The 143594-nt window shown below is 47.2% G+C and overlaps 1 protein-coding gene across 5 annotated transcripts; it reads left to right on the top strand.

The window, feature by feature from the left end:
• The first annotated feature begins 23541 nt into the window (after positions 1–23541).
• PTP4A3 (protein tyrosine phosphatase 4A3) lies at positions 23542–123785 on the top strand. 5 transcript variants are annotated; one of them, XM_079984555.1, is made up of 7 exons: positions 23542–23695; positions 42942–43064; positions 96635–97480; positions 104977–105069; positions 112327–112457; positions 114929–115003; positions 118133–123785. In XM_079984555.1, the coding sequence occupies exons 3-7, from the start codon at positions 97376–97378 to the stop codon at positions 118248–118250; spliced, it is 522 nt and encodes a 173-aa protein (XP_079840681.1). In that variant the 5' UTR covers positions 23542–23695; positions 42942–43064; positions 96635–97375; the 3' UTR covers positions 118251–123785. The 5 variants fall into 5 exon arrangements, with proteins under 5 accessions (XP_079840681.1, XP_079840684.1, XP_079840683.1 ...); XM_079984558.1 differs by lacking the exons at positions 23542–23695; positions 42942–43064 and adding an exon at positions 47689–47815; XM_079984557.1 differs by lacking the exons at positions 23542–23695; positions 42942–43064 and adding an exon at positions 84598–84747.
• Positions 123786–143594: the final 19809 nt, after the last annotated feature.

The raw sequence follows: 143594 nt of genomic DNA, 5'->3' as shown, positions 1-143594 counted from the left end.
AAGACTCGCAAGACCATAGGGAAATTCGTCTTGCGAAACGCCTCGAAAAACGGAAAACCCTTTCGTCTAGCAGGTTTTTCGTCTTGCGAGGCATTCGTCTTGCGGGGCACCACTGTAGTTCGTCCACCTTTGGTCCCCACCCTGAACTCACCTCTCAGCTGTGGCTCCAAGAAGCTGTCAGCATGTGACAGTGGCCGCACCCTGGGAAAGGCTTCAACTGGCTGGCTAAACTAGGTGAGGGTAGCCGATGGGTCTCAAAACCTCAGTGAGTAAGGGAACTTTCCTGCAGGCAAAGACAGCCTCCGATGGATTGGGTGGATGAGACCAAGAGTGGATCCAACAGTCAAGAAGGTGTTGACTTCACGTGCTGTGGAGGAAAGTGAGGGGTGGGAAGGTAGACCATCTTCTAGGGCATGGGTAGGCAAACTAAGGGCCGGGGGCCGGATCCAGCCCAACCACCTTCTAAATCCGGCCCGTGGACAGTCCAGGAATCAGCGTGTTTTTACATGAGAAGAATGTGACCTTTTATTTAAAATGCATCTCTGGGTTATTTGTGGGGCATAGGAATTCGTTCATTTCCCGCCCCCCCCCCAAAAAAAATATAGTCTGCCCCCCCCCAATGTCAGAGGGATGGTGGAACGGCCCATGGCTGAAAAAGGTTGCTGACCTAATAGGTATCTCAAGCCATTTGCACATCTTGCCATGCAACCAACCAGTCCATGCAGAATGTAGGCACCCTATATATAGAAAGGAGCAAACCAGTGGTATTTTAGGGAGCAGGCTAGCAGGCAGGGCCCATTGCTTACATCATAGGAGCCTACACAACACAAAACACTTGCTGTATGTAGGTTTTGTTTTATTTGTTTTTTATCTTATATTTTGGAAATGCACATCCAGTTTTTTTTTCCTTTAAATTTTTTGGGTGTCCCCAAGAGAGTACGGCCCTAAGCTATAGCTTGTTTAGCTTATACAGTCATGCCTCAGGTTAAAGTTGCTTCAGGGTGAGTGTTTTCAGGTTGGGCTCTGCAGCGACCTGGAAGTAAGGGAATGCATTACTTCCGGGTTTCGCTGCTTGCGCATGTGCAGACGCTGAAAAGGACGTGGCAAATCGCGGAACCGCGCACACGCTTCAGTATGCGAACGGGGCTCCGGAATGGATCCTGTTCGCATCCAGAGGTACCACTGTATGTAAATCTGGCACTGCACCCCGACTCCTGATTGCACAACAGCATTGTACGGTGGGCTTTGGCTCTGCCGCCCATCAACCAATGGGCAGTTGAGCCAAACCCTGCCAGATCAGCTGTGCAAGCAAGTTTCCTCGCAGGCAAGTCACTCATGCACCCAGTGCCTGCAGAAAGCTGGCTGCGGCTCTTCCGCCCATCTGCTGATCTGGGCGCCGAAGCCAAAGCCTGCTTTCCCCCTCACCAGGAGTTTCCCACGGGCAATTTGCCTGCCCATCCGACGCTGGCAGAAAGCTGCTGGCACCAGCTGCAATGTCATTCTGCCATCAGGTGAAAGCATATTTATTTGCCCAGGGGGTGCAGCAAGTAATGTGAGCTGGTTTTAATGAGCAGGACTCTTTTTCTGTTTTTTCTTTTCTTTTTCCAAGTTTGCAGTTGGACGCTGAAACGTGCAGTTGGGAAAATGGACCTTAGATGATTTTTAAAAGCCACTTAGAAGGCAGGCAATGTCAGAGAAAGACTTATGTACCCAAATTATATGAGGGTAGAACAGGCTCGGCCTGCATACTTAAATGACCCAAAGCAAATAATAATAATAATAATAATAATAATAATAATAATAGTAATATTTATACCCCATCCATCTGGCTGGTCTTCCCCAGCCACTCTGGGCAGCTTTCAACAAAATATTAAAATACAGTAATGCATCAAACATTAAAAGCTTCCCTAAACAGGGCTGCCTTCAGATGTCTTCTAAAAGTCTGGTAGTTGTTGTTCTCGTTGACATCTGGTGGGAGGGAGTTCCACAGGGCGGGTGCCACTACCGAGAAGGCCCTCTGCCTGGTTCCCTGTAACTTGGCTTCTCGCAGTAAGGGAACCACCAGAAGGCCCACGGCGCTGGACCTCAGTGTCCGGGCAGAACGATGGGGGTGGAGATGCTCCTTCATATATACTGGACCAAACTCATTTAGGGCTTTAAAGGTCAGCACCAACACTTTGAATTGTGCTCAGAATTGGGCCAGAACCTCCCCTACTTCTTCCTGCTTCTATCTTCTCCTCTATTTCTACTGTTATAAGAAAAGAAAACTGCTCATTTTCCCTTCGGATTGTGAAGCTGAGGCTCCAATACTTTGGCTACCTCATGAGAAGAGAAGATTCCCTGCAAAAGACCCTGATGTTGGGAAAGATGGAGGGCACAAGGAGAAGGGGACAACCGAGGATGAGATGGTAGGACAGTGTTCTTGAAGCTACCAGCATGAGTTTGACCAAACTGCGGGAGGCAGTGGAAGACAGGAGTGCCTGGTATGCTCTGGTCCAGGGGGTCACGACTAAACAACTAAACAACAACAGTTTGACTAAGCACAGAATCCAGAGTTATACCACAGAAACAAAGACGTAAAGTAATACAGCTTCTGCTATTATCTATGGGATAAAGTAAACAATTGGAGTTTTTCAAAAACTGAAATTAAGATATCGAAAGGAGAAAGAAGCTGGGAACTTTGATGCTCGTGAAACCTGTCCCTCTCCAAGTTGTTGCTGCCACTGCACTGACTCTTGAAACACACAAGTCAAACCTAACGGCGTTCTTTTCACCACCAAAAAGGAAAACGGTGATTCCCGTGGCATTTCCCCCCCGTGATGCTGCGCACCTGCGAATTATCACAGGCAACAGGCATTATACTCTGACGCAGAGCCACCTGCTTTTCAAGGACATGTTGAGCAGCTCTGGTGCATTTCCACAAGTGCAGGAATTCAGTTTCTGATTCAAATTGAGAACTCAGCAGTGAAGGACCCACGAGAAGGGTGCAGGAGGTCATGAGAAGGGGACGTATTTCAGTAGCCAAGTACATTCTTCGCATGCATCACGTCCCAGGTTCAGTTCCTGAAAGCTCCCCTTAAAAGAATCTCCGGGCTGGGAAAGAAATTTTGCCTGTGGCGGAACGAAATTCCCAGCAGCTTTTCAACATATGTATATGAAAAACTGTTGTCTTTGCCCATGGAGTTTTCTTGGTAGGGATACTGGAGTGGCTTGCCGGTTCCTCCTCCAGGTGGATCACGTTTGGTCTAAACTCTCCACTATGACCTGTTCATCTTGGGTGCCCTGCTTGGCATAGTTCATAGCTTCTCTGAGTTATTCAACTCATATACTATAGTAAAAGCTATGGTTTTCCGAGTAGAGATGTATGGAAGTGAAAGCTGGACCATAAAGAAGGCCGATTGATGCTTTCGAATTATGGTGCTGGAGGAGACTCTTGAGAGTCCCATGGACTGCAAGAAGATCAAACCTCTCCATTCTGAAGGAAATCAGCCCTGAGTGCTCACTGGAAGGACAGATCCTGAAGCTGAGGCTCCAATACTTTGGCCACTTCATGAGAAGAGAAGACTCCCTGGAAAAGTCCCTGATGTTGGGAAAGATGGAGGGCACAGGAGAAGGAGACGGCAGAGGACGACAACTAAACAACAACAACATATGAAAAACTGCATTGGGAGGTAACCGTTTGGCACTGAGAAGCAGCTTGAGAGAGGAAAGGAGGGACTTAACCCGCTACAGGTTCTTTGCTCAACTCTCAGCCCCATCCCAAATCTAAGCACCCTTCCCTGGTGGCTTTTTTGAGTGGAGACCAGCAAGTGGGTAAAGCACTGGGCAGGAGCTGTTCAGTGCTGTTTTCCTGATCCTTATCCCGCCCAGGCTGCTATTAGAACCACAGTGGAAAATAGGCAAGAGCCGTATATACTCCTGCTTGTCAGGAGAGCCATTCTCAGATACAGCAGTGCCCAGACTCCTTGCACCTTCAGACTCTGAAGAGCCGCTCAGAGTAGAAGACATTACTGGGGTCGATGGGCCAATAGCATGAGCCAGCGTGGTGTCTAGGGTTCAAATCCCCACTCAGCAACCAGAAGCATTTTTACTTCGTATTATAAGCCAAGACATTAATAGACAAGATGTCAAACTGTTCTTATATGCAACAACAGTGGCAAGAATATTGTTAGCCCAGAAATGGAAGCAAGAAGAAATTCCAACGAAAGAAGAATGGCAGACAAAATTACCATATTTTTTGCTCTATAAAACTTACCTTTTCCCTCCTAAAAAGTAAGGGGAAATGTGTGTGCGTCTTATGGAGTGAATGCAGGCTGCGCAGCTATCCCAGAAGCCAGAACAGCAAGAGGGATTGCTGCTTTCACTGCGCAGCAATCCCTCTTGCTGTTCTGGCTTCTGAGATTCAGAATATTTTTTTTCTTGTTTTCCTCCTCCAAAAACTAAGTGCGTCTTATGGTCTGGTGCGTCTTATAGAGCGAAAAATACAGTAATGGACTATGCAGAATTGGATAAAATGACAGGAAGGATTTGAAACCTGCGGGACCAGAGATTTACAGAAGATTGGAAGAAGTATATGAATTATTTGAAGAGCAACTGTAATCAACAAATTACGCTAGTAGGACTACAAGAACACCTTCCAGCTTGTCAACATCCTTCTTAAATCGTGGTGCCCAGAAGTGGACACAGTATTCCAGGTGTGGTCTGACTAATAGAGAATAGAGTAGTACTATTACTTCTCTTGAGCTGGACACTATACTTTTGCTGATGCAGCCTAGAATAGCATTTGCCTTTTTTGCTGCAGCATCACACTGTTGACTCATGTCAAGCATATGGTCCACCGAGACCCCTAGATCCTATTCACATGTGCTGCTACTAAGCCATGCTACTAAGCTGCTACTATGTTCCCCATCCTATATTTGTGCATCTGGTTCTTCCTGCCTAATTGCAGAACCTTACATTTGTCCCTGTTGAAATTCGTTTTGCTAGCTTCAAGGGCCCCGTTCTCTCTATGGCACTGATAGCCACAGAGGTGTGCCTGAGCATCAGGCAGGTATGCTTGGATAGGTGAAACAAAAGGCCTTCTGAAACAATTACAGTGGACACTCAGGTTGCGAATGTTTCCGAGCACAATTCAGAGTGTTGGTGCTGACCTTTAAAGCCCTAAACGGCCTCGGTCCTGTATCCCTGAAGGAGAGTCTCCACCCCCATCGTTCAGCCCGGACACTGAGATCCAGCACCGAGGGCCTTCTGGCAGTTCCCTCATTGTGAGAAGTGAGGTTACAGGGAACTAGACAGAGGGCCTTCTCGGTAGTGGCACCCACCCTGTGGGACACCCTCCCTTCAGATGTGAAGGAAATAAGCAGTTATCTTCTCTTTAAAAGACATCTGAAGGCAGCCCTGTTTAGGGAAGTTTTTAATATTTAATGCTGTATTGTATTGAACACTTGATTGGAAGCCGCCCAGAGTGGCTGGGGAAACTCAGCCAGATGGGCAGGGTATAAATAATAAATTATTATTATTATTATTATTATTATTATTATTATTATTATTATTATCATCATTATCATTATCATCATCTCTGTGGGAGGCATGTTCACAACCCACAGCGTTCGCATCCCGCAGTGCCGCTGCGCATGCGCAAAGTGCAATTTAGCGCTTCTGCGCATGCGCGACTGCCGAAGTACCCATTCTGGTACTTCCAGGTTTCAGCGCAACTGTAAGCCCAAAAAAACGCAATCTGGAGTTTCTGTAACCCAAGGTATGACTGTACATCCACTTTTTTCGCAGGGCCCTTCAAAAGATATTTCAGACCCATCGGGAGGCTGGCTCGCCCTTCCCAAGCCTCCGATTTCAAAGGCTTTGCTGCATCCTGGAGGGAGCACGGCAGTAAATAGACGCTCCCTGGGGAGACTGGGGCCATCAGAGCCAGTGGTAGACCCTGGTCACGTCGGGGAGTGACGTCAGTCCCGTGTCCCAGAGGCTCAGAAGAGGAAGACCCAGCTGCTTGTTAATCTGTGTTCTCATCCGATCATTTCTCGGGATAACCCACCCTGAGAATTCGCGGGGAGGGGGGGAGGGACTTAAAATAAACCCCCAGTAACATACACTGTGAGAATTCTTTCTTTTAACTTTCTCCGTGCCAACGCATGGAAACCTAATGCCGTTCCAGGGCCCGAGAGACTCTCCCTTTGACTGAAAATGTCAGTCCGGATCGTGACCTCGCTGCTGAGCGCAAGATGACAGCTCCGGTCCTCAACGTTCACATCCATAAGAACAGGCCTGCCAAACTCAGCGGGAGTTTCCCCAAGTAAGCATGGATAGCATCAAAGTGCAAGAAACATTTCAGCCAGGGTAAAGCGATTCTGGTAGGGGGCCCCATTGCTTTCAGTGGGCTGGATCTTGCCCCATGGCTATCAAAGCAAAGCTGTGATTGTTTCAAGGAAAGCGTGTGATTTGCTGTCCTGTTGAAATTAAAAATATGGGACACTACTTAGTCTTACCTTGAAGTAAGTGCCACTGAATTTAACATAATGCATACCCTCCAATATTTCCCCAACAAAAATAGGGAAAACCTATCCTATATTATAGGGACGCGGGTGGTGCTATGGGTTAAACCACAGAGCCTAGGGCTTGCCGATCAGAAGGTCAGCTGTTCGAATCCCCGCAATGGAGTGAGCTCCCGTTGCTCAGTCCCAGCTCTTGCCAACCTAGCAGTTCGAAAGCACATCAAAGTGCAAGTAGATAAATAGGTACCACTCCGGCAGGAAGGTAAACGGCGTTTCCGTGCACTGCTCTGGTTCGCCAGAAGCGGCTTAGTCATGCTGGCCACATGACCCGGAAGCTGTACGCCAGCTCCCTCGGCCAAGAAAGCGAGATGAGCGCCACAACCCCAGAGTTGTCCGCGACTGGACCTAATGGTCAGGGGTCCCTGTACCTTTACCTTTATCCTATTATTATTATTATTATTATTATTATTATTATTATCATTATTTTCTATTTTTAGCCCACCTATCTTACTGGGTTGCCCTGGCCACTCTGGGAGCCTTCCAACATATATAAAAACATAATAATACATTAAACATTTTAAAAAAGCTTCCCTATACAGCGCTGCCTTCAGATGGCTTGGGGGTCCAATAACTCCATACCCTCCCACATTTCTCCAATGAAAATACGGAGATCTTAAGGAAAAGCGGGAGATTGTGGGATCAAATCAGAAAGTGGGACGGCTTCTGTAAATCCGGGACTATCCCTGGAAAACAGGGACACTTGGAGGATCTGAGAAGATACTGCTAATTAGACATACATAGGATTATGCTGCTGAAACACATGTTCTCGGGCTCCCAGTATTATCTGGGAAGATTCAAGGTCAAGCAAAGAAACATTTCAAGATTTCAGTGTAGTACAGTCGAAAACCATTTCGCATGGGGGTTCCGTTCCTGGCCCCCAAGTACGTCAGTGGGGTGGATATAACCGTACCAGACCCTGTCCCCACCCCCCACCCATTTTCACGACATGTTGAATGATGTTTTCTGTCCCTTCCAGGTTCGTGCATGTTTAATAATAACAGTAATATATTATTACTAATAAGAATATGTTTGTGGGAATGGGTAGAGGGAGCACAGATTTTTTTTTTTTTTTAGTTCGTTCTTGTTTTTATTCTGTATTTTGTGTTTTTATCTTGCATTTTTATGCTTTGAACTGCCTTGAAATCTATAAAAGTTGATATACACATTTAATAAATGATAATAGTAATTTGAAAGTTGGTGGCCCTGAGAACGAGAGACCACATCTGCTTTCCAGGGAGATGTCCTGGCTCCAAGGATCTGCAGTTTTTTCCCTTCTTGGCTGCTTGATAGTCTAAGTCACTTTTTTTATTAAGCCATAACTTTTTTAACGGCATGTTCTAACTGTTCCCAGAAAATCCTGCACTGATGGTGCGATTTCCTAAGGCTCTCGTAAAAATCTTCTCTTCGCCCTCCGACTTTTATCGCACAGTAAACTGGAAAGCCAAATTGCGTTATTCCTTAAGAGAGATACTTTGGGGGAGTCGCTTCTGCAAATCGTGCCGCAGAAGCAATGGAACGCATGCATTGCTGCTCAGTTTCACTCACGGTATGGATGTCATACATTAGACAGGTGAAACCCTTCCATCACTTTACTGCTTTGTAAAGAGACCCCCTTTGCCTAAGCAAATTTCCCTCTTCTGCTGCCACTTCCATTTAGCCCATCGTTCAGCCTGGACACTCAGGTCAAGCCCCAAGGTTTTCTGGCGGTTCCCTCACTGCAAGAAGCAAAGTTACAGGGAACCAGGCAGAGGGCCTTCTCGGTGGTGGCGCCCTCCTTGTGGAACGCACTCCATCAGATGTTGAGGAAATAAACAACTACCTGACTTTTAGAAGACATCTGAAGGCAGCCCTGTTTAGGGAAGTTTTAAATGTTTGATTGTGCTTTCAATATTCTGTTGGGAGGCGTCCAGAGTGGCTGGGGAAACCCAGCCAGATGGGCGGGGTAGAAATAATAAATTGTTGTTGTTGTTATAGCCAGGAGCATCTTTCTGAGGGCCGCATTCACCCAAGGGTAACATAGACTGAGGGCCGCATTCACCCAAGGGTAACATTCAGTGGTCCTTCTGTGATCAAAGGGGGTTGGGGTGGGATCGTAGAAACATAGAATTGTAGAGTTAGAAGGGACCCCAAGAGTCATCTAGTCCACCCCCCTGCAATGCTAAAGCATCCCTGAGAGATGGCCATCCAACGTCTGCTTAAGAACCTCCAAGGAAGGAGAGTCCACCATCTCTTGTGGGAGTCTGTTCCACTACTGAACAGCTCTTACTGTCAGAAAGTTCTTCCTGGTGTTTCATCAGAACCTCCTACTTGCAACATTGGTTCGAGTCCTACCCTGCAGAGCAGGAGAAAACAAGCTTGTTCCCTTCTCCATGTGAGAGCCCTTCAGATATTTGAAGAGAGCTATCCTATGAATTTCCCAGTAGTGATGTATGGAAGTGAGAGCTGGACCATAAAGAAGGCTGATCACCGAAGAATGGATGCTTTTGAATTATGGTGCTGGAGGAGACTCTTGAGAGTCCCATGGACTGCAAGAAGATCAAACCTCTCCATTCTGAAGGAAATCAGCCCTGAGTGCTCACTGGAAGGACAGATCCTGAAGCTGAAGCTCCAAGACTTTGGCCACCTCATGAGAAGAGAAGAAACCCTGGAAAAGACCCTGATGTTGGGAAAGATGGAGGGCACAAGGAGAAGGGGATGGCAGAGGATGAGATGGTGGGACAGTGTTCTCGAATCTACCAGCATGAGTTTGACCAAACTGCGGGAGGCAGTGGAAGACAGGAGTGCCTGGCGTGCTCTGGTCCATGGGGTCACGAAGAGTCGGACACGATTAAATGACTAAACAACAACATCATATCTTATCTCAGTCTCCTCTTTTCCAAGCTAAACACACCCAGCTCCTTCAACTGCTTCTCCTAAGGCTTGTTTTCCAGACCCTTGATCATACTGGTTGCCCTCCTCTGCACACCTTCCAGCTTGTCAACATCCTTCTTAAATTGTGGTGCCCAGAACTGGACACAGTATTCCAAGGCAGAATAGAATGAATCCAGGGACCTAAACAAGGACATGACATTAGCTGATTCAGAGAAGTTCAGCCACCAGAACCCTTGTCTTGGGAGAGAGAGAGGAAAATCCTATGTCGTAGGGGGTGCTATTAATTATTCCAGTGTGGATCAGTCTATTTTCCTGTTTCTCATTAACTGTGAAAGGAGGAGCAGGTCTTGTCCCTGAAGAGCCACACATTTCATAAGGAGCTAAGAAGATTAGGGTAAGTCTCTGAGGCTGTCACAGGTCAAAGCTTAAGATAATTCGATCTCTGTGGGAAGCTGTATGGCACACCCAGTGCCTGGGAGCTTCGACGGGACTCTAGCCTTGTCGTTATCTTGAGGGAAACAGAAATACCCACCAAAGAAAGAAACGTCTCCTGCAATCATGCAACTGTACTATGCGAAATACTAGATAGGCGCACTTTCAAGAGGAGACAAAGAAAAGATAATTCAATCCCAGGCTAGAAGACGGAATGACATTACAGTGCAGAGTGAAGTCAAATCTTTTCCCCCAGTCACATTTGGTGTGGTTTCTCCTTTCCCAATCATTGCAATCTGTGCCCATTGGCTAAAGCTAGCGAGAAAACCTTGCTGTGTCTTCCTGAACCCATCCCGCAAAGGATTCCTGTTTATCCGGTGCAGTGCTTGAGTAAACCTCACATTTAGATTTTAAGAAAGCTACTTGCCCTCACAAAGGCGAATATCTGGAAGCATACAAACCGCGTCAGCAAAAGTTCCTCCCATTTGCAGTTGCTTGTGTCCTGCACAACTGAATCTCTTATTTGTCCAGGGCCGGCTCTGCCGTTAGGCAGAATGAGGCAGCTGCCTCAGGCGGCAAATTCAGGGGTGGGGATCAGGTGAGAGAGGCTGGAGGGCAGAGCTGTGTGTACCACTTGGCCTACCCTGTGCCATCTGACCCTGGCCTGCTGCCTTCAGGGGTCTGTGAAGAATATGATGTTCCATTGCCGGCGTCAGGGCTTCCAATCTTGGGCACATTTCCATCATAACCTCACCTCCCAGTAAGCGCTTACCAATGTTATCTCTTCCACTGCCAATCCCTCCCCCCCCCCTTGGCCTGCCTTTGGATGAAGGGATCTCTCTCTTGGAGATTCTTTAGGATGCAGCAAGAGACGAGAGAGCAGAAAGGTCTATGTAAATTAGTGAAGAGTGTGTGTGTGTGTGTGTGTGTGTGATCTGCAACAAAGCGTTGCAGCACAGAGAGTTTCTGCAGCTAAGGATTTTCCCTAAAGCAATTTTTTGGTGCTTTGACAAACCTTAAAAAGGTAAAGGATCCCTGACAGTTAAGTCCAGTCGTGAACAACTCTGGGGTTGCGACACTCATCTCGCTTTACTGGCCGAGGGAGCCGGCATTTGTCCACAGTTTTTCCAGGTCATGTGGCCAGCACGACTAAGCCGATTCTGGCGAAACCAGAGCAGCGCACGGAAACACCGTTTACTTTCCCGCCAGAGCGGTACCTATTTATCTACTTGCACTTTGACGTGCTTTCGAACTGCTAGGTTGGCAGGAGCAGGGAGTGAGCAACGGGAGCTCACCCCATCGCAGGGATTCGAACCGCCGACCATTTGATTGGCAAGCCCAAAGCTCAGTGGTTTAGACCACAGTGCAAACCTTAGGATTGCCTTGAACCTGCAGATTATGTTCCGTGCACCCTGTTTGTGTATGAATGGTGCTGTTTTGGTTACACAAGCAATTAGACTCGCATCCTGAGCATCGGGGACAGAAGGAATGGTTTCCGACAAATTGGCAGCTCTTTCCTCAACTCAAAGATGGCGGCGCTGTTCTCTTGTGCCCTCTCCTTGCCTGCAAAGTCCATTCCTGAAGGTTTGTTGTCGAACAGCTGCTCGCTCCTGTCCTGATGGGCTGTGTATCTATAATCTGTTGCTCAGCTCATCTTTATTTCATCAGGCTGACATTTGCTATGAGCGCACTTCCTTCTCTCCCAATTCTTCTTCTCCTCCCTCCCTCCTTGCTTTCTTGGAATGAATATTTAAAAATAACATCTTGGAGATGAGTTCCTAATAGGTAGAGAGGACACAGATTCTTTTAAACTGGCTGTTTGTACCACATAATCTTTCCAATGTGGAATTTCACTATAAATATGCAGGCATCCATTTATGCACGTCTGCATTATTGGGTTTCTTAAACAAACTACCGGTAGTTGCCAAGGCAACTGCAACTCTTTCTTTGTTGCCCCATTCTTTTAAGCTTTATTTATTTTATTTTTTTAAAAAAAGAAAGTAGCCATTTGATAATAATTGAAAACCAGCGGCACCATCACTCTGCCTTCTTCATTAGGGGCAAGGATTGTTTGGCAGCAAAACGAGCACAAATCAAGGTCTGGGAGCACAACGCGGCAGGATTTTATTGATTTATTTGGTGGAATTATATGTGACTTTTTACTTCTGTGGCACCTGCTGATTCCATGGATGATTGCATATAAAATATAATGTAATATAATCAGTAACACCCAATTATTGAAACCAAATCAAAACTGCAGAAAGAAAGGGGAGGGGAAACTAAGTCAATATCAGCAAAACAGGTTACATTGGAGACTAGGCTATGGTATCTATTTTTGATGGTGCTGATGGATCTTAATTCCCAACAATCAATTTTATATCTAGTGATTGCTGCTCATCTAGTGATCTCTCAAAGGGTGGAAGGACTGGTGTGTTCTGGCGAGTTCCCCCTGGAAACAAAGCCCTGGGAAGGTCACATTTTGTTATTAAATAGATCTATGGTTTTAAGGGACACGGGTGGCACTGTGGTCTAAACCACAGAGCCTAGGACTTGCCGATCAGAAGGTCGGCGGTTCGAATCCTTGTGACGGGGTGAGCTCCCGTTGCTCAGTCCCAGCTCCTGCCAACCTAGCAGTTCAAAAACATGTCAAAGTACAAGTAGATAAATAGGTACCGCTCCAGCAGGAAGGTAAATGGCGTTTCCATGCACTGCTCTGATTTGCCAGAAGCGGCTTAGTCATGCTGGCCACATGACCCGGAAAAACTGTCTGCGGACAAACATCGGCTCCCTCAGCCAATAAAGTGAGATGAGCACCGCAACCCCAGAGTTGTTTGCGACTGGACTTAACTGTTAGGGGTCCTTTACCTTTACCTTTATGGTTTTAAAAAGTCACCACCATTGCCATTTCCGGGGGGGAAACCGTGACTCATAAAATACGTATCGCCAGGGGTGATATGGACCCCTCCAACTTTGCTTCTGCTTGGGGAAACGTTGTTATTTACATCACCAAACAATCTCAATGGGGTCACGAAGAGTCGGACACGACTAAACGACTAAACAACAATGAGTTTATTTGGCAACCTGCATGATTATTTGATGTTTGGTGCAGATATGCACCTTGCATTGCACTATGGAATATATTTTATGCCACTCTTTCTTTTTTAAGCTTTTAATGATGATTATTTTATCTTGCAATTTTATTCCTCCTGCCCGGCCAGGAATATAGCCAAGTAAACAAGCACATTTTTCACTTCCTGCAGGAATCATCCCACATGAGCAGCCACCTAATCTCTGCCAGAAGATCATTCCACACGGCAGGTGCCAGCACCGAGTAGGTCCTGCTCTGCACTGCAAACAGGTGAAAATCTAGGAGGTGTAACTGCAAATCAACCCATTTCTAGTTCAGATTTTTCTCCCCTAGTTATACTTCGTATCGCTGCATCGCCCCAGTGAAGCTCTGTTGCAAGACTGCCTATATAGGATCTTGCAGATTTGTCCTTCTGCATGCCAGTGTAGACAAGGCTGAGGCAGCGGGGACTAATGTACTAACATTTTCTACATACAGCAAAAACATCTCATTCCAGTCCCTGTTGTGATGGCCTGGGTTTTGGACTCGGATGCTGAACCTGAGGGATCCCAGCCTGCACAGGATTCCCCGCCTCCAGAACCAGCTGAGCCGGGGCTGGGGCATGAGCCTGAAGGGTCCTCACCTGTGCTGGATCCTCAGGTGCAGGCATCAGCTGAGTCTGCTCTGGCTCCTGAGGGGATGGAGGACCCATTGCCTGCAGGTGCTCCACTCTCAGCCCTGTCAGGGGAAGCTGAGGTTGCCTCTGGGTCCGGTAACCCTCCAGCCTCTCCTGAGCTGCAGAGGTTCAGGGCAGAGAGGCGGAGGGAACTAAGCTCCCGCAGAAGGAGTGCTCGCCTCCAGGCCAGGAGAGGTGAGTCACCTGTGGATCGGGGCTGCCCTATGCCTCAGGGCAGATAAAAGCCAGCCAGCCCCAGTCCCAAGAGCAACATTGTTGGTTGCTAGTTCCTGCCTGAACCCTGTCCTGCTTTTCTGCCTGAGCTCGTGACCCGCCCTGGCTCCCTGCATGCATGCCTGTTCCTGACTTCACCTGACTTCCTGCCCTGCACCCAGCTTCAGCTACTACGGACTGCCTCTTCGTTGCACCTTTGACCACAAACTGGACTTGGACCTCGCCTCTAGCGTAACCCACGGGACCAGCATACCTGTCCAGACTCAAGCAGTGGAACCGTTTAGCTGCCTGTTGTCTGCCTCAGGTGCAAAAATGAGTGAACTTCAACAATGCAAGGCCAGCCAGGATGAAATTAGATCATCCAACGGCAGCTGGCTGGGTAATCAGGACTCCATACTCCCATCTTCCCTTGGTTGCATGTACGTAACTGCTGCTACATTCAAGACAAGACCGTATCCTTTAAGTACTGGGGAATAAAGTTGCACTAAACTGAGGAGCTTTGCTGTTTCGGCGGGGTTATTGTTTTGTTTGTTATAATCAGCGCTTTTTTCCTTCTTCTTAAAAAATGTTTAGGGGTACTCTCATTTTGACTCACTTTATAGTTCAAATCGGGGGAAATAAATACACTAAATGGACAAAAGCACAAAGATTCACAAAATATTTAGAGGTATGCGTACCCTAGCGTCCCTCCAGAAAAAAACGCACTGGTTATAATGCATTTTTGTGTTTCCAGACTGTAAACAGCTCTGTGATCCTGGGTGGTCTATAAATTTAATACATAAAATAAATACAGTGGTACCTTGGTTTCTCAACGGCTTGGCTCCCGAACGCCGCAAACCCAGAAGTGTGTGTTTCGGTTTGCGAATGTTTTTCGGAAGCCGAACGTCCGATGCGGCTTCCGATCGGCTGCAGGAAGCTCCTGCAGCTAATTGGAAGCTGCGCCTTGGTTTTCAAACCATTTTGGGAGTCAAACGGGCTGAGTTTGAGAACCAAAGTACCACTGTAAATAAATAAAGCATGAATAGGATTGGGCGGCAAGTCTTCAGCATACTTGAAACCAACCCTGTCCATGTTTCCTTGGAAGCAAGTCCACCAAAATTAATGGGATCCAGTACCGAAACATCGCTGTCTGAACTTGTATTATATCAATATTACTACTGCTTCATTCATCATCTTATGCCACAAAAGCCCCAAGGCTTCTTGCAAAAGTAAGGTAAAGGTAAAGGGACCCCTGACCATTAGGTCCAGTCATGGACGACTCTGGGGTTGCGGCGCACATCTCGCTTTATTGGCCAAGGGAGCTGGCCAATAATGACTAAGCCAGCATGACTAAGCCACTTCTGGCGAATCAGAGCAACGCACGGCTAGGTTGGCAGGAGCAGGGACTGGGCAACGGAAGCTCACCCCGTTGTGGGGATTCGAACCGCCAACCTTGTGATTGGCAAGTCCCAGGCTCTGTGGTTTAACCCACAGCGCTACCCGCGTCCCCTTGCAAAAGTAATCACACACTAATTCCAACCATTAAGTCCACCTTCCCCAATTCCACCAGCACGATGTGAGAATAGAAAATAGAGTGTGTCGAATTCAGTAATTTGTACAGGGGGATGTGGGTGTGTGAATGCCACGTCGGCTAGGTAGAATAGGGAAGTAATAGGTAGAATAGGGAAGTAATGAGTAATTCCATAGAAGGGCAGAGTTAGAATAGAGAGTGTAGATTGGCTATTGTATTAGTGCGGTGTCTAATGATGCTAGGTAGATTGTAAGCCAAGCCTCTAACGAGGGGCGGCAGCTATAGGGTATAAATGTTTGTGCTGGAGTATGCTCGGGGCTCTTCGCACCAATTCGGAGCGGAGGGCCCGCCTTTGCAAACGCGTACCAATAAAGAGGAAATCTAGATTCCTGACTTGGTGTCTCCTTGTCCAGTTGTTGAATCCACGTAAGTAATATATAACAATTTTGGCGCCCAACGTGGGGCCCTCGACGATCTGCGTATCGGGGTATTGGAAGGGGATCAGCCGGCACTCCGGTATTTTCGGAGAGATCCGCTATTCAGACCCCGGTAGCGACGGATCCCGAGGGCTTAAAGAACGGAACACCAACTCAGAAAGCCGAACAGGATAGTGTTGGGAAGTGTTGCAGTCAGGGACTGCATCGCCCCGCAGGGACGCCTGCCAGTTTACCAGCCGACCGAGAAGGAGGCGCTAGACTGAGAGGGGTGAGTATATAAAGGAATCCCGGGAAGGGACGGGTGTATGAGTGGTCTCAGTGCGAAAGAGAGGTTCCAAACGGACGCGTGAGTGTGGACTGGGGACCAGGACCCAGCGAGAGGATTAGCTTGCGGTTCCGTATTCCCGCGAGGGGAGCGGCCAGGCGATTCCGCGTGATTGTGTGAATGAGAGTTACAAGCCGAGACATATTTAATTAAAGAATGGGCAAGGAACAGAGTAAATGCAGAAGGGGGCCAAGGATTGAGGACAGGGATCCAATAGATCCAAATAGTCCCCTGGGACAAGTCCTACTAGAATGGGACGAAAAGGAGATCAAGCCCTATAGCCAAGGATTACTGAAGACAGTAATGATTAAACTATGCAGGGTAACCTGGCCAGGATACCCCATAGGTCCGGAAGGAGAGGCTCGGTGGAGGCCGGATGGGGAAACAGATCCATATTGGATAAAACAGATGAAATTGTATCTGTTAAAGACCAAGAGAGAAAAAGAAAAACCTTACATAGACGTTTGGTCCCGTGTAACATTCTTTGGACCAGATCCCCCGCCTTTTAAACAATTTCCCTTAAAAGAAAAGAAGGTGGAATCAGATGAGGAGGATATTTCCCCACCTCCTGTTATAGCCAGACCCCAGGAACCGCCCAACCAAGTCCCGGTCGGGCGGCCCGGAGAGGAACAAGGCCAGCCTCCGGAATATAATTCTATTTCTCCTCCTTCCACTCCGGTCCAGAGGTCAGAGCCGACGGCCCCTCCCTATGGGGAAGAGACCCCATCAAATATAGAGGAGGAGATAAGGAAAATTCTGACTCCGGTAACTGAGGAATTGGAGAAAATAAAACAGGTCTATAAATATCCAAATCTTCAACGGGAATTAGAACAGTGTAAAAAGGATGTAGAGAATTTTCCAATGCCGGATGGTAGCCCTCGACTCAGGCGTCGATTTAATCCGGTGGAGGACTCGCAAGTATGTAATTTCCCCCTCCGACAAGCTCCGGGTGGGGTGAATCAGGCAGGCCAACCGGTAATGGTATATATAGAAAGTCCCATCAAACCATCAGAATTGAGAGAATTAAAACAGACTTTGCCAAAATTACATGAGAATAGCCAGGAGGTGGCGAGTTTGTTACAAATGTGGATGGGTCCTCATTTATACACGTATACTGAACTGATGTATATTTTGGGACACCTCTTTACACCAGAAGAAAGAACCATGATTAGAAGAGCTGCCATGAACCATTGGGAGGTGAGGCATCAGGGCGATCAGAATGTTGTTGCGGGAGACCAAAAATATCCGCTACAAAATCCAAATTGGGACCCTAACGTAGCAGGGGACAGGGAACAAATGAAAGATTTAAAGGAAATGATAATAGAGGGAATCAAGTCGGCAGTGCCCCAGAGTACAAATTTGACCAAGGCCTTTGAAGTAAATCAAACGAAGGATGAATCCCCAGGAGACTTTGTACAAAGAATCAGGGAGCATTTGACGAAATATTCAGGAGTGGGGCCAGATACGCCGGCCTTTGATAATCTATTAAAAATGCAATTTGTAACAAAGGCATGGCCGGATATTCAGAAAAAGCTTCAAAAGATGAATTGGCAAGAAGCGACCACTAGTGAATTAGTTAGGATAGCTCAACAAGTATTTGTTAATCGGGATGCAGTAAAACAAAAACAGAAATGCCAGATGATGGTTACGGCCATTCAAAGGCAAAAGAAGAGGATAAAAAGTCAAAACCACAAGAAGAGACCAGATATAAAAGGGACACGGGAGGATATAGGGGGAGAGGATCCTATGCTAATGGGCGAGGGCGGGGCTCTAGGTCAGGGACAATAATATGTTATAGGTGTCAGAAAGCAGGTCATTTTGCCCGGGAGTGCAGGACTCCCCGGGAACAGATACCAGAGGTATCTTCCAGACCCAACCAAGATGAGAGACGGAATTATGGGGAATCAGGGACGGAGCTGTACAGCTTGTACGAGGACTAGGGGTTCTCCGGCTCATGCCCCGGGACCCGGAATGAGCCTTTGGTGAATTTATTTGTGGGTCCTTTCCAGAAATCAGTAGTGTTTCTGGTAGATTCTGGGGCAGCCCGATCTTCGATAAGCATTATGTTGCCAGGAATAAAAAAGAAAGGGAAAACAATTAAAGTGGTAGGGGTAAGTGGGAGACCCACGGAGGTACAGGAATTGGAACCGACAGAAATTTAAACCCAGCAGAGTTTCTGAGAGGCGAGCGACAGGAATGGGAACCTGAGGAACATGATTGTCTCAAAGACATAGAATTGATGGCCAAGGTCCGGGAAGATTTGAGGGAAGAGCCTCTGAATGAGGGTGAAAGATGGTTTGTAGATGGATCAAGCTATGTTAAGGAGGGGAGGAGAAGATCGGGATATGCGATAGTGCGAGAAGATGGAGAAACTATAGAAAGTGGTGCACTCCCTAGCACTTGGTCGGCCCAGAAATGTGAGGTAATGGCATTAGCCCGGGCATTGGAATTAGCCAGGGGGTTGGATGTGACGATTTGGACGGATTCAAGATATGCATGGGGAGTGGTACATACTTTTGGAAGGACATGGAAAGAGAGGGGATTTATAAAGGCAGATGGAAAGCAAATAGAACATGTAGCTTTGCTTGAACGATTATTGGAAGCTTTGATGGGGCCGCATAAGATCAGTATTGTACATATTCTGGCCCATACCAAAGGACATAGCCCAGAGCAACGAGGAAATGCATGGGCGGATCACCGAGCGCGGGAAGCAGCAGAGGGTGAAATAAAGACAGAGATAATTAGACAGTGCGTCTTGCAAATACCCATTATAGATAAACGGGATCTGGAACACCTGGTATTCAGTCCAAAAGAAAAAGAATATATAGAAAAAGAAGGATGGGAGAAAAAGGGAGATGGATGGGAAACCCCTGAAGGACAAATAGTGCTCCCAAAGCTGGTCATGTTAAATTTATTGGAGAAAGTACATGAAAGAAGCCATTTCGGTACAGAGGGGATGATAAATTTGATAAAACCATTATATTGGAGTAAGGATATGTGGCCAATGGCGCACGCCATCGCATGGAAATGCCTATTGTGTCAAAAAGTCAATAAGGCTCGGGCCAAGAAAGTAGAGAGAGGAGGAAGACCCTTAGCGGTATGGCCGTTTCAACGGGTACAGGTAGATTTTACTGAATTGCCAGAAAGAGGGGGGCAAAAATATCTGTTGGTTTTTAAAGATCATCTGACCGGGTGGGTTGAGGCTTTCCCTAGCAGGAGAGCAACAGCCCAAGTGGTCAGCAAAGCCATTTTAGAACATCTTCTCCCTCGCTACGGGATAATAGAAGCAATAGATTCTGATAGAGGGACACATTTTACACAAAAGGCCATGCAAGAGGTGATGAAAGCAATAGGAATCAAATGGGACCTTCATACACCGTGGCACCCTGAGAGCAGTGGGAAAGTGGAACGGGCAAATGGAGAGATAAAGAAACATTTAACTAAATTGTATTTGGAAAATGGGCTACCTTGGACGAAAAACCTCCCGCTGGCGTTGTTAAGAATGAGGGTGGCCCCACGAAAAGACACGGGTCTATCGCCTTTTGAAATGATGATGGGTCATCCCTACTTGGCGGTTGTAGGAACTCCTCAGGTGGAATTTAGGGATCAATTCATCAGAAAATATCTGCATACACTGTCCCAGTCTTTATTGTCTTTTCATAGGCAAGGCGTATTAGCACAGCGGCCCCCGCTATTGGAGCAACAGCATACCTTTCAGCCTGGAGATTTGGTCCTGATAAAAGCGTGGCGGACGGAGAAGCTCAACCCGACTTGGGAAGGCCCATACCAGGTCCTGCTCACTACTGAATCAGCAGTACGGACCAGAGAGCATGGATGGACCCATTATCATCGGGTGAAAAGAGCTCCAACGGAGGATTGGGCGGTGACAACCAGTCCGGATAATCCGCTAAAAATAAGACTTACCAAATCAGGAACCAAGGATAAACAAGCATCACAAGAGTGATGTGTTTTTATTGTGATTGTAAATGTTTATTTGAATGCTGTTGCTGTAGTCATTGCGAGGGGTGTGTGCTATGTGTACATTGCACAGAAAAGTGTAATCTTATATGCATTGAGGAGATTATACTAGAGTTCTGTGAGGTAGAAGAGGGAGGACGGATAACGTGCCTATTAAAAGAAACCCCAACGGTGAAGCAAGCATTAGCCCGTCTAGATCCCGAATATGAAAATTAATTGGCAGATTCTGGGTATAATGATAGGATGCATAGTCATAGGGGGAGAATATAAGGACTCAGGTTCATGTACCGAGTGTATTAAAATCACGAGAACTGGGAGGAAAATTACACAAACATTGATGTATTATAATGTAGCCCCGGAATGCATCCAATATATAGAGCCTTGCATCCACAACCAGACACAAAATAATAGATGTAAAGTAAAGGGAAACAAAACGGAGTGTTATGAACCCCTGGCAGTAGGACCTATCACCTCTAGCATATATGTATATGGATATAAGGGAGGAACTGCCAGCAAAGGAACAGATAGAGAAAAAAATGTTTTCCATGGCTCAGACTCGACAGGGGTACATAGCACATAATACAACAAGAGGATGAAGGAGAAAATGTGGCCCATGAACTTTTATGTGAATTCGAGACAAGATACAAAAAGAGGGGGGATTGTGAGAATAGAAAATAGAGTGTGTCGAATTCAGTAATTTGTACAGGGGGATGTGGGTGTGTGAATGCCACGTCGGCTAGGTAGAATAGGGAAGTAATAGGTAGAATAGGGAAGTAATGAGTAATTCCATAGAAGGGCAGAGTTAGAATAGAGAGTGTAGATTGGCTATTGTATTAGTGCGGTGTCTAATGATGCTAGGTAGATTGTAAGCCAAGCCTCTAACGAGGGGCGGCAGCTATAGGGTATAAATGTTTGTGCTGGAGTATGCTCGGGGCTCTTCGCACCAATTCGGAGCGGAGGGCCCGCCTTTGCAAACGCGTACCAATAAAGAGGAAATCTAGATTCCTGACTTGGTGTCTCCTTGTCCAGTTGTTGAATCCACGTAAGTAATATATAACAACGATCACCATTAAAACAACGAATTAACAGAACCCATCTAGCAAAAGGAGAAGAAAGGAAGGACAACATGCCTGGGACTGGAAGTAGAGGAAAGTCTTGAACTGGCTCCAGAAAAAATAGTAATGTTAGCACCTTAGGTGAGTGTTCCACAGTCCAGGAGCCACCACCGAAAAGGCCCTCTCTTTTTTAGCCCTGCCAGAGGGGGGTCTTGTAGGAGATCCGCCAACGCCGAACTAAGCATCCAGGCGAGGTCACAGGGGAAGAGGTGCTGGGCATCTTTGAACCGAGCCCGGAAACATTTCGGAAAGCCAGCACAGCCGGGTCAGAATCCGTGCCGCAAAATCCAAAGATGAAAGTCTGTGTGGCAAACCAAATCTCTCGTGAACAGTCTGTCTTGTAAATCGGAACGGAGTTAAGCGGCGAGGTGGCCTGTTCTCGTTTCTTATGACTTTATTAGGGCTCTTTGTTCCAGGCTTTAGATACTCGGCGTGATTTATAGGCAAACCGACAGGCTAAGACAAGGACCCTCTGCCCTGAAGCGGCAAGCTTTGGCGGCTTTTAAATCGCCCCTCCCTCCTGCAACGGAGATGATTCACTTAGCATTGGAAATGCACGCTCAAGCATAATTTAGGAAATTATAACGCTTTCCCCCTTTTTATTTCCTTTTTTAGCTGTTCTTGGACCTGCCAAGGCTTGGTTCCGGTGATGACCCAACATAACGGCACCAGAATCCTAGAAGCCTCACGCTACCCCAGAACCACCATCAACCCCTGGATACTTGCAAACATATCACTCTCCTCCTCACCCTCCATCTCCCCAGTCCTTGGGACAACATGATTTGGGGCAGAAGGCAGGTGAGTCCTAACCTCGGAGTCTTCTGTCTTAAGCCACGTGCAAAAAGTTGCGTGAGAGAGAGGAGAAAAAAATAGAATTAAGGAAAAATTGCCTGTGAATATTTGCTCACCCCATTTAAATCTGTTAACGGGCGATAGATAACATGGTGACCCCCCTGTATTGCAGCTACTTACTTGTGACAAAACAAAACAGGCGTTCTCCTGCTTCTTTTTAAACAGCAATACGCCAGGCAGAAGTCCAACAGGCTCACAGAGACACCTCCATCAACTGTGTCTTCAGTACCTGAGCAAAGTGTATTTGTTTCTACCTACATTTTTTAAAAAGATCAAGGGCTTTCACACTTTTTAACAGCAATATGCCAGGCAGAAGCCCAACAGGTTAAAAGAGATGCCTCCAGCAACTGTGTCTTCTTCTTTTTGTATATATATTTTTATTTAATTTTTCTGTTTTGCAACTTAAAACACTCATTTTACATCCTTAAGATATCAATGACTTCCTTTCTTCTCTTTCCACGGTTCATTTTACATATCACAAATCCCTGCATATTTTTTAAAAAACGATACCATTCAGTATTCCATTATTGCATCCATCAAAACTTGTTTACACTGTTCAATTTCTCTTAAGTCTGCCAGAGTTTTCAGTTGTACACAATTATTTTCCATATATTCAATTAACGTTTTCCAACCTTCTTTAAACTTATGTTCTTCTGTGTTTGAGGAGTGTGCGTTTGTTGCTACCTACATATAAATAATAGAGGGACGCAGGTGGCGCTGTGGGTTAAAGCCTCAGCGCCTAGGACTTGCCGATTGAAAGGTCGGCGGTTCGAATCCCTGCGGCGGGGTGCGCTCCTGCTGCTCGGTCCCAGCGCCTGCCAACCTAGCAGTTCGAAAGCACCTCCGGGTGCAAGTAGATAAATAGGGACCGCTTACCGGCGGGAAGGTAAACGGCGTTTCCGTGTGCGGCTCTGGCTCGCCAGAGCAGCGTTGTCACGCTGGCCACGTGACCCGGAAGTGTCTCCGGACAGCGCTGGCCCCTGGCCTCTTAAGTGAGATGGGCGCACAACCCCAGAGTCTGTCAAGACTGGCCCGTACGGGCAGGGGTACCTTTACCTTTACCTTTTTACATATAAATAATAACAACCAGGGGCTTTCCCACTTCCTTTTTAACAACAATATGCCAGGCAGAAGTCCAACAGGTCAAACCCCCCCTCCATCCACTGCGACTTCAATGCTTTAGGAGGGAGGGAGTGAATGAGTGTCCATTTTTGTGTGTGGTTTTACGTGTGTGGTGGGGATTGGCCTGACCTGTTGGATTTCTGCCTGCAGGGGCGAGAGGCTCCCCCTCCCTCCTTTTCCCACAGTTGCCCCTCCCCTCGTCTTACTTCTGATTGGCTCCTCCGCCTCCCTCCCCTTTCCAGTCCCTTCGCGGAAAAGGAGGGCGGGCGGGCGCTCGCGAGCGCTGATTGGCTCCGGCTGGCTCTCTGTTTCTCCCTCCCACGCCGCACCCCCGCCCTTGCGCGGGCGGGCGGGCGCGCGCTGCCGTGGAACGCTGAGGCCGGCGCGCGCACGCGCAACACGCCGCCCTTTCTCTCTCTCTTTTTCCCCGGGTCTGGCATGCGGGAGCCGCGAGGCTGCGTTGCTGTTGCTGGGGCGGCCGGCTGGCTTGCAAAGCAGCGGGCAAATCAGGTCAGTGGAAGCTGGGCTGTGTGCATGGGTGGGGGTGGGGCAGTGGGGGGTCTCCCCTCCTTTACCCTCCCCCCTTCCTTGCAAATCAGCGTTGCACCGCGTTTTACGGCATTGCAGCGCATATGCATTTTGCAATCTATTGCAATCTATTTTGCAATAAGTCCGTGCAGCTGCATTGTGCATCGTTTGCTGCACCGCGCGCGCATCGCTGCTTTTTTTTTTGCGCCTTGTCCGCCCGGCCAACGGCATTGTGTGCTGCAAAGGGCGCCTCGCGCGCACGTGCAAGAGGAGAGGAGGCTCCGTCTGCCGTTGCAATGCACGCCCCGTTGTCCGCGCTGCATTTCCCCAGGTCGGGTTGCAAGAATCCGAAAAGGAAAGGCATGCATGGTGGTTGCAAAAAAAGGAAGGCGCCGCCGCGGAAGAGGGTGCGCCGCGGAAGCGTTGGGCGGGGCTGCAAAACTGCAAGCGAGAGACAGGGGAGATTTTGCAAAATTTAAAATAAAAATGGCTCGTGTGCGTTTCTGACGTGCAGGAGAGGAGCGGCGGGGTGAGGGAGGAAGGGCGCGCGCCTGTGCCATGCGGTGCACTCAAGAAAAGGGGCGGGGGTGGAAGCAGGCGATCCTGCAGATAATCCCCCCCCTCCCCAGGCTTCCGCCTTCACTTTAGCCCCACTGGCTTTCCAGAGTGCGCAATCGGGTAAGGTGAAAGTTGAAAGAGAATCGCTGCTGTGGGGAGAGGGTGGGAGGGTGACTGGGGCCCATGCAACCCACAGTCAGTTTGCATGCTAGGTCTTTGTCACCAAGTGCTCCTTTCCCTTCATCCCGGATTGCACCAGCCTTGCGCCACCTGTGTGATTCTCCATCATGGCAAAGGACCTGGTTTTGGGGACAGCGGCCTTTCTGGAGGGCAGAAAGCTCATCTTTTAAGTACTTGCCTGCTTTACGAACCTGTAGCGCCTGGAATGTGGGTTGTTGGCGGGCATCCATGTGGCAACCGGTTGGCGTGAGATGCACTCAACTGGTATCTGGAGTTCCTCTTTGCTTTTCCAACCCCCCCCCCCCCCCGCTGCCTGCAAGATGCGTGATGTTGCTGCGCATGCATAGGGAAGGCCCACTTCAGTTCATATTGTTTAGTCATGTCCGACCCTTCGTAACCCCATGGACCAGAGCACGCCAGGCACTCCTGTCTTCCACTGCCTCCCGCAGTTTGGTCAGACTCATGCTGGTAGCTGCGAGAACACTGTCCCACCATCTCGTCCTCTGCCGTCCCCTTCTCCTTGCGCCCTCCATCTTTCCCAGCATCAGGTTCTTTTCCAGGGAGTCTTCTCTTCTCATGAGGTGGCCAAAGTATTGGAGCCTCAGCTTCAGGATCTGTCCTTCCAGTGAGCACTCAGGGCTGATTTCCTTCAGAATGGAGAGGTTTGATCTTCTCTTCTCTCAAGAGTCTCCTCCAGCACCATAATTCAAAAGCATCCATTCTTTGGCCATCAGCCTTCTTTATGGTCCAGCTCTCACTTCCATACATCACTACTGGGAAAACCATAGCTTTAACTATACAGACCTTTGTTGGCAGTTCAGTTCATACTGAGCACCAAACAGATGGACGTTTTCCATGTCCTCCATGCACCGATTGAGCTGTCTGGCTCATGTTTGCAGCAATTGGGGAGCATAAGTTTAAGAGCATAAGAAGAGCTCTGCTGGACCAGGCCAGTATCCTGTTCTCACAGTGGCAAGCAAGCAGGATTTGAACCCAAGAGCCCTCCTGTGATTTCCAGCAACTGGCATTTGGGAGCATTGCTGTCCCTCACTGTGGCATAGCCATTGTGGCTTATAGCCCACTCACTGCCCTCTCTCCATGAATGGGTAAAAAGGTAAAGGGACCCCTGACCATTAGGTCCAGTCGTGGCCGACTGGGGTTGCAGCGCTCATCTCGCTTTATTGGCCGAGGGAGCCGGCGTACAGCTTCCGGGTCATGTGGCCAGCAGGACTAAGCCGTTTCTGGTGAACCAGAGCAGCGCACGGAAACACCGTTTACCTTCCCGCCGGAGTGGTACCTATTTATCTACTTGCACTTTGACGTGCTTTCGAACTGCTAGATTGGCAGGAGCAGGGACCGAGCAATGGGAGCTCACCCCATTGCGGGGATTCGAACCGCCAACCTTCTGATCGGCAAGTCCTAGGCTCTGTGGTTTAACCCACAGCGCCACCCGCATCCCACCATAAATGGGTATTATTATAAGATTATTATTAATTTCATTTCTATACCGCTTTACATTTCAAATAAAAAAAATCTCGGTAGTCTTATAACGGCAGCGCCAAATAAAACAACCCAGAATAAAACAAATTCCAGCGCCAAGGAAAATATTTCAGATCCTTCTCTTAAGTGAGGGTCCTGGTTAGCCCTGCCTCATGTGGGAGCGAGTTCAATAGTTTTAACCGTGGGTAGGCAAACTAAGATCTGGGGATCCGGCCCAGTCGCCTTCTAAATCCGGCCCGTGGATGGTCCAGGAATCTGTGTTTTTACATGAGTAGAATGTGCCCTTTTATTTAAAATGCACCTCTGGGTTATTTGTGGGGCCTACCTGGTTTTACATGAGCAGAATGTGTGCTTTTATTTAAAACGCATCTCTGGATGAAAGGAGGAAAGGTAAAGTTACATTATATTAAGATAAATTATAGGATAAAAATTGGGAAGGATGGAAAGGATTTGCTGAAATAGCTAACCGAACTAGAATACAAAAAAGGGAGGTGCGAGGAGGTCAAGGAAACAAGTAAAAGAAAGTTAATAACATTGAAAATATTGGATGTGTTTTTGTTTTTGTTTTTTAATTTTTTTGTTTTTTATGTATATGTAGTATTTTTGTCTTTGTATTGTATTGTATGGTTTTGTTATGTTTAACTCTTTTTCTTTTTTTTCTTCTGTAACTTTCAAAACTTTAATAAATATTTTTTTAAAAAAATATATATATTTAAAATGCATCTCTGGGTTATTTGTTGGGCATAGCAATTAGTTCATTTAAAAAAATAAATTCAAAATATAGTCCAGCCCTCCCCCCCACAAGGTCTGAGGGGCAGTGGACCGGCCCCCTGCTGAAAGAGTTTGCTGACCCCTGGCTGTGTGCCATTTGAATAATTAGTACAGTCATACCTTGGGTTGAAGTAGCCTCCGCATAAGTGTTTTTGGGTTGCGCGCTGCGGTGACCCGGAAGTAACGGGGCGCATTACTTCCAGGTTTCGTCGCATGCTCAGACGCTCAAAATTACGTCATGTGCAGAAGTGGTGATTCGCGTTCGCGGGTTGCGTTCGCTTCTGGGTGCGAATGGGGCTCCGGAACGGATCCCGTTCGCATCCAGAAGTACCACTGCATTAGTAATAGAGTAATTTCATTTTAAAGAAAAAAAACTGCAAAGAATTCTTTGTGTGTTTTGCGACTGGCACGGGTCCAGTTGCGACCACATCAAGATCTTTAGGTTCCAGACCGCAACCTTTCTTAAGCAGGTCAGCAGAAGAGCTTGTTCATTGCATTTAAATCTCACCTTTATTTCCAAGAACTACATGGTTCACGTCCCCCCCCCCCCCAGAGTTAATGCCAGGCAGGTTAAAAGGCTTCAAATGACTCCAAAGTCAACCTGTGAGGTTTGTGATGGAGTGGGGATTTGAATCCCAATCTCCCAGTTCGTAGTCCGGCACTCTAACTGCTACAACCCACCGGCTTCCTAGAAGACATCTGCTATGGGGCACTGTATAAATCAAGTAGGCAAATAAATATGGGGAAAGCCAAATGCCACTTAAGAGAAGGGCTTGAAATATTCTCCTTGAAGCCTGAATTTGTTTTATTCTGGATCGTTTTATTTGCTGGTTTAATGTGTTGTGAACCACTTTGAGATTTTCTTTATATAGTGGAATAGAAATGTAATGAATAATATTAATAAATCCCATTGGAGTGGGGGGGGGGGGACAGGCCGCCTAGACTTTCTGTGGTGGCGACTATAATGTAGGTTTAAGCTGCCATTTGGCAATTATCTTATATGCCTGGGTTTAGGATCAGGAAATTTTCCAGGGCTTTCATTTTTCTGTGCAAGGTTTTCCATTTCTTAAGTTCGTTAGGAGCAATGAGCGGGTGCCAGCAGCTGCTACTGCAATATCTGGCAAGCTTGGCCACTGCAAAGTTTTGAGCTTTGTTTACTAAATAGAAGTAAAACAAACACGCCGAGTTGGATTACTCTCTAGGGCATCAGGAAATTTTCCCATGCAAGCCTAGTTTGTCTAGAGAGATTCCCCCGCCAAAAGCCCACGTCACCAAAACTGGAGAAGGGGGTTGACTGGATGCTGGGTGTGCAGAGGGAGATTTATGCACAAGCATCGCAAGATAACAGTGAAAGCATTTTGGGTTTCACAGTTGACATGCTTTTAGTAAATGTGGCAAAAGGCTAGGAACTGTTAGTCTCTCCTCCTTGTCTGATTTAGTCTCCTGCTCTGACTTCTGAGTCCTTAGCACACATTTTATATATATATATATATATTTAATAGTTTTTTAACATACCATTTTTAACAGTAATTAAACATGCTTTTACATCTTTACAGTTTTTTAGACTTCCATCAATCCTGTCTGAAAATTTTCCAATCTAATCTCTTAGTATACTTTTCTTATTTTCCTTGTTACATTTAAATTTCATAACTTACATCTCTATTCATTATCTATTTTGTAACATTTCACATATTTCTCCTTACAAAACTTCTTGTAGTCCTGCTAGCGTAATTTGTTGATTACAATTGCTCTTCAGATAGTTCATATACTTCTTCCAATCTTCTGTAAATCTCTGGTCCCTCAGGTTTCAAATCCTTCCTGTCATTTTGTCCAATTCTGCATAGTCCATTAATTTTATCTGCCATTCTTCTTTCGTCCTTAGCACACATTTCTTGCATGCTTTCAAACGTTCTTCACAGCTGGTCTAGAATAGGAATAATAATAATAATAATAGTAGTAGTAGTAGTAGTAATAATAATAATAATAATAATAATAATTTATTTATACCCCACCCATCTGGCTGGTTTTTCCCAGCCACTCTGGGCAGCTTCCAACAGAACATTAAAAAACTGATAAAACATCAAACTTTAAACACGTCACTAAACAGGGCTGCCTTCAGATGTCTTCTAAAAGTCAGGTAGTAGTTTATTTCCGTGACATCTGATGGGAGCAGGGAGCATGTGGTCCTGCAGATCTTGTTGAACGCCATCTCCCATCAGGCCTAGCTTGCTACATTGTCCATGGCCTTGAGAGATTTGAAGATGGCTATGCTATCTCCTATGCATTTGAATTCTGGTGCTGGAGGAGACTCTTGAGAGTCCCATGGACTGCAAGAAGATCAGACCTCTCCATTCTGAAGGAAATCAGCCCTGAGTGCTCACTGGAAGGACAGATCCTGAAGCTGAGGCTCCAATACTTTGGCCACCTCATGAGAAGAGAAGACTCCCTGGAAAAGACCCTGATGTTGGGAAAGATGGAGGGCACAAGGAGAAGGGGACGACAGAGGACGAGATGGTGGGACAGTGTTCTTGAAGCTACCAGCATGAGTTTGACCAAACTGCTGGAGGCAGTGGAAGACAGAAGTGCCTGGCGTGCTCTGGTCCATGGGGTCACAAAGAGTCAGACATGACTAAACGACTAAACAACAAAAATCCTATCTCCTCTCAGTCTCCTTTCCCAAGCTAAACATACACAGCTCCCTCAACCATTCCTCATCAGGCTTAGTTTCCTAAGGAGCTGGGGGGGGGCTGCCTTATTATATCATTAGTTCAATGATTCTCGAGGATTTCTGTTAGGAGCTGCTGGGGATCGAACCTTTGACCGTCTGCTTGCAGGGCAGATAAGCCTGCCACTGAGCTATGGCCCTTCTTAGCACCTGAAGGTTCCTAATTCTTGGTCTTGAACAGTGTTTCCCAAAGTTGGGTCTCCAGCTGTTTTTGGACTACAACTCCCATCGTCCCTAGCTAGCAGGACAAGTGGCCTGGGATGATGGGAACTATAGTTCAAAAAACGGCTGAAGACTCGGTTTGAGAAACACTGGTTTGGAAGGTTTGCATTTCTTTTTAAAGTGAAAGGGGAGAATTCTTCCAATTTTGCAAATACTGCATTCCATTCCCTGGTGTCGCCTACATTTTGGTGAAATCATGTTATCCGCTAAAGCCCTAGGTGCAGAATCGGGCATGTACACCTCCTACAAGCCCTTTGGGTGCTTTTTCCTTTCTTAAAAAGCATTGACGTTGATGGTCTTTGTGTGTAATTATTGAGGGGAAGTGCGTGGAACAGGTCTCGATGTTTTGATTTCTGGGGATAGAGTTGAGAGATGATCTAACCTGGGGAGAAAACAGCAAAGACCTGATGAAGAGAGCACAGCAGAGGTTATATTTTCTGAGAATCCTCCAGAAAAACAATCTCTCAAAAGACCTGTTGATGGCATTTTACCATTATACTGTGGAGAGCGTATTAACTTATGGTCTGTGTGTGTGGTTTGGGAGCTGCACGGCCAGGGGAAAAACAATGCTTTCCAGGGTTGTAAAGACCGTGGAGAGAATAATTGGGTGCACTCTTCCCACTTTGGATCAAATCTATGCTTCCAGGTGCCATAAGAAAGCGGCAGAGATAGCGCAGGACAGTGCGCACCCCGGAAATTATCTCTTTCAGCTTCTGCCTTCTGGAAGAAGGTACAGGGTTATAAAGACCAGGACTAGCCACCTGAGAAACAGTTTCTATCCAAACGCAATTTTGGTTTTAAATGCAGTGTAAGGAGTCTCTATGGGAGTAAAAAGGTAAAGGGGACCCCTGACCATTAGGTCCAGTCATGACCAACTCTGGGGTTGCAGCGCTCTTCTCGCTTTACTGGCCGAGGGAGCCGGTGTACAGCTTCTGGGTCATGTGGCCAACATGACTAAGCTGCTTCTGGCGAACCAGAGCAGCGCACGGAAACGCCGTTTACCTTCCCGCCGGAGCAGTACCTATTTATCTACTTGCACTTTGACGTGCTTTCGAACTGCTAGGTTGGCAGGAGCAGGGACCGAGCAACGGGAGCTCACCCCGTCATGGGGATTCGAACCGCCGACCTTCTGATCGGCAAGTCCTAGGCTCTGTGGTTTAACCCACAGCGCCACCCGCGTCCCCTCTGTGGGAGTATATTGTATTTAAAATGGGGTATCAGAGTTTTTAGCAGGCTAACCAGGCTGGGATAGCAGGCTTATTGGTTTTTGAATTTTCTTATGCAGATTTTTCAGTTTCGTTGTTCTGTATGGGACAGCGACAATAAAGATCGTATCGTAGTATATCCTGCGCTGTCTGCTGATGGCATTAAGTGCCAAATGGGCACCGTGGGAGACCTAGAATTGGGTGTCAATCACAAGACTTGTCTGCGCATCGAAAGGAGCGGCTGTGGGTTAGGGGGCTCGCTTTGAGCTCCTTGGCTCTGTGTTCAATGCCTTGCTCTTAAATCCCAGGGTTAAGGAGATAGAAATGGCATTCCTGGAAGCTGGCTTCGCAGCTGTGGTGTCTGTATCGCAAATGTCTCCTGGAAAACCAAGCTTGGGAATAAGCAAGGATGATAGGGGCTCAAGTCACACAGAAGAGGGAAGAGATGCGGCAGGAGAGCCATCTGATGGAAATAATAGAATCACAGTTGTAGAGTCGGAAGGGACCCCCGCGGTCATCTAGTCCAACCCGCTGCAATCAGGAATCCTGCCCAAAGCCTTTCCCTGGGTGGGCTCGAACCACCAGCCTCCTGGTTAATAGCCAGAGATTCTCTTGACACATTAATAATAAAAATAAATTCTTATTTCCCGTATTTTTCACTCTATAAGACGCACCTAGTTTTAGAGGAGGAGAACAAGAAAAAAAAATTCTTTCCCTCTCTGCGCAGGGCCTCTCCAGCAAAACAAAGTCAGAACAGCAAGAGGGATTGCTGCACAGCGAAAGCACCAATCCCTCTCGCTCTCCTGGCTTAAGGGATAGCTGTGCAGACTGCATGCGCTCCATAAGACACACACACACATTTCCCCATACTTTTTAGGAGGGGGAAAATGTGTCTTATAGAGCGAAAAATACGGTATACCCTGCCCTTCCTGGTTTAAAAACCAGGCTCAAGGCGGCCAAACAGCAAATATAAAACATTGATTAAAATGCGACTTAAAAACAGCATAAAATATCACACAAAGTGCAGCATCAATATCAATAAAATTCAAAAATTCAGGGATCATTTTGGGGGAAAACAACAACAAACACCCAGTCAGTAGACATCAAATGATCACCAGGGCTAACTGGCCAAGCTGGTCCTACTAGGGCCAGCAAGGAGACCAGGGGAGAATTTAAATGCGGGGTCCCAGAAAGGGTTTCTTCATAGCAGAGGAAAGGGAATAGAGGACCAGGCTAATTCACATTGAGCCACTGGAGGGATGCTCCAGCTCTGGGTTTTCTGCATCAGCCAAGGGCTTGCATTACAAACTCGCTCACTCTCATCTCTGTGGTTTTGTTGAGCATGGGGAGCTGTGGGTTTGTTTGATGCTGAGGTGCTCAAATGCCACCCGTATCTGCAAATGATACTGCATTTCCACGAGAGCGCACGTTGATTGGAATCTCGGTTCCCATGCAAGAAGTGCTGAGCGTTCCGTGATGCTTACCCTGCCTCTCTCTAGCTTACCTGCATGCTGTTCCGCATTTCATCTTCCAAGACCTGCAAAATCAAATAAATTAGCCAGGTGACGGGCGCCACCACATCCAGAGCCATCAGATCATTAAACCGTGATGCAGTGCCCTCATGGTTCGCATGTTCACTCCAGCGCTGAAGATGAGTATGCAGGTTATACACCTGATGTTTAGAAAACAGCTCTCTTATTTTGTCAGATGTTTGTATCTCACCGTAAAGTGCCATTTGGGCCCCGTAGGTTCATAGAAACAAGTATACCGTTCCCACGGTGGGAAAGGGTTTAAAGACATTGCCAAAGGAGTTTGGATCCTGCAGTGTTCCCTATTTAAAGTTGCTGAGGTCATATATCTTAGTGTGCACCTGTCCTGACCAGTGCTTGTCCCCTAATGGGGTGTAACTGTTGCTGACACCATTTAACCCAGGCATGTCCCAAGTCCGTCCGGCCCGGGGGCCTAACCCTGCCCACTGGCCGGTTTAACCTGGCCTCTGTGGCGAACCTTGGGGGGAAATACTAAAAGATGGTCAACAACTTCCCACCTAAAAAAAGGTCAACGACTTTGGTCGGCCCTCACACATGTTCACTTCATCAAATCTGGCCCTCTTTGAAAAAAGTTGGGACACCCCTGATTTAACCCGTTTGAATATCTTATGTTGATTTTTGCTGAGCTGCTTAGCTGAACTGGAAAGCTTGATTTTTGACAATGTGGCTTTGCTTCCTTCCTCTTACGGCATAATTCTTAAATCTCAACCCCTTGCAGTGCAGGATTGTACATCTGCCCCACACAGGGATCAAACTTGCAACCGTGGAGGTACAGTCATACCTTGGGTTACAGACTCTTCAAGTTGCGTTTTTTTGGGTTACGGATGTGCCGAAACCCGGAAGTACCGGAATGGGTTACTTCCCGGTTTCGGTGATCACGCATGTGCAGAAGCGTTCAATTGTGCTGTACGTGGAAGCTCCGATTCGCAAGCCGTGCGTGCACACACACGGCGCTGCGGGTTACGAACGTGCTTCCCGCATGTATCACGTTTGCAACCTGAGCATCCACTGTACATCAGCACCACACTCTAACCACCCGAGCTGTCCAGGCTTTCTGTGTTCCTGTCTCAGTCATCCTCTCCCACACCTGATTATCTGCTCCATGGCCATTCTCTACCTCTGTTAGAAGCCTTTGATGCAGTCACAATTTCATTCCTACCTTTGGGAAGCTCATTTCTGAACCCTGCAGGGTCCTCTCCAGCCTGTCGATTGCTAATTTCTGCTGTTGCTGGAGGAACGACGACTTCTCCCAGGGTGCCGGGAGGATGGAGACTTCATTCTCTCCAAAATTGATGTCGTCATTGGATGTAATCAGACAGAACATTCGAAGCCACTTTCCCCCTCCGCTCGTTCCATCCTGCGCCGCCAGCAAACTCTCCCTCGTAATAACCTGAAGCTAATTTTCCTCGCTCTCGCCGTAGAGCTGGAGTGGAATGCATTATTTGCAAAGATGACACTTATTTGAGCAAACCCGTGCATATTTCCTATTTGGATTTTTCATTTCGTTTTCCCATTACGATGTCTTCCCCATGGCCCTTCTTTTTTAGTGCTGTTTTTCCAAATTTGTTTGAAGTTGATGTTGGATTTTCCCGTAGCAAAATGGAAGCCAGTCGTAGGAGGTAGAGGATAGCGAATGCTGGACAGAGGAATAAGTTATCTGAATCTGTTCTCAGACTTTCCCCATTATTCTTTTTTTAAGACTCCAAATTGCTTTTTTCTCCCCATGTAAGCACAACAGTTTTGCAATCTCCCAATTCGTTTGTAGTTCTGCCCACTTTGCTTGCTGAAAAGGCTACTGTCCTGCGTTTCTCTCGCTTCTTCAATATATGATTCTAAAATTGCTTTTGGGGGGAGGGGTAATTAGATTTCTTTACGTCCTCTTTTCATGTCCACCACCAGCTTCAATTTACTGTCTTGCTGTCTAAATTCTCCTCTGTTCTTTGTTTCCAGGTGTCTTTGAAATCGGGGTTTGGGTGGGGAGGAGCGGAATTCATTGTACCGTCCTGCCTTTGCCAACTTGGCACCCTCCAGATGTTTGGGGCTATAGCCCTATGGGAATAAAAAGAATTGTAGTTGGAAGGGGCCCAAGGGGTCATCTGGCTCAACCCTTGGCAGTGCTATAGTCTAAAACATCTGGAGCATCTCAGCTTTGTGAAGAAAATTCAAATACAATGGTAGCTTGGTTCTCAAACGCCTTGGCACTCAGAACAACTTGGAACCCAAGCACTGCGAACCTGGAAGTAAACGTTCCGGTTTACAAACTTTTTTGGAAGCTGAATATGCTCCGTTTTGAGTGTTATGCTTCCGATTTGAGTGCCACACTTCTGTTTCGAGTGTTATGCTGAGGTGTGTCTGTTTTTGCAATTTATTCTTTTGCGTATTTGTTTTTGCGGATTTTTGTTTTGTTTTCGTGACTCTGGAATCCAGCTCAGCTACTGATCGATCAATAGTGTGACTGCAGTACACTGGTAGTAAGTACATCCGGTACACTGGATCAATGGTCTTGTTAAATAGTAAAATTCATGTTAAATTGCTATTTTAGGGGTTGGAACGGGTTAATCCATTTTGCATTACTTTCTAGGGGAAAATAAAAAGTGCTACCGATGCGTGACTAGACATTCTTTTTTGGCACCTAAACCCAGGACCCAGAAGCCATTTGGCTCTTAGCTTTTTTCTCCTAGTTTCTAACACTGGCTGTGACTTAAAAAATAAATAAATTCTAAAACAAGGCTGAAACGTGGTGTTATTTAGAAGAAGCTAGAAATTAGAGAGGGACACGGGTGGCGCTGCGGGTTAAACCACAGAGCCTAGGACTTGCCAATCAGAAGTTCGCGGTTCGAATCTTTGTTACGGGGTGAGCTCCCGTTGCTCGGTCCCTGCTCCTGCCAACATAGCAGTTCAAAAGCATGTCAAAGTGCAAGTAGATAAATAGGTACCGCTCCGGCGGGAAGGTAAACGGCGTTTCCGTGCGCTGCTCTGGTTCCCCAGAAGTGGCTTAGTCATACTGGCCACATGACCCGGAAACTGTACGCCGGCTCCCGCATCCCAAGGTTGCAGTTAGGCATTGGTTAATTTCGGTTGGTGGAGGGGATGTGGTTGGCTGTGCCTGCCCCTCCAATGCTGCTGCTGCAAGAATATTCCATTAAAGGAATCCAGGGGCTTATGCTCTTGTCCGAACCCCTGGCAAGGGGCTAGGGCCACGCAAGAGCCCCTGGAAACTTTTGGGGAGAGGGGAGAGCCTGGCACCCAGCTGTAGTCTCTCCCCAAAAATGTTTACCCTTGCTGACTTCCGCAGGCTTACAGTTGTTAGTTCTGTTCCTACCTCTATGTGGGAACAGATAGTCGCTAACCAATGCCTACGCAACCACTCACATAAAAGGTAAAGGTAAAGGTACCCCTGCCCATACGGGCCAGTCTTGACAGACTCTGGGGTTGTGCGCCCATCTCACTCAAGAGGCCAGGGGCCAGCGCTGTCCGGAGACACTTCCGGGTCACGTGGCCAGCGTGACATCGCTGCTCTGGCGAGCCAGAGCCGCACACGGAAACGCTGTTTACCTTCCCGCCGGTAAGCGGTCCCTATTTATCTACTTGCACCCAGAGGTGCTTTCGAACTGCTAGGTTGGCAGGCGCTGGGACCGAGCAGTGGGAGCGCACCCCGCCGCAGGGATTCAAACCGCCGACCTTTCGATCGGCAAGTCCTAGGCGCTGAAGCTTTAACCCACAGCGCCACCTGCGTCCCATAACCACTCACATACTGTAATTCAAAAAGGTTGTGGCCAAAATTATGCCAAAACCCAAAACAAAAGTGTTGTGTGAACTGTGTCTTTATTTGGGCATCGACACGCAAACCTGTTGCCTCTTCCTCTCCTCTAAACTTAAAAACACCCTGTGCTTTGCATCCTTTTCTCATTGCAGCACCGCTGCACTCAATCGAGGCGCAGGGCTGCCTTAACGCTGTTTGCAACGTCACTTTCTAATTGCAAGCTGTGTCCTTGTTGCTGCGCAGCAGGGAGAAAAGCTTGGGAAACCTGGGAGATCTGAGGCTCCGTTAATGAGCTGAACTGATTAGTAGTAGCGGCTTAGCAGGGGAGGAACGCTTTGGTCCGGCACTCGAGAACGCAGCTCCCACTTTTATCGGGCCTTGAAGAGACAGCTGCAGACTTCTGAGCGGGGCAACAGATGCTGGTTTCAAGAGGTGCTTTCTACGTCTTTTTGTCTAGCGATACAAAGGATGCTTTCTTTTTTCTTAAAGATTTTCTTGTTTTACAAAAGCGTGTGCAATCTCTCGCTCTCGTATATTTTTTTTCATGTAACATTTTTACAAATCAGTTTCGTTTGTTGAGATGTTAGGAAGAAAAGGGGGGAAGATGGGTGGGGGTCGGGTCGAGTGGCGATGCTTCTATTTTACTTAATATATGTAGGGTTTGGTGTCCACGTCGCTTGTGCAGGTTCTCTGCTGTTTACTTGTGTTCCTTTGGTGGTGAGAGAGGTTGGGGTTGGCCTGGGTTGTGGTTATTCATTTGCGGTTGGCTGTGGTGGTCTTTGTTTTCGTGGGGTGGGTGGGTGTTTTGGGTCAGGTTAGCCATATTGATTTGTATGCTGTTGGTGCATTTTTGTCGTTGTCTTGTTGGGCTGTGTATGTGATAAAGGGGAGCCATACCGGGGTGAAGGCGTCTTCTTCTGTTTGTCCCCGTGTCAGTTTCAGTTTATTGGTTAATTCTTCTAGTAGGGCTGTTTCCCATACTATTTGGTACCACAGGTCTCTCCAGTGTCTGGTTATGATATTTCTGGCTGCTGAAAGTAGGTGGGTTATGAATTATTTGTGGTGTAAGTGGGCATTATTGTCTTGGAAGATGTTTGTTGTTGTTTGGTCGTGTCCGACTCTCGTGTCATGACCCCATGGACCAGAGCATGCTAGGCACTCCTGTCTTCCACTGCCTCCCTCTTTTATAGAGGTGCATTTTCGCCTTGCAAAGTAAAAGTTTTTAAAAGGGCTCTCTCTGAATCTCTCTCTGCAGTTCAAAAGCTTTGGAGAGGCCAAATGATTGAATACAGTGGTGCCCCGCAAGACGAATGCCTCGCAAGACGAAAAACCCGCTAGACGAAAGGGTTTTCCGTTTTTCGAGGCGCTTCGCAAGACGAATTTCCCTATGGGCTTGCTTCGCAAGACGAAAACATCTTGCGAGTCTTCCCCCCCTTTTTCTAAGCCGCTAATAGCGCTAATCTGCTAAGCCGCTAATAGGAATGCTTCGCAAGACGAAAAAACCGCTAGACGAAGGGACTTGCAGAACGGCTTATTTTCGACTTGCGAGGCACCACTGTACATGGTTTGTTCCCCAGTAACTCTCCTCATCCCCCTGCCCTGGTCTTAGAGGGAGACCTGACCTCTTGAAGGGAAGAAAACATTTCACTAGACAGCAATATTTTGCGGGAAACCTCCTGTGAGGCTGATCTGCAAAGTCTTGAAAACTTTCCCAGGAAGTGGCCTGGCCAGAGATTGCGTAAATTTATTTCGTAGTTGTAATTCTTAAGAAAATGATTTATTTTTTTAAAAAAACCACAACCTTATTTGTCATCTCTTTGCAAGCTGCGTTGATTTAAATCGCCAAAGGATCCCCTCTCCGCAAGGGAGATTACATGTTTCCTTCCCATTATATATTAGGATGGTGGTTCTCAAAAGGGATTGGCAGGAGAGGATGACAAGTTTGACGGGAAGATTCAAGGACGTTCAAAGAAACATTTCAACGTTTCTGTGTAGTATAGTACAGGCAACTCCCCGTTTACGTGCTGGTTACGTCCCGAGGCACTGCACATTTACGGGAAATCACGTACGTTTTGAAATGCCATTGGAAAAGCCTGCAAACACCTTCTAAGCCTCTGGAAACCCTCAAAAAACCCTTAAAAAAACCCAGCAGCACTTTGTTGTTGTTTAGTCATTTAGTCATGTCCGACTCTTCGTGACCCCATGGACCAGAGCATGCCAGGCACTCCTGTCTTCCACTGCCTCCTGCAGTTTGGTCAAACTCATGCTGGTAGCTTCAAGAACACTGTCCAACCATCTCGTCCTCTGTCATCCCCTTCTCCTTGTGCCCTCCATCTTTCCCAACATCAGGGTCTTTTCCAGGGAGTCTTCGCTTCTCATGAGGTGGCCAAAGTCTTGGAGTCTCAGCTTCAGGATCTGTCCTTCCAGTGAACACTCAGGGCTGATTTCCTTCAGAATGGAGAGGTTTCATCTTCTTGCAGTCCATGGGACTCTCTAGAGTCTCCTCCAGCACCATAATTCAAAAGCATCAATTCTTCAGCGATCAGCCTACTTTATGGTCCAGCTCTCACTTCCATACATCACTACTGGGAAAACCATAGCTTTAACTATACGGACCTTTGTTGGCAAGGTGATGTCTCTGCTTTTTAAGATGCTGTCTAGATTTGCCATCACCTTTCTCCCAAGGAGCAGGCGTCTTTTAATTTCGTGACTGCTATCACCATCTGCAGTGATCATGGAGCCCAAGAAAGTCAAATCTCTCACTGCCTCCATTTCTTCCCCTTCTATTTGCCAGGAGGTGATGGGACCAGTGGCCATGATCTTCATTTTTTTGATGTTGAGCTTCAGACCATAGTTTGCACTCTCCTCTTTCAGCCTCATTAAAAGGTTCTTTAATTCCTCCTCACTTTCTGCCATCAAGGTTGTGTCATCTGCATATCTGAGGTTGTTGATATTTCTTCCGGCGATCTTAATTCCAGTTTGGGATTCATCCAGCCCAACCTTTTGCCTGATGAATTCTGCATATAAGTTAAATAAGCAGGGAGACAATATACAGCCTTGTCGTACTCCTTTCCCAGTTTTGAACCAGTCAGTTGTTCCATATCCAGTTCTAACTGTAGCTTCTTGTCCCACATAGAGATTTCTCAGGAGACAGATGAGGTGATCAGGCACTCCCATTTCTTTAAGAACTTGCCATAGTTTGCTGTGGTCAACACAGTCAAAGGCTTTTGCATAGTCAAATGAAGTACCGTATTTTTTTGCTCTATAAGACTCACTTTTTCCCTCCTAAAAAGTAAGGGGAAATGTGTGTGCGTCTTAAGGAGCGAATGCAGGCTGCGCAGCTATCCCAGAAGCCAGAACAGCAAGAGGGATTGCTGCTTTCACTGCGCAGCGATCCCTCTTGCTGTTCTGGCTTCTGAGATTCAGAATAATTTTTTTTTCTTGTTTTCCTCCTCCAAAAACTAGGTGCATCTTGTGGTCTGGTGCGTCTTATAGAGCGAAAAATACGGTAGATGTCTTTCTGGAACTCTCTAGCTTTCTCCATAATCCAGAGCATGTTTGCAATTTGGTCTCTGGTTCCTCTCCCCCTTCGAAATCCAGCTTGCACAACATCGCCACAGTCACTCCTTCCAAACTTCCTTGCACAAACTCCCAGCTCTGCACGGCCCTCAATGGTCAGTACATGGACCCCCGCAATTGCACTTGCAAAGGCTTGTGGGATCACTAGGCACTGTTTTCACACATTTTTTTTTTACCTTTCTGGGCTATTTGGGGGACGTTTTTGCCATTTTTAAAGTCACTTTCGTGTTCAGCATGAGTGCGTGGCTGCGCATAAATTGGTCCTTGCCCATATTTTTTATTTATTTTCAGCATATGGATAGACATCTTTTCAAAATGAGAGCAGAGAGCGTCAGGCGATACTGAGGGCAGTCCTGGTTGTGACCCAGAATCGCCTTTCAAACAGAGCACTAGAGATGACTCGTTTATAATTATATTTTGGAAATGGTTCATGTTCTTGAGTAGCTGCATTGTTTTGTACTTTCTGGGTGTCCCATGATCATATTATAAAGTCGCTGTGTTCTTTGTTATAAATCAGTCATTCCTAAGAGTTGTCTCTTTTCTGTTTTCAAGTGCATTTCTTATCAATAAAAAAAATTGGCGTGGTGCAAGCAGATTTTTATTCTGAAAATGTGGTCCTGAGAATAAAGTTTGAGAACCACTGTATTTGCATATGCATGCTCACTGGGCAGGTTTTAACTCAGCATGTGTCTTTCACAAGGTCGGAGCATAATGCAAAAGGTTTGATCATGCACTAGAGAAGTATCTGTTCAGAGACAAGGTGCAATTATGAAATTAATGGATTTCTGTCTGTGTCGGTACGTCTTCATGGACACCAAGCAGAATCGCCAGACAACAAATAGTTGTCTTTATTACATGCGGGTTGGCAATTGGCAAAAGAGTGGCTTCAGTCCAAGAAAGATTAATAACGACAAAGTCCCAAAGGCTGAATTGATAGAGGTTAGTTGAAAATAAAGTTTGCCTCCACTGCTTTCAAAGAGAATTAGTCATAGCAAAGAAGCATAGCTGTCAACGTTTCCCTTTCTTTAAGGGAAATTCCCTTATTCCGAATAGGATTCCTTGCAAGAAAAGGGAAAAAATGACAGCTTTGCAGAGAAGCAGTCCAAGTTCAGTAAACCAATCTAGGCGTCAGTCCACACCATTGTTAAGTTAGCTCAGCCATAGTTTAGTGTGTTGTCTGAACAGGTAAACTGTGGCTTGCATTCAGGCAGCAAACCTAGAATGAGAAACCAACAGTGTTAGAAACTCGGATATATAAGCTTGGTGCTAAGTGGCTGAAGCCCCCAAAACGAAATGTCTATTTGTTTTTTTTCAGGCCATATTGCTTTAAAGTCTTATTTTTCAAGTGAAAAACGAGGGGACTCTGATTCTGATGAACGTGGCTCTGCTAGGAATTGCAGTCTGTGTTTCTTGCTTGTATCTAGCCTCTTCCTGTTTGGCTATATCGCTGTAGGTTGTTTTGCAAGTATTGCCTCATCTGACTTCCCAGCTTTCACCATAGCATCACGTAAGGTGAGATCATGGTCTCCGCAGAACAGAAACCTGTCGGGGATGATTCTCGCTCGACTACTTAAACTTGGGGAGAAGAGTCCCCATATCAAAATAGAACGTAACATGCAAAACCTTGTGTTCTCTGAACAGTTTTCCTATGCTTAGAAACTTTGCGGTGAAGCAGATCTTTGAGTCTTCTTACTTAACTGCAGGAAATTATGTGTGTCATCTGCAATCCACAGCAATTTTTGAGTACAGTGGTGCCTCGCAAGACGAAATTAATCCGTTCCGTGAGGCTCTTCGTATAGCGTTTTTTTCGTCTTGCGAAGCAAGCCCATTGACAGCTTAGCGGATTAGAGCTATTAGCGGTTTAGCGGCTTTTAGCGATCAGCTGTTAAGCGGCTTATCAGTGGATCAGCTGATAAGCGGCTTAGGAAAAGGGGGAGAAAAGGGGAAAAAACCGCAGGAACTCGCAAGACATTTTCATCTTGCGAAGCAAGCCCATAGGGAAATTCGTTTTGCGAAGCGCCTCCAAAACGGAAAACCCTTTCGTCTAGCGGGTTTTCCGTCCTGCGAGGCGTTCGTCTTGCGGGGCACCACTGTATCTCTATATTGTTGTCTGCCATAGAATCTCAGGCAGCTTTCGTGACCATTTTTAAAAAGTCGAGTGTGTGCCATCCGTGTACATTCTGTTCTCCCTGCAAATCTGTATTTTTACTGAGGATTGTGTTGAATGCATTTGCCTCACAGCTTGTTGAAGAATCCTTGCAGCCAAAAAAGAATTAAAAAGAGCAGCGTGCTTTTAAATACCGTATTTTTCGCCCTATAGGGCGCACCGGCCCATAGGGCACACCTAGGTTTTTTTTTGGGGGGGGGGATAAAGAAAAAAAATTATTTCCCCCCCCCCCAGGAGCAGGGCTGGGGCAATGGAAGCCTGAGCTTCTCCCAACCTCAGGCCCCAGAAGAGGCTACTATCCACAAGCCTTGGGAGCCCGGCAGGAACTCCCGCCGGTCTCCCCAGGCTTGCGGATATCTGCCCAAAGCCCGGGGCGCACTGCTCAATGCGCCCCAGGCTTTGGGATGCAGTCTGCTATCCGCAAGCCTAGGGAGCCCGGCGGGAACTCCCGCGGGCTCCCAAGGCTTGCGGATAGCTTCCTGAAGCCTGGAGAGCGAGAGGGGTTGGTGCGCATCGACCCCTCTCGCTTTCCAGGCTTCAGCAAAAGCCTGCATTCGCCCCATAGGACGGACACACATTTCCCCTTCATTTTGGGAGGGGAAAAACTTCGTCCTATAGGGCGAAAAATTCAGTATACAGTTTAGGATGTCGGGATTTGGGCAGGTGTTAAATTCAAGCAATTCTGCTAACCTTTAAATGGACTGGGCTGCTTTGTGTAGCAGGGGGCAATATCTAGTGCACCATCTACTTTGGTCTGTAACCGGCAGTGATGTGCTTGAGAACAGCGAGATCAGAAAAGTGAGCCAAGTTAGGTGGTTAGGGCACAGGTGGATTTTAAAGATAATCCTAAAGATGCATCGTAGCAAATGATATTATTTTATTTATACCCTGCCCATCTGGCTGGATTTCCCCAGCTAGTCTGGGAAGCTTATAGCATATCTAAAAACATAATGATAATAATAATAATAATAATACAAATAGTTGTTCCTGTTGTCAATATCTTTACAGGCGTGGGGCTTGGATGGTGACCTGGGAAACTGCTGAGCATGGAATTTGTTGGAGGCAGATGAATTTACTGCTCCCAGCTTTTGAATCTGTTGGGAGATTTCTTGGATGTGTGTGCTGATTTAGGTAAGTAACTGTTATTTTTATTATTTTTATTATTAAAACAACATGGTTGTGGTCCAAGCTGCCTCTGGAGCACACCTGATGCTGTTCCTATGCACGCGCCCCGGGTTGACGGAGTTTTGACATTTGCACATCTTTTTTTTGCTTGCCGTTTTGTCGTTTTGGGTCCAGCCCACGGTCAGCATTCTGGGCAATGATTCGAGGGCATTTCCTGTCTTGACTCTGTGGTGTTAGAGTAGGAGGAAGTTTTGAAACGTGGTGCTCTGTGTGTTGGTGTTTGGATGTATTTTTACCAACCTGAAGGTGCGTCATGTTCCTAAGGGCCGAAAGCAGGGGCCCCAGCACCCAAATGTGGCCCTCTGGTCTTCTGTACCTGGCCCTCCTCTGGCTTTACATCCTCCTTGAATGTTTCTACCTGCCTGGCAGGTGTTCTTGAGCTCTGATCATGCCCCCCCCCATATAAAGAATAGAGGTGTTTGGGTGTGTTGAAAGTACTCCAATGAAAAATGATTTTAATAATAATAATAATAATAATTTATTTATACCCTGCCCATCTGGCTGGGTTTCCCCAGCCACTCTGGGCGGCTTCCAACAAAACACTAAAATACAATAACCTATTAAACATTAAAAGCTTCCCTAAACAGGGCTGCCTTCGGATGTCTTCTAAAAGTTTGGTAGTTATTTTTCTCTTTGACATCTGCTGGGAGGGCGTTCCACAGGGAGGGTGCCACCACCGAGAAGGCCCTCTGCCTGGTTCCCTGTAATTTGGCTTCTCGCAGCGAGGGAACTGCCAGAAGGCCCTCGACGCTGGACCAAGGCCGTTTAGGGCTTTGAAGGTCAGCACCAACACTTTGACTTGTGCTCGGAAACGTACTGGGAGCCAGTGTAGGTCTTTCAAGACCGGTGTTATATGGTCTCGGCGGCCACTCCCAGTCACCAGTCTAGCTGCTGCATTCTGGATTAGTTGTAGTTTCCAGGTCACCTTCAAAGGTAGCCCCACGCAGAGTGCATTGCAGTAGTCCAAGTGGGAGATAACTAGAGTATGCACCACTCTGGCGAGACAGTCTGTGGGCAGGTAGGGTCTCATCCTGCGTACCAGATGGAGCTAGTAGACAGCTGCCCTGGACACAGAATTGACCTGTGCCTCCGTGGACAGCTGTGAGTCCAGAATGACTCCCAGGCTGCACACCTGGTCCTTCAGGGGCACAATTACCCCATTCAGGACCTACGTTGCTGTGCTGAATTTTGCCTCTGACATCTGGCCCCTGGGGGGGGGGAATGTGGCCCTTGATCTGAAAGTCATCCCCACAACAGGTTTGCACTCATCCTTTGCGACCCTTTCCTATTCCTCTCTTATCCTTTCCTGGCTCCCTCAGTGTCAGGATTCCAGTTTGTATGCAGCTTGGGGCAGAGATTGCTCTTTTTCTGACGTGGCTCCGTGGTTGCAGTCTGTGGAAACTAGCCTACTTAGGAAAAAGCTTCAATTCATTGTCCCACGCACTATTGCCTCCGGCCTTGCCCATGCCATTCAGCCCTCAGAAGGTTTTCAATCAAGGAATGTGGCCCCAGGGGCGAAGTAGGTTCCCCACACATCCAAAATACCCAAGAGTGCTTCCATGTTGTTACGTCGCTCGCCTATGGCGAGCGGAATATTCTCCGGGTTATCGGTCAGGAACGCGTGACGTGATTTTGTTCCCCTGCACAACAAATGGCTTGGTATTTGGTTCCTAGGGGTTAGTAACCGTGCCTTAACTTTCGTGGACCTGCCTTGTGTGTTAGTTTTCTAAAGAATGTCAGAGTTAGAGCAAGGAAGACTACTTTGGTGTGAACCAGTGGTAATTGCTTTGCGAGGTGGATACAAGCCAAAATCATTTGGTCAAGTGTTTTTTAAAAGCCTTAACTATATTGGAGCAACGCACAAGATTATTGAGTCCTCAGCAGCTTGGGCGTTTGAACTGATTTGATTTTTCTAACCAGCTTAATTGTGAAACACAGAAATCAACAGCTGCCAGGAACTGGAAAATATAACTTAGCAACGTTAGACAAAGTTCCTGTGAACGATCCCCTGGTCAGTTCTTCTCTTTTGATTTTTATTTTGGGGAGCCCATGTCGTCAACCTGCCAGAGCCAGGATGGTGTAATGCATAAATGTGCTGGACTAAGTCCTCAGAAACCAGGATTCGAATCCTCACCCACTGTCTTCCAGTCCAGCCCATTTCTCAGGGTTGCTGTGAGTTTAAAATGAAGTGGGGACAATTATATGCGCCATCTTGAGGTCTCTGGAGGAAAGGTGGGTTGGATACGTAAGAAATAACTAAGTTGTCATTTTCCATTTTAAAAAATGGAATTGGAACAGGGATAGAAGTGGCAATTGCCGAAGGAGTCCGTTTTTGAAGATGGGTCAAGCAAAATACTGAGCAGGGCAATTCAATTTGAAATATGTGGCCTTTCTGCTGACAGTTGTGCCAAGCCTAAGGCAAAGACAACCGTGCTGTCTTGAGAAACTTACTGATACTGTATGCAAAAGGCAAAATTGCTTAGCTCGGAACAGAAATAAACAAGACGGAGGGTGTGCCCGTTTAGCGTATCTGTTCTTGTGTATTCAGTTACGGGTCCAGTATGGAAGGGATTCATTGAAAACTTGAAAGCAGGTGTGTGGCGTTGTTTGTGTGTAATGCATCACACGTGCTTAAGGGAACACGCAAATCCCTGTGCGTCATTTTGGGGCGCACGTTACTGAGAGCGGTGGAAGGATCCTGCAATGCAAGGGACCACCCCCCTCGACTCAGCTGGCGATTTGAATTTCAAAGCAAGCTATTAAACCACATCAGAAATGCAGCCGCAACACCAAAGCAGGGAGAGAAAGGGGGCGCAGCATTAAATTGGAACAGCGTCGAGGAATAGCGGGGTTGGCAAAATGTGTCCCTTATGAGAGCTTAAATACTTAAATACTTCCACACAGCCTCGGTTGCTGGCAGATTAAGGGAGGCCCTTTCTGCTGGGGGCCTTTAAGAGACTGTGGGGCGTTGTATGTTGGGGGTGGGGTTCTTGCTCCCCTCTCCCTCCCCAACTCTTGCTTTTCTTCTCTGGCCATCCCCAGTTACACCCTTGTGCAAATTAAATGAAACAAACAATGTAGTTTATTGTACACATACATGTACAAAACTCACATATACGTACATTAATAGTGGATATGAGCTCCACTATTTTTAAGCACCATTTGAATATGGTTTGGTGTAGAGTCTACTAGTTTCGAACAGTTGATTTTTGGATCCCTGTACTACTCTTGAATCAGTGCCTGGATGAGCTTCTCCATAGTGATACAGTCTACAGCACAACACTTCTCGCAGTGAGAGAACTGCCAGAAGACCCTCAGCGCTGGACCTCAGTGTCCGGGCAGAATGATGGGGGTGGAGACGCTCCTTTAGGTCTACTGGACCAAGGCCGTTCAGGGCTTTCAAGGTCAGCAACAACACTTTGAATTGTGCTCGGAAACGTACTGGGAGGCAATGAAGATCTCTCAGCACCGGTGCTATATGGTCCTGGCGGCCACTCCCAGTCACCAGTCTAGTTGCCGCATTCTGGATTAATTGCAGTTTCTGGGTCATCTTCAAAGGTAGCCCCACGTAGAGCACATTGCAGTAGTCCAAGCGGGAAATAACTAGAGCATGCACCACTCTGGCGAGACAGTCCGCGGCCAGGTAGGGTCTCAGCCTGCGTAGCAGATGGAGCTGGTAGACAGCCGCCCTGGACACAGAATTAACCTGTACCTCCATGGACAGCTGTGAGTCCAAAATGACTCCCAGGCTGCGCACCTGGTCCTTCAGGGGCACAGTTTCCCCATTCAGGGCCAGGGAGTCCCCCACACCTGCCCGCCCCCTGTCCCTCCAAAACAGTACTTCTGTCTTGTCAGGGTTCCTTCAGATATACTGGGCCGAGGCCATTTAGGGCTTTCAAGGTTAGCACCAACACTTTGAATTGTGCTTGGAAACGTACCGGTGAAGGAATGGGTTTCCCAAAATCCAAAAACTTACTGTGCCGGAAGTTTTAAACTGTACCAGTTTCCTGTCCTGGAGCAACGCAGACCCAATGACCTCCAATAAGGCTACACTGGGAGCCAATGTAGGTCTTTCGGGACCGGTGTTCTATGGTATATAATCAGGTTCTCTCTCATCAATTCAAGTTTGCAATGCGCGCCCGGCCTTTCGAAACAGGCAGCATTCCGCGTGCCAGCGAGCTCTGCCAAATATGACCGGGCTTGATTAAATCCATTCATCAGGGATCTGCAGCCACAGGGCTGGCTGCTTGCTTGCCACAGACTCCGAGGTGCAGTTGGCAGGCCTGGGATCAAAGTGCTGATCTCTCTGTGGCTCGGTGGGGGAAGCAACCTCAAACAGGTTCTTGCCCTGCCAGGAAGCTGCCAAACTGGAGCCGCGCACCTGGTGCCAGAGGCGGGGAGGCCGTGTCGCTGTTGGCGGTGCTGGCTGAGTGCGCAGGAGGTGCGTTCTCTTTCCCACAGCTGCTCCTGCGAGAGGCAAACAAATGACCTTCTGATAAGGATCTCGCTAGACCGGTGTCCTCCCCTTTTCCTCTCACAGGCCTGTATGCTCTCCTTCTCTCCCACTGCAGCTGGAAGAGCAGGGCTGTTCGTCTGCCAGGGATACGCAAACAGCCCCGTCCGACTCTTAGGGAAAGTCTTTTTCTCTCTCTCTCGTGCGCGGGATCAAAAGCATGCAGACGGCTGCAAATCTGCCGGTAAGTGATAAGGCTAGGGGAGGAGAAAGCAGGGGAGATCCAGGCAGCCGAATGCTGAAGAGTCAAGGACAGGTAAAAAGAATATCCTCCTTCGCACGTTGTTGTTGTTGTTGTTTAGTCGTTTAGTCGTGTACGACTCTTCATGACCCCATGGACCAGAGCACGCCAGGCCCTCCTGTCTTCCACTGCCTCCCGCAGTTTGGTCAGACTCATGTTTGTAGCTTCGAAGACACTATCCAACCATCTCGTCCTCTGTCGTCCCCTTCTCCTTGTGCCCTCCATCTTTCCCAACATCAGGGTCTTTTCCAGGGAGTCCTCTCTTCTCCTGAGGTGGCCAAAGTATTGGAGCCTCAGCTTCACGATCTGTACTTCCAGTGAGCACTCAGGGCTGATTTCCTTAAGAATGGATACAGGTTTGATCTTCTTGCAGTCCATGGGACTCTCAAGAGTCTCCTCCAGCACCATAATTCAAAAGCATCAATTCTTCGGCGATCAGCCTTCTTTATGGTCCAGCTCTCACTTCCATACATCACTACTGGGAAAACCATGGCTTTAACTATACGGACCTTTGTTGGCAAGGTGATGTCTCTGCTTTTTAAGATGCTATCTAGGTTTGTCATTGCTTTTTAAAGCCATCCCAAATGGGATGGTTTTAAAAGAGGATTGGACAGCTCCGTGGAGAAGTCTTATCGACGGCTACTAGCGGTGATGGCTGTGATGTACCTCCGCAATTGGAGGCAGAAATGCTTCCAGATACCGGTTGCGGGAAGGGAGAAGGCTCTTCTGTTTGAATCCTGCCTGCTGCAGGGCTCTGGTTGGCTGCTGTGAGAAGACGCTGGGTGGAATACAGCGGAGCAGATGGGCCATTCACCTGACCCAGCAAGGTCTTCCGATTTTCTTATTTACAGAGCGTTCATCCTCATTTGTTCACAGCAGGCATAGCCAAACTTGGCCCTCCAGCTGTTTTGGGACTACAACTCCCATCATCACTAGCTAACAGGACCAGTGGTCAGGGATGGTGGGAATTGTAGTCCCAAAACAGCTGGAGGGCCAAGTTTGGCCATGCCTGGTTTACAAGGAAGTTAGACCAGTGGTTCCCAAAGGTGCCTTGGGTTTACATAGCGGGGGCGCTGAGAGGCAAGTGTGTGGCGGGGCTGCTGGGGGGTGTCAATGACTACCAGGCTTCAGAATCCGTGTCACTGAAACTATAATTAAATAGTTTTGTTCGGATTTTGAATAAATGTGCAATTAATTGTCACTGCTTAAAAATTTTTTTGTGTCACTCGCTTCCTTTTGCAAATTGCCGCTTTTGAATGATGACGTTTATTATGGCACCGAGGGGGCATTGCCCCTAAAACATTTGGGAACCACTGGGTTAGTTGAGAGAACACATTTGTCCTGTTCTGTGATGCAGCGACTGTGATGCTGTGCATTTTCCACGTCACTTTTCTTCCTGCAAAAAATAATCTTTTGGGAACGTGGGATTTTTGCTCAGGACCAGGGATCAGCAAGGTGTACCTCACCTGGCTCGGTTCACTCCAGCAGAGATCCTTCCATGGGCCAGATCGCGCCCGCACCGGCGATATCCAGCGTCTGATAAGATGCAATTTCTGGCGTCTGCGCAGACGCAATTTCCAGTGCCACAGAAGCAGAGTCGCCGTGCCGCACTGTGGCAGTTTAGCGCAGTGCGCGGGGACTCACATAGTGGGCTGCTTGGTTTGGGGGCGGATCGTGGGCCGGTTAAACAACCCCCATGGGCTGCTTGTGGCCCATGGGCCTTAGGTTGCCGACCCCTGCTCATGACCTTCCAATCACTTGTAGCTGTGCCACCTGGTTTTGCTGGTACAGTCATACGGTTCAGGTTACGTCTTTTCAGGTTGTGTCCCGCGGCGATCTGGAAGTACCGGAAAGGGTTACTTCCAGGTTTTGCCGCTCGCGCATGCGCAGGTGTGCAAAAATGACGTCACACGCATGCGCAGAAGTGGCGACCTGCGCAGACACAGGTTGTTTTCCTTTCTGGTTACGAACTGGCCTCCACAACAGGTCCTGTTCACAACCAGAGGTACCACTGTATGTGATTGAACCCCAAAATAGTTGCAGTTCGGAATCAATGAGATTAAACTCCTGCCATTGTATGTAGCCATGGCATTAGAAGTTCTCGACGTTTTGGCTCAAGGTCCAGCAAATTCACTAGACACAAAACAGGGTAAACCCCCTGGAGCTGCCTTTTCCTTATTCCGTCTTCGGATTAACCCTTCATTAAAGGACCCCTGACCTTAAATGTGGCCGACTCTGGGGTTGCGGCGCTCATCTCGCTTTATTGGCCGAGGGAGCCGGCGCACAGCCATGATGTGGCCATCATGACTAAGCCGCTTCTGGCAAACCAGAGCAGCGCACGGAAACGCCGTTTACCTTCCCGCCGGAGTGGTACCTATTTATCTACTTGCACTTTGACGTGCTTTCGAACTGCTAGGTTGGCAGGAGCAGGGACCGAGCAACAGGAGCTCACCCCGTTGCGGGGATTCGAACAGCCGACCTTCCGATCAGCAAGCCCTAGGCTCTGTGGTTTAACCCACAGTGCCACCTGCGTCCCTAACCCTTCATTGGGTGAGCGTAAACGTTGGAAGTGGGTTGAGATGGCTATTTTTGCAATGCTGTTGCGGAGAGTTGGGAGGGATCCTTGCGCAATGCCATCAGCAGGTCCTGATATTAAAGAGAAACAATATTCTGAATTAATCAAAATGGACACGAAAATCAGACACCGAGGTGTGTCAGGTGCTCATTAACCGCCCCCCTGCAGTTGTGAAGTCCTCAAACGCCCACCCCACATTTGCAGGGACTTTTTCCATTTATTTTTACCAGCCGGGTTTTACCGTAAGCGCCGAAATCATCGCGAAAGCAAAGGGCCCCCCCCGCCTTTTCCGAGTTCTGCTCCGCTGGAGCAGGCTTCTTTTCCCGTAAGATATTTGCATTTCTCCAAGGATTCTGCTCTTCATGCAAATAGAATTAAAAATGTAAGCAGATGTGCGGCGTTAAGCGCTTTTTTAGAAAAAGAGTTTTGCATTTCAGAATTGGCTGTGACAAAGGGGAAGTGATTTTAAATGTGTGCGGGGGGTGTTCAGGGTGGCAGTTGCCGTGACAAAAGTCTCTTTAACAGCTGAATGTGTGATTCTTTTTTTGGATGGTGGAAAGAAACAGCACCATTCACACACACACACACACACACACACACACACACAGGTATAAGCTGTTAGTTTCCTGTTTTGCTGTTTAACCGGCAATTATCAAGGGTCTGCAGCCACAGGGTTTCAGCATCTGTGTTTCATCCTGTTTTTCTCTTTTTCCCCCTGTCTCTCTGTGTTCCCCTCCCTTCTCTGTCTCTTTCCAGATAAGAGCTGCTAGCATTTAAGAAATCACATTCAGCAGCTTTGCAAATATGCTGGTATCTCCTTGAATCCTGGAGGCATTCCAGGGCTTTGAGAGGTCATGAGGTTGGAAACCTCTGCTCTCTGCTAATCTGACCATTGGTGCATTTACAGACACGAAACTGTCTTTATCTCCACACACTGGCCCCATCTATATCTCCAGGTGCCCCCATATCTTGACCGAACAGGTAACCCCCATGACCTGTGCTTGTCCTTCTCCCCTCCAACCAGTTCTGTATTTCATGGGTAGGATCCGGCCCAGGTAGCCGGATCCGGCCCAATCGCCTTCTAAATCTGGCCCGCAGACGATCTGGGAAGCTGTGTGTTTTTACATGAGTAGAATGTGTCCTTTTATTTAAAATGCATCTCTGGGTTATTTATGGGACATAGGAATGCATACATTTCCCCACCCCAAAAAAATATATATAGTCTGGCCCCCCACAAGGTCTGAGGGACAGTGGACCCGGCCCCCTGCTGAAATAGTTTGCTGACCCCTGATTTATTTCATAAAACCTACATACCGCTTGATTGTAAAAACAAAACAAAAACCAACAACCTCAAAGCGTTTTATTATTAATAGTAATAATAATAATAATATTTATTTATACCTCGCCCTTCCCGGTTCAAAAACCCGGCTGAGGGTGGCTAACAACAAATTTAAAACACTTAATTATAAAACAAAATTATTAGTGAAAACAAAACGTTCAAAGAATTGAAGCCAGCAATGATCTAAGAAACCCCCCCCCACACACACACACACCGGGATTCTGAATATCTAGGCAGACTTGCCTAAGCAAAAATGTTTTTAACAGGCAACGAATGAAGTTCACGGAAGATCCCTGCCTGGAGTCAAGAGGCAGAGAGTTCCAAAGGGTAATGGGAGCTGCTACATTGTAAGACCACTTTTTTGTGAATGCAGAACAAGTGTTGTGTGGCACCTTTGCGTGCGGAGAACTTGAGGGAGGGCCGTGCTTTGCCCAAACACCAGATATCTGTGAAAAGTGAGAGGTGGTGTTGCATAGTGGCTAGCGTTTTCGGAGTAGTAACTGGGAGACCAGAGTTCAGATCCTCACTCGGGCATGCAGCTCGTTGGGTGACTGGTGCCCAGTTGCTGTCTTCTCTGAGCCTAACCCAACTCACAGAGCTGTTGTTGGGATTTAACGAGGAAGCGGAATAACCAAGCACATCAACTCAAGCTCCTTGGAGGTAGCACGTTTTACGCTCGCTCCAAGAAGCACAGCCCACAGCTGCGAGCCTGCGGGAAACCTAATTAGGTGCATCGTTAACCTGTGGAACTCCCTCCAACAGGATGGCTCCAACTTGGATGGCTTTAAAAGAGGATTGGGAAAAATTGTGGAGGAGAAAAAGGCTCTCAGTGGCTACTAGCCAGGATGGCTGCGTTGTGCCTCCACCGTCGGAGGCAGCGATGCTTCTGAATACCAGCTACAGGAGAGGAGAGGGGTCTTGTGTCTTGTGTTCGAATCCTGCTTGCCTGTTTCCCACAGGCTGCTGGACTAGATGGGCCACAGGATGCAGTGAAGAACTGAACACGCTTCCCTCCTTGTGTGCATTTCTTTGCGTAATTTTCCCCTACTTTGGGGGTGGGCACACTTTTTTGAGCGTTGCATCGTATCGCAAAAAGTTCAAAATTCAAAATGCGATTCTGTTCCGATCAGAGCACATTTGGAGTTCGAGGTATGTAGAGAGTACTTCACAAAACACTGCCCCAAAATACATACCTGGACTTGTTTCGATTAATGTCTTCAGGAGACTTTGTGGATACAAAAATCTTAACAATTATTCACAAAGGAAACGGTTTATAAGAAGTAAATAAGGAGGCCAGATACAGGATACAGGAAGTCTTTTATTTGGTTGGTTGTATTGTATGTTATGCTCATTGTATGTTATGTTCATGTTTAATGAGGGTGGGTTTCTGTATTGGGGGGGTGGGGGGTTTATGTTATGCTTTAAATAAAATTTCCAATAATAATTAAAAAAATGAGTTCAAAGTATGGTTTGCATGGGAAATCTACATTGCCTGCCTTTGCTGCCTTTAAAATATTCCGCGTGAATATTCCTGGCTTGCAAAGAAAGCAAAATCGCAGCAGCTTTTGTGTTTGTTGTTTTGCAGCCTCACGGTCTCATTGTCACTGTGAGCGCTGCTCCGGCTGAATTGAAGATTCGAGTCCGAGGCCCGGGCGGATTATGAGACAGTAACCTACTTTCTGCTTCTGGTTGACAGCCCAGATGCAGACCAGAAAATCTGCAAACAGCCAGTGTGTGTGAGAGAGAGAGAGACAGAGAAACAGCCAGTCACTCTTGAGTTCTTGGCGCTGCCGTCCGTTGCCAAGGGCCTAGGATTGGACGGCCTGCGTGTCGGGGAGACTGGCATGGTTTCTGCATGCGCGGAGCATGTTCCTTGTGTCTATGTGAGGAGGAACGCTGCGGCCTCAAAAGTTAAATGTCACCATAGGTCGCTTCTGATTTTAATGCGGCAGGCAGGCACACTATGCGTTCCTACTCGGGGAACTTGGAATTCTGCCAACGTCACAGCAAGCGCCACCAATGTGCAGCTGAAAGGGCGCGGGACCCTGAAGCTTGTGGTGCTTCTCACAGCTCTGTGGTGGCGCCCAAATTTGAAATATCGCCGGGTGACTCATGGGGGCGTTCGTTTCTTGTGCTCGCGCACAATTTTCCGTGCAAAACCACTTTTAGGTGTTAATAATAATAATAAAATTTTATTTATATCCTGCCCTCCCCAGCCGAAGCCGGTCTCAGAGTGGCTAACAACAGTAAAAGTAACACAGTTTACATAAAATCACAATCAATTAATTGAAATACATTCTAAAATCAATTCAGAATCAAATTAATGGCAACCATTGGGCTAGAGTTCTATGAGGGTTACAGAAGGAGAGAGGGGGTCAGATTGTGCCTTGGCCAAAGGCCTGGTGGAATAACTCTGTCTTGCAGGCCCTGCGGAAAGATGTTAAGTCCCAAAGGGCCCTAGTCTCTTGTGACAGAGCGTTCCACCAGATTGGGGCCATGGCCGAAAAAGCCCTGCCTCTGGTTGAGGCCAGCCTAACCTCCCTGTGGCCGGGGACTTCCAAGATCTTTTTGTTTGAAGACCATAAGGCCCTCCGTGGGACATACCAGGAGAGGTGCTCTTCCCATGTGCATTCCCCGTGTAAATGCTCAGCATTGCAGAGTTGGAGAAATTCTAACACACTGCTTTGTTGTTTAGTCATGTCCGACTCTTCGTGACCCCCTGGTCCAGAGCATGCCAGGCACTCCTGTCTTCCACTGCCTCCCGCAGTTTGGTCAAACTCATGCTGGTAGCTTCGAGAACACCGTCCAACCATCTAATTCTCTGTCGTCCCCTTCTCCTTGTGCCCTCCATCTGGGTTATTTGTGGGGCATAGGAATTCCTTCATTTTTTTCCACCCTTCAAATATATTTTTCAAAATGTAGTCCGGCCCCCCACAAGGTCTGAGGGATAGCGGACCAGCCCCCTGCTGAAAAAGTTTGCTGACCCCTGGGCTAGAACCAGCGGAAATGCGGTTTCTGCCTTTATATCTGGGAGTGAAGGCGGGGGCTCAAATCCCTTGGCACCCTTAGCAGCAAGCAGTCTTTATTATTCCTGACCGAACTTGTTGCGTTTTGGCAGCGCAGCAGGAAGAGAATCCTGTTTTATGCTTTTTGGCTGCTGGATTAAAGATGCAAAATACGAGTATTATTATTATTTTTATTCCCGGAGCTGCGGAATACTGCTTCAGAGCCTATCTGCAACGTAGAATACTACCCACCTTTGATCATCCGAAAGTTGGCCTCGTCTTACCTAGTCCCTGTCGGCTATATTCCTCTAAGCAGGCAAACGTTCGCAAGGGTGGGTATTCCCCACCTGTATTCCCCCACCCTCTAATTTTATTAGCTTGAGTCAGGTGCTCCCTCTTTGAGTGGGATGCCAGCGTTCTTCACCTCACGTGACCCCCCTGTGCCTTCCGTGGTATTGAACGAAGGGTGCTCTGTTGCATCACAGTAGAAAAGCGCTGTCTGGGTGGGTTAGAAGAAACTGTTCCTGCCAAGGACTTTCCCTTCTGGACCTTGTGTTCTCCTAAGCCCTGCAGCTTTTGGATCAGTTAACAAAAAGAAATGGTGAAAAAGTTTCCTTCCTCCAGCAGATTGTTGCATTCCTTTTTTGGGGAACCTTCAAGGTGCAAGGTGGCCTTGTTGGGACAGAGCAAAAAACGATAGCTCAGTCGGTTAGAGCACAGTGCCTGGTTAACGCCACAGTCATGGGTTCGATTTAGGATTTAAATATGTAAGGATAGGATTTAAGATGTTTAAAGCTAATTTGGAAAGAATGAAAGATGTTAAGTGACCAAGTTAATTTTTTGAGAAAATTGATTTTGGAAAACTGTCAAAATGATATATAATGAAATTCAACCAAGGGGATTTGAGGAAGTCACTTTATAATGTCATTGAGATTGGTTTAATTATAAATAGGAGGTATGTGTGTTTGTTTTAAATTTTTGGACAATTAATTTGAAAAATTTGGGGGGGGAAAGGTGAGGTCAGGGATTGGTGGAGTGGTTTTGCTGGCACAAAGGCAGCTTCTGTTCCTAACTTTGCAGGAAATTGCATTCTCTCCCCCCCTTGTGTTTTTTAGGAACGATGGGTATCACCTCCTACTTTTGCCTCCCTCTCAGCTTTCTGACAACCCCATACCTCCTGCATCAGCAGAAACATTCAGAAAGAGGGGAGCTTATTGGCAGAAATACTGATTTGCAAGTGTGTGGGAAGCTATTCTATTTAAGTGACGTGTGCACAGAACCGTGAAAGCTGGCCACCGTGTTTAATCTCATTGCGAGGCCTTGAGAAAGCAGATAAAAGGGTGCAAGGTGATCTCGCGTTTCTGCAGGAATGCATGGGGAAATAACTAATACGTCTTGCAGGGTCCAAGCCTTGTTTGACAGGTAGCCTTCGGAGAGGCTCAGGACTGCAGATCTGTTACTAATACCAGAATAAACGCTAGCAGGTGTGCTGTTGAAGTCAACAACGTGAGGGATATTGCTTTTGACCACTGAGTTCAGCCGTAAATGTCAGTGAAATTGCCAGAGGTGGGGTGTTGCCTGTGTGTTCCCCCCGCCTTCCTACGGCACTGTGTGCATTTAAATGAAAATTGTCGCAGCCTATCTTGGAATCTTTGGTACTAATGGACACCGGCAGTCTTAGTTCAGTATAGTTATATGCCAAGTTAAAGGTGTGTGTATGCAAAAAATAAAAAAAAATTCACCATTTTGAGTCAAGCATTGCGTTTGCTTTTCGTTTTGTTCTTGCCTGTTAAATCCCGTGAACTATTTGAAAGGAGGATGTGATTTTTCAGGCCTATTCTGCTCTTAAACCAGAACCAAGCCATTTTGAGACAGGCTGCAAAGTCTCTTGCTCTTACCAGTTTGTTTATTTATTTTTATTCAACTGGTGGCCTTGTGCCTGGCATCGCATGGAAATTCCCAGAAACCAGAAGATCTGATTTTGAAATCGCCGGTGAAAATCAGTTCCCGTTCTGAAAAGCTCCCTCCGCCATCTTGATTCAGATTGGCACCCGGTTGTATCAAGAATGGAAACAGAAACCTGCCCTTCCTCTCAGGAGGCAGTGTGCCAAAAGAGGTGTCCAAATGCAGAGCCGACGACTTTCCAGAATATATAGCAGACGAATTATCCGGGTTGGAAAATCCCCAGCGCCTGCTTACTCAGGCACCTGAAAATTGCAGCATGCTCATCGTTGGCTAGCAAAGTGTGGTTTAATCAGAGTCAGTTTAGCATGGGAAGTAAGCTTCCAATTTGGATCCTGCCCAGGCAGAACAGCCCTCAAGACGACTTCTCAGTGGGGTGATTTGAAATTCCTGCCAGCTGAGAGCACATCATGTAGAGTTTCGTTGGAAGTTTGCTCCTCGGATAGGTTTGCTTGACATTGGTCAATTGGAGATGGGTCATTGAGGTTGGTCTTTTGTCTCTGCTGTGTGTGTGTGTACACATGTGTACTGTATATGTCTGATACAAACACTGGGTCACAGGAATGGGTGGCCCATTGGCTTTGGGGCCAGATCTCTGTGAACTTGACTAGTTCTTCTCAATACAGGATTCCCTCATCCAAAGGGTGGCGCTGTGGTCTAAAACACAGAGCCTCTTGGGCTTGCTGATCTGAAGGTCAGTTGTTCGAATCCCTGTGATGGAGTGAGCTCCTGTTGCTCTGTCCCAGCTCCTGCCAACCTTGCAGTTCGAAAACATACCAGTTGTTTAGTTGTGTCCGACTCTTCGTGACCCCATGAACCAGAGCACACCAGGCACTCCTGTCTTCCACTGCCTCCCGCAGTTTGGTCAAACTCATGCTGGCAGCTTTGAGAACACCGTTCAACCATCTCGTCCTCTGTCATCCCCTTCTCCTTGTGCCCTCCATCCTTCCCAACATCAGGGTCTTTTCCAGGGAGTCTTCTCTTCTCATGAGGTAGCCAAAGTCTTGGAGCCTCAGCTTCATGATCTGTCCTTCCAGTGAGCACTCAGGGCTGATTTCCTTCAGAATGGATAGGTTTTATCTTCTTGCAGTCCATGGGACTCTCAAAAGTCTCCTTCAGCACCATACCAGTGCAAGTAGATAAATAGGTACCATTGTGACAGGAAGGTAAACGGCATTTCCGTTCACTCTGGTTTCCGTCACGGTGTCCCGTAGCGCCAGAAGCGGTTTAGTCCTGCTAGCCACATGACCCGGAAAGCTGTCCACAGACAAACGCCAACTCCCTCATCCTGAAAGCGAGATGAGCGCCGCAACCCCATAGTCGCCTTTGACTGGACTGAACCGTCCAGGGGTCCTTTACCTTTACCTTTTTTATGGCACCCATCCAATTCATTATGCTCTGCCCTGCGAGTCCATTCCAGCTGGATGTTGAGGCAGGCCCTTTGCAGAACCACAGATTTGCACGTGCTACGTTGGAAACCCAGTTCTGCCTCAGTTTCCTGGCCCTGCAAGCTCCCAGGAACGCCTTCCTGTTTCGCCCGGCTTTCACAGGAGTGCCCTAATTATTAGTTGGTGCAGTTTTACTTCGGCAGCCTGGGCTTTGTTTTAATTATGTGGTCTGTGATTTAATTAGATATTGCACAATGGGTTATATAATAAACATAGTACACACTCACTGTGCCGGTAAAGTGCCCATCATGGGAAGAAGAGAAGAGAAAAGGCTGGTATATTTTCACCAACATTTGGAGGGGTGCAATATCTATCTATCTAATTATTTATCTATCTATTGCACTCTCCCACCTAGCACTTTCTTCTTCTACAAAGTTTCCTTTCTGTTGAGTCTAGAGCATGGGTAGGCAATCTAAGGCCTGGGGGCCGGATCTGGACCAATCGCCTTCTAAATCCGGCCTGCGGACGGTCTGGGAACCAGTGTGTTTTTACATGAGTAGAATGTGCCCTTTTATTGAAAATGCATCTCTGAGTTATTTGTGGGGCCTGCCTGGTGTTTTTACATGAGCAGAATGTGTGCTTTTATTTAAAATGCATCTCTTGGTTATTTTGGGGGCATAGGAATTTGTACATTTCCCCCATAAAAAATATGGTCCGGCCCCCCCACAAGGTCTGAGGGACACTGGACCGGCCCACTGCTGAAAATGTTTGCTGATCCCTGGTCTAGAGACCGAGAAAATCAAGTAAGGATTGAGCTCGCAGCCGCAAAATATAATGCTGGATGCTATCTTTAAGATGTGGAACAGTCTCCCTTGGGAGGTTGTGGACTCTTTCCTTCCTTGGAGGTTTTTAAGCAGAGATTTCCTGGCCATCTGCCATGGAAGCTTTAGCTGAGACTCTTGCATTGCAGGGGGTTAGACTAGATGACCGCTGGGGTTCCTGGATCCAACTCTACGATTCTATGTCCTCTGCATCAGTGTTTGAAATTAGGAGTGTTTTGCAAATGGCACAGGTCCGTTTGCGGCCACGTGGAGATCTCTGGGATCCCAGGTTGATGACAGATTTCTCCATCTGTCTGGCCCTTCCAGCTTTCCTAAACAGGTAAGAAGAATAACTTATTTATTGCATTTATATCCTACCTTTTCCTCCAAGGGGTACATGGTACACCTCTTTCCTCAGGTAATCCCTACAACGACCCTGTGAGGTAGGTGAGGAGAGGCTGTGACTGACTTCAAGGTCACCCAGTGAACTTCATGACGCACTGGGGATTTGAACCCCAATCTCCCGGGTCCTATTCCACTGTGCCGCATGTAGCTTCCTAGAGCCCTTCTGCTGTTGGGTAGCTCTGTCAGTTTTAAGTAGGTAAATAAATACATTTGGGGACAGCAAAATGTCACTTAGAGAAGGATCTGAAACATTTTCCTTGAAGCTTGCATGTGTTTCATTCTGGATTGTTTCATTGAATGTTTTGATGTGTTGTATAGAGCTTACAGTGGTACCATTCGCAACCTGAACAGAACGCAGCCTGCGTCTGCGCAGGCCGCGATTTGCCACTTCTGCGCATGTGTGTGACATCATTTTTCACATCTGCGCATGTGCGAGCGGCGAAACCCAGAAGTAACCTGTTCCGTTACTTCCAGGTCGCCGCGGGCCGCAACCTGAAAACTCTCAATCTGAAGCAAACTTAACATGAGGTATGACTGTATTGGTAAAGGTTAAGTTCAGTCGCAGACGACTGAGGTTGCAGCGCTCATCTCATTTTACAGGCTGAGGGAGCCGGCATTTGTCCGCAGATAGTTTTTCCGGGTCATGTGGTCATCATGACTAAGCCGCTTCTGGAGCAATGGGACACCGTGAAGGAAACCAGAGCAGTGCATGGAAATGCAGTTTACCTTCCCGCCGCAGCGGTACCTATTTGTGTACTTGCACTGGTGTGCTTTCGAACTGCTAGGTTGGCAGGAGCTGGAACAGAGCAACGGGCGCTCACACCGTCGTGGGGATTTGAACCGCTGACCTTCAAACTTTCCTCTATTCACTTTGGGGATGACTTTAGAGGTTTAGTTTAGAGGTCCCGGGCCCTAAGGAAGTCAAGACTATCCTCCACAAGGGCCAGGGCCTTTTCAGTGATGGCTCCGACCTGGTGGAATGCTCTGTCCCATGAGAACAGGGCCCCGCAGGAGTTAACCTCCTTCCGTCGGGCCTGTAAGACAGAGCTATTCCGCTTGGCCTTTAATTTGAATTCAGCCTGACCTTTTATTTCCCTCCCACTCCCCTTTTATGAAGATCACCCGCTCTGAGACCCCACAGCTAATTCTCCCCTTGTCTCCTCGCTGGCCCAAGTAGGACCAATTCAGCCAGCTAGCCCTGGGGATTATCTAATTGATATTTGAATTTTATTGTTATTCATGTTTTTATACTGTATTTTATGCTGCTTTTATAATTAAGCGTTTTAAATTTGTTGTTAGCCGCCCTGAGCCTGGTTTCTGAACCGGGAAGGGCAGGGTATAAATAAAAAATTATTATTATTATTATTATTATTATTATTATTATTATTATTATTATCATTATTATTATTATTATTTCCATAAACTCCTTACTCGCCTTTTCACTAAACTAAAAATTCCTAAAAGCTGCAAGCTTTCCTCATAGTGGAGATTGCTCCATCCCTTTGATATTTTTGGTTGCCCTTTGCTGAACTTTCCCCAGCTCTGCAACATCCTTTTTTGTGGCAAACCAAGGATGGGTTTTCCACAATCTCTGGTGGAAGCCAACTTCCATTCCTCATCCTCCTGAGCTGCCCAGCTGTTCACTGGCTCCCAGAGTTGAGTATCTCAGAAACAGAGAGACACTTGGCAAGCAATGAATGCAGGCCCCCGTTTTCCCTCCCCCAGTGGAGTTTTGGAGCTGGACTATGACACAGTCGCTAGACCTTGCAAAGTTGGAAGGGGGCGATGCTTAGCAAATATAGCCTGGGAGATGCAGAAGCTGGCAAGCGAAGTGTAGGGAGGAAACAAACCAGGGACGTTTTCCATTTGTTTGCATTGGTGTGGGTGAGCTGGTCTGGAGAACGGCGAGTTTGGCATTAGAAAAGTCCAGATCATGGCTTGGCGTGTTGGAATGCCACTCCATGTATAAAGAGGAAGGAATAACACGAGCAGGCAGAGAAAGAGAGGCCTGGACGCGTTAATTACGGCATTGGGAAGCTTGGGAACTGATGTACAGGTGAAACTCGAAAAATTAGAATATCACGGAAAATTTCATTTATTTCAGTACAGTGGTACCTCGGGTTGCATATGCTTCAGCTTACAGACGCTTCCAGTTACAGACTCCGCTAACCCAGAAATAGTACCTCGGGTTAAGAACTTTGCTTCAGGATGAGAACAGAAATCGTGCGGCAGCAGCAGAAGGCCCCATTAGCTAAAGTGGTACTTCAGGTTAAGAACAGTTTCAGCTTAAGAACAAATTAAGTACTTAACCTGAGGTACCACTGTAATTCAACTTAAAAGGTGAACGTGAGCTCCTGTTGCTTGGTCCCTGCTCCTGCCAACCTAGCAGTTCGAAAGCACGTCAAAGTGCAAGTAGATAAATAGGTACCGCTCCGGTGGGAAGGTAAACGGCGTTTCCGTGCGCTGCTCTGGTTCGCTGCTCTGGCTTAGTCATGCTGGCCACATGACCCGAAAGCTGTTTGCCGGCTCCCTCAGCCAATAAAGTGAGATGAGCGCCGCAACCCCAGAATTGGTCACGACAGGACCTAATGGTCAGGGTCCCTTTACCTTTCTCTTATGTATGAGATAGACTCATGACATGCAAAACAAGCCTTTATTTATGTCAAGCCTTTATTTGTTATAATTGTGATGATCATGGCATACAGCTGATGAAAACCCCAAATTAACAATCTCAAAAAATTAGAATATTGTGAAAAGGTGCAGTAGCTATTCAATCCATAACCCCTGCAATGGGTTCCTGAGCCTTTAAATGGTCTCTCAGTCTGGTTCAGTAGGAAGCAGAATCATGGGGAAGGCTGCTGACCTGACAGTTGTGCAGAAAGCCGTCATTGAGACCCTCCATAAGGAGGAAGAGCCTCAAACGATAATTGCAGAAGAAGTTGGATGTTCCCAAAGTGCTGAATCGAAGCACATTAATGGAAAGTGATGCGGAAGGGGAAAGTGTGGAAGAAAAAAGTGCACAAGCAGCAGGGTTGACCGCAGCCTGGAGAGGATTGTCAGGAAAAGACGTTTCAAACGTGTTGGGGACTTTCACAAGGAGTGGACTGAGGCTGGAGTTAGTGGGGTTTTCATCAGCTATACACCATAATCAAGCAGGACTCGAGTGCGAGAGCTGGTGTTCCGCAAGTGAGATTTGGAAGTATTGCTTTGTCCAGTTGTGGAGGCTGATCTCATGTCAGCAAACTGGGCTTTTCCTCCATTCCCTTGGTGCATATTCATTCGGACCCATCTTCTTGCATTCAAATACCCCAGTTTAGTGCCAGACAAACTTAACTGCCCCCCTTGGTGTGTTTTTTCCCCTGCCAGGCCCCTTTGGCAGCTTAAATACTCTCTCTCCTTGCTGCTGCTGCTGCTCCAGGCCTTGGCAGGCTGCCACCCAGAGCTGGAGCACTCTTGCCTTTGCAAAGCTGCCAGTTTAAATGATTATGTTACGATTCCCCATACAGTTGGCCTCCCTCTTCCCCCTTCTCCTCTCCCTCCCCAGCGCTGCTTTTTCCTCTTAAATTGGCACTTGAGATTGCTAATTGAAGGCAGACATCGCTGCCCGGGACAGAGACGCCTCGCGTTCCCGTCCTTTTCTCTGGAAAACTCCCATCCCCAGATTCCCGTCCCCAAAGGCGACACTCTGCTTTGGGGGGAAGGCGGCAGAAGCGACAGCTGTCCGCAGCGGGGGCGGCTCGCAAGGTAGGTCCAGACGCCTGTTTCAGCCACGTCACGAGGAGTTTCTCTACAAGCTCGTTCGTCCACAGCTTCCTGGAAACTCTGGGAAATTTATTGGCCTCGCTGCACGAGAGTTATCAGGGGTGGGAAAGTTTCTCCCTTTGAGGTTGACGACTTGCAGCTGTTGGCTCAAAGTGCGGAGTGGGGGGGGGGGTGCAGGGAAATCCCAGAAAATGAGGGTTTCTCCCCACTCCCTCTCTGCCGGGGTGGGCTGGGGATAAGCGAGGAGGAAGTGGAGACACCAAGCCGCTTGGAAATGGGCAGGAAGGGGAAAGACCGGACGTTATGCGCTTCCAGGCTCTGCGAAGTTGCCAGAGCTGTGCATGCCTTTGCCGGATCGGCCTTAATTCTTGCAAGCTGGAGCAGTCAAAGGGAAATAAATGCATGCTGCAGGAAGTTCACTTTCAACTGTGCCCTGGTTGGAGGATGGATGGTGGCTAATGGATTGAGGTTGAATCCTGACAAGACAGAAGTACTGTTTTGGGGGGACGGCGTGGGCAGGTGTGGAGGACTCCCTGGTCCTGAATGGGGAAACTGTGCCTCTGAAGGACCAGGTGTGCAGCCTGGGAGTCATTTTGGACTCACAGCTTTCCATGGAGGCGCAGGTCAATTCTCTGTCCAGGGCAGCTGTCTACCAGCTCCATCTGGTACGCAGGATGAGACCCTACCTGCCCGCAGACTGTCTCATCAGAGTGGTGCATGCTCTATTTATCTCCCGCTTGGACTACTGCAATGCGCTCTACGTGGGGCTACCTTTAAAGGTGACCCGGAAACTACAACTAATCCAGAATGCGACTGGGGACTGGGGGTGGCCGCTGAGACCACATAACATCGGTTTTGAAAGACATACATTGGCTCCCAGTATGTTTCTGAGCACAATTCAAAGTGTTGGTGTTGACCTTTAAATCCCTAAACGCCTCGGCCCAGTATACCTGAAGGAGCGTCTCCACCCCCATCGTTCTGCCCAGACGCTGAGGTCCAGCGCCGAGGGCCTTCTGGCAGTCCCCTCATTACAAGAAGCCAAGTTACAGGGAACCATTCAGAGGGCCTTCTTGGTAGTGGCGCCCGCCCTGTGGAACGCCCTCCCGCCAGATGTCAAAAAGATAAACAACTACCTGACATTCAGAAGACATCTGAAGGCAGCCCTGTTCAGGGAAGTTTTTAATGTGTGACATCTTGGTGTCTTTTTGATCTTTGTAGAAGCCGCAGCCAGATGGGCGGGGTACAAATAATAAATTATTATTATTATTATTATTAAGCATTGCAGCCGCTTGCACAATGCTTTAACGTTGGCCCCGTGCTAGGCGCTGTACAGGAAGGAGATGGGAGGTGAGGTCTCTGTCACAGAGATGGTTGGCTGACAGCAAAACCCAGCCAGACGGGCGGAGTACAAATAAAAAATTATTATTATTTAGGAAAAGCTGTTGGAGGGTTGGAAGGACTCCTTCGGAAGGGGGTGGTGGAGACTTCTAAGCAGAGGCTGAATGCCCATCTTTCCAGGGAGGGGACTCTTCAACTGCAATTCCTGCATTGCAAGGGGTTGGGCTAGATGACCGCTGAGGTTCCCTCCTCATTCTGCAATCCTGTGAATCTGCACCATGCCACTCCTCCCGGCTGAAGCCAAGCAGGTCTGCACCTGCTCCCTGCCAAGATGGGTTTCACAATAGGGAAAAGGTGGACTGCAAATGAAAGAGAATCGATGTGCTAGATTGATAAAATGGACAGGGATTGAGTTTTGCTGCGAGATCCATTTACTGTTGTATTTATATTCCTTCTTTTATTTTCTGGTTCACTGTCTTAATCCGTTTTGCTCTCTATTGCTTATTTGTTGTGAAGCCACCCAGAGGACTTCCCTCCCCACTCCCGGCCGCCCAAATATTGTATGGTTTTCACTTTTATTGATCTTGTGATGTGAGCCTGTTGGGTTGGCGAGTTTCATCAGGAAACCTTCCTCTTTTTATTTGTATTGTAGAGCTTTCATTGTTCGGAGAGCTTCAGCATAGGTGATCATTACAATAGAAACTCGGATCATGGAATCAGAGAACTGTAGATTTGGAAGGGGGGATCCCAAAGTCATCTATTCCAACCCCCTGCAAATGCAGGAATCTCAGCTAATAATTGCCAAATGGCATCTTAAACATAGGTTAGTGTTGCCACAACGGAATGTCTAAGGTGCCCCTTTTCCCCCAATGGAGTTGTTGTTTTCATTTCTGCACTGCTTTATATTTTAAAGGGGGAAAATCTCTTTGATTTTATTGCATTAGCCATACGGCCATAGCATAATATACATAGAAATAACAACATAAAATGGGGGTGGGGAGATAAAAGTGGATGTCGTCCTGGGGGAATACTTTGAGAAAATGAGGATAACAAAAGTAACGGGGGATTTAAAACATCGAGTGACAGAGAATGCAAAAACACGTTCGATTGTGCGGCATATCAACTACATCTGTGGTGTTAAAGAAGGAGTTGGTGCCGCTTTCCTCTTCATCACACTAAGCAGGAAATTAGCTGTCATCTCGGTAATCCAACAGTCAGAATCCTGCAGAAGAAGGGACACTATCCAGGGCTGGATTGGGAGATGAAACTTGTCCACGAGAGGAGTTAGAAACCGAGATCTTTCATCTGTCCAAGTGGTTTACAGCACATTAAAACACCAAATGAAACAGTCCAGAATGAAACAAAATTCAGGCTTCCAGGAAAATATTTCAGATCCTTCTTTTAAGTGGCAGTTGGCTTTCTCCATATTTAGTCACCTGCCTCATTTGTACAGCTGCCCCATAGCAGAAGAAGTCTAGGAAACCAGGATGGTCTAGTGGTTAGAGCAGGCATAGGCAAACTTGGCCCTTTGAGACTACAGTTCCCATCGTACCTGACCACTGGTCCTGTTAGCGAGGGATGATGAGAGTTGTAGTTCTAAAACATCTGGAGGGCCGTGTTCGCCTATGCCTGGGTTAGAGTGATAGACTAGGACCAGGGGGAGCGTGGACTGCTGCTTCTCATCCCTGCACAGGAGGGGGTTGGGCTAAATAATAATAATAATAATAATAATAATAATAATAAATTATTATTATTATTATTATTATTATTATTATTTATACCCCGCCGATCTGGCTGGGTTTCACCAGCCACTCTGAGCGGCTTCCAGCAAGATATTAAAGCACAATAATTCATCAAATATTAAAAGCTTCCCTAAACAGGGGTGCCTTCAGATGTCTTCTAAAAGTCAGATAGCTGTTTATTTCCTTGATATCTGATGGGAGGGTGTTCCACAGGGAGGGTGCCACTACCGAAAAGGCCCTCTGCCTGGTTCCCTTTAACTTCGCAAGGGATCCGCCAGAAGGCCCTCAGCGCTGGATCTCAGTGGGCAGAACGATGGAGCTGGAGACACTCCTTCAGGTATACAGGAGTGAGGCCATTTAGGGCTTGAAAGGTCAGCACCAACACTTTAAATTGTGCTCGGAAACGTACTGGGAGCCAGTGTAGGTCTTTCAAGACCTGTGTTATGTGGTCTCGGCAGCCGCTCCCAGTCCCCAATCTAGCTGCCGCATTCTGGATTAGTTGTAGTTTCTGGGTCACCTTCAAAGGTAGCCCCACACAGAGCACATTGCAGTAGTCCAAGCAAGTGATAACCAGAGCATGCACCACTCTGGCGAATCAGTCCGCAGGCAGGTAGGGTCTCAGCCTGCATACCAGATGGAGCTGATAAACAGCTGCCCTGGACAGAGAATTGACCTGCGCCTCCATGGAAAGCTGTGAGTCCAAAATGACTCCCAGGCTGCACACCTGGTCCTTCAGAGGCACAGTTTCCCCATTCAGGACCAGGGAGTCCTCCACACCTGCCCACACCGTCCCCCAAAAACAGTACTTCTGTCTTGTCAGGATTCAACCTCAATCTGTTAGCTGCCATCCATCCTCCAGCTGCCTCCAGGCACTCACATAGGACCTTCACTGGTATTGATTTGAAAGAGAGGTAGAGCTGAGTATCATCTGCATATTGATGGACACCCAGCCCAAACCCCCTGATGATCTCTCCCAGAGGCTGCATGTAGATGTTGAAAAGCATGGGGGAGAGGACAGAACCCTGAGGCAACCCACAAGATGACCATTGGGTCTTTTCCCCACTCCTCATTTCCATGATCTGTACATTCTCAGGTTTTTGTTCACCGCGGTGATTGCGCAGGAAGCTGTCTTGAGATGTGCAGGTGTTGAGAGGGGTTCACTCATCTCGCGACAGGCTTCCAAAAGAGGGTCCAGCGCGCAGCAACCTCTGAAATTAAATTCACGTCCTACCCTAGCAACCGCGTTGCTGGACCCCTGGAGACAATAACACAAGTGCTCCTCTCCATTGTGGATGGAGCAATGGACGCATCCCTGCATTTATTTAGCGCCTGAATCCCTGCATTTATTTAGCGCCTGAATCCCTGTATTTATTTAGCGCATGCATCCCTGCATTCATTTAGTGCATGCATCCCTGCATTCATTCGGCGCATGCACCCCTGCATTCATTCGGCGCATGCACCCCTGCATTCATTCGGCGCATGCATTCCTGCATTTATTCAGCGTCTGCATCCCTGCATTTATTCAGCGCCTGCATCCCTGCATTTATTTAGCGCCTGCATCCCTGCATTTATTTAGCGCCTGCATCCCTGCATTCATTTAGCGCGTGTACCCCTGCATTCATTCAGCACGTGCATCCCTGCATTCATTCAGCGCGTGCATCCCTGCATTTATTCAGCGCATGCATCCCTGCATTCATTCAGCGCGTGCATCCCTGCATTCATTCAGCGCGTGCATCCCTGCATTTATTCAGCGCATGCATCCCTGCATTCATTCAGCGTGTGCATCCCTGCATTCATTTAGCGTGTGCATCCCTGCATTCATTTAGCATGTGCATCCCTGCATTCATTTAACCCCTCTGCTCCCTTTCCTCTTTCTAACCCTCCCTTCTGCAACCCACTCCAGTCCTTTCTCTCCCTCCGGCTCCTACGGAGCAATGAAATTCCCTCCTGGCTCCTTTCCAATGCATGGATTTTTCTCCCACTTGCTCCCAAGCCCAGAGGTGGAGCGCCGGACAGAGGTTCTGGTTTGTGAGTAATCGGGAGGTGCACGAGTCTCTTGCTTCCTTTTCCTCCTCCAACCTTTTAACCAGGTCACTGTGAGCACACGCTGGCCTGCCTTTGTGGGTTCGTTGTTGTTCTTGTTGCTTTATAAGAAAGAAGGAAAAAACCCCAAAGGAAGCAGAGGGACAGAAAGCGGGGGAAAGGAAGACAGGAAGGTGAACTCCCGGAATGTGCATTTTGGCGTCCTTTTTATAGCAGATTCCGTTTCCTTTTGCTTCCAAATGCAGAAGCTCTTTGACAGCGCCTCTCTCTTTGGAGCTGTCCTGCACATTTCCTGCCGGAGTGGCAGATGTCTGCGGCTATTGGTGGCTTTTGTTCATCGAGGGAATAAAACGTCTGGGCGGATGACACTCTGTTGCTTCCTCTCGCGCTCCCTTCCCATCTTTCCGGCTTCCACTTGGCCCCGTATTCATGCAGATGTTTGGGGCGTCCCCCCACCCTTCCCCGCCTCTCCTCCTCCCTCTAACCCTTTCATCTTCCACATCCTGCTTCTCCACACCCTTCCACCCACTGGGACTTGGGCGAACTTTGCTTTCCTGTTGCTCTTTTGTGCCAGACGCACCCAGCTGCTTCGCTCTCTTTTCTCTCTGTCTCCCCCCCCCCTTTTCTTTTGTCTGGAAAACAGTCCTCAAAATTGCAAGCAGAGGAACCCGGCCGCTGCAGTGAATTCAATCAGAGGTCCCCCGATAGAGTAGGGTGGGCTCTAATCCTTTGCTGCTGCTGTGCCGGCTCTTAAACCTCCCCAGTTTGGTTTCTCTTTTTTAAAAAACAAACCACTAAACTTAAATTTTATTATGCCTATTAACACACGCACAAATACATTCAGAATTGAAGAGGGTGATCAACACAGCAAATCGTAAATAAGTATTCAATCTCCTCTTTCCTTTAACACAACTCTCTGTGTATTCTAAATATAAAAGGTAAAGGGAGGACGCGGGTGGTGCTGTGGGTAAAACCTCAGCGCCTAGGACTTGCCGATCGCATGGTCGGCGGTTCGAATCCCCGCGGCGGGGTGAGGGCATTGTTCTCTCTCCCCCCCCCCGAAAACTGCTGTAAACTCGCCAGATGTTTAACTGAGAATCATCCACAACCAGTCCATCATTTGGGAAATAAGACTTGCAGTGGTTCTCAACCTGTGGGTCCCCAGATGTTGTTGGGCCTACAACTCCCATCATCCCTGAGCTCTGGCCTTGCTAGCTAGGCGTGATGGGAGTTGTAGTCCAACAATAATATTTGATGAATTATTGTATTTTAATATTTTGTTGGAAGCCGCCCAGAGTGGCTGGGGAAACCCAGCCAGATGGGCTGGGTATAAAATTTATTTATTTATTTATTTGTCAGGAAAGCAGGGCAAAGAGGAAGAGGTAGCAAGGAGAGTCAGTGGGGAACTTCTTGCAAGGCTTCTGATTTTCTGCATGAACAGAGTGATGTGGGAGGAACTGTCGCAGGAACCACCAATTGCCCCGGTTCCCTAAATTAAGAACCGGCCCTCTTTCGCCTTAATCCCGATTGCTATATTTGTGGAATGTGTAGGCAACCTGTGGTAAATTAAGTTTATTCATAGCTGGAGGCAGGGCCCATTTCTGCCCCTCACCCCTTTGACAGACTGAGCAACAACAGAGTAAGTTGTGCTAGCAAAAAAAGATTAAATAAAATGCAGCCTTAATTGTTGTTGTCCATGTAGGTCTCATCTGGGTGTACAGCAGGCTGGATTTGATTTAAATCAAATCAATTTAAATCACTAGTCAGTAAGACTGGATTTAAATCATTTTTTTTACAGAAATAAAAGCACACATTCTGCTCGTGTAAAAACACCAGGCAGGCCCCACAAATAACCCAGAGATGCATTTTAAATAAAAGGACACATTCTACTCATGTAAAAACATGCTGATTCCTGGACCGTCCGCGGGCCGGATTTAGAAGGCGATTGGGCCGGATCCAGGCCCCGGGCCTTAGTTTGCCTACCAATAATCCAGACGCTTGGATTATTGCCAACAGTGTGACGCGGCAGCTAAAAAAGCCAATGCAATTCTGGGCTGCATCAATAGGAGTATAGCATCTAGATCAAGGGAAGTAATAGTGCCACTGTATTCTGCTCTGGTCAGACCTCACCTGGAGTACTGTGTCCAGTTCTGGGCACCACAGTTCAAGAAGGACACTGACAAACTGGAACGTGTCCAGAGGAGGGCAACCAAAATGGTCAAAGGCCTGGAAACGATGCCTTATGAGGAACGGCTAAGGGAGCTGGGCATGTTTAGCCTGGAGAAGAGGAGGTTAAGGGGTGATATGATAGCCATGTTCAAATATATAAAAGGATGTCACATAGAGGAGGTAGAAAGGTTGTTTTCTGCTGCTCCAGAGAAGCGGACACGGAGCAATGGTTCCAAACGACAAGAAAGAAGATTCCACCTAAACTTTAGGAAGAACTTCCTGACAGTAAGAGCTGTTTGACAGTGGAATTTGCTGCCAAGGAGTGTGGTGGAGTCTCCTCCTTTGGAGGTCTTTAAGCAGAGGCTTGACAACCATATGTCAGGAGTGCTCTGATGGTGTTTCCTGCTTGGCAGGGGGTTGGACTCGATGGCCCTTGTGGTCTCTTCCAACTCTATGATTCTATGATTCATTTTGGTGACACTTTACTGAACCTTCTCCAGCTGCACGGTATCCTTTTTTCTTACAGCAGAATGGAGGGGGAAAGGAAGGATGTTGCTGTAACTTATTACTTTTCTGGCCTTGTAATGCAGCAGCCGTCCTGCAACGGAAGGTGAACTGTGTCTTGAGATGGGGTTGAGGCGAAGTTTGCCAAGGTGGCTCAGTTTTCCCTGCACCTGAGTGAGGAATAGGACCAGGGTGGATTTGATTTAAATCAAATCAATTTAAATCACTAGTCAGTAAGACTTGGTTAAAATCGTGGGTGTTTTTGCTGGTACAGTCATACCTTGGGTTACAGAGTTTTTTCAGGTTGCGGACCGCCGAAACCTGGAAGTACCGGAACGGGTTACTTCTGGGTTTTGGCGGTCGCGCATGCGCAGAAGCGCTAAATTGCGCTTTGTGCATGCGCCGCTGCGGGTTGCGGACGTGCGTCCCGCACAGATCACGTTCGCAACCTTAGTAATCTTAATATTTGCAACCAGATGAAGGTTTCATTTTTGGAATGATAAATTTTCAGAGTAGCTTTTACGGTTACATCAAAAATTACGGATTTGGTTATGCTATTAGAAATATATCGACATAATTATGAAATCGTTGTGAGGCTTAATAAGTTAACTGTTTATATTTGGACAACTTTTCTGCTGTACTTTATTGGAAGGAGAAATATAATCCTTAGTAACATGTTAAACAATTTATTTAACTAAAACAATAACATTATGGCATATGTATCCATGTTTGTTAACTGACGTGGTTAAACAAAAACCCTAGCCTAGAGTTTCAGCACACATGCAAATCTTAAAACAAATCCTTATTTCCTGATGAATAGCCTTTGGACTATCATGCAACCTAAATAGAAAACTATCTTTAGAAAGATTTTTCCTGCAAAAGCATTTTATTTTTAAAAAATCCAATTTAAATCAAAAAAATCCGATTAACAAAAATCTGATTTTTAAAAAAATAAAATAAAAAAAATCATATCCACCCTGAATAGGATGCACCTCGCCAGACTGGGCTGTGACAGCTTTAGGGTGATGGGGGGAGATAAATCTTTCATCTCAAAGGAGGCCATCTTCGAGAGGAAGGGGAATCGGAGCTCAAGGAGGAATGAGCAGACGTGCTGTGACACAACAGTTTAATCTCCAGTGAGCAATCTAATCCTAGGATTTTTGCAAGATTACCTGGGCGAGGTGAAAGAGAGAGCTAATGCCACTGGCCGCCCCGCAGCTGTGCTCTGGATTCGATGGCTGTTGTTGTTTAGTCATATCCGACTCTTCGTGACCCCCTGGACCAGAGCACGCCAGGCACTCCTGTCTTCCACTGCCTCCCGCAGTTTGGTCAAACTCATGCTGGTAGCTTTGAGAACACTGTCCCACAGTCTCATCCTCTGTCGTCCCCTTCTCCTTGTGCCCTCCATCTTCCCCAACATCAGGGTCTTTTCCAGGGAGTCTTCTCATCTCACAAGGTCGCCAAAGTATTGGAGCCTCAGCTTCAGGATCTGTCCTTCCAGTGAGCACTCAGGGCTGATTTCCTTCAGAATGGAGAGGTTTGATCTTCTTGCAGTCCAGCACCAGAATTCAAAAGCATCCATTCTTCGGCGATCAGCCTTCTTTTATGGTCCAGCTCTCACTTCCGTACATCACTAATGGGAGAACCATAGCTTTAACTATACAGACCTTTGTTGGCAATTCGATGGCTTAGGAGCACCCAAATCTAGGTTGATTTGCAGGTTATGCTTTTGGCAAGATGCCCACCCCCTGGTTGCCTTCTGCCCCCTTTCCCGACTGCTCTGCCATTCTTGGAAGTGTGGGGATGAGGCTTTCCTCTTTTAGGCCTCCCACCCCCCTAAGGGGGAAAAAAACACCAAACATCTGGGAGCTTTAGTTTGGGGTGCTAGGAATTTGGGGTGCCAGGCTTCTCCAGGAAGTTGAAAACTGAAGATTCACCCTTTGGTCTTGTTCTAGGCATTTTCTGTTAACTCCCCAGAGTCCTACATTTTTTTGTTGTTGTTTTTCTCAACCGCTGGGTGCAGGGAGCTAAGTGAGATTAACATGCTCAGCCTTGTGGCAAGAAATGGAGGCCTGGCTGCATGTTGTTGTTGTTTTGCTTTTATCACAGAGTACACACAGCTCTGGCTAGGAATCTCATTTATTCTCAGGTGCAACACATATAGAATCATTGAACTGCAGAGTGGGAAGGGACCTTGAGGGTTTCTAGTCCAACCCTCAGTAATGTAGGTATTGCTGTATTTTTCGCTCCATAACATGCACAGCGCGTTTGTTGAACAACTATCTTCCATCTAAATTGGTTACAGGTTGTTCTAAAAGTGGATCCACAGCTCCTTTGTTGGTGGGGAGAGTTTGTGTGAGGAATGACAACGACTATTTGGCATTGTGACGTTTGTGTGGTCTCTAAAGTAGGGTTAAATAAATAAAGAAATAAATAATGTCCAGTAGCACCTTAGAGACCAACTAAGTTTGTTCTAGGGAAGCGGATGGCACTGTATTGTAAACCACTGAGCCTTGGGCTTGCCAATCAGAAGGTCGGCGGTTCGAATCCCCCGCGATGGGGTGAGCTCCCATTGCTCGGTCCCTGCTCCTGCCAACCTAGCAGTTCGAAAGCACATCAAAGTGCAAGTAGATAAATAGGTATCGCTCCGGCAGGAAGGTAAATTTCCGTGCGCTGCTCTGGTTTGCCGGAAGCGGCTTAGTCATGCTGGCCACATGACCCGGAAGCTGTACGTCGGCTCCCTCGGCCAATAAAGCAAGATGAGTGCCGCAACCCCAGAGTCGGCCACGACTGGACCTAATGGTCAGGGGTCCCTTTACCTTTTTTTAGTTACAGGGTGAGCGGACTGCTTTTAGATGGCACCCCCTTCTCTCCCTCTCCCCTGTCCCATCCTGCTCGCGGCTTCCGGAGTTACGGCCAATTTGAGGGTTCTGGAAAAGGAGCTCACGGCAAAACTTAATAGCATCCTGACTGTTGCCGGGGCCTTTCGTTAAGGAGAAAATGAAAGGCTCGGCATTTCCTGGAGTTTCACTTCGTCCGTACCTGAAAATTACTGCTTGTGCCTATATAAATCAGGAGGCATAAAATTGTCCCGCCGATGCCAGAATCTCACAGGCTTTTATGAGAGATTCCGACGGCTATTCAGGTTGGGGCTGATGAGAGTTGAAGGCAAAAGCACTTGTGTGGTGTCAGGCTGGGGGAAAGCTGTTTGAGCATCTGTAGAACAACACAACAAACAATACAAGCAACACACAGACCAGTATACTAAATAGCACTGTAATTCTTATGCATAATATATACATAATTTAGTAACAAAAACAAAATGTGCGCACTTGTAAATTCTCTAATATATTATTATGCTGCGGACTTTCAAAGATTGACAGTCGTGTGTTCAATTGATTTCAAATATGTTGTTGTTGTTGTTGTTTAGTCGTTTAGTCCTGTCCGGCTCTTCGTGACCCCATGGACCAGAGCACAACAGGCACTCCTGTCTTCCACTGCCTCCTGCAGTTTGGTCAAACTCATGCTGGTAGCTTCCAGAACACTGTCCAACCATGTCGTCCTCTGTCGTCCCCTTCTCCTTGTGCCCTCCATCTTTCCCAACATCAGGGTCTTTTCCCGGGAGTCTTCTCTTCTCATGAGGTGACCAAAGTCTTGGAGCCTCAGCTTCAGGATCTGTCCTTCCAGTGAGCACTCAGGGCTGATTTCCTTCAGAATGGAGAGGTTTGATCTTCTTGCAGTCCATGGGACTCAAATATATTAGAGAATATATTTGCAACACAGGGGTTTGTTGTTCTGTAGAACAACACAACAGCAAATATGACAAAGATACCCCCCCCAAAAAAAGCCCAATGTTTCGGCTAAATAAACATAACAAGATTACATGAAATGCATTACACCTCTTGGCAGTAGCAGGAAAAAACAAGGGAGCTTAAATTTTCCGTCTTGCTTGTGTGTCCTGAAAGGCAAAAGTGCAAGGAACGTGACTTAATTGCTTTTCAATTAATGGTTTTTCACCCCTATGTTTTTAGCTCTTCTTTCTTTTACAGTGGTACCTCAGGTTAAGAACTTAATTCGTTCTGGAGGTCCGTTCTTAACCTGAGGTACCACTTTAGCTGACGGTGCCTCCCGCTGCCACCACGCCACCATCGTGCGATTTCTGTTCTCATCCTGAAGCAAAGTTCTTAACCCGAGGTACTATTTCTGGGTTAGCAGAGTCTGTAACCTGAAGCATCTGTAACCCGAGGTACCACTGTATCTGTTAAGCCACCTTCAGCCCCTGTCCGGGGAAAAGGTGGGGATATAAATAAAAATATATTAATAGTAATGGGGCTTGATGTAGTGTTTGTGTGTGGCAACTCTCCTCCTGTCCTGAATTTAAGAACTGCGTGCTGACCCTGAAATTTGCCCGTAAGCTAACCTTGGTCCGAATCCCATTTTCTTTTAGAAAGTAACCTTCTCATTGTCCTAAAAAACCTTATTAGAGCCCAGATCACACATCACACTAACAGTTGACGGTTTACTGTGAACACACATCACCAGGGCTTTTCGGAAACCACAATCCCTTGCTTCAGCCTTGGGTCTGAGCCAGGGGGGTTGTGGTTCGTATCCCCTTCCAACAACCCCACTATCATTAAGCCAAGGACGCACCTTGGCTACAGGTCATAATCCTTCCCCTGGGCATATCGCTAAGCCTGGCATCGTGGTTTGTTTCCTTCTCCCAGACGCAAGAAGCTGAGCAGATTCAGTTTCCTGGCATACAGTAAACCGTGGTTGATAGCTTACCATGATGCATGAACGGTAAACTTCCTCTTGCATCATTGGGCTGTGTTTTCCAAGGAAGCCAGCCTCCTGGAGAGAAGAAGCATTGTACCCTTTTGTGTTCAAAGCAGTAAATGCACACTGCTGTACCCATCTGTTTGCTATTGGGAACAGAATAGTGGATCTTGCTCTGTTATAGGAACACAATAAGTTAAAAACAATCATTCCTCCCTGCAAGTATAGAATCAAATAATTTTTAGAGTTTGAAGGGACTTTGCAGATCATAGAGCATTGCAGGGAAAAGGCTGGGATGGAAACTTTCCCCCTGTTGTTTTGGGGGTTCTTTTTATATATATGCTCTACATGGGGCTACCTTTGAAGGTGACCCGGAAATTACAACTAATCCAGAATGCGGCAGCTAGACTGGTGACTGGGAGCAGCCGCCGAGACCACATAACACACCGGTCCCTGAAAGATCTACACTGGCTCCCAGTAAGTTTCCAAGCACAATTCAAAGTGTTGGTGCTGACCTTTAAAGCCCTAAATGGCCTCAGCCCAGTATCCCTGAAGGAGCGTCTCCACCCCCATCGTTCTACCCAGACACTGAGGTCCAGCGCCAGGGGCCTCCTAGTGGTTCCCTCACCGGGAGCAGTGAAGTCACAGGGAACCAGGCAGAGGGCCTGCTCAGTGGTGGCGCCCGCCCTGTGGAATACCCTCCCATCAGATGTCAAGGAAATACAATGGTACCTCAGGTTACATACGCTTCAGGTTACATACACTTCAGGTTACAGACTCCACTATCCCAGAAATAGTGCCTTGGGTTAAGAACTTTGCTTCAGGATGAGAACAGAAATCGTGCTCTGGCGGCGCTGCAGCAGCAGGAGGCCCCATTAGCTAAAGTGCTGCTTCAGGTTAAGAACGGACCTCCGGAATGAATTAAGTACTTAACCCGAGGTACCACTGTAAACAACTATCTGACTTTTAGAAGACATCTGAAGGCAGCCCTGTTTAGGGAAGTTTTTAATGCTTGATGTTTTATTGTGTTTTTACTGTTCTGTTGGGAGCCGTCCAGAGTGGCTGGGGAAACCCAGCCAGATGGGCAGGGTATAAATAAATTGTTGTTGTTGTTAAATTGTTGTTGGTGTTGAGTTGTTGTTGTTGTTGTAAAGGTAAAGGGACCCCTGACCATTAGATCCAGTCGCGAACGACTCTGGGGTTGCAGCGCTCATCTCGCTTTATTGGCTGAGGGAGCTGGCGTACAGCTTCCGGGTCATGTGGGCAGCATGACTAAGCCGCTTCTGGTGAACCAGAGCAGTGCATGGAAATGCCGTTTACCGGAGCGGTACCTATTTATCTACTTGCACTTCGTGCTTTCAAACTGCTAGGTTGATGGGAGCAGGGACCAAGCAAAGGGAGCTCACCCCGTTGCAGGGATTCGAACCGCCGACCTTCTGATCGGCAAGCCCTAGGCTCTGTGGTTTAACCCACAGCACCACCAGCATCCCATTATTATTATATATCTCCCCTAATTGCAATCTGATGTGGTTTAAGTTCCTTCTTCCACCTCGTTCAGGGGTACCCGCATGAACCTTGGATTCACCCAGCAAAAGTCATCACCAATGTTTGTACGTTAGGAGGCAACAGCTTCATAGCTCCTTCTGCAAACTGCCGAGCGTCACTGATACCCTCTGTATCCTTGGTGCAAAGCCTAGACAGCCATCACCTTGCAATTATCTTAGTGACGCTGCCTCTGTTTACAGGGACATGCAGACATCTGCGGCAGCTGTCAGGCTGACGATTAGTTTCCAGGGTGGCCTTTGAGGTTACAGTCATCCACCGCCAAGGTGCAAGGTGGCGTCATGCTCTCTGGGGCCGCTGGCTTTCCCACGCCTCACCTGTCAAGCTGAGCATTGTTTACTGTTCAGGATTTAACGCTGGCATCCAGTTTCCCAAGCAGGAGCTGCTGGAGCTCAAACTGGGAGAGTTGGTATCTGAAGAAGTGTGCATGCACACGAAAGCTCATACCAATAACAAACATTGTTGGTCTCTAAGGTGCTACTGGAAGGAATATTTTTATTATTATTTTGGGAGAGTTGCAGGGATCTATGCCTATGGCATAAAAAGCAGAGACATCACCTTGCCAACAAAAGTCCGTATAGTTAAAGCTATGGTTTCCCAGTATTGATGTATGGAAGTGAGAGCCGGACCCTAAAGAATGCTGATCGCCGAAGAATTGATGCTTTTGAATTATGGTGCTGGAGGAGACTCTTGAGAGTCCCATGGACTGCAAGAAGATCAAACTTATCCATTCTGAAGGAAATCAGCCCTGAGTGCTCCCTGGAAGGACAGATCCTGAAGCTGAGTCTCCAATACTTTGGCCACCTTATGAGAAGAGAAGGCTCCCTGGAAAAGACCCTGATGTTGGGAAAGATGGAGGGCACAAGGAGAAGGGAACGACAGAGGATGAGATGGTTGGACAGTGTTCTTGAAGCTACCAGCATGACTTTGACTAAACTGTGGGAGGCAGTGGAAGACAGAAGTGCCTGGCGTGCTCTGGTCCATGGGGTCACGAAGACTCGGACACGACTAAACAACAACAACAATGCCTATGGCTATCCCAGGCAGTGTTGTCCAGTGAACTGTATGTTGCAGCATCACTGCCGTGCATAGGAAGAAACATAGAATTCTGCCTTTTACTGAGTAAGAGCATTGGCCATCCTGTTCTCACAGTGTCCAACCAGATGCCTTGTGAGAAACCCACATGCAGGATCCTAGCGCAAGAGCGTTCTCAGCACCTGTAGTTCCCAACAGAAGCATTGCTGTCTCCAGCTGTGGAGACAAGAGCATAGCCGCCATTTCGAATAGAGAATTTGTCTGATCTTTTAAAACCACCACTGCCTCCTGCGGAAGCGAGTTCCATAGTTGAACTAAGAGCTGCGTGAAAAAGGACTCTTCCTTGATCCGTCCCGAAACTTCTTTTGGATTTCTTTTCTTTCTTTCTTTTAAAATACATTTTTATTAATTTTTTAGCATACCAGTTCAAGCACTCCTACAACATAACTTCTCGTCTTATACAATGTTTTAGACTTCCGTCAACGCCTCTGATGATTTCCCTTTTTTATCACTTATTTTGCATTTCTGAGTTTGCCTTCAGTTGCCCTTAACTAATAATTCTTTTCATAGTCTTTCTTGTAATATTTCAGATAATCCACCTTACAAAACTTACTGCAGTCCTACTAGCGTAATCTGTTCATCACAATTACTTTTCAAATAGTTCATGTATTTATTCCAGTCCTCTAAGATTCTTAGATGCTTTTGGATTTCTTAATCCTAATGCGTTGTGTGAAGTAACACACACATCCCTTTGTGTTGAGTTCCCCCAACGCCCTTCGTGACAAAGCACAGGGCTTGCAGCTCTGCCTTTTCCTCTGCCAGAAACTTGTTCTTCTGCATGCAAAACAGGGGCAGTCCCTACCTGTCTTCCAGGTGGTGAGTTTTCCCCTTTCCAGCCTTTGATGAGAAGCTTTTTCTGCAGGCAGGCAGCATGGGTTCCTCTAAGCCATGTTCAAACTGGTCCAGGCCTCCAGGGCTAAAATATTCCAGTACCTTCATATGTTTCCTTTCTGTTCCTCCAGATTTCTGTCTCCGAACTTCGGAACTGGTTGGTGGGAATGGGGCTCAGCAGGGAAGGCTTTGGTGCTGATGATGAGCACCGTAATTTCTGCAAATGTTTAAAAGGTATTGATCTCGATGGCCACATGTCCGGAGAGAAATGAGAAATCGACATCTTCCGTGCCACTGCAAGCTTTCCCCCGCTAGTGAACGCTTGCATTTTTTGTGCATGTTGCAGGATTCATGCAGAGTTCACATGGGGAGACGTGTGGAGTGAGGAGTGTGGAGACATGAAAGGCTAGGCCATAAGCCTTTGTGTAAGCTGCTCATGAATCCTAGAATACAGTGGTGCTTCGCAAGACGAAATTAATTCGTTCCGCGAGTTTTTTCGTCTTGCAAAGCACGGACTTTGGAAAAGCTTCAAAAATCACCAAAGTCTTCAAAAACCTCAAAAAAGGCTACCACACTGCGTGCTATGAGTTGCTCCTCGAAGTGAATGCACGGTTTTAAGAAAAAGGAAACAAACTTGCAAGACAAAGGAAACAACCTTACAAGACGTTTTCGTCTTGCGAAGCAAGCCCATAGGGAAATCCGTCTTGCGAAGCAACTCAAAAAACGAAAAACCCTTTCGTTTTGCGAGTTTTTCATCTTCCGAGGCATTCGTCTTGCGAGGTACCGCTGTATGTCCCAGACTCCACTGTGTGAAACTTGAAATACAGCCTTTTGCAACTTCTTTCCCCGGCAATGGTGTTTGTGGTGTGATGGTTAGAGTGCTGGATTATGACCTTGGAGACATTTGGCTTTCCCCATATTTACCGTATTTTTCGCTCCATAAGACGCACTTTTCCTCTTAAAACCCAAGGGGAAATGTCTGTGCGTCATATGGAGCGAATATGTGGTCCCTGGGGCTGGGGGGGGGGGCAGGCTTCCCTCGCCAGCCCCAACAAGCTCTGGGAGCAGCGGGAAGGCTGCACGCTCCCCGGGGCTGGCAGTGAGGGAAGCCGGGCTTTCCCCATCGCCAGCCCCACAAGCTTCGGGAGGCTTCGGGGTGCCTTCTGCTGAAGCCTGGAGAGTGAGAGGGGTCGGTGAGAACAGAAATTGTGCTCCGGCAGCGCGGCGGTAGCAGGAGGCCCCATTAGCTAAAGTGGTGCTTCAGGTTAAGAACAGTTTCAGGTTAAGAACAGACCTCCGGAACAAGTTAAGTATGTATGGTACCACTGTACAAAGCTGAAAATGAATGAAATGCAGCTAAAATATTCTGTTCCTTTTTCACATGCTCTGCTCCTTCCCCTGTCCACACCCTAATATTCTTAAGAGGGTCTCTTCTCCAGTCTTCAGAGAGCAGCTGGAAGTGGGGAGGCAGAAAAAGGTCCTCCTTTCCATCCACTCTGCAGTTTTAATCTGAAATCACTGAGCCCAGAGCTCAGAAACGGCTCGCGCTAATGAAATTCCCTGCTGCAAAATGCGCCTGGAACAATGGGAGTTTCGAACCCTGCTTCCCATTATCAGACAGCTTCCTGGTTTTCCGCAGGAAATGTGACGGCTAATAGGAGGAGATTTGTTCTGTGACCTGGAGAAGGGACCAGTCATGCAGTTTGCTCCATTTCAGAGTATATTGTTCTGAAAGACCCTGAGTCACGGTGCAATATGCGCCACGCATTCCCCGGGGTCCCCAGTCCACGTTTCAGGGCGAAATTCTCCCCAGAGAACGGTGGAGAGAAGGTGTCTCTGTAGCCTTTTCCACTCCAGTAGCTTTCGATGTGTTTGAAATCTGGATCAAGTTGGTTAAGAGTTTGATCTCCCTGTGATCCCTCCCTAAATCCTCCTGAGCGCTTACTCCCTCTGTTATGCGCGCAGAGAGCTGCCAAATGAATAATAGCTTGGCAGGTGGTGAGCTGGCGTCATTGTTGGCCTGCCTGTATTTGTGTGTGTGTGTGTGTGTGTGTGTGTGTGTGTGTGTGTATTTTTGTGCCCGCCTGCGCAGTGTTCATATTGCCGGCATTGAAGCGTTCGGACGCTGGTTTGTTGCACCGCAAGTGATGTTGAAATGTTTGTGGGCATTCCGTGACCGATAGAACTGTCAGCGGAATGTTCGCAGGCTTAGCCCTGTGGGGAAAGGGGCGCTTGTTGGTTTGGCTGGGATTACGAAACCCCATACATCTGAATGGGGGGCAGGCTGGCTGGGAAGACTAACTGAAAAGAACAGAGCCTGACCCAGATGAAATTAGGTTGCAAATTAACCCTTTCCAAATGAACCCTTTCCAAATCTGGAGAGGCTGGCGGCTGAGCCAACTAGCTCTCTGTTTCCTGTTTTTATCAACCTGATGAAGTTTTCAAAACATGCTTTTCCACTGTTCCGTGCAAGTGCACTTGGATTTTCAGGAGGCTGCTTTTGTGGGACAACCCAGACACAGTTGGATTATAGGCAGTAGGGGGTTGAGCTACATGCCACTGTATTCTGCTCTGGTCAGACCTCACCTGGAGTACTGTGTCCAGTTCTGGGCACCACAGTTCAAGAAGGACACTGACAAACTGGAACGTGTCCAGAGGAGGGCAACCAAAATGGTCAAAGGCCTGGAAACGATGCCTTATGAGGAACGGCTAAGGGAGCTGGGCATGTTTAGAGGAGGTTAAGGGGTGATATGATAGCCATGTTCAAATATATAAAAGGATGTCACATAGAGGAGGGAGAAAGGTTGTTTTCTGCTGCTCCAGAGAAGCGGACACGGAGCAATGGCTCCAAACTACAAGAAAGAAGATTCCACCTAAACATTAGGAAGAACTTCCTGACAGTAAGAGCTGTTTGACAGTGGAATTTGCTGCCCAGGAGTGTGGTGGAGTCTCCTTCTTTGGAGGTCTTTAAGCAGAGGCTTGACAACCATATGTCAGGAGTGCTCTGATGGTGTTTCCTGCTTGGCAGGGGGTTGGACTCCATGGCCCTTGTGGTCTCTTCCAACTCTATGATTCTATGACCTTTGGAGGTCCCTTCCAGCTCTCCAACTCTGGGCACAACAAAAAGGGAACATCGTCCCCTTTGTGCTTTCCTTCTTGGCTTCCGGATAGGCTTGCCCGCTATTGGGGGGGGGGGTTGTGGTGGGAACAGGATGCTGAACCAAGTGGATTTTATTCGGTCTACGCTAACAGGGCTGCTCTTAGCTTCTTTTAAGTGTTTTCGTAAAGTCGAAGCAATCTTCCAACGGTTTTTTCCACCCTTGCCATCTTGAAAACAAAAGCCAGATGTTTGCACCAAGCAGATGTGGGGCAGGTGTCGGTCGTGAGAGAGGAGCCCGCCGATGTTTATCAAACAGCCCTGAGAAGTTTGCACAGGATATGAGGGTATGTCCTTCAAAGCCCAGCGGCTGCATCCTGGCTCTGGCGGTTCTGCGTAATGTGATTTAGGGTTATAAATAGACCCCGGGCCAAGCAGCTTCGCTTTGCTCCCCTCTCTCCCAAGGGGGATACCAGAACCTCTCGCCCGGCTTGCTCCCCCCTGCACTTTAGAACTGTTTAATCACGTCATCAAGAGCTATGGGTCAAGGGATAATTTCTTCCTTAGCATTAGAAGCCCTTTATGCCTCTGGGGCTTGCCGGTTATCAACATTATTTCTAAGTTGCCAGAGGTGATGGTATAGCACCGCTGGGAGTGACTGCTTACATTTTTTAATAGTGGTTTTCCATTACTATCGCTGCTGTAAAACTCTCCCAAGGTACCGTAGCTGTTATAAGCACCTCTCATAATTACTGTAAAATGGGATATGGATGCAGCCTTGCTGGGAACGGATAACTCTAGAGACCGCTGGTGGAACAGTTTGTGTGTGCGCATGCCCGCTCAGGCATGTTCATGCCTTCTCACATTTTACATGCACAAACACAGAGCTCCTCTTTGCACCGGGAAACACTGAATTTGCTCGTGACCCGTACGCGTTACCTAAAATAAGCATATCTGCACGAGTAAGCTTCATTTGCAGAAGAGGGCAGTTAGATTTGTGCAGCGCTGAAACACTCCCTCTCCCCGCAAAAAAATGCTGATGCAAATGTACACTCACACACACCCCGGACCTGGCTTCTGAGATCCTACTAAGCGTTGTCTGTAGGTTTTCAAAGCCATTTTTCCAATGCTAAAAAAAGAGGTGGATAGTAATTAACAATAATAATAATAATTTATTATTTATACCCCGCCCATCTGGCTGAGTTTCCCCAGCCACTCTGGGCGGCTCCCAATCAAATGTTAAAAACAGTACAGCATTAAATATTAAAAACTTCCCTGAACAGGGCTGCCTTCAGATGTCTTTTAAAGATAGGATAGCTGGTTATTTTCTTCACATCTGAAGGGAGGGCGTTCCACATGGTGGGCGCCACTACCGAGAAGGCCCTCTGTCTGGTTCCCTGTAACCTCACTTCTCGCAATGAGGGAACTGCCAGAAGGCCCTCAGCGCTGGATCTCAGTGTCCGGGATGAACGATGAGGGTGGAGACGCTCCTTCAGGTATACAGGACCGAGGCCGTTTAGGGATTTAAAGGTCAGCACCAGCACTTTGAATTGTGCTCGGAAATGTACTGGGAGGCAATGCAGATCTCTCAGGACTAGTGTTATGTGGTCCCGGCAGCCACTCCCAGTCACCAGTCTAGCTCCCAGGATGCTGAATTGAGCGCCTCGATTTGCAAATCTAAGCAGCATCGCTGCGTTAACGCTATCCAAGTTGGAACAGTGTGCAGACAGGGGCTTTGTGTGTGGGGCTTCAAGCTTAGAGCCTTGGCTTGTGTCAGTTGCTGGTGGTTTGTGTGTGTTTGTGTAGATTTAACATGACCTACACTGGTAGCAAGGGTGAAGCAGATAAACAGGGCTTGCCCTTAAGAGCTAATGGGATTTAGAAACACATATCAACAATAATATTTCCCAAGGGCTGCAAAAGTGGAAAGGGGGTCTCCTTGGGCATTCGCCTGCCTGCCACGTTCTGAAGCCTTTAGCGGCCACCTCTCACAGGCACCCACCAAAATGCAAAGTTGCCAGGAGCAGGAAGTAGCCTGTAGCAGCAGCAACAACAACATGGAACTCTCTTTATAAGAAAAAAGTTGCCTTCTCCTTTTTCGTTGCTGCTGCTGTTTTGTGCAAAGGGAGCGATTGACAAAGATTCACTCTCTTGTCTGTCCATCCGTCCGTCCGTCCCCCCGGCTGCCGCCGTGTCCCTTGCATCATTCAGCTTCCCTGTTCTCGTTTACTTATGTGCTTAGCCCTTGTGTTCTATTTTGAGGCTCTGTGCACCCGGTGCTAAGCAGCAGATGACCCTGCTGAAGGTAAGCGTTGCAAAACAAGAGCTGTCAGGCAGATCACGCCACGGGCTTAGCCAAGCCGGCAGCCTCTTCAAAGGGGGACTGAGCAGTCCTCAGCAGGGCGGAAATCTGGCTGCAAGAGGCGTTTGGGCAACCTGGAGGTTCTCCTCTTCAGAAAGGTAAGCCTCGGGTATCAGAAATCAGACTCCAGGGACTGGTTTTGATCACCTCCTCCTCTTGCAGAACTTTTAGCCAGCGATTTTCCCGAGCCTCTTTCCCCCACCCTGGGACAAACGCTTTGTACTTCCTGCAACAGGAGATTCCTGCATGGACAGGCGATGCCTTCTTAAAGCTGCTTTCAAAATTGCTTCTTCCTTTAACCAAGCCCAGGTATCTCAGCACGCAGCTCTTCCTAAGCTATGGGTTTGCAGATTTCCAAATTTATAATTCGCCAGCTCGTCAAAGCAGCACGTTGTGGGCAAGCTGGTAGGGGTTCCGGAAAAAGGAAAGCAGGAATAAATACGTTGTGGGGGGAAAGTTTCCAAGTGGGGGGGGGATTTTCAAAGTCCCCGGTCTTCTGTTTGGGAAGGTCCATTGCTTAGCAGGGGAGAATTTGCATTGTAGGAGAGCCCCGTAAGAGGAATGGAGCGGGGCATGTTTAGCTTGGAGAAGAGGAAACTGAGAGGTGATACGATAGCCATCTTCAAATATCTCAAGACTGTCACATGGAAGATGGAGCATGCTTGTTCCCTGCTGGTTTGAAGGGTAGGATCCGAACCGATGGATTCAGATTACAAGGAGATTCCGGCTGAACATCAGTCAGAGCTTTCTGACAGTAAGAGCTGTTGGACAGTGGAACTGTCTCCCTCGGGAGTTGTGGGCTCTCCTTCCATGGAGGTTTATAACGGTTGGGAGGAATGTTTTTGCCAAAAATCTCAGAAACCTCATCAGGAGGGCTTTAAACTGACTAATGTGGGGGAGGGAGACAGTGCTCCTGAAGGTAGGAGTCTATCAATTGATGAAGATGATCATCCAAATGTCATAGACCAAATGGAACAAACATTCTGGGCTGCATGAATAGGAGTATAGCATCTAGATCAAGGGAAGTAATAGTGCCACTGTATTCTGCTCTGGTCAGACCTCACCTGGCGTACTGTGTCCAGTTCTGGGCACCACAGTTCAAGAAGGACACTGACAAACTGGAACGTGTCCAGAGGAGGGCAACCAAAATGGTCAAAGGCCTGGAAACGATGCCTTATGAGGAACGGCTAAGGGAGCTGGGCATGTTTAGCCTGGAGAAGAGGAGGTTAAGGGGTGATATGATAGCCATGTTCAAATATATAAAAGGATGTCACATAGAGGAGGGAGAAAGGTTGTTTTCTGCTGCTCCAGAGAAGCGGACACGGAGCAATGGCTCCAAACTACAAGAAAGAAGATTCCACCTAAACATTAGGAAGAACTTCCTGACAGTAAGAGCTGTTTGACAGTGGAATTTGCTGCCAAGGAGTGTGGTGGAGTCTCCTTCTTTGGAGGTCTTTAAGCAGAGGCTTGACAACCATATGTCAGGAGTGCTCTGATGGTGTTTCCTGCTTGGCAGGGGGTTGGACTCGATGGCCCTTGTGGTCTCTTCCAACTCTATGATTCTATGATTCTATTCTATGATTCTATGATAAGCAGATGTTGGATGGCCATCTGTCAGGGATGCTTTTGTTGTGATTCCTGCATTGCAGGGGGGGTGGAGTAGATGACTCTTAGGGTCCCTGAAACTTACAAATTTAACATTATCAAAGGAATGAAAGAAAGAAACAAAAATTTAAAAGCTAAGAAACTGCCTCAAAGGCATTTTTACAATCCTTCCTCCACAGTAAGGTATTAAATAATTCGATCTATTCACAAAACGGCTCTCTGCATCTGCTCTGGTGTCTCCTGCCATATCACTGCATATTTATGCATGACTGAGATAAGTTTCCTTAATGATGTTATTCAAAAACCTGAAGCTGTTCTTTTACCTCTGCGAAACCTTTTTTTTAAAGAGTTTTCTCAAAAGTTTTGAAAAGCTATTAGCCAGGACCATGGTGTAATAAGACATAACGTTTTCCTTTTAAAAATTTAAGTGCGTGTGTAGAGTTAAGAAGCTGTTGTACATTTACGATTTAATAAAATAATTATAAGGGGAGAAAAAAAGATTATTCTTAGGATCCCTTCCAAGTCTAGGGTTCTCTGATCTCATGCATACACCCCCCCCCAAAAAAAAATACAACTGTAAAAACAGGATCCTTTCCTCCTTTCCTACCTGAAATGAGTTTGACAGCAGTGATAATGAACAACGGTAGTTGAGATTCCTGCACTGCAGCGGGTTGGATAGAGGACCTTCAGGGGTCCCTTGTGACTGTACAATTTTATGATCCTAGGCATGGTGTACAAGAAGTCTTGGGTTCAGTCCAGAGACCCCTGCCTCGGAAACCCTGGAGACCCCTTTGCCAGGACAGACAACACTGATCTATATGGACCAGTGGTCTGACTTGGTCTAAAACCAAGACTCCCGGAAGTTTTGGCCTCATATCTCAAGACTGTCTTTTCTCACAATCCCCACTTGTTGCAAAGACTTAGAATCTGCGAGGCGTGGGGTTCTCCTCCCCAAAAGCCCTGGGATGCTTAGAGCGACACCAGACCACTCTCTCTCACACACACACACACACACACACACCCCAATTCCTGGCCTTGGCTACCCAAGCGAGCAGGCGTCGCTGGCAGCGATCCCAGTCCGTTTCCGATTCAGCGTGTTTCTGGTCTGCGGGTGTTTGTGCGCTCGTCTCTCTCTCTCTCTCGACACAGCAGTTTCTGGGTTGGAAATAAGAGGAAACTGCCGGTGTGATGAAGGCCTGGCACACCCAAGGCTTCCGTAGGAGGAGGCGCACAAGGCTGTAGCTTGCCTCCGGCTTATTCTTAGCACGTTGCAAGCTTCAGAGCTCTTGAGTCGCTGCCAGAGCCAGCCCCGGCGCACCGGAGGCGCACGCTTTGCCGGTGCTCCTTCCGCCACGCACGAACAGGCTTTCTGGCTGCTCGCAGGAGTGCCTCTCCTACTTCAGAGAGAAGAGGCAGCGACGGGGAAGCAAAATGCCTTTGAGGAGGTGGGAGAAACACCTTCGCGCAAAGCGAAGGTAACGTTGGGAAGGTTTAGGAGCCTTCTGCCCTCGATGGACCCGGAACCTACTCGCAGAACCACGTCCCAGGGCTCGCCCAGTGCTTTTGGAGCCGTGTGAGGATTGTAGTGCGTGCCTCAACTTGCCGCACCTGCGCTCGGTGTGCATTGTGTTGGGAAACTCTGAACAGGGGAAGGTAAGGCACCCGTCGGCTGTCGTTTCCCCCACACGCGTTTTTTGGTGCATGATTTTCTCCAAATGGCACCCGCTCTCTTGAGAAGGATGGGCCTGTCTCTCTCTGCAAATCTCGTTGCAAAATGAGCACATTGAACCTAAAATAGTTCAGCTCCTATTTCTTTTTTTAAAAAACGAAGACTTCCTCAGCGGTGAGAAGCCAGCTGTTCGTGTGTGTGGTGTGTGTGTGTAGATTAGCATCAAAGGAAGGAATAAGGCTGCCATTGTTTGAGAAGCAAAGCGAGGCTTGGGTAGTCATTAAGCACCAATAAAATTACTGTATGAATATTGGTCCCAATCCAGTGCTCTCTGATTCGGATACGATTGCAAAGGTTTCACATCAGTTGGGTCAGAGACCTACCAATATTATGTATACTGGATTTCAGTTTGTAGGGTCTTTTGTTTAAAGCTGTTCTAAACATGTCTGAGCCCACAGAGGAGGAAACCGAGGCTACACGCATTTCATTGCAACAGAATAAACTGAATTCTATTCAACCCGGTCCCATCTCCTCAGCTTCGCGAGGAAATGAGGCTGGAGATTTCTCAAAATGTACCTAGCCCCATCTCACCCACTGGTGGTTATCGACACTGCGGATAGGAAACAAGGTTTTTTTGGTGTCTCTCACACCTTCTCTTGTGTTAATGGGACACAAAAATTGTTGGCTTCTAAGTCAGCTGGCCTGTCTTAGCGCAGCACCGTGGGGCATATTGTGCCAAATCCTTCGTCATAAGTAAATTTGGGGGGGAGGTTTGTTTAATTAAAGAAAAAACCCTATACAGTTTTACTTTACATACCCATGCTCTGACTTCCCCTGTTCTGGAGGGTTTGCAGTCTGTAATCTGGCATCTTCCAGAGGAAGGGCATGCCTGCTGTTAATGGGGGTGGTAGGAAAGCCTCGCCCAGGACTGATTTTGGGAACAATAGGGAAAGGACAGAAAATTCTTTAGGACACACCCGTTCGCCACAGCTGGGAGCCTCCGCTATCAGGCAACCTGTTGTGTTGTTTTGTTTTGTATTCTGGGCATGTCGTGTGACCGCTTTTCCACGCTTCTCTCTTTGAGCCTCAGTAAAAGCAATTCTCTCCTGGGAGGGGTGTGTGTCATAGCTGTCAACCGTCCCTTATTTGGTGGGAAACTCCCTTATCCCAGCGCCGTGTCCCGCTGCTGTCCCTTATTGATGATGTCCCTTAAATTTCCCGGGTTTCATGCTCGCCCGGTTCGGGAGGGAAGCAGCAACTTGGGGTCCTCCACCGCAAGAGAGAGCGCGCGCACGAGCTGCCGCGTCTCCGTCTCTCCCTTTTCCCCCTCGGGCGCGTCGTGAGGAGACGGGTGGCGGCGGGCGGGCGGGCGGGCAGCCCCTCTCTTCCGAGACTTCCACTGCGCTGCCAGGGGAAGCCGGAGGCGGCGGCTGAGGAGGCGACCTGAGGGAGGAGGGAGAGATGGGGATGGGGAGGGACGCAGAAGGGCGGCACTTAAGGAGCTGCGGTGGCGCCCCAACCGCCTCATGCCGGGTTTGCGGGCAGCGTGGGCGAGAGTCTCCCTCCCTCTCTCTCTCTCGGGCGGGGAAGGGCCGATGGAACTCCTCGCGCCAGGATGACGGCAGCCCCGACGTGTTGCTTAGCATACCCTCCAACCGGTGCAGCATCTTAATGTAGTGATTTCCCCCTCTGCATCCCTTTCATAACTCTATTTTTATAAATCATTTGTCCATCCATAGATTCAATTTTTACTACAAGCTTTCTGTCAATCCTACCAATGTATGTAACTCTTTACAATAGCTTTTCAACTAAATTATAAACTTTCCCCATTCTTTATTAAAGAAGTCCTCTTCCTGGTTTCTAATTCTGCCTGTAAGCTTTGCCATCTCGACGTTGTTCATCAGTTTTGTCTGCCCCTCTTCTTTGGTGGGAGTTGTAGACCCTTAGGATCATCTAGTCCAACCCCCTGCAAAGAACAGTCAGTCGCAGCAAAAGCAGCATTGCTCCATCAGTGCAAATGTATAAGCTAAGCCAAAATCCCTTATTTTGGCTGCTGATCCCTTATTTTCGAGGCTGCTGATCCCTTATTTTCAAATCTGTAAGTTGACAGCTATGGTGTGTGTGTGTGTGTGTGTGTGTGTGTGTGTGAATATTTGGGATCTGCCGAGTAGAGCATATGTTTCTCAGTGCTTGCATCTCTCTCAAAAGAGCAAGCGGTGTTGTAGACGGTCCAAGAAGCTGTTCGGTCTGCTTTGCATTATCACCCCGTCTCTTGGCCCGGTGGAGAGATGCAAATCTCTTGCCATGTAGCCAGGGCCGAGATCTTTTCAAAGGAAGAAATTTGGCCACGGCTAGATCTTGTTTTGTTGGCAGGGCTCTCGAGAGAGAGTGAGATAAAAGTTCAAAGCGGCGTTGACAAGCTCTTGGACGTTCCCTTTTGCAGGTGCCGTCGACGTGGTCTGATACCGTCATTGCCACGACTTTGCTGGCCTGGGATTTCCCCAGCAGGGGAGGGCTAATCAGAACTTAATAAGGCTGTAGGCAAACTCATCTCCGTGCTGCAAGCCGTTGCAGTTAAAGTGGGACAGAACAAGATATAAGGTCATTGGGAAGATTGGAAATTGTAATAATAATAATAATAATAATAATAATAATAATAATAATAATAATAATAATTTATTAATTATACCCCACCCATCTGGCTGGGTTTCTCCAGCCACTCTGGGTGGCTTCCAATAGAATATTAAAATACAATAACCTATTAAAGATTAAAAGCTTCCCTAAACAGGGCTGCCTTCAGATGTCTTCTAAAAGTCGGATAGTTGTTTATTTCCTTGACATGTGATGGAAGGGCGTTCCACAGGGCGGGTGCCACTACGCAAAAGGCCCTCTGCCTGGTTCCCTGTAACTTGGCTTCTCGCAGCGAGGGAACCGCAGACGACTCTAGAGGTATGGCTCTCATCTCGCTTTATTGGCCGAGGGAGCCGGCGCACAGCTTCCGGGTCATGTGGCCAGCATGACTAAGCCGCTTCTGGCAAACCAGAGCAGCGCACGGAAACACTGTTTACCTTCCCGCCAGAATGGTACCTATTTATCTACTTGCACTTTGACGTGCTTTCGAACTGCTAGGTGGGCAGGAGCTGGGACCAAGCAACGGGAGTTCACCCCACCATGGGGATTCGAACCGCCGACCTTCTGATCAGCAAGTCCTAGGCTCTGTGGTTTAACCCACAGCGCCACCCGCATCCCTTTGATACTCCTTAGGGTAGTGATAAAGCGGGACATCAAATCCAAACTCTTCTTCCTCTTCCTCGTCTTCTTCCTTCCTCCTCTTTCCCCCTGCAAACAGCTGCAGCTCACCTGCCAGGAAGCGAGTGTAGTGTCTCTGCCCCACATCCGGCGACATATTTATTTCCTCATCTTTTCAATCCCTGACAAGGGCGAGTTCATGCATGTTGATGAACCACAGGAAAAACTTTAAAATCACCCGAGGTCACTGAACCACCCTGCTGTTCTGAGTCAGCAGTTTACAATATTCAGCTGCAAGTTGTTCAGTAACGGCTGTTTGCAACCAATGCTTGCATATGTAGGAGTCGGCTCCAAACTGCTAGCGTTGCAGGTTTCAGGTTCCGGGTGCAGTTGGGAAGTCCATGCCATAAGGCTCAGCAGCAGGCAGGGGCAAGAAGGGGAGGGGGTGATATCCAAAGGCAGCCATCTCAAGTTGCTTGGTCCAGGTGCCTTCCTTCCTGGCGAAGGGTCACATCACACTGGTTGAGGCATCTAAGGACCAGGTAAAAGGTGTTGAGAAAGACCTTCCTTGGCTAGAGAACTCCTATTTGGGGACTTCCCTGGCTTTTTTCTGGCCCATGTAGGACCAGTCTGGGTAGTTAGCCTTGGTGAAGACTTGATGTTTTCATCCCCCAAAATTTTTTAATTTGAGTTTCCATTGAAATGAGGCTTTATTTTCATGTTTTAATGCTGTAATTTAATATTGTTTTTAAGTTGTATTTCAATCAATTTGTTTTATATCGGGTGTTAGCCGCCCTGAGCCCGATCTAGGCTGGGGAGGGTGGGGTATAAATAAAAATTATTATTATTATTATTATTATTATTATTATTATTAATTATTGAGCTGCTAGCCATCCAGTCTGACTATGACAGCACTAGATGGTCAGATAATGTGATCTGGTATAAAGTAGCTTCGTGGGAGAAGTTGCACTCAGACTCTCAAAATCCTCTTGCTTCGACACGCAGACTCATTAAAACATGGTGCCGTCTCCATTCCCTGTGTTCTCTGAGCTCTCGGATCATTTGCTGATCCCCTTCATTACAGAATTGTAGAGTTAGAAAGCACCCCAAGGGTTGTCTTTTCAAGCATCCTTTGGGGGTCGAGAAGCCAGCTGGCTAGCCCTCAGCTGGATCGTGCCCTTCCAGCCGTGACAACCTCTGGCTGGACGTAAATCAGCGACTCAGGCTTCAAAGCCTGAGCACACTTTATCAGCAGAGCAAACTTTGGAAGAGGCGTGAGGCTTGTGGAAACATAGTAATAAGCTACAGATTTATTAATCATAAACCAGGACAAAGAAAACATGTCATCTCTCATTGCCGTCTCCTCAGAGAGTCAAAAGCCAAAGCGATACACAACGGAAGTTCCCAGCAAACTGTGCTGGAATGTAAACAGACATGTGGCATGTAACAATCTCACACATCTGCAACTAAAGGTGGAAATTTCCAACGCGTCTAACCCAGCAGTTGAAATTTGCCAGGTAGATTTTGCACCAGGCTGCGGGCCAGTTGTCACCAAGTGAAGAGGGCCTTCTTGGTACTGGCCCCTGTGGAACACCCTCCCTTCAGATGTCAAAGAGATAAAGAACCGCACAACTTTTAGAAGACATCCGAAGGCAGCCGTGTACAGTGGTGCCTCGCAAGACGAGAAGAATCCGTTCCGCGAGTCTCTTCGTCTAGCGGTTTTTTCGTCTTGCAAAGCAACTCTATTAGCGGCTTAGCAGATTAGCGCTATTAGCGTCTAAGCGGCTATTAGCAGCTTAGCGGCTTAGAAAAAGGGAGAGAAAAGCGAAAAAAATCGCAAGACTCGCAAGACGTTTTCGTCTTGCGAAGCAAGCCCATAGGGAAATTCGTCTTGCGAAGCGCCTCGAAAAACGGAAAACCCTTTCGTCTAGCGGGTTTTCCGTCTTGCGAGGCGTTCATCTTGGGGGCACCACTGTATCAGGAAGTTTTTAATGCTTTGTGTTTTGCTATTTTTATATATATGCTGTAAGCTGCCCGGAGTGTCTGGGGAAACCCAGCCAGATAAGTGAAGTATAAATAATAGAATTTGTATTTTCGATTATTATTATGAAGATGCCCGGGTGCCAAGATGGCACCTGATGCCTCCACCATCTGGAGGTAATTGCCTGGGGATCCCTGGATATTGGCTACTTTCACAGATACACAACACATCCTATAGAATTCTATCTGTGACATTTTATCTGCACAGACAGAACAAATGTCAGGAACCCCCAACAAAAGAGGAAAGGATTTTGAAGTTAATGGACTAAGTTGAGCAGCAAGGATCCTAATTGCTAAAAACTGGAAAAAAGAAACCGTGCCAACAAAAAAGGAATGGTAAGACAAACTGTTAGAGTATATTGAACTGGCTATCAGTGGCTCTCAACCTGTGGGTCCCCAGATGTTGTTGGACTACAACTCCCATCATCCCTGAGCTCTGACCTTGCTAGCTAGGCATGATGGGAGTTGTAGACCAACAACATCTGGGGACCCACAGGTTGAGAAAGGCTGGGTTGGATTAACAGAGGCAATTAGAGATCACACCAGACAAGAGTTTCAAAAAGCATGGGGGAAATGCATAGAATACTTCACAAAACAGTGCCCTGAAATACATTCCTGGACTTGTTTCGATTAATGTCTGCAGGAGACTTTGCGGATATTTAAGTTATAATTAGAAAAATCTTAATAATTATTTGTAAAGGAAACAGTTTGTAAGAAGTAAATAAGGAGGCCAGATACAGGGTAAAGGAAGTCATTTATTTGGTTGTTTGTATTGTTGTATGTTATGTTCACTGCATGTTCCATTCACGTTTAATGTGTATTGGGGGTGGGGGGTTTGTGTTACGTTGTAAATAAAATTCGAATAAAATTAAATAATTGAAATTGCAAGCAGGTCTTGGAAGTTTAAGCAAGGGAAGGATTGTAAGAATGAAGGGAATAAAGAAATTTATAGTAGAATAAGAATTGTGTATAAGAGATGGAAAGACCTTGGGAGGCGGAATGGGAAAAAACAGGTTTTTTCCCCAAAGCGCTTTTTTTTCCCAGGAAAAAAGCCACACTGGAATATTCCAACTATATCAAACTGATTGTTTTTTCATTTTTTCAAAGGGGGGGGGCTGGGTTTCCCCCCCAAAATTTTCCAGGGTTATTTCCAGGCCTTGCCATCTCTAATGAGGCAGCAGGTAATTTGTCTGTAGGGACTGTAAGGCTTGGAAGTCAAATTGCTAAGAAAAGTGTATGAATTGCACTTTGTGTAAAGTTTATAAAACCAATAAGAATTTAAATATAAAAAAGAATGAATTTGAGGAACCAAAGAGTCGTATTGAAAAATACGACCTTTGAGCCGACTGGGCCCAAAATGGCAGCTAGACATTCCATTTTGGTCACCGTAACCCTGGTTTAAGGAGCTGCTCCTATCTTATATATCTTCAGTTTCTAACACTGGTCTAGTCCAGCTGCTTCCCAGTCCAGGATTAACGGAGGATGAAGAACAGGGGCAGGTTTAGGAAGGCACCTATTTCTCTCCCCATCCCCTTCTTCCGTCATTTTAGTCCTATTTATTTCGTAAACTTTGTACACCCCTTGGTTGCAAAACGAATGAATGAATTTATTAATACGGTCACAGACCAGCGTCAACATACACAATATCACAGATCATAAAAAAAATCTAATATACAAGGGACAATATGAATATAACAAGGATTTAAATATAAAAATTAAAAATTAATTGTTATCGTGCCCCCTGTAATTAACATTTGGGGGTTTGGTCATTATGGGTACCACTTGCTTCCTGCGATTGATTGCAGACGCACAAAATTTAGCTACATTTAATGTAGTCTTGGGATTCTTGTCCTCTAGCAGTAGTTTTAAACTATGATATTCCAATTCTTTCCTAGACTTTTGCAAAACAGGTGTAATAAAAGTCAAACGTATATCCTCATAAAGACGATAACGTAATAATACATGTGAAGCAGTTTCAACTTCCAACGAGCCACAAGGACAGACCCGTGCTGTGTATGGTTTACCCTCAAATCTGCCCTTGGTTGCAAAACGTCTCAAAGCGGGTTTGCAAAAGAGAAAAAAAGACCTTGCTCCCTCTTGGCTAGAGGATGGCTTCCCTGGTCCATATTGTGACCTCACGTGTTGCATACTGTGACAGCAGAATAGGCTGGGCAAGTTCAGGCTAGTGATGTCAACCTTTTGGGTACCACTTCCTAGCAAAAAGAGAGAGAGAAGGAGGGCTTATCTGCTGTGCCACGCTCCTCCATACTGGATAGTAAAGTGGGTGCCGCCATTATTATTATTGTTATTATTATTATTATTATTATTATTATTATATTTTAAATGAAGTGTTTAGACAGTGCTTCTTACCAGCGTACATTGGTACCTTTGTTCTCAAACGCCTTGGTACTCAAACAACTTGGAACCCAAACACTGCAAACCCGGAAATAAGCGTTCCAGTTTGCAAACTTTTATCGGAAGCCGAACGTGCTCCGTTTTGAGTTTTACGCTTCTGATTTGAGTGCCACACTTCTGTTTTGAGTGTTACGCCAAGGTCTGTCTGTTTTTGCTGTTTATTTTGCTTTTTTGTTTGTGTGACTCTGTGGAAACCAGTTCAGTTACTGATTGATTGATTGATTGATTGTACATTGTTTATTGCTTTCATTTTATGGATCAGTGGTCTCGTTAGATAGTAAAAATCATGTTGAATTGCTGTTTTAGGGGTTGTCTTGAAAAGTCTGGAATGGATTAATCCATTTTGTATTGCTTTCTATGGGAAAGCGCACCTTGATTTTGGAATGCTTGGGTTTTGGAACAGACTTCCAGAACGGATTAAGTTTGCGAATCAAGGTACCACTGTACTATATATCTGTATATAAGAGCCGGTGTTAGAAACTCATATACAGTGGTACCTCTGGTTGCAAATGGGATCCGTTCTGGAAACCCGTTCTCAACATGAAAAGAACGCAACCTGCAGCAGCGCATCTGCGCATGCGCAGGTTGCAACTCGCCACTTCTGCGCACACACATGACATCATTTTGTGCTTCTGCACATGCGTGAGCGGCGAAACCTGGAAGTAACCTTTCTGGTACTTCCGGGACACCGCGGGACGTAACCTGAAAGTACATGACTGTATATAAGTTGGGTGCCAAATGGCTCCTTAAACCAAGGTTGAAGGCGCCAAATTGGAACGTCTGGTTGCCTATATTATTATAGGTTATTGTATTTTAGTGTTCTGTTGGAAGCCGCCCAGAGTGGCTGGGGAATCCCAGCCAGATGGGTGGGGTATAAATATCATCATCATCATCATCATCATCATCATTATCATTATTATCATTATTATGTCCTTATCGATGGAGACTTTTCCACTGACCAGAGACCCTTTCTTTCTTTCTCTCTCCCCCATTTCCCCTTCTTCCAGATTGTCTCGTATGCTGAAAGGCTGTCGATTTATGGAGGGTCCCGGGTGCAGCTTTGAGCACTGCCCCGCGCAACATCCTGCCCGCTGAAGGAAGGACGCCGCCGCCCCGCCCAAAACCGGGCGCCCTGAGTCGTTGGGCTTCACCATTCAGGTCTCCTGTGCATGGCTCTTGCAGCCCGAGGAGGACTTTTGCCGCCCGCTGCCCCAGCCTGAGCCGCCCCGGGTCCCCATCGCTGCCCCCAAATATTCTACATATCCAGATGGGGTAACGTGATGGCGCAGGACGGACGCCGGTGGGGTTAACCGAATGCAGAGGCCTTTCTAAAGAGGGGGAAGAGAGAGATAGAGAGAGCCCAGGCAGGGAAGCGAAGCAGCAGCGAAGGACGTCTAAAATTGCACACACAAAGGAAATTGACACTACAGCAGGTTTTGGTTTTGTTTTGATTTTTTTTGCTCAGCAGCAAGCAAGCACAGGGTTCCTTTCCCCCCCCCCCCTTAACTGTATGGTTTAGAGAATCCAGCCTGCGCTCTCCCCAAAGCTGGGAATATTTTGCACAACATTTGTGTTGGTCAGGGGGGAGAAAAGATAGCCTTTTGCCAAACTCTTCCATTTCCTTTTTCGCCCTGCAAATCTCTTTTTTTTCCCCCACCTCCTTTGCGGGCGTGTTGGATTTTGGTGTGTGTGCATTTGTTTTGTCCCCCCCCCCAACCAATCTTGAGACCCCCACTCCTTCCTCCGCCATGGCCCGCATGAACCGCCCGGCGCCTGTGGAGGTTTGCTACAAGAACATGAGATTCCTGATAACTCACAACCCAACCAACGCCACTCTGAACACCTTTATTGAGGTAAGTCCACCTGAGCAAATTGGAAAGGTTGGGGTTGAATCAGATTCTGCGTTTGCCCATTGGTTTAAAGGCCCTCTTGCAGGTTCCACCCAGAATAATAATAAATAATAATAATAATATAATATTTGTACCCCGCCCATCTGGCTAGGTTTCCCCAGCCACTCTGGGCAGCTTCCAACAAAGATTAAAAATACATTAAAATGTCACACATTAAAAACTTCCCTGAACAGGGCTGCCTTCAGATGTCTTCAGATGTCTTCTAAATGTCAGGTAGTTGTTTATCTCTTTGACATCTGATGGGAGGACGTTCCACAGGGCAGGTGCCACTACCGAGAAGGCCCTCTGTCTTGTTCCCTGTAGCTTTGCTTCTCGCAGTGAGGGAACTGCCTGAAGGCCCTCGGTGCTGGACCTCAGTGTCTGGGCAGAACGATGGGGGTGGAGACGCTCCTTCAGGTATACTGAGCCGAAGCCATATATGTTGGGGTTCCACTCTAACAAATTCTTTTGAGCGGGAACAGATGCAAAGGGCAGCGGCCAATGAAACAGTTGTGCGAGGGGAACGAGGAACATGCACGAGGGACACTCCTGCCACCCCCAAATCTGCTTTATTTGGTTCTGGGAAACCGCAGAACCGATTTAGGGGATAACCAGGGAGGGAGAATCCCATAGTCACTGCTTTGAGTACAAGCCAAAAAAGTTAAGACTACATCACTTTTCCAGGAGTCTGTTCCAGGAATGTTGCAAGGAAAGAGGGGGATTCCTGGTCCCTGTCCAATCCCAGGTCAAGGACACATCGAGTTAAGAGCTGGAGAGAAAGACTCTCTTTTCTCCCACCCCAAAAGCACTCCCAGGGATTTCAGGGAGTTGGAGCAGCTGTAGAGTAGAATTTGGGGAGTCTCCCATCTCGGTTAAAGACAGCGGGTGAGAGTCTTAAGCCTGAAGTTGCACATTCTTAGATGTCAAACAAAGAAGGGTGTATTTTCCCCCGACATTCTCTCACTGTTAACTGGAAAGGGATTCAGTCTGAATGTTAGGTGCCTTGTTCAGAAAGCCTCCTTAGTCACCATAGGAGCTCCTGACGGCTCCAGAGTATGTGAAGATTACCTGAAGTTTTGACGTACTTGGAAAATTCTCAAGGGCCTCGGCTGCCAGCGGTTCAGATAAGCCACAAACTTTTGGCACCGCCGCTCCTGCAGAAAATTGGTTGTGCTGTCTTCACATCCAACTCCTAGATGGAGGGACCGTTTGTTTAGCCTACTTAAAGGTTACTCACTTGCTGAACTTTCGGCCTGCTCGGTGTCTGTATTAGCTGTCACATTTGTAGGCTGCAAAATAAAACCATTTTGGATAGATCTGTGGTTCCCAGACACTTTGAGGTTCTGCCTCCTCAGTTCCAGAAACTCACCCCCAAATTCCCCTTGCCCTGCCCTATGAAAAAAGCATCAATCAGAATATCGGTTTGCACAGCCCACTAAGGAAGATAATAACACAATAAAATTCAAAACAGTAACAATTGCGCTTTCATTCTGAATGCAAGTAAAACTGTTTAGTTGGATTAAGACCAGCTTTCCAAAGCGTGAAATTCATTCCGCACCCCGCTTGCCCCTTAGCACTGACCCCCAAGTTATCCCAGTGCCCCCAGCGGGTGGTTCCTTTTCTCCCTGTTTTCCTGGAGGTGGTTTTTACTTGCTCGGCAAGGGATCTGGTTCGCAGAAAGATTGTTTTGGCTGAATTGTAATTGGCTGGGCCTGGAGAGTCAACAATCGGAAGGAGTTTACCTTTGAAAGTAAGGTAATATTTAGACCAGCAAGGCCAAAGCTGTCTGCATGGAGCCAGCGGAAGAGCTCAAAGTGTCATCATTCTTCACCCCTGAGAGTTTCCATTCAGCCCCACAGAACAGCAAGTTGCCCACATGAAACAGGGGTGGTCACCCTTTTAGCCTCTTGAAAGGGCACTCAACTACAAATCCCATCATCCTTGGCCCTGCTGGCCAGGGACGATGATGATGATGATAATAAATAATAATAATAATAATAATAATAATAATAATAATAATAATAATAAATAATTTATTATTTATATCCCGCCCATCTGGCTTCCAACAAAGTATTAAAATGCAGTATATTAAACATTAAAAGCTTCCCTAAACAGGGCTGCCTTCAGATGTCTTCTAAAAGTCTGGTAGTTGTTCTTCTCTTTGACATCTGGTGAGAGGGCGTTCCACAGAGCTGGTGCCACCACCGAGAAGGCCCTTTGCCTGGTTCCCTGTAACTTGGCTTCTCGCAGCGAGGGAACCGCCCAAAGGCCCTTGGCGCTGGACCTCAGTGTCTGGGTAGAACGATGGGGGTGGAGACGCTCCTTCAGGTATACTGGACCGAGGCCATTTAGGGCTTTCAAGGTCAGCACCAAGACTTTGAATTGTGCTTGGAAACATACTGGGAGCCAGTGTAGGTCTTTGAATCATGGGAGTTGCTAGTGCACCTGGAAGAGCAAACTGGGAGGGGTAGCTAATACCGCAGAAGACAGAATCGGGATTCAGGGTGACATTAACAGACTGGAGAACGGGGCCCCAAACTAACCCAGTGAGTTTCAGTAGGGACAAATGGCAGGTTTTGCTCTTGGGCAGGGAGAATTGGATGCAAAAATGCAAGACGGGGAACACCTGGCTTACTAGAAGTACATGTGAATAGGATCTAGGGGTCTCGGTGGACCATATGCTTGACATGAGTCAACAGTGTGATGCTGCAGCAAAAAAGGCAAATGCTATTCTAGGCTGCATCAGCAAAAGTCTAGTGTCCAGATCAAGGGAAGTCATAGTGCCACTCTATTCTGCCTTGGTCAGACCACACCTGGAATACTGTGTCCAGTTCTGGGCACCACAATCTAAGAAGGATGTTGACAAGCTGGAAGGTGTGCAGAGGTGGGAGACCAAGATGATCAAGGGTCTGGAAACCAAGCCCTATGAGGAATGGTTGAAGGAGCTGGGTATGTTTAGCCTGGAAAAGAGGAGACTGAGAGGAGATATGATAGCCATCTTCAAATATCTCAAGGGCTGTCACATAGAAGAGGGAGCAAGCTTGTTTTCTCCTGCTCTGGATGGTAGGACTCGAACCCATGGCTTCAAGTTACAAGAAAGAAGATTCCGACTCAACATCCGGAAGAACCTTTTGAGAGCAAGAGCTGTTTGACAGTGGAACAGACGCCCACAAGAGGTTGAGAACTCTCTTTCCTTGGAGGTTTTTAAGCAGAGGTAGAATGGCCACCTGTCATGGATGCTTTTGTTGAGATTCCTGCATTGCAAGGGGTTGGAGTAGATGACCCCTGGATCCCTTCCAACTCTGGTTCTATGAAGCCACCAGCCACAACCCTGTTCTCTTAGGCTGTGTGCACATTTTACCTTTAAAGCCCATTCCATGAACATTTGCCTGCCCCCAATTATTCTGGGCAATGTAGTTTGTCAAGGGTTGTCTGGAACTGTACCTCTGCCAGGGGTAAACTACACTGCCCAGAATTCTTTGCTGGTGGGGGGGGGGTGATCTGATTCTGCTTTAAAAGGTACAGTGGTGGCTCACAAGACGAAATTAATTCGTTCCGCGAGTTGCTTCGTCTTGCGATTTTTTCGTCTTGCGGAGCGCGGATTCCCCGGGTATTAACGGCTTTAAGAAAAAGGAAGCAAACCCACAAGACGTTTTCGTCTTGCGAAGCAAGCCCATAGGGAAAATCGTCTTGCGAAGCAACTCAAGAAACGAAAAACCCTTTCGCCTTGCGCGTTTTTCGTCTTGCGAGGTACCACTGTATCATGTAAACCTAGCCATAGTTCCCCCCTCCCCCCCATTTATTTATTTTTATAGGGGTGGTTGAGACGCAAGTATTCAGACTACATTTGGCAGGAGGTTCTGACCGCTTTGGCGGTTGAGCTTGCCCAGGCAGGCAGATCCTTGGGAATGCTGAATTAGGTCACCTGGTAACCAAACCAGGTGCCTGGCTGCTTGTTCTTCCCCAAAGCACCCCTTGCTTTTACTTTGAATGAATGTACTTCCGTCACTCTGCTTTGCCACAAGTCCCTTCCTGCATCCCTATTGCCTTTTGTTTTTGTTTTTAAAGCCCACCCAGATCTGCTTAACATTTGCAGGGCAGCTTTTGCCCTCCACTTTATACCTGGGCTTATGGCCAGGATGCTGTTTTTAGCTGTTCGTCTCCTCTCTCTCTCTCTCTCCTCCACCCCATAGGACCCCAAAACAGCTCTGTTGTCTGCAGATGTTGATCTGGTTACGTGGGCAACTCGGCGAACTTGCAGCATACCTACCGGGATTAAAAATAAATGCCCTCGTTTAACCTTTGAGGGAGCAGCAATGAATATCGCTGCCTTCCCTGGCTGGAGTCTGCTTTCTCTAAAGTAGGACTTGGAAGGAGGACCTTGTGGGAGGAGGAGCGACTAGGCCAAGGATGCCGGACCTCAGCGAAGTGTAGCCTTCCATACCTCCCTCTCTGGCCCATGAGATCTAGTAACTTCATCCTGTATTTAAAACCCACGAGATCTGCTGAGAGCAAGTCTTTGCCTTCCTCTTTGTAGCAGCCCTTTGGGGATTTTAAGACAGTCGTCGATGGCCCCACTTTGGGTAGTACAGTGGTACCTCTGGCTGCGAACAGGATCCGTTCCGGAGCCCCGTTCGCAACCTGAAAAGAACGCAACCCGCGTCTGCGCATGTCGCGATTCGCCGCTTCTGCGCATGCCGTCATTGTGACCGTCTGCGCATGCGCGAGTGGCGAAACCCAGAAGTAACCCTTTCCGGTATTTCCGGGTCGCCGTGGGACACAACCTGAAAACGTTCAACCTGAAGCAAACGGGGTTGGACTCGATGGCCCTTGTGGTCTCTTCCAACTCTATGATTCTATGCAACACGAGGTATGACTGTAGCTGCATCGGGGGCATAGAAGCCTAGATTTTTAGTGTTGTCAATCTCAACTAAGGCATCCATGACAGGTGAACATCCAACCTCCGTTGAAAAACCTCCAAGGAAGGAGAGTCCGTCACCCTCTTACTGTCAGAAAGCTTTCCCTGATGTTAAACTGAAATCTCCTTTCTTGTAACTTGATGCCGTGGGTTCAAGTTCTACTCTCCGGCTTGCCAACAGCCTTCTTAAATTGTGGCACCTAAAACTGGACACAGTACACCGAGGTGTGGTCTGACCAAGACAGAATAGAGTGGTACTATTACTTCGCTTGGGACCCGGGTGGTGCTGTGGGTTAAACCACAGAGCCTAGGACTTGCCGATCAGAAGGTCAGCGGTTCGAATCCCCGCAACAGGGTGAGCTCCCGTTGCTCAGCCTCTGCTCCTGCCAACCTAGCAGTTCGAAAGCACGCCAGTGCAAGTAGATAAATAGGTACCACTCCGGTGGGAAGGTAAACGGCGTTTCCGTTTGCTGCTCTGGTTTGCCAGAAGTGGCTTAGTCCTGCAGGCCACATGACCCGGAAGCTGTACGCTGGCTCCCTCGGCCAGTAAAGCGAGATGAGCGCTGCAACCCCACAGTCGGCGGCGACAGGACCTAATGGTCAGGGGTCCCTTTACCTTACTATTACTTCCCTTGATCGGGACACTGTACGTCTGTTGAGGCAGCCTAGAAACACCTCTGTAACACCTCTCTGGGGGGCACCAGTTTGGAGAAGGCTGCACCCAATGCCAGTGTGGGGAACATGGGCAGAACGTTTTTAATAAGTTGCGCAAGGATGCATCAAGGAAGGAAAGAAGGAAGCAGTTCCGCTTAGCCGTCGCAGGACTCCTGCCTCACTGAAGCAAAACGGCTTTCTGAACTGGGCTTCCGGTCGGCAGAGTGCAAGACTCTTAATCTTAGGGTTGTGGGTTCGAGACCCACGTTGGGCCAAAGGTTCCTGCACAACAAGCAACACAAAGACCAGTATACTAGATAGCACTGTAATTCTTACTGTGTAATATACATGATTTAGTACAACAAAAACAAAATGTGAACACTTGCAAATTCTCTTAATATACTTGAAAACAAATGAACACAAGTCTGTCAATCTTTGAAAGTCCGTAGAAGTATAATAAGCCTATGGTTGAAACGAAGTAATAGATGCTGTCCTGTGGGCTAAGTGTTAAAACTTTTTAGGTGTTCATGGTGCTGAAGTAGTAAGTGAATAACAACGTAGGACAGTAATCCCGGATAATCTGATTGTTTCGCTGGAATCTTCAGCACCACTACAAAATAATTCAAATATGAAACAATGACCTGTGTACATGAAAGCTATATAAACTTCACACATTACAACCCATATATTACAATCCTGAAGGAGCGTCTCCACCCCCATCGTTCTGCCCGGACACTGAGGTCCATCGCTGAGGGCCTTCTGGCGGTTCCCTCATTGCGAGAAGCAAAGCTACAGGGAACCAGGCAGAGGGCCTTCTCGGTAGTGGCGCCCGCCCTGTGGAATACCCTCCCATCAGATGTCAAAGAGATAAACAACTACCTGACATTCAGAAGACATCTTAAGGCAGCCCTGTTCAGGGAAGTTTTTAATGTGTGACATCTTAGTGTATTTATGGTCTTTGTGGAAGCTGCCCAGAGTGGCTGGGGAAACCCAGCCAGATGGGTGGGGTACAAATAATACATTATTATTATTATTATTATTATTATTATTATTATATGCTACAACTACAATAAGAAGGACAAAGGTACAACCCCATAGATTAGAAAAATGCACAAGGAGCTGTGGTCATGTGGATATGTAACCACTGCTACCAGTTGCATGAAACCTGAAGTAACCATTCGCAGGTGGCGCTCATTACAGAGCAATATTACAGCAATAAGAAATCATTATACTTCTACGGACTTTCAAAGATTGACCGGTCTTCGTGTTGCTTGTGTGTTTGTTGTGTCAAGTTTGCAACACAGGGGTTTGTTGTTCTGTATTAAAGGAGTCCTTCACGGAAGGAGATTGTTTTTGTTTTGTTTTGTTTTGTTTTTTTGTTTTTTTTGAAATGATATTTTATTAAGTTTTAACAAAAAGAAAATTACAAGACAATAAGCAAAAGAACACAAGAGAAATACAAAAACACAAGAATACAAAAATACAAAAATTTAAATTTAACATAAAAAGAAAAAGAAAAAGTCCCTCTTTATAATTTCTCACCATTCATTAACTTATTTTCCTGACTTCCTCACACCTCCCTTTTTTGTATTCCAATTAAAAAATGGTTCAGCAAATTCATACCTCTTAATTTATCTTTAATTATTTATCCTCACATATTATAGCTTCAAATTTTCATCTAATATCAATCTATTCTTGCATATTCTTTTTACCTTATTACTAGAACCCCTTCATTTCATTTCAATGTCATCAACATTCAAAAATTTTACAATGTTTCTGTACCTTCACGGAAGGAGATTGGACCAGAATGACCCTTGTGGTCAGTCTACGAAGCCATGATTCAGGCCAGGCGAGCTAAAGTCTTCTTTCCCCTTCTTCCCCTGCGCAGGACCTGAAGAAATACGGTGCAACGACAGTCGTGAGGGTTTGCGAAGTTACCTATGACAAGACTCCGCTGGAGAAAGATGGCATCACCGTCATGGTACGTGCCTTGGTCCCATAGACAGCCTTGGAAAGGCTGAAATGTCTCAAGCGTCTTCAAGTTTCCAGGTCTGATAACCTGGCGGATTTTGTTTTACTTTTCGCAGGCCATCAGACAGGTAGTGCTTTTTAGCTCTATACTGTTCGCACCTTCACATTGTGGCCGCCTACCATTAGTGTTTTGCGATAATCTGGTTTCCAACATTGTGATAGACCGCAGACTTAACTATCGCGATACACCAGTATAAGTTACAGGGAACCAGGCAGAGGGCCTTCTCGGTGGTGGCACCAGCCCTGTGGAAATGCCCTCCCACCAGATGTCAAAGAGAAAAACAACTACCAGACTTTTAGAAAACATCTGAAGGCAGCCCTGTTTAGGGAAGCTTTTAATGTTTAATAGACTATTGTATTTTAATATTCTGTTGGAAGCCGCCCAGAATGGCTGGGGAAGCCCAGCCAGACGGACAGGGTATAAATAAATTATTATTATTATTATTATTATTATTATTATTATTATTATTATTGATGCTGAGGTCCTGGGCTGGGGAGGGAGGGAGCAAGAGGGGCGAAAGAACCCTTCAGTGGTCCCCAGCGATGGCCCCTCGTGGCAATATACTGTCATTCTGAAGCCATTCTCGTAATCTTAACTTCAAATTGGTTTCAGGCCATTTATTGATAGACCACTCACCCCTACCTAACATGACAGCATTTCTCTGTGAGGTAAAACACGGTTGATGCGGGTATCGATCTCCTCCAAGACTAAAATCATTGGGGTTTGTTTTTTTTTTTTTTTTTTTTTTGAAAACATAGCCCTCAATATGCTTGTTTTCTCCTGCACTGGAGGGTAGGACTCGAACTCATGGCTTCAAGTTACAAGAAAGGAGATTCTGACTACCCATTTGGAATAACTTCCTGACAGTAAGAGCTGTTTGACAGTGGAATGGTCTCCCTCGATAGGTGGTAGATTTTCCTTTCTTGGAGGTTTTTAAGCAGAGATTGGATGGCCATCTGTCAGGGATGCTTTAGCTGAGATTCCTGGATTGCCGGGGGCTGGGCTAGATGACCTTTGATATCCCCTTCCAGCTCTTAAGATTCTATGAATATAAATGGAGATGGGATCAACCAGAGCAAATATTAATATAATATAATAATATTTTTTTATTTATACCCCGCCCTCCCCGGGTTCAGGGCGGCTAACAGCAGTAAAATTACAGTAGGGAAAAAACACGAATTAAAACACAGGTTAAAATATAATTTAAAATGCAGCCTCATTTTAATAGTAGCCCATAGATCAAAACCATAAGGGGAGGGAAACATAAGGGTCAGACTTGAGTCCAGACCAAAGGCCAGGTGGAACAGCTCTGTCTTGCAGGCCCTGCGGAAAGATGTCAAGTCCCGCAGGGCCCTAGTCTCTTGTGACAGAGCGTTCCGCCAAGTCGGGGCCAGTGCTGAAAAGGCCCTGGCCCTAGTTGAGACCAATCTAACCACCTGGCTCCCTCCAGAAGCAGGAAAATGCCTGGGCAAGCTGGCTGGCTGGCTGGCTGGCTCACTCACCCTGTGACTTCTGCAAGGAATGAATGGTGGAGAGTTTTAAAGGGGCTCGGATATGAAACCAGCTGCTCGCGTTACCCTCTGTGATTATCTCGCAGGGAAGGAATGAAATTGCGCATGTTTCAGCAGTTGCCTTTGATTGTTTGAAGCCGTCAGCAAAAGAAAAAGAACTGGGTTTTGTTTTTTTCAAGCGCCTGTTCTGCCCTTTTAATTAGAAATAATTAAAGACGGCATTAAGACACAATCTTCTGTGCTCAGGGCAAGGAACGGCGTGGGAGAAGGTTGTGGCTTCGCTCAGGTGTAATCTTTGCTTCCTGCTCCAGAATGCATGCTTAAAGATCAGTAGTATCGTTTCAGGCAGCTCTGTCTAGTTTCAAGCCCGGACTCAGGGCAATTTGTTTCCCAAAAGTTGGGAGGTAACTTAACTGGTGGGGGCGCGGGTGGCCTGTGAGTTAAACCACAGAGCTTAGGACTTGCCGATCAGAAGGTCGGTGGTTCGAATCCCCGTGACGGGGTGAGCTCCTGTTGCTCAGTCCCTGCTCCTGGCAACCTAGCAGTTCGAAAGCACGTCAAAGTGCAAGTAGATAAATAGGTACCACTCCGGCGGGAAGGTAAACAGCGTTTCCATGCGCTGCTCTGGTTCGCCAGAAGCGGCTTAGTCCTGCTGGCCACATGACCCGGAAGCTGTACGCCGGCTCCCTTGGCCAATAAAGCGAGATGAGCGCCACAACCCCAGAGTCGGCCACAACTGGACCTAATGGTCGGGGTCCCTTTACCTTTAACTTAACCGGAGGTCTCTTTACGTAAGCTTTGGTAAGATCTGAGAAGCAGTAGTCATACCTCTTGCTACATTTGATTAGGTCTTTTCAGGTTGCATCCTGCAGTGACCCGGAAGTACCGGAAAGGGTTACTTCCGGGTTTCGCCACTTGCGCAGACGCACAAAATGACGTCACACGCACGCGCAAAAGTGGCGAATCGCAACTGTGCATGCGCAGACCCGGGTTGCGTTCCTTTCAGTTTGCGAACGGGGCTACAGAACGGATTGCGTTCGCAACCAGAGGTACCACTGTACAGTGGTTCCTTGGTTCTCAAACGTAATCCGTTCCGGAAGTCCGTTCCACAACCAAAGCGTTCCAAAAGCAAGGCGTGCTTTCCCATAGAAAGCAATGCGGCACGAAATGTTGGTGTGGCGAGAGGATGGAGGAATAACTTAACCCCACATTTTTCTCTTCGTTTTATTTGCATAGTCACACCCTCTGCCAACCCTCCCCCCCCCTTGCTGAAATTAAGCTTGAAAATAACATTCTGTTGCAACCGATGAGTTGTGTTGTGTGTACTGTATATCATTGTGATGCTGGTGCGTACATTGCTGTTATTCATAAGAGTTGGGAGGGAGAGTTGAGAGTTTTTGCAGGGGTGTTCTGAGGATGAAATTTTGGGGGGAGGGGCGCCTACTGCACCGCCTTAGGCTCCTTGGAAGAAAACGGTGATGTTGTTGTTGTTGTTTGGTCGTGTCCGATGACCCCATGGACCAGAGCACACCAGGCACTCCTGTCTTCCACTGCCTCCCATAGTTGGGTCAAACTCATGCTGGTAGCTTCGCGAACACTGTCCAACCATCTCGTCCTCTGTCGTCCCCTTCTCCTTGTGCCCTCCATCTTTCCCAACATCAGGGTCTTTTCCAGGCAGTCTTCTCATGAGGTGGCCAAAGTATTGGAGCCTCAACTTCAGGATCTGTCCTTCCAGTGAGCATTCAGGGCTGATTTCCTTCAGAATGGATCAGTTTGATCTTCTTGCAGTCCATGGGACCCTCAAGAGTCTCCTCCAGCACCAGAATTCAAAAGCATCAATTATTCGGCGATCAGCCTTCTTGATGGTAAAACGGTGATATGTAAATGTAATAAACAAACAGCAAGTGGAATTTTGGCAGAGGCAAATACAGGGGTGCATGGCTGCTTTGGCTGCCCTGGGTACCCCAACTGTTGCAGACAATGAAAGGCAAGGGGGAGGCACCCAATTTTGGCATCACACTGGGCACCGCTGAAATATTAAAGCCCGACGTCCACCACCAAATTTTGGACGCGTGGAGCTGTTTCACTCTCACTGGACACACGTTCTCAACATCCTGCCTCCTTGTCGCTTTTATTGTATCTCGCTCTATGTGGGGCTGCCCTTGAGACTGACCCAGAAACTCCAGCGGGTGCAGAATGCCGCGACGAGACTACTTACAGGGTCCTCGCCGCGGGATCACATTCACCCGGTGCTATACCAGCTGCACTGGCTCCCAGTAGAGTACAGGATCAGGTTTAAGTTGCTAGTTTTAACCTTCAAAGCCCTATATGGCCTTGGATCCTCGTACATACGGGACCGCCTCTCCTGGTATGTCCCACGGAGGACATTACAGTCTTAAAACAAAAACATATTGGAGGTCCCAGGCTACAGGGAGGTTAGGCTGGTCTCAACCAGGGCCAGGGCCTTTTCAGTACTGGCTCCGATCTGGTGGAACGCTCTGTCACAAGAGACTAGGACCCTGCGGGACTTGACATCTTTCTGCAGGGCCTGCAATACAGAGCTGTTCCGCCTGGCCTTTGGCCAAAGCACAGTCTGACCCCCTCTTCACAGAACTCTAGCCCAATGGTTGCCATTAATTTGATTTTGAACTGATTTCAGAATGAATTGATTTTAGAATGCTGTGTTACTTTTATTGTTGTTAGCCGCTCTGAGCCCGGCTTCGGCTGGGGAGGGCGGGATATAAATAAAATATTATTATCATTATTCCTTCTCCCTTAAAAGACAAAACAAAAGGGGGCTTTCATGCGCCCGAATCTGTTTCTGCTTTGTGCGGGTGCCGTTGATTGCGTCCCTGCATGGTTCTCGTTTCACGTCGAACAAGGCGACATTGTGGCTTCCTCCTTATCGGCCTCGCATCGCATTTTGCGGCCGGCAGCCTGAAAACAGCCTGTCCTATTTACCTTGCATAGCCCTTTTCCTCCCCGACCCGCCCGTTCCTTGGAAAGGATTTGCGGAGGCTTGGTTGGTGAAACTCCCCTCTCTCTGTCTCTCTATCTCCCCCCCCCCCACCTAACCCCAAACCCGTTCTAAATGGGCAGCTTGTCGAGAGCCAGCTTGCAAACATTTTTTCTCTACGCAAAGAAGAGAGAGAGAGAGCCTGTTTGCAAGATGCAACTTTGGGGCTCCAGAGAGAAAATCAGATCACTCGGAGTCTTCCCTTTCTCTGCAACCCTCTTTGGGGGTGCAATCTTGCTTTGGGAGGGGTGTTGCCTACAGGCTTTCCTTTCTCATTTTTGCAAAACGGGCTCTTCTGCAAGGCTGCTCATAAGAGCAAAGGCCCAGCCTGCCTTCCAGGTCTCCGTAGCCGGGAGAGAAGACAGCTCCGCGTCCTAGAAATGAACTATTTACGAGCCGCATCTGTGAAACCTCCTCCTTGGGTCGGTGCCTCGCCGATTACGCACAACCAGTGGATTTATTGCCGGCCCCAGGGGGAAGGCCTTATCCAGGCTTGGCTGGCCCCCCTCTCTCCCTGTTCCCTTTCCTATCCAAGCCTGTCTTCCTTCGTTCGAGAACGGGCGGCCGTTTATGGTGCAGAAGGTTTTTCGTGTGCCTGCGTGCTCTTGTTTGCAAAGGGGTGGAATCAATCCAGGGTTGAAGTCATTTTGTCGACCGCGGAACTCATGGATGATCCCAACACGGTTGCACAGGGAAATCCAGATGGATTTATCCCATGCCACATAGCAGCTAGAAACCCAGAACGGTGTGTTACATATCAGGTCAGGCCCACGTCCCGTCTAGATCAGTTTTGTCTGCACTGAATGGCAGCAAAGCTTTTCAAAAAATATATTTTATTGGAAGAAAAGATAGAGTGACAAAGAAGAATGAAGAAGTGAGAATGGAAAAGAGAATAAAAAGTTACGTTTCTATAAATTATTATGGAATACAGTGGTACCTCTGGCTGCGAATGGGATCCATTCCAGAGGCCCGTTCGCAACATGAAAAGCCCACAACCTGAAGCGCTGTATCTGCGCAGGTGCTTGGCGCGATTTGTCGCATCTGCGCACGTGCGATTTAGCGCTTGCGCGAGCGGCGAAACCCAGAAGTAACCCTTTCCAGTCGCTGTGGGACGCAACCTGAAAAAACGTAACATGAAAAAAACGTAACATGAGGTATGGCTAATAATAATAATAATAATAATAATAATAATAATATTTATACCCTGCCCATCTGACTGTGTTTCCCCAGCCTCTCTGGGTGGATCCCAGCAAAATATTAAAAACATGATAAAACATCAAACATTAAAAACTTCCTAAGCAGGGTTGCCTTCAGGTTATTATTATTTTATGCTCTGTCCTTAATACACATATAGTTATCTATAACCTAATATAGTTTGAGTAAAACTCACTCCAAATATCATTGTATTTATCCAAAGGAAGTCCACATCTCTTAGGGTTAGGCGATATCTGTTTTTCAATATTGCGATCTATAAGCAGCCTGTTCATATATTGTTATGTTCAACTTTGAGTTTATAAAAAGGGCAAATGTTTTAATGCAGCCTTTCTCAACCTGTGGGTCCCCAGATGTTGTTGAACTACAACTCCCATCACCCCTAGCTAGCAAGGCCAGAGCTCAGAGATGATGGGAGTGGTAGTCCAACAACATCTGGGGACCCGCAGGTTGAGAACCGCTGGTTTAATGCATACTTTTTAAGCTTTGTGTATAACTTTTTAAAGTCACTTGTAATAAGATGAAGAAGGTTTTAAAATGGATTATTAAAAATATAAGGTGCATGAACAAGTCTAAAATAATGGAACCAAGAAGGGGAGTGGAGGGAAGTCAAGCAAAATATTATGGTTTTAAAATGCGTTTATGATTTTGTGTGTGTGTGTATGATCAATAAATTGCTTGTAAAAAAAATACACATATATTGTTATGTTCATATGTTGTTAGGTTGCCAAGCCATTGATTAAGAAGAATCGTATCTCTGTTCTTCCAGTTCATCAGTATCAATCTCATTAGGGCGCTTAGAGTAATTCTGAGAATAAACTTGTAAGAAAATTAAGGAATTTTGGAATGTAATTTATAATGAATGATTAAGGTATCCTTCCATTAAAAGAAAAAAGAAAAACCTTAGGCATTTCTCCTGGGGATACTAGGTCCATATATACCTAAAAATGCGAGAGAAATATTCTTTTACGCTACAGTAGCTGCAAGAATACTAATCGCCACAAATTGGAAAGGAGAGAAAACTCCAAAAAGGTGGAGTGGCAAAATTTGTTGGAGTACGCTGAGTTGGCAAAAATGACAGAAAAACTGAGAGATCATACTGATCAAACATTTATTAGGAAATGTACAAAAAAAAAATCTTATTGAATACTGTAATAACATCACACCAGTAGCAGGACTTTGAATAACTTCTGTGGCAGGAAGATCAATCATAAGAGAACATAACACTGATGAAAATTGAAAAAAATTAAATTAATTGTGCACTAAATAAAGCAGTAAATACATGATGGGAAATTGTTAGAAACTCAAGAAGAATATACAGTGATGTGACGCAACAAATATTATTGCTTTCTTTGCTTTTTCCTGATTAACCCTTATGTTTGTTACTTCTTTTTAATCTCAATAAAGCATTAAAAAAGGAGGTAAATAAACCTCTCTCTATCTCTCTTTGTGCCCCCTCTCTTCCAGGACTGGCCCTTTGACGACGGCGCTCCGCCACCCACCAAGATTGTGGACGACTGGCTCAACCTGCTGAAAACCAAGTTCTGCGAAGACCCCGGCTGCTGCGTGGCTGTCCATTGCGTGGCTGGCTTGGGACGGTAAGCCGGAGCTCCGCACTCTCAAAGGAGCCTGGGACTGTATGGAACTCCCCTCAGTCTAAGTCAGGCCATTCTTCTGTCGGGAAAGCATGAGGCTCTTCATCTCAGGGTTGTGGGTTCAGGCCCCGCATTCGGCAAAAGAGTCCTGCATTTCAAGGGGTTCAACTAGATTTCTCAAACTTGGGTCTTTTTTGGGACCACAACTTCCTTCATCCCTACCTAGCAGGGCCCGTGGTCTGGGATGATGGGAGTTGTAGTCCAACTACAGCTGGAGACCCCAAGTTTTGGAAACCCAGGACTAGATCAAGGGAAGTAATTGTATAATAATAATAATAATAATAATAATAATAATAATAATAATTTCATTCCCCAGCCACTCTGGGCTGCTGCAAACAGAATATTAAAAGCACCATAAAACATCAAACGTTAAAAATGTCCCTAAACAGAATTGCCTTCAGATGTTTTCTAAAAGTCAGATAGTTGTTTATTTCCTTGACATCTGATGGGAGGACATACCACAGGGCAGGTGCCACCACCGAGAAGGCCCTCTACCTGGTTCCCTGTAACCTCGCTTCTCGCAATGAGGGAACCGCCAGAAGGCCCTCGGTGCTGGACCTCAGTGTCCAGGCTGGATGATGGGGGTGGAGACGCTCCTTCAGGAATACAGGACCGAGGCTGTTTAGGGCTTTAAAGGTCAGCACCAACACTTTGAATTGTGCTCAATGAAGGTCTTTCAGGGATCGGTGTTATGTGGTCTTGGCGGCCGCTTTCAGTCCCCAGTCCAGCTGCCACATTCTGGATTAGTTGCAGTTTCACCAAAGGTAGCCTCACGTAGAGAGCATTGCAGTTGTCCAAGCGGGAGATGACCAGAGCATGCACCACTCTGGCGAATACCATGCCCAATTCTGGGCACCACAGTTTAAGAAGGATGTTGACAAGCTGGAAGGTTTGCAGAGAAGGGCGACCAAGATGATCAAGGGTCTGGAGACCAAGCCCTATGAGGAGCGGTTGAAGGAGCTGGGTCTTTTTAGACCGGAGAAGGATATGGCCACTTGTCATGTATGATTTATTTGAGCTCTGCAATGCAGGGTGTTTGGGCAAGATGATGCCTCCAACTCTGCAATTCTATCTCAGCTAGCTCATTGTGGGAGGGGGCTCTTCAGGAATTTAAACTGAAACGTCCATGACACATGGCTATCCAAACCCCAAGATGAAGCTCACGAGACCATGACGAAAGTCAAAATGCATTATGAAACCGAATATCATGATACGGGCTTCAAACCGGTCCAGGGCGATATATCTACAGATCAGCCAGCCTTCCTTTTGGTTGAATCCTAAAGGCCAGATAGAGTGGCCACATGTAACACACACAGTTCAAAGTGTTGGTGCTGACCTTGAAAGCCCTAAGCGGCCTCAGTCCAGTATACCTGAAGGAGCATCTCCAGCCCCATCGTTCTGCCCAGACACTGAGGTCCAGCGCCAAGGGCCTTCTGGCAGTTCCCTAACTATGAGAAGCCAAGTTACAGGGAACCAGGCAGAGGGCCTTCTCGGTAGTGGCACCCGCCCTGTGGAACACCCTCCCAGCAGATGTGAAGGCAATAAACAACTATTTTACTTTTAAAAGACAACTGAAGGTGAAGCTTTTAATGTTTAATAGACTATTGTATTTTAATATTCTGTTGGAAACCGCCCAGAGTGTCTGGGGAAACCCATCCAGGTGGGTGGGGTATAAATTATAAATTATTATTATTATTATTATTATTATTATTATTATTATTATTATACACACCCAGGTCTCTGGTTCCCCACCCCTGGATTAAAAAGTGTGAGGTGCAAGGTAAAGGGACCCCTGGCCATTAGGTCCAGTCGTGGCCGACTCTGGGGTTGCGGCGCTCATCTCGCTTTATTGGCCGAGGGAGCCGGCGTACAGCTTCCGGGTCATGTGGCCAGCATGACTAAGCCGCTTCTGGTGAACCAGAGCAGCACACAGAAACGCTGTTTACCTTCCTGCCAGAGTGGTACCTATTTATCTACTTGCACTTGACGTGCTTTTGAACTGCTAGGTTGGCAGGAGCAGGGACCAAACAATGGGAGCTCACCCCGTTGCGGGGATTCGAACCGCCGACCTTCTGATCGGCAAGTCCTAGGCTCCGTGGTTTAACCCACAGCGCCACCCGTGTCCCATGAGGTGCAAGCATATTGCAAAATACCAACGAGAGAACCAGCTGGCCTTATAGGGAGAGTGACAAGGGCCTGTTCAAGGCTTTAACTAGCTGTAAATATCTAAATGCTCAAGTTGGGAAGGGGGTGTGTGTTTAATTACGTTTACTGCAGCTGTGAATGAAGTCCTGTGCCTTTTTCCTCCTCCTTCCCCTGCAAAAATAAAAATGCCAGTCATTTTTCTCTAGTTGAACCCAGTTTATTCTTCCTAGTATGATGGTTTAATCTTCTTTCTCTCTTTTTTAAACCAGAGCTCCGGTTCTTGTCGCGCTGGCGCTGATTGAGAGCGGAATGAAATACGAAGATGCCATTCAGTTTATTAGACAGTAAGTGCCTCTCAGCCGCCTGCTAAGATCCAGATTAATGGCCCGGCGTTCCCAGACTGGCTTGATGCTTGTGGAGAGGGGAGTCAGGGGTTGCTTATGGAAAAGGCAGAGGTCGTTCGGCCTCACGAACGCACCAAAAATGGCGAGCGTGCGACTCGCTGGCATAGGTGCGCTCCACCCAGAAAGCCGATCAGGTGCAGACTCATAAAAGATGGCTGGGACAAGTCCCCCCCCCCCCCCTTCTCTTGAACTCTTGGTTTCGGTTTAGCTGAACGAATCAGAACCTGACCTACAAATTTACACAGGCAAATCTGTTTGTTTATGGCCAGGATCCGAGGCCCATGGAAATTTAAACAGCAGTCTTTCCCCCCGCCCTCCCCAAAATTGCGATTCTGCTACGGAGGGGACTTTGAAAAGCACTTTGTTAAATGCTTCTGGGCACTCCCGCGTCTCGAGACGCAGCTTTTGCACCCGAGCCTCGGTCTTCCATACTTGATCAAGGTAATGGGTAGAGATACTGCTTGGGTTATCAATGGACTGACTTTAAGGGGCAGGCTTTTATTATGACAAGCCATTCGGCTTTCTCTTCCTGTCCTCAACAACTCGACTCTCGGCACACCTGACGATGATCTCAGTTTTGGTCCTGGTGCTAAACATCTGGAAGAACTTTCTGACAGTAGGGTTCTGTTCAGCAATGGAATAGTCTCCCTCAGGAGGTTGTGGACTCTCCTTCCTTGGAGATTTTTAAGCCGAGGTTGGATGGCCATCTGTCAGGGATGCTTTAGCTGAGATTCCTCAATTGTAGGACTGGGTTGGGCTGGATGACCCTCGGCGCCCCTTTCTATCATTCTATCATTCTACTCTGCTGGAGTCATAGTGGTGGCTGTACCACTTCATAGTCCTAAGCAGTGTCTCACATCTAATTTCCCTTCCTACGACAGCAGAAACCCTAAATGGAGAAAGCTAGCCTATCAAGAGGAACGTGGATGGCGCTGTGGGTTAAACCACAGAGCCTAGGACATGCCGATCAAAAGGTCGGCAGTTCGAATCCCCGTGACGGGATGATCTCCCGTTGCTCGGTCCCTGCTCCTGCCAACCTAGCAGTTCGAAAGCACGTCAAAGTTCAAATAGATAAATAGGTACCGCTCTGGCGGGAAGGTAAACGGCGTTTCCGTGCGCTGCTCTGGTTCGCCAGAAGCGGCTTAGTCCTGCTGGCCACATGACCCGGAAGCTGTACGCCGGCTCCCTCGACCAGTAAAGCTAGATGAGCGCCGCAACCCCAGAGTCGGTCACGACTGGACCGAATGGTCAGGGATCCCTTTACCTAGCATATCAAGAAGAAGGATTTAGCTAAGCCTTGTTCTCCCTGAGAGGCTAACTTCCCATGCAAAGATGCAAGGGGATTCCTGTAATCCTGTAACAGTGACACCGTCACAGCGATACAGGAAGGTGTGCTATACAGGCCAGGCCATTGGTCTTCTCTAGGTTAGTGCTGTCTACACTGACTGGCAGAATCTCTCGAGGGTTTCAGACAGGGGGTCTTTTCCAGCTGCACCCAGAGACGCTCTTTGGGGATAGAACCCTCAGCCTTCTGCTTGCTGAGCAGATGCCCTCCGTCTGAGCTATGACCCTTCCCCAAATCCCACGTCGCTAGCAGATATAGTACCTAAAGAGAGAGTTGAGCCAATCTACTGAGAACCAGTCAGTCTGTGTCAGGGATGTTTCGATCGCGTGACGAGGGACGCTGCAGGATTCTGCACTAACTGATGATGTTGGGAAGTTTAACCTGGAGCCTTCTGCATGCCAAGCAACTGATCTCCCTCTGAGGTGCAACCCGTTGCTGTCGCATGGCACACCCACCCACCCTGCCTCTCGCTTTCAGGGGGGTTATTCTTGGGGAGCGGGGCGTTGTTGCCCTGCCAGAAAGTCATCTGGGGTTAGGGAAGGACTAAAATGAACCTTGGGGGGGAGGGAGGAATCCAGTGAAAACTGTCCGGCCGGATCCGGCAAGGATTACGGTCCATCTGGCCGCATCTCCTGGCTTGCAACTGTAATAGCTGTGTGAGCCCTTCGTCGCCACCAGCTCTGCTTACGAGCTGCTCTCAATCCCTCCTCTAATCTCCTTAGCGTGTTCTGCTAAGGCCGCGCAACAGGGATTTTTCCTTCAGCCTCTCCCTCGTGCTCCTGGCAGAGCAAGGACCTTGGGGAGGGGGCTGAATGGCCGGAAACGTCTCTTCTTGCCGTGGGATCACATTCATCCAGTGCTTTACTAACTGCACTGGCTCCTGGTGGAGTACAGCATCAGGTTTAAGGTGCTGGTTTTGACCTTTAAAGCCCTATGCGGCCTAGGACCCTCGTACCTGCGGGACCGCCTCTCCTTGTATGCCCCGCAAAGGACCTTAAGGTCCACAAATAACAACACTTTGTAAGTCCCGAGCCTCAAGGAGGTTAGATTGGTCTCAACTAGGGCCAGGGCCTTTTCAGTACTGGCCCCGACTTGGTGGAACACTCTGCCACAAGAGACTAGGGCCCTGCGGGACTTGACATCGTTCCTCAAGGCCTGCAAGACAGGGCTGTTCTGCCCGGCCTTTGGTCTGGACTCAAGTCTGACCCTTATGTTTCCCTCCCCTTATGGTCTTGATTTATCGGCTACTTTTAAAATGAGGCTGCATTTTAAATTGTTTTTTTCTTTTTCTTTTTCCCCTATCTTTTTTACTGTGATTTTATTGGTGTCAGCTGCCCTGAGCCCAGCTCTGGCCGGGGAGGGCGGGGTATAAATAAAATTTATTTATTATTATTATTATTATCGTTATTATTATTATAAGCCCCACCCTCCCGCATCTGGAATCGAGGGCACAGCTGGGGCTGCTCTGACCAGCCCTTTCTGCGGAAGAGAGAGTTTTGCTGCTGCACAGCCTTGGAAACACCTAACTGGGGCTGGCAAAGATAGCTTTTTCTTCCGGCATGTGAGGGTCTCTTCCAGGACTTCAGGAAAGGTTTTACTTGGGGTCAAGAAGCTGTGTGTGTGTGTGTGTTCAACGCTTGCAAGGTGTTTTTGATCAGCACACCAAAGCTTTGATTTTTCTATCCCCTCCCTCCCTTCTTTCTCTCTCTCTCTCTCCTCGCCAGGAAGCGCCGCGGAGCCATCAACAGCAAGCAGCTGACGTACCTGGAGAAGTACCGGCCCAAACAGCGGCTGCGTTTCAAGGACCCACAGAACCACAAGAACAAATGCTGCATCATGTAACCTCAGTAATAGCCTTTTGCCAAAACACACACACACAAACTCCGCAAACACAAACACAGGGCTTGACCTCTGAAGTCCCAGGCGGCAACCTTCCCCACTGGGCAGGATTCCCCTTGTTCGGCGCCGCCAAATCCGGCAGCGCTGGGATCTGAGCCTAGGAAGGAAGGTGGCTGAGTCCACCCCCCCCCCCAAAAAAACCTAGAAATTATGTTGTTGTTTTTCCCCCTGTCCCCCTCTCCTCGCAGAACACTCGCCAAGTGTGACGATGGCACACCACAATGCAATTGTGCTTCTGTTCCTTGGTGGTGGGGTGTATCTATCTGGGACCACCACAGCCCCTCTTCCATGCCCCCCCAAAAAAACACCTCCTTTCCAGGCAGGGGCAGGTCCCAGCAGGGGCCGAGTGGGATCGCTTTGGGTGGGATAGGCTTCTTGCAGCTCAGATCGCTTGCCACTGCCTCAGCTCTCTCTGATGCTAGCGTGGCTTCCGACGCACCAAGCCAAAAGCTCTTTTGGCAGTGCCACCCTGCCACTGCCCCCCCCCCTTTCTGCTGGGGATGGTGGTCTCCAATTGACAGGTTTTGCCAGGCCTTCTCGAACCCAGGTGGCAAGTTGGTTTTGGCCGGAGGGATGGCATTGGTTGGGTAATGGCGTGATGGGTTAGTAGCCACCTTCTTGCAAGGTAGTCCTGTGGTCTATTTGGGTAACCTGCTGCAATCTTTGATCTAACCCCACGAAGGGGGTTTCCTTGCTCCATTTGGGAAAGGTACAGGGAATTTTCTCTTCAATTCACATCAGGAAAGCAAACAGGCTCTCTGCCGAAGGCATCATAGTTCTACCTTGTGAGATTCCGTCTCCCAGGTGCTACGATTCCTCTGTGTGTGTGTGTGTGTGTGTGTGTGATCAGAAGTTGGTCCCTTCACGTTTAAATCATCCGATTCCCATCCTTGCCTCTGCTTGCAAGGGCATCCTAGGGTTGTAGCTCATTGGCAAAGGTTTGGCTTACCTGCACGAGAGACAGGAGCGAGGTCAGGGGAGGCAGGTAGCTAGTAAAAAATGGTTTTTGGTCTGAGAACAGAGGGCTTCAGGAATGTTTGGCATTGGGCTCAGGAACTGGGAAGAGGCATGAGACAGACAGCTGTTTCATGCATGGAACGACATCTGATTTGGACATGGAGGACTGCACAATTTATTCCTGTCTCCGCCCTAAGCCTTAAGAGATCAGGCCAGGGGAAAGGAACCGCTCCTGCCCCTTGCAGCTATTCCTGCAGTCGCGGGACGTTTACGAGGAGATCCCACTTCGCGGGAGAAGAATAAATGAGCATGCAATGTAATTTTGGCACCCAGGGAGATCCCCGGACCTTGTGGGTCCAGTTTTAAGAGACAGAGGAAGCTGGACCCAGGAGAAGGCAGGCTAATAAATTCTCCTCTGACTCTTCACAGGTTGTGAGGAGGTTACCGGAAGCTTTAAAACCCATTTTCCGTGCTGCAGTTTTGCCCTTGTCAAGAGCACCCAAGCCACACCGTCGGTTTTCATGCTTAAAGTTTTTAATCGCTATTAAACGCACAAGTTATTTCTGGTGATTTTGTCTTTGCAAAGCTAAATTGTGCCATTGCCGCCTGGGTGCTTGCAGATTTGCTGTGTGAGCATAGCAGCAGCGGCTGGTCTTATACTGGAGCCATGCAGAAATCACAGCCCCCAAATCCCCCCCTTCAGCAGGGAAATGGCTGTTCTAGGGAGCTAAGGCTATGTGCCCCTCAGTGCAAAAAACATTGGTAACAATTCTACCCCCAGTGCATTATGGGTCAAGAAATCAGGGGACTGCGGGAGGGGGGGTGAGGAATAATAATTCTGCCCCTCTTGCCTCATTCTGGTTTCCCTAGTCCTATTTTGCGGCTTGGCTACTGAAGCCCCACTTCCAAATTATGAAAATCTTCAGCAGGGATTGCTCAAAGGTCATGAGATCCTGAAACTTGCTTTTTTTGTTTTGCTAGCAAAAAAATGGGAGTTCTGGGCACATAGCCACGTTTTGTGTGCTCTCCTCCTTTTCTGGCGCTTGGGAATGGCATGCAACGTTAATCACAGGCGTGCAACTGGTTGCAGGTGCACACATTCCATCTGCATGCAGAACTCCCTGGCCGAAGCGGTAATCCGTGTCGGAAATAGATGAATTAAAGTCCCCATGAGCAAATCGAGGATCTTTGCTTTTGGCAAAAGTGCGCGGAGACTTGCTCTGCCTCCCTGTAAGCCTTGTTATTATTAGTGCTCTGAAGGTGAACATGCCCCGATCTGAGATGCGCAGCCCACAGAGACGCCACAGCTACTGCTTTCCTCTTGTTTGTGTAGCAGAAGTTTCAGTTGCGTTTTTAATACCTTCAAGCAAAAAAAGTTCAGCATTTTGCTTTTTAAACTTTTAAGGTTGTCTCCCTTGGCCCGGAAAGCTTTCTTCCGGTTGACGATAAATGTGCAGTCCTCTTGACGGCTTCCATGCGTGGGTGGGAGCGATTTCCTGTGCTGAGAGCTCAAGTGTGCAGCCAGCAGGTTATGGGATGGAGGATGGGTGGGAATTGTTCAGCCTGCAAAGGCGTGACTTGGTGGAGGGAACAGTTTGGGGGGGGGGGGAGCAGGCAGGCAGCTGCTTTGGGTGAGCTTCTACCAAATTGGGGGGGGGGGAATGAGATTTATGGGGGGAAAGCCTTGCAGACTAGGGTGGACTCAAGCAGATCGCAGCACAAAATACGCATGGCCTAATTTTGCGCCTGCGCCCAAATCTGGGCTAACTCTTGGGGCAGAAGCAGGATTGCACCATTTCCCCAGGATTTCGGGCTGCAGGCAGAGAGACTGTTGTGCGGAAGCACGGGCTCCTTGCATGTAGACAGCTAGCATGTCAGGGAGAAGGAAGACTCGGCCCACCCACCTCTTCTGGCAAATGGCTTTCATGTGCACTGCTGCGATTTCCTCCCACGTGAAACATTCAAATAATTGGATTTCCTCTTCCCTCGGACTCAAGTGGTGCAAATTAGGACAGGGATGCCTGTATCGGAAAGAGGTGGTCGCGCCAACACAACTTTATCCTGACCCTCCCGGTTTTAATTTTTAATTTTATTTCTTAAATGTTGCTTATAGTTGTCACGTCCAAGGAGTGAAGCATCGAGCCTGTTTATATATTTCACTGCCAGCCTCCAGGTAGAGGGGATCCTTCAGGAAGCACATTCCTCACTTTGGCCCCTAGTCAGCAACCTTCTGCCATCAGCACATAATGTGCCCATTTGCCGTAAAACCTCATAGCCTGGAGATGCCATCTTTACGATAGAGTCTGGCCACTCAGCTTGCTCCAGAGCCCAAGATTAGTATCTGGGGAACACAGTGCCCTCCCTCAAATTAAATGTGACCACCATTTGTGCTGACCATGAACTTGCGGGGGGTGGTTGGAGAGCAGTGGTCAGCACAGGCAGGGAAAAGTTATTTTTATCTACCTGCTGCATCAAGAATGTTCTTTAAAAGGGCACAAGCGCCAACTTTTTTTTAAAAAGATCCTTTCCGAAAAGCGCCGTTCTTTCTCTCAAATGTGCGCCTTTTGCAAAAAAATTCCCCATCGGTCTCTTTTTAGAAAAATAAAATTTAAAAAATCATAGCACATAAAATGTCTTCAGACCTTACTTCAGAGCACTGGCTCAGCCAGACACAGATATACCAGCATTCTTAATAGCCTTATAGTGTGGAAATCTTGAATTCAGATTTAAAAAAACATGAAAACTTGCGTGTGTCCTCTAGCAGGGAGGCGGGGAAAACATATATATAAATTTGCAATGCCTCTTGTGGTTTTTGTGTGTGTGGTATTGGGAGAGGCAATTTTTCTCTCCCGGCTGTTGTAAAGCAAAAGTGATCATGTTCCTCCACAGATCTCAAGGCTCTTTGCACCACATCGCAGCCGAGAGTGGGGATTTGAAACGCCCTCTTGGCTCTGGTATGATATGGCTCATTACAATGTCCAGGAATGTGAATTTAAATGATGTGTGTGTGTGGTTTTTTTTAATTATTAAAAACAATGATAATGTTTTTTCGGAGGGGGGATTTCCAACTGCTAATGCAAACGTCACAATGAAATGAGGTTTTATGGTTCAAGGGGAGAAAGGGGGCTTCCAGCATAACTCCAAGGCTCCTTCCACCATAGCTGTCAACATTTCCCCTTTTTTTAAGGGAAATTCCCTTATTCCGAATAGGAGTCCTCATAAGAAAAGGGAAAAGTTGACAGCTATGCATTCCACCCCAAGGCATCCAGAGAATTCCTCAGACCCTCCTTCGTTGCACCCTCAATGTAACATCCCAGAAGTGATGGGCGTAGTTTGCCCAACATTTCCCCGTGCACAAGTTTTTCCCACCGGAAAGCAATCGATTGCATTGAATGTGCAGCATGGTGGGGGCGAGCGAGCCCTCCCCTGTGGCACCCTTGGGGGCATGGAAAGAGCCTTTTGGGAAGGGAGGGGACGAAGGGAACACACCTGGCAGGAAGGAAATTGGAACGGCTGCCACCACATCGACCTCACACCCCATTTAATCTTCCAGTGGTCTGGGGGCGCCTTAAATTCCGCCGGCTTCTTCCAACACTGCTCTTGCGCTATCGAGGCAACGGGGTGGCGCCCTAGCTTGAGCATCGCCCGACCCCAAGGGGGGGGGGGACAGCCATGCAGTTGGCACAGAGCATTCCTGGCACACCAATTCTCCCACGCCACTTGGCTGTGGTGGCGGGAAAGCGAATTAAACCTTGGTGAAATCGCTGGCGATGTTTTAATCGAGGGCAGCTTCTAATCCCTGCTGAGGGCGCAAGGGGGCATTTTTCCGGACTGGTACGCCTGGCTTCAATATTTTAGTGTTCTGGGATGTGTGTCTGAATTTTCCCAACCCACTCTGTTTCTTTTTGAAATGTGTTTTCCCAAAGATACACCGGACGATCCTTCTGATTCCTTCAGCAGTGGGATTTTACATGTCTCCCTTTTTTAAAAACTCGGTGCGCCATTAGTTCATAGGCCTGCCTTCCCTAATTCGACGTCCTGCCACTCCCATCAGCCCCGCCCTCAGCTGGCTGAGGCTTCTGGGAGTTGTAGTTCAGAACATGGAGAGAGCGCCAAGTTGGAGGAGGCTGTTGTAGACGGAGACCAGTTACTTGGGGTGTTTGTTGGTTTGTTCGTTTTTCCTCTGAGCCATAGCTAAATTATTATTGTTGGTTTTTACTATTATACCCAGTGCTTTTATATCGGGCAAGCATCACTTTGGCAGATGCCAACGAGGTCCAGACACTTTATAACCTTTTTTTAAAAGAAGAATTATTAAAAAAATAAAATAAGTGAAAACGTGTCTGTTTTTTCTGCTCAAGTCCTGTGTAAAACTGTCAATGCCTTTTTTAAAGTATTCACTTTTTTTTTTTTTTAGTTGTGAGAGGTTTCCTTAAAAGTGTAATAAGGCTGTCCTTGCCTCCAACCGCAACAACAAAGGAAAATTTAAAAAATAAAAAGGCTTCACTGTTTTGTATGAGACTCTGTGTTGCAGCGTGTTTATTTATCTCTCCTTCCCATACGGTAAAACTAGAAGCTGTCCATTGAAACAACCACAATCTGACTCCTTTCCGAGTCATTGTGGTTTGAACGCTGAGCTTAGAGTCATCATAGATTGCTAATCAGATATATAAGCTAATCGCCAAATGGCACTTAAAAACTTACATTGTGGTCACCACAACAGAATGTTTAGGTGCCTTTTTTTTTGCTGCAGAAATTATTATTGTTGTTCATTTCCTTTCTATACTGCTTTATATTTTAAAGGGGGATAATCTCAAAGCTGTTTGCAACACAGCAAATAAAACAAATCCAGAATAAAATTCAACCTTCAGATCTTTTCCTACGTGACATTTCGCTTTTCCTCATATTTATTTACTGACTTTATAGAGCTGCTCCATAGCAGAAGTCCTCTTAAGAAGCCAGTGGGGGGCAGTGGTTCTCAACCTGTGGGTCCCCCGATGTTGTTGAACTACAACTCCCATCATCCCTGAGCTCTGGCCTTGCTAGCTAGGCATGATGGGAGTTGTTGTCCAACAACATCTGGGGACCCACGGGTTGAGAAAGGCTGGATTAGAGCAGTGTTTCCCAACCTTGGGCCTCCAGCTGTTTTTGAACTACAATTTCCATCATCCCTGACCATTGGTCTTGCTAGCTAGGGATGATGGGAGTTGTAGTCCAAAAACAGCTGGAGGCCCAAGGTTGGGATACTGGATTAGAGGGTCAGACTAGGACATCAGGGTTCAAATCCCCACTCCGTCATGAAACCCACGAGGTGACCTTGGAGTCAGTTGCAGTCACATAACCTACCTCACAGGGTCGCCGTAGGGATTAACGGGGGGGGGGTGAGCCATGTAGTCCTTGAGGGAAAAGATGGTATATAAATAAGCTCTTCTGCTGACCTGCTTAAGAAAGCTGGAGGGGACCAGCCAGGTGGAGGTGTCAGTTGGCATCCAGAGATCTCCACGTGGTTGCAGTTGGACCCATGCCACTCGCAAAATGTGCCTGGCTAATTTCTATCTGCTTCTATCTTGATTTGGGGCAGGGGATCAGCAACCTTTCTGCACCTGTGGGTCTATCTTAAAGGTAAAGGGACCCCTGACTATTAGGTCCAGTCGTGGCTGACTCTGGGGTTGCAGCGCTCATCTCGCTTTATTGGCGTACAGCTTCCGGGTCATGTGGCCAGCATGACTAAGCCGCTTCCGGCGAACCAGAGCAGCGCACGGAAACACCGTTTACCTTTCCGCCGGAGCGGTACCTATTTATCTACTTGCACTTAGACGTGCTTTTGAACTGCTAGGTTGGCAGGAGCAGGGACCGAGCAACGGGAGCTCACCCCGTCACGGGGATTTGAACCTCCAACCTTCTGATCGGCAAGGCCTAGGCTCTGTGGTTTAACCCACAACGCCACCTGCGTCCCTTCTATCTTAGGGTTGCCATATTTCAAAAAGTACAAACCAGGACATCCTGAAAGTTGTTGAGCTGCTTTTTTTAAAAAAGAAAACCACCGAAATTGTTGAGCTTTTTAAAGGTTTTTTTTTTGGGGGGGGGGGGTTACCCAAAATTGGTTGAGCTTTCTTTTTTACAAAAACATACATACACACACACAAAAACCACCGTAGTTTTTCCTGCCTAGCATCCAGGACACAAATAACCCAGAGATGCATTTTAAATAAAAGGACACATTCTACTCATGTAAAAACATGCAGATTCCCAGGCCGTCTGCGGGCTGGATTGAGAAGGCGATTGGACCAGATCCAGCCCCCAGGCCTTAGTTTGCCTACCCCTGCCAAGGAAAGTGAAATGGCAATGGGCACCTGGTAGCCTCAAGCCATTTCAGGATCGGCGTGGGTGGCTGAGGGAGGGAGGTGAAGAGCAGGTGTTCGAATGCACCCAAAGCCCTGGTGGAACATGAGTAGAAGTGACTCGGGCCCTTTTAAGGGTGGGAAAGTTCCCGATAGCACATTTACAGTGATGGCGTTGCTCGCCCCCAGAGAGCGGCGCAATTAAGATGGCTATCTTCAGCTGCTTAATCTGACAGCGTGCTGTTGCTTTTTCCTTAAAGCGATGGCAAATCTGTGTTGCAGTAGCCCCATTCCTGCTCGGGGGGGGGGGCTAATATTTGCAACTCCCCCCCCCCCCCGACAGCAGCTTCTTCCTAAAAAATGCAGGCCGCTAGGTCTGCTAGCAACAACGCAGATCAAGGGAAGTAATAGTGCCACTGTATTCTGCTCTGGTCAGACCTCACCTGGAGTACTGTGTCCAGTTCTGGGCACCACAGTTCAAGAAGGACACTGACAAACTGGAACGTGTCCAGAGGAGGGCAACCAAAATGGTCAAAGGCCTGGAAACGATGCCTTATGAGGAACGGCTAAGGGAGCTGGGCATGTTTAGCCTGGAGAAGAGGAGGTTAAGGGGTGATATGATAGCCATGTTCAAATGTATAAAAGGATGTCACATAGAGGAGGGAGAAAGGTTGTTTTCTGCTGCTCCAGAGAAGCGGACACGGAGCAATGGCTCCAAACTACAAGAAAGAAGATTCCACCTAAACATTAGGAAGAACTTCCTGACAGTAAGAGCTGTTTGACAGTGGAATTTGCTGCCAAGGAGTGTGGTGGAGTCTCCTTCTTGGGAGGTCTTTAAGCAGAGGCTTGACAACCATATGTCAGGAGTGCTCTGATGGTGTTTCCTGCTTGGCAGGGGGTTGGACTTGATGGCCCTTGTGGTCTCTTCCAACTCTATGATTCTATGACAGAGGCTAGCTCTTCTGTGCGCCATGTCAGTTGCATTGAGCAGCTGCAGGGCTCTGCCTGCCAACCCAAACACATTTCTGCCTGGCCAGAGTTCGCTTTGCTGTTGGCATCTCTTGATTTTCCCAGACGATAATGCCCACCTGTTTTGCAGGGCACGGCTGAGGTCTGGAATGTGGAGAGGCATCCTTGAGATCTCTGGGTGTGCCTTTGCTTTCCCTTTGTCATAATGCTGTGTGGGCCATGCACTGAGAATCAGGGTAACTTTATCCTGTACTTTGTGGACTTTCTTTGGAGGTTTTGAAGCAGAGGTTCAATGGCCATCTATCAAGGATTCTTTTTATTATTACTAAAAATTTTAATTTATTTAACATAACTGTTACAAAATATAAGCAAAATATTGCAAATGCATACATACAATATATATTTCAAATAAGCACATATATAAGAAAGGAACAAAAGAGAAAAGAAGAAAGAAGGGAAAAAACAAAGAGAAAAGAAGAAGAAGAAAGGTTGGAAGAATTTCTTCCAAGTTGATTCTACAAGTTGTTTATTATTATTTAAAAAAAATAATTTATTTAACATAACTGTTACAAAATATAAGCAAAATATTGCAAATGCATACATACATATATATTTCAAATAAGCACATATATAAGAAAAGAAGAAAAAAGAGAAAAGAAGAAAAAAGGTTGGAAGAATTTCTTCCAAGTTTATTCTACAAATATCTCAATATGAAAATAATAATAAAATTTCATTGATTGACTTCCATCGCTTACACGGCACTTCCTATATACATTTTAAGCAAGATTGTATCTGTTATTCCGTATTTTTCCCATACAATCTCACACAAATATTCTCATCAATAAGTTTTCTAAATCTTTCATAAATCTATTCTAAACACAATCAATACCTTACATTTGATCCTTGTCTGCATAAATAATCATTTAGACAATTCCCATTGTTTCTGGATTAATATTTTTTGGTTTTTGTCAAATCAAATCAGTCAACTTTGCTAATTCCAAGTATTCGCATAATTTATTCAACCATTCTTCTTTGGTTGGAACATAATTTCCTTTCCAATTACTGGCTATCAACATTCTCGCTGCTGTTGTTGCATACAAGAAAATATTCTTTATCATTGAAGGGGGCTGGACTAGATGACTCTTGGGTTTCCCGTCGAAGTCTACAATCCTCGGATTCTACATGCTCCAAAGTGCAATCAGTGTCACACAGTTTACCTGAAGACAAATGGCATGCTGCTTATTAATGTCATAGAATCATAGAGTTGGAAGAGACCACAAGGGCCATCGAGTCCAACCCCCTGCCAAGCAGGAAACACCATCAGAGCACTCCTGACATATGGTTGTCAAGCCTCTGCTTAAAGACCTCCAAAGAAGGAGACTCCACCACACTCCTTGGCAGCAAATTCCACTGTCGAACAGCTCTTACTGTCAGGAAGTTCTTCCTAATGTTTAGGTGGAATCTTCTTTCTTGTAGTTTGGAACCATTGCTCCGTGTCCGCTTCTCTGGAGCAGCAGAAAACAACCTTTCTCCCTCCTCTATGTGACATCCTTTTATATATTTGAACATGGCTATCATATCACCCCTTAACCTCCTCTTCTCCAGGCTAAACATGCCCAGCTCCCTTAGCCGTTCCTCATAAGGCATCGTTTCCAGGCCTTTGACCATTTTGGTTGCCCTCCTCTGGACACGTTCCAGTTTGTCAGTGTCCTTCTTGAACTGTGGTGCCCAGAACTGGACACAGTACTCCAGGTGAGGTCTGACCAGAGCAGAATACAGTGGCACTATTACTTCCCTTGATCTAGATGCTATACTATTGATGCAGCCCAGAATTGCATTGGCTTTTTTAGCTGCCGCGTCACACTGTTGGCGCATGTCAAGTTTGTGGTCAACCAAGACTCCTAGATCCTTTTCACATGTACTGCTCTCAAGCCAGGTGTCACCCATGCTAATATTTCCCAAAAACATCCCATTGAAAGCTATCTGTCAGGGATCCTGTACAGTGGTACCTTGGTTCTCAAATGCCTTGGGCCTTGGTACTTGAAGCGGGGGGGGGGGGGCGCGGGGGGTTAAGGAGCCGCTTAAGAATCCAGGGAATCTCCCTCTCCTGCTATAACAAGCTTCCCTCCTCGCTGGTCTCCAAGAATGTGCAAGAACAACAGAGGCCAGAGGTGCACAGACCCAGCTTGCGCCTCCATGGGAAACATCTGGAAGAGGAGGAGCCTTAGAGAGTCCTGGCAGCTGCTCGCTAGGGGCAAGACCTGCTGCGAAGGGTTGCAAAGTTGTCCGTTCATTTCCTCGAGGAAAGAGTTAACTTCCCTGCCAACAGTCTTTCCGCTCCTGATTTGTGGCACTTTTATTGTGGCCCCACCACCGAGAGTGTTCTCCAGCCCCTTCAAACTTCAAGCCAGGACCCAAGACTCCAGGCCCCCCAGCCAAGGGGTCACAAGGGGGTTGCACATGTGATAAGGATAAATGCTGCATCGGTTTAAGTCCAAAAGCGGGAAATGGTGGGCAGGAATAGACTGTAATTTAGCAGGGAAAGTGCAGAATCTGCTGTCTTATTTTCGCTAGACGGCCTCCCTCTCTGTCCTTCCACCAGCAGGTGAAACCTTCTTGTTCCAACAGGCTGATAGGAACCGGCTGCTTTTAATGAAAGGGCTGGTGCTGTTTTATTGTAATTATCTGGGTGTTTTAAACATAGTCTGAAGCATATAGTTTTACTTCTGTCCGTGTTTACTTGTTCGGTGTCGTTTCTTCTATGTTTTTATCCGTAAGTCTCCTTGAGTCCCATCATGAGGAAAGGCTGGGTATAAATAAATAAATACGGAAGAATAATAATAACAACAATTTTAGATGATATGGGCTTGAAAGTGTTTGTGCAGCACCAGATGCCATCTCAAAATTCAGAGGTGTTATGATTTCCAGTTACGGAGTTCAGGTGCTCTTAAATAACGCAACAGGCATTGCAGGAATCTAACTGCAGATCCAGTTTGGCCCGTAATCCTTGCTTCTGTATTCTTAAGGCAGCCTGCCAATAATTTATCTGACTTGTTGGCATGTTCCTTATTACGGAGGTGCAGAACCTGTCAGACTCCAGGCCCCCATCACCCTCAGTTAGCATGGCCAATGGTCAGGGTTGATGGGAGTTGTAGTTCAGTAGCACCCAGATGGTGTCAGGTTTTTTGTCGTTTAGTCGTTTAGTCGTGTCCGACTCTTCGTGACCCCATGGACCAGAGCACGACAGGCACTCCTGTCTTCCACTGCCTCCCGCAGTTTGGTCAAACTCATGCTGGTAGCTTCAAGAACACTGTCCAGCCATCTCGTCCTCTGTAATCCCCTTCTCCTTGTGCCCTCCATCCAGTGGCGTAGCGTGGGGGGTGCAGGGGAGGCCGGCCGCACCGGGCGCAACACCTGGGGTTTAGGGTTAGGGGGTGCAAATCCATGGGTTAGGGGGCGCAAATTACTTGCCCTGCCCCGGGTCCTGACAACCCACGCTACGTCACTGCCTCCATCTTTCCCAACATCAAGGTCTTTTCCAGGGAGTCTTCTCTTCTCATGAGGTGGCCAAAGTCTTGGAGCCTCAGCTTCAGGATCTGTCCTTCCAGTGAGCACTCAGGGCTGATTTCCTTCAGAATGGAAAGGTTTGATCTTCTTGCAGTCCATGGGACTCTCAAGAGTCTCCTCCAGCACCAGAATTCAAAAGCATCAATTCTTCGGTGATCAGGCACAGTTCTCTGCTCTTGACTTTTATTCCCTCACCTCTCCTACTCTTTAAAAATCCCCTTAATTTCTGCTTCTGGCAGATTGTGAGGCTGCGGGCTGGAACTTTCTTTATTATTATTACTTTAAAAAAAAATTAATCCAAGGTTAAAGTGCTTGTTTTTCCGAAGTATATTGCACCTAGCGATAAATACGACCCTTGCCAAATGAAATCCCAACAGCAGGGCGCAATTTCTTTGGCAATCACTCGTAACTGAAGCTATCAACAGAACTGTACGGAACAAGCTTTACTGTATTTTTTGCTCCATAAGACTCACTTTTCCCCTCCTAAAAAGTAAGGGGAAATGTGTGTGCGTCTTATGGAGCGAATGCAGGCTGCGCAGCTATCCCAGAAGCCAGAACAGCAAGAGGGATTGCTGCTTTCACTGCGCAGCAATCCCTCTTGCTGTTCTGGCTTCTGAGATTCAGAATATTTTTTTTCTTGTTTTCCTCCTCCAAAACTAGGTGCCTCTTGTGGTCTGGTGCATCTTATAGAGCGAAAAATGTGGTATATAAACTTGCAACATATGTACAACTTGCATACAAACACAGACTTGCCATGCACAAACTCAGTGATATTTGGAATCCATTCCGTATGACCTCTATAACCTCCTTCCCAATTTTCTGCAACTTGGTGGCTCTCAGGATGTCTTAATTTCTGCACTAACCAAAGGCATGTCTCCCAAGATGGTTCAGAATCCATTTCCTTAAGGACATAGCCTTGAACAGGACCCACGACAGGGAAGAGAAATGTCCCGCCGCAACTTGACCTCAGATTGTCCACCACCAGAAACTTTGTGCCGTTTTAGCTCAGCTGGTATGGAATGAGACTCTTCATCTCAAGGTCGTGGGTTCAAATCCCATGTTGGACAAAAGATTTCTGTTTTGCAGGGGGCTGACCCTCTAGATGACCCTCAACTCTACGACACTACAATTGGTGCTTCTGTTGTGCAATGGGTCAGTGCGTCAAGCTGTTAACCAGAAGATTGGTGGGTCGAGCTGTTGTAAACAAAATCTGCCCTTTTCTCCTTATGGGGTACCCAAGAGCCCATATAGAGTCCTTATATAGGTTCCCTATTGGTAGGAGAAAATAACAGAGGCCAACCAGAGAATATTGAGAAGCAAAGCAGCTAGTAAGCCTGATCTTTATTGATCTGTTGCAACAGGGTGCTCCCCTCACACACAGGAAAGGAGGAGGACCCAGAACCAAGGTGTGTCCGCCCTTATATGTATAGACATTTTAAATTCCCTTTCCTGGAGCTCAAGACCACCCCTCCATACATCATACATACATCACTGAAGGGGTGTAGCCCAAGACCACCCCCCTCAAACATCATGCCTACGCCTCAGAAAAGGTGGTCTACAACAGAAATTTGAATGTTGTTGTTTTTCCTGTCTGCCAGGTTAACTGATAATGCCTTATCTGATTGCCTTTCCTGGTAGTCGGGCCATTCCTTTGAAATGGTGATTACTAAATTCCTGTAACAATGGGAAAGCTCCCTGACCCCCTTCCTCCTTGCAGAGAAAACATTTGGTCAGTTTGGGAGTCAAAATGGTTTCAGGTCAGTCTCCCCATGCTGATCTATGTACGTTCTTGGTTGGTACATTTATCAACATTTATTATATATATTAGACCTTAAAATTCTTATAACAGAGCCCACCCAGGGATGGCTGTGGGCAGGATTTCTGCATTGCAGAGGGTTGGAATAGATGACCCTCGGGGACCCCTCCAACGCTACAATTCTAAGATTTTGTGATTCTAATTCTATGACTGGCTGCATTGCTCATGCAAGAGGGAGAGACAGTGTGGTGTAATGGTTAGAGTGTTGGAGCAGGACCATGGAGACCAGTGTTCGAATCCCCGCTCCACTATCTGATGGGAAGTTTTGCTTCTACACATGACTCTGGCTAAACCATTTTAAGCTGAGACATTCCTTCATCACCCTAGAATGTTCAGTTCACATTGAGTTCATGAGACATTGCATCCTGACCTGTTCTTAGTGCTTGGTTGACCACTTCTACGAATGAATGCTATATATTAATCACTAGTAATAGTTTAATAAGGAGGTTTTCACGCCTGTCCAATTCTGTGTTCCCTTTCCCAACCTTTAATCTATTGATGATTAATGCCTATATGCAACCCTTGCATTGTATTTGTGTTAACCAATCAGCAACAAGCACATATGTGGCAATGCTGTAATATTCAATAAAAGGGACTCCCGAGACATGCTGGAGAGATGCCTCCCATATGACACTTGTCATTCATCTGTCGTTCATTTCAACCCAACAACTATCCATGAAGTTCAATGGGAGACCTTGGGCCAGTCGCCATCTCTTAGCTGCACCTACTTCACAGGGTTGTTGTGAGCAGGAAATGGGGGAGGGGGGTAACCACATACACCGCCTTGAGCTCCTTGGGAGATAGCGCTGGCATATAAATGTAATAAAGAATAACAAATTGTAATAAACAAAAATCTGCCCTTATTCCCTTATAGGGAACACAAGAGCCCTTATAGAGTCTTTTACAGGTTCTCCGTCAGTCGGAGAAAATAACAGAGGCCAACCAGAGAATATTGAGAAGCAAAGCAGCTAGTAAGCCTGATCTTTATTGAAACTGTTGCAACAGGGTGCTCCCCTCACACGCAGGAAAGGAGGAGGACCCAGAACCAAGGTGTGCCTGCCCTTATATATACGTTTTAAATTGCCCGCCCTGGAGTCCAAGACCACTCCCAGAAACATCATACCTACATCACAGAAGGGGTGTAGCTCAAGACCACCCGCCAGACACATCATCACAGAAAAGGCGGTCTACAACAGAAATCTGAGTGTGTTGTTTATCTCCTGTCTGGCAGGTTACCTGTTAATGTTTACTTGATTGGATACCCTGGGGAGCCTGGCCAGTCTTTTGTAATGACAAATACTTAGTTCCTGAGCCAGGTCACAGGCTCACCCTATTCATACACAGACATACCCTTAAGACAGGATTTGTGAAGGAAAAGACAATGGGGAGGCTTTTCCATTTTCCTTCGACCTTGCAGAGAAAACACTTGGTCAGTTTGGAAGTCAAAATGGTTTCAGGGCTGTTTTCCTGTGCTGCTTCAGACATGTGGTTTATATATTTATGTATGTTTTTGCTTGGGTTATTCTGAACTTTTGTTATATATAAAGGTAAAGGTAAAGGTACCCCTGCCCGTACGGGCCAGTCTTGACAGACTCTGGGGTTGTGCGCCCATCTCACTTAAGAGGCCAGGGGCCAGTGCTGTCCGGAGACACTTCCGGGTCACGTGGCCAGCGTGACATCACTGCTCTGGCCACAGCCAGAGCCGCACACGGAAACGCCGTTTACCTTCCCGCTGGTAAGCGGTCCCTATTTATCTACTTGCACCCGGAGGTGCTTTCGAACTGCTAGGTTGGCAGGCGCTTGGACCGAGCAGCGGGAGCGCACCCCGCCGCAGGGATTCGAACCGCCGACCTTTCGATCGGCAAGTCCTAGGCGCTGAGGCTTTAACCCACAGCGCCACCTGCGTCCCCTTTGTTATATATATAAGACCTTATTATTATTATTATTATTATTTTCAGTGTGAACTAAACAGATTGGCGGAGATCACCTGCCCTTTTTATATATTTGTGGTGGCCCATCAAAGGGGTTAGGTCTTCCTTTTTGTTTTTCTTGCTTCCTCGGATGACTAGACTTTTGCAAAAAAGAAACCTGACTCCTTCTGTTCGCTGTGGACCCTTTGAGCTCTTCACACCGCCCCCCCCCCTCAATCTGTTAAGGAAGACAGAGGAACGCTCAGAGCTGGATTTCCCCACTCTGCAAGTCCCACCCAGAAATGCACATCTGCTGAAGTTATCAGAGTGTGGAAACTCAAAAGTCAAACGGAGGTTAAATCTCAGCAGGAGCTCCATGTGCTGCTTGGCACCAGAGCTATCACAAGCAGGGGAGAGGAGAGGCCCTTTCTGCTGGCCCAACTGAGCTCAGACACTCTGTCCTCCGTTTGCACTAGGAAAACCTGGCTGGAGGTCTGCATTCCTGCAGCCAACCACGTCCCGGGCAGGAGTGGGTGGGTGCTTGGGTGCTGTTCTGGGTCCTCACTGCCAGGGCTGGGTTTAGATTTGATGAGGCCCTAAGCTACTGAAGGTAATGGGGCCCTTTATATGTCCAGCTGTCCTTTGTCAACAACAAATTGTTGCTGTTTTTTGTTGCTGAATAGATGCTATATGGTAATTTATGGACCTAATAGGTATCTGGGACGCGGGTGGCGCTGCGGGTTAAACCACAGAGCCTAGGATTTGCCGATCAGAAGGTCGGAGGTTCGAATCCCAGCAACAGGGTGAGCTCCCGTTGCTCAGTCCCTGCTCCTGCCAACCTAGCAGTTCGAAAGCACGACAAAGTGCAAGTAGATAAATAGGTACTGCCACGGCGGGAAGGTAAACGGCGTTTCCGTGCGCTGCTCTGGTTCGCCAGATGCGGCTTAGTCATGCTGGCCACATGACCCGGAAGCTGTACGCTGGCTCCCTCAGCCAATAAAGCGAGATGAGCGCCGCAACCCCAGAGTCGGTCATGACTGGACCTAATGGTCAGGGGTCCCTTTACCTTTACCTTTAATAGGTATCTAAAGCCATTTGCACATGTTGCCATGCAACCAGTCCATGCAGAATGTTGTTGTTGTTGTTGTTGTTTAGTCATTTAGTCATGTCCGACTCTTTGTGACCCCATGGACCAGAGCATGCCAGGCCCTCCTGTCTTCCACTGCCTCCCGCAGTTTGGTCAAACTCATGTTGGTAGCCTCAAGAACACTGTACAACCATCTCATCCTCTGTTGTCCCCTTCTCCTTGTGCCCTCCATCTTTCCCAGCATCAGGGTCTTTTCCAGGGAGTCTTCTCTTCTCATGAGGTGGCCAAAGTCTTGGAGCCTCAGCTTCAGGATCTGTCCTTCCAGTGAGCACTCAGGGCTGATTTCCTTCAGAATGGAGAGGTTTGATCTTCTTGCAGTCCATGGGACTCTCAAGAGTCTCCCCCAGCACCAGAATTCAAAAGCATCAATTCTTTGGCGACCAGCCTTCTTTTTGGCCCAGCTCTCACTTCCATACATCACAACAGTGGTACCTTGGGTTAAGAACTTAATTCGTTCTGGAGGTCTGTTTTTTACCTGAAACTTTTCTTAACCTGATGTACCACTTTAGCTAATGGGGCCTCCCACTGCCACTGCACTGCTGCTGCACAATTTTTGTTCTCATCCTGAAGCAAAGTTCTTAACCGAAGTACTATTTCTGGGTGAGCGGAGTCTGTAACCTGAAGAGTCTAACCCAAGGTACCCCTGTACTGGCAAAACCATAGCTTTAACTATACGGACCTTTGTCGGCAGAATGCAGAATGTAGGCACACTATATACAGAAATGAGCAAAGCCGTGATATTTTAGGGAGCAGGCTAGCAGGCGGGGCCCATTGCTTACATCATAGGAGCCTACACAACACAAAACACTGTTGCTGCATATAGGTTTATTTTATTTGTTTTTTATCTTATATTTTGGAAATGTACATCCAGGGTTTTTTTTCCTGTTGGGGCCCCTAAGAGAGTGGGGCCCTAAGCTATAGCTTGTTTAGCTTATACATAAATCCTGCCCTGCTCACTGCCATGTGTTGCATCCAAGGCAGCAAAAGAGGCTAGCCGATTTTATGAGAAATATCTCCCCCTTTTCTCCTTCCCTCAATGCCTCTGTGTGCTCAACACAGACCTCTGCATGCCCTTCCTGCTTTCAAGGGCGCAGCCTGCAAAAGGAAGCTTTTGTTCAGTCCTGGATGCGAAACATATGGCTGGAAAGTGAGGGACGGCCGAGGCCAAACTCACGGCGAGCACTTAACGCAGGAGAGACGTTCCCGGGGACTGTGACTGTTCCGGCGCATTAGGCCGATGTTCAAAGCCGGCCTTTAATAAAGAATGGAATGTTGCAGCTACACAAGGTCAGCTTTGGGTAAAGAGGCGTTGAACTGGACGTTATTCAAAGTCTCCTAACTGCTCATTTTGAAGTGCCCGTCTACAAATGAAATTCAATAATCCTGCAGCAACAAGTAGATATCTGGCAGCCGCTGGGCCAAATCCAGCCCACAGGTAGGCAGTCAACAATGGCCGCCCAGTGACTGAAATTAAGCTGCATTAGAATCAAATATAGGAATGCGGGTGGCACTGTGGGTTAAACCGCAGAGCCTAGTACTTGCCAATCAGAAGGTTGGCGGTTCGAATCCCCGCGACGGGGTGAGCTCTCATTGCTTGGTCCCTGCTCCTGCCAGCCTAGCAGTTTGAAAGCATGTCAAAGTGCAAGTAGATAAATAGGTACCGCTCTGGCGGGAAGGTAAACGGTATTTCCGTGCGCTGCTCTGGTTCGCCAGAAGCGGCTTAGTCATGCTGGCCACATGACCCGGAAGCTGTACGCCGGCTCCCTCGGCCAATAAAGTGAGATGAGCACCACAATCCCAGAATCAGTCACAACTGGACCTAATGGTCAGGGGTCCCTTTACCTTTACCTTTAGAATCAAATATATGCTCCCAGTTTCATACATGTTGACTCTCCAAGTTACTAACCCTCATTGAGGTGAGTTCTTTTCCTTCCAGATGAACTCTTTGCATGTTCAGCTGCCGCTACTAGCCTTAAGCTAGTTGTGCCTACTTACCTGAAAGCCAGGTGGGATTTATATACTGACAGATATATATTATGGTCCAGGCTGACCTTGAGAGCTTGTTTTAAGGCCAAACCTCTGAGCATAAACAGAGTGCAACCATAGAATTCTCCCAACCATACTATGACTGTAGCGCATATTGAACTAGACTAGGCTTCCTTCCGCGGGACGCGGGTGGCGCTGTGGGTAAAACCACAGTGCCTAGGGCTTGCCGATCATATTGTCGGCGGTTCGAATCCCCACGGCGGGGTGAGCTCCTGTCTTTCGGTCCCAGCTTCTGCCCACCTAGCAGTTCGAAAGCACCCTTAAGTGCAAATAGATAAATAGGTACCGCTTTATAGCGGGAAGGTAAACGGCGTTTCCGTGTGCGGCTCTGGCTCGCCAGAGCAGCTTCGTCACGCTGACCACGTGACCCGGAAGTGTCTCCGGACAGCGCTGGCCCCCGGCCTCTTAAGTGAGATGGGCGCACAACCCTAGAGTCGGACACGACTGGCCCGTACGGGCAGGGGTACCTTTACCTTTACCTTTACCTTTTAGGTTTCCTTCTGAGTAGACGTGCACTGTTACAGACGTTATTATTATAGAAAGCTTTTCATTCATTCTAGATATGTAAAAGCTTTCATCTGCATCAATAAAATGAATGCAAACAGTTATTTTCTCTTTGACTTGCATATGCCGGATTAACACAGGGCTTTGTGGGAATTAACACAGGGCTTTGTGGGAATAATGCTTAGTAATGGAAGTTTGTGTTGGTTATGAGGACATTGCTGATTTCTCCATTAATTTATTTTGTTGCCCCACCTGGGAATGGGAAACTGAGTAATATTGTCTTCCATGAGCACAGTTTTAACAGTGAGTCCGTAAGTGACTGTGGAGACCAATTCTCGATCCACACATCCTTCCACAGTGGGGACATTGGTTTCCAGATAGGAGTTGATCTCGGTGAAGGTTTGCCAAGCGTGCCTTCCTCTTAGCACGTTTCTCCTTTGCGTCCTGAGTTTGAGCATCTTCAAAGCCCATGACACCTTTGGTGAGGGCTGTTCTCCAATTGGAGCACTCGCAGGCCAGTGTTTCCCAGTTGTTATACTACATTTTTAAAGATTTGCCTTGAGACAGTCTTTGAAACTCTTTTGTTGACCACCAGCATTACGCTTTCCATTTTTAAGTTGGGAATAGAGTAGTTGCTTTGGAAGACGATCATCAGGCATCGGCACAACATGACCAGTCCAATGAAGTTGATGTTGAAGAATCATCACTTCGGCACTGGTGATCTTTGCTTCTTCCAGTGCACTGGCATGAGTTCGCCTGTCTTCCCAAGTGATGTGTAGAATTTTTTGGAGACACCGTTGATGGAATCTTTCGAGGAGCTGGAGATGGCGTTTATAAGTGGTCCACGTTTCATAAGCATGCAGTAAGGTTGGTAGTACAACAACTTTGTAAACAAGCATTATGTTCCTTTCCAATGGTTTCCAGCAACTACCGTATTTTTTGCTCTATAAGACTCACTTTTTCCCTCCTAAAAAGTAAGGGGAAATGTGTGTGCGTCTTATGGAGCGAATGCAGGCTGCGCAGCTATCCCAGAAGCCAGAACAGCAAGAGGGATAAAACAACTAAGTTAGTTCTTGGTATGAGCTTTCGTGTACATGCACACTTCTTCAGATACACTGAAACAGAAGTCACCAGATCCTTCTATATAGTGAGAAGGTGGGGAGGGGTATTACTCAGAAGGGTGGTGGGATTGGGTGATTGGCAGATAGCTGTGATGAGCCTGTTGACGACTCTTAACGACTGCAATAGGTCTTACAGGAAAAAGCATGGGGTGAGAAGGTGAAAAATGGCTTTGTCGACAAAGCCATTTTTCACCTTCTCACCCCTTGCTTTTTCTTAATGACTGCAATAGGTCTTACAAGAAAGAACTAACTTAGTTGGTCTTTAAGGTGCTACTGGAAGGAACTTTTTTATTTTGTTTTGACTATGGCAGACCAACACGGCTACCTATCTGTAGCAAGAGGGATTACTGCTTTCACTGTGCAGCGATCCCTCTTGCTGTTCTGGCTTCTGAGATTCAGAATTTTTTTCCTCTTGTTTTCCTTCTCCAAAAACTAGGTGCGTCTTGTGGTCTGGTGCGTCTTATAGAGCGAAAAATACGGTAGTATTCAGATGCACTGAGGGAGTGCACAACTACCCTGGCTAGGAGCCACTGATAGACCTCTTTTCCATGAATGAGCTGATTTCATCCATTTCCTTCTTTGAAGTGAAGGTCTTCTGCCTCTGTGGGCATCCTGGAGGCATCTGCTTGGCTGCTAGATGAAGAAGGACACTGTCTTGCTATCATCCTGCAGGACTCTCCTCACGCCCATCCTTTCTCACCTTTGGTGTGTCTGAATAACAGTTCAGGGATGCCACCTCCCGGCTGTCCATGAGCATTGCATGCAAGCAAGCAGAGGAACAGGCAAAGAGGATTCCCCCCTTCCTTTCTGTATTATCCCGTCCTTAAAAGGAACTGAACCTCGAAGCAAACTGCGTTGGTCACTGTCTAATTCAAGAGTCTGGCAGCTGCTGCAAAGGCACTTTGCTACATCTTAGGGCCCTGCCGCTATAATAATAATAATAATAATAATAATAATAATAATAATAATAATTTATTATTTGTACACCGCAGAAGCAATTCTCCCTAATATAATAGAATCAAGGCCGTCTTAAGCATATCCAGCACCGTGGTGCAAAGATCCCTCCGGTGCCCCCCCTTTCCCAGAGTTGTCAACCTTTTTTAATAAGGGGGGGGGACCCCAAAGTTGTTGGCCATTTTTAGGAATCACTGCTCCCGCCCTCCCGCTACTGCCCCGTGCTTTCAGAATTTCAGTTTCTTGTTTTTGCAGGCTCAGGTTCAGTTCCCTACATTTCTATATCGGGGGGGGGGGCATTTTCTCAGGAAAATTCATCAGGGTTTCATTGTTAATATCCTTCAATAAACACGTTTTTGCACACAGTTTTTCCTTACATGCAAAGCAATTCTCCCTAATATAATAGAATCAGGGCCATCTTAAGCATGTCCACCGCTTTGGTGCAAAGATCCCTCCGGGGTGCCCCCCCTTTCCCAGAGTTGTTGACCTTTTTTAAAGGGGGGACCCCAAAGTTGCTGCCCCATGCAGACTCTCCGCCTGGTGCTCTCATAGAATCATAGAATAGAATCATAGAATCATAGAGTTGGAAGAGACCACAAGGGCCATCGAGTCCAACCCCCCTGCCAAGCAGGAAACACCATCAGAGCACTCCTGACATATGGTTGTCAAGCCTCTGCTTAAAGACCTCCAAAAAAGGAGACTCCACCACACTCCTTGGCAGCAAATTCCACTGTCAAACAGCTCTTACTGTCAGGAAGTTCTTCCTAATGTTTAGGTGGAATCTTCTTTCTTGTAGTTTGGAGCCATTGCTCTGTGTCCGCTTCTCTGGAGCAGCAGAAAACAACCTTTCTCCCTCCTCTATGTGACATCCTTTTATATATTTGAACATGGCTATCATATCACCCCTTAACCTCCTCTTCTCCAGGCTAAACATGCCCAGCTCCCTTAGCCATTCCTCATAAGGCATCGTTTCCAGACCTTTGACCATTTTGGTTGCCCTCCTCTGGACACGTTCCAGTTTGTCAGTGTCCTTCTTGAACTGTGGTGCCCAGAACTGGACACAGTACTCCAGGTGAGGTCTGACCAGAGCAGAATACAGTGGCACTATTACTTCCCTTGATCTAGATGCTATACTCCTATACTTGATGCAGCCCAGAATTGCATTGGCTTTTTTAGCTGCCGCGTCACACTGTTGGCTCATGTCAAGTTTGTGGCCAACCAAGACTCCTAGATCCTTTTCACATGTACTGCTCTCAAGCCAGGTGTCACCTATCTTGTATTTGTGCCTCTCATTTTTTTTTGCCCAAGTGCAATACTTTACATTTCTCCCTGTCAAAATTCATCTTGTTTGTTTTGGCCCAGTTTGGCCCTCCACTGCTTGGCTCACTGCGCCACTACACCCAATGGTAAAGACGTCCCTGAATAGAATCATAGAAGTGTAGTGTGGGAAGAGACCTTAAGGATCTTAATATAGCCCAATGCCCTGCAATGCCGCACTATACAGCTGCCCCATACAGGGATTGAACCCACCACCTTGGCATTATCAGCACCGCACTCTAACCAACTGAGCCGTCCAGCAACTTGCTCTGCTCAATTGTTCCCACCTCTTTCCCTTATGAAAGCGTCTCACAGTTGGGTCCACATCTTTGCTTGAGTAGCCAAATCTGCAGCGCATCCTGATCTCCTTTTTGACTGATTGATTGATAATAATAATATTATAATAATTTATTATTTGTACCCCGCCCATCTGGCTGGGTTTCCCCAGCCACTCTGGGCAGCTTCCAACAAAGATTAAAAATACATTAAAATTAAAAACTTCCCTGAACAGGGCTGCCTTCAGATGTCTCGTAAATATCAGGTAGTTGTTTATCTCTTTGACATCTGATTGGAGGGTATTCCACAGGGCGGGTGCCACTACCGAGAAGGCCCTCTGCCTGGTTCCCTGTAGCTTTGCTTCTCGCAATGAGGGAACCGCCAGAAGGCCCTCGACGCTGGACCTCAGTGTCTGGGCAGAACGATGGGGGCGGAATTGCTCCTTCAGGTATACTGGGCCAAGGCCATTTAGGGCTTTAAAGTTCAGCACCAACACTTTGAATTGTGCTCAGAAATGTACTGGGAGCCAATGTAGGTCTTTCAAGACCGGTGTTATGTGGTCTCGGCAGCCACTCCCAGTCACCAGTTTAGCTGCCGCATTCTGGATTAATTGCAATTTCCGGGTCACCTTCAAAGGTAGCCCCACGTAGAGCACATTGCAGTACTCCAAGCAAGAGATAACCAGAGCATGCACCACTCTGGCGAGGCAGTCTATGGGCAGGTAGGGTCTCAGCCTGCGTACCTGGTGGAGCTGGTAAACAGCTGCCCTGGACACAGAATTAACCTGCGCCTCCATGGACAGCTGTGAGTCCAGAATGACTCCCAGGCTGTGCACCTGGTCCTTCAGGGGCACAGTTACCCCATTCAGGACCAGGGAGTCCTCCACACCTGCCCACCTCCTGTCCCCCAAAAACAGTACTTCTGTCTTGTCAGGATTCAACCTCAATAATTGCATTTATAGCCCACCTTTTTTGCCCAAAGAGCTCCGCTTCCTCATTTAATCCTCCCAACATCCCTGTGAGGTGGGTCGAGCTGTGAAGCAGCCACTGGCCCCAGGGAGCTTTATGGCAGAGTAGAGATTCGAACCCAGGTCCTAGTCCGACGCTCTAACCACTACACTGGCTCATTTTATTCAGGTGAATTAGTATTCATGTGGTGCCACTTCACTTCCAATCGGTGCATGTCCTGTAACTTTTTGCTGAAACGCCACAACATTTCATACCACAAATATTTTAAGGAGTTATTTGTCCTAGTTTCGTTGCATTATAAGCCCTCCAGACAACAATAAGGCATTACTGTTGGGGAAGCACCATAGAACAACCAACAAAGCGGAATAAATCTATTATTCTGTCAAGAGCGTGCTTCGGAAAATATCTGCAATTGAACATTCCGTTCTCCAGTTCCCTGTTTAGGGAAGTTTTCAATAGTTGATGTTTTGTCGTGTTTTTATTATATTATTCTGCTGGGTGCTATCCAGAGTGGCTGGGGAAACCCAGCCACATGGGCAGGGTATTATTATTATTATTATTATTATTATTATTATTATTATTATTTCTGCTGCAGAGGGTGGAGAAGGAAAAACTTTGACCAAGGTTGTGGTGTCATTCCAAACAATGGCCAAGAGGTGGCGGCAGAGTCTTATCCATTAGTTCATGACTAAAAGGAGATACCGTATTTTTCCATATATAAGTCTGAGCTTCTTCACAACACCCAAGGGAATGTAAATAGTGCTGTTGTTTTTAACCCCTCTGCATTCACCATCCGTGTACAAGACGACTCCCAATTTTGGAATGAGCTTTTAAAGCAAAAAATATCATCTTATACCCGGAAAAATACGGTAATTATTTACAAAAATGCTCACACAAGATGAGAAGTGATGTTGCTTTAATGGTCCACCGATTTAGGCAAATGCACACCTCCATCACAGATGATTTTGGGAACTGGTTGAAGGCTGTTACAGTAAAAATGATTTCTCCTCTACTAGGGATAGCTGAATCAAAGTTCAGTTTACCTCATCAGTTTTTTATTTGTTTGTGTTTTTAAAAAGAATACTCATGAAAATTTGTATTTTAGCAAAGATTTGTACAGTTTTCTATTTTGCCAAATATAGGGTTGCCATATGTCTGTTATTTCCCAGACATATCTGGAATATTGCAGAAATCATTAGAACGCCCAGGAAAATCTGGATGTATGGCAACCTATGTTAGCAGTGTTGTTTTTAGCAATTTTCTTTTTAAAAATGGCTCAAAACCTCTTTTTTCTCTTCCTCTTCCTCTTCCTCCTTCTTTTCTAGATTTTGCAAATTTGCCAAAAAAGCTCAACAACTTTCCTGCCCTGATTTTCACTATTTGAAATATGGCAA

This window comes from Podarcis cretensis (assembly GCF_951804945.1).
Source record: "Podarcis cretensis genome assembly, chromosome: 7".
In the NCBI taxonomy this organism is placed as follows: Eukaryota; Metazoa; Chordata; class Lepidosauria; order Squamata; family Lacertidae; genus Podarcis; species Podarcis cretensis.
This window is presented reverse-complemented; position numbering and strand designations above follow the sequence as displayed.

Coding starts and splice junctions, on each gene's coding strand:
- PTP4A3 (XM_079984555.1), top strand. CDS start 97,376: ATGGCCCGCATGAACCGCCCGGCGCCTGTGGAGGTTTGCTACAAGAAC. Junction 97,481..104,976: donor CTCTGAACACCTTTATTGAG/GTAAGTCCACCT, acceptor TCCCCTGCGCAG/GACCTGAAGAAATACGGTGC. Junction 115,004..118,132: donor GCCATTCAGTTTATTAGACA/GTAAGTGCCTCT, acceptor TCTCCTCGCCAG/GAAGCGCCGCGGAGCCATCA.